General features: G+C 46.1%; 20 protein-coding genes across 25 annotated transcripts in view; 8 read left to right on the top strand and 12 right to left on the bottom strand.

Annotated features, from left to right (window-relative positions):
* The first annotated feature begins 9,546 nt into the window (after positions 1-9,546).
* On the top strand, positions 9,547-13,132 carry LOC128726944 (isocitrate dehydrogenase [NADP] cytoplasmic). Of its 2 annotated transcripts, none has more exons than XM_053820794.1 (2): positions 9,547-9,666; positions 11,736-13,132. In XM_053820794.1, the coding sequence occupies exon 2, from the start codon at positions 11,744-11,746 to the stop codon at positions 12,983-12,985; it is 1,242 nt and encodes a 413-aa protein (XP_053676769.1). In that variant the 5' UTR covers positions 9,547-9,666; positions 11,736-11,743; the 3' UTR covers positions 12,986-13,132. The 2 variants fall into 2 exon arrangements, with proteins under 2 accessions (XP_053676769.1, XP_053676768.1); XM_053820793.1 differs by lacking the exon at positions 9,547-9,666 and adding an exon at positions 10,275-10,407.
* Positions 13,133-14,003: 871 nt separating this feature from the next.
* Positions 14,004-16,295, top strand: LOC128724846 (uncharacterized). The gene has a single exon (XM_053818568.1). It carries the CDS (start codon positions 14,004-14,006, stop codon positions 16,293-16,295), a length of 2,292 nt encoding a protein of 763 aa, XP_053674543.1.
* A 127-nt stretch (positions 16,296-16,422) lies between these two features.
* On the bottom strand, positions 16,423-17,845 carry LOC128725901 (snurportin-1). Its single transcript, XM_053819675.1, has one exon. It carries the CDS (start codon positions 17,843-17,845, stop codon positions 16,715-16,717), a length of 1,131 nt encoding a protein of 376 aa, XP_053675650.1. The 3' UTR covers positions 16,423-16,714.
* A 787-nt stretch (positions 17,846-18,632) lies between these two features.
* On the top strand, positions 18,633-20,275 carry LOC128725508 (uncharacterized). Its single transcript, XM_053819260.1, has 2 exons — positions 18,633-18,863; positions 18,935-20,275. The coding sequence occupies exons 1-2, from the start codon at positions 18,633-18,635 to the stop codon at positions 20,099-20,101; spliced, it is 1,398 nt and encodes a 465-aa protein (XP_053675235.1). The 3' UTR covers positions 20,102-20,275.
* A 1,721-nt stretch (positions 20,276-21,996) lies between these two features.
* On the bottom strand, positions 21,997-24,004 carry LOC128724847 (transcription factor SPT20 homolog). The gene is made up of 2 exons (XM_053818569.1): positions 24,001-24,004; positions 21,997-23,480 (listed from the first exon to the last, which is right to left on the bottom strand). Exons 1-2 carry the CDS (start codon positions 24,002-24,004, stop codon positions 21,997-21,999), a joined length of 1,488 nt encoding a protein of 495 aa, XP_053674544.1.
* A 1,121-nt stretch (positions 24,005-25,125) lies between these two features.
* Positions 25,126-26,492, bottom strand: LOC128723678 (uncharacterized). Of its 2 annotated transcripts, none has more exons than XM_053817441.1 (3): positions 26,182-26,492; positions 25,919-26,095; positions 25,126-25,815 (listed from the first exon to the last, which is right to left on the bottom strand). In XM_053817441.1, the coding sequence occupies exons 1-3, from the start codon at positions 26,261-26,263 to the stop codon at positions 25,277-25,279; spliced, it is 798 nt and encodes a 265-aa protein (XP_053673416.1). In that variant the 5' UTR covers positions 26,264-26,492; the 3' UTR covers positions 25,126-25,276. The 2 variants fall into 2 exon arrangements, with proteins under 2 accessions (XP_053673416.1, XP_053673415.1); XM_053817440.1 differs by having other exon boundaries at positions 25,126-25,833.
* A 3,202-nt stretch (positions 26,493-29,694) lies between these two features.
* On the bottom strand, positions 29,695-32,405 carry LOC128726005 (uncharacterized). Its single transcript, XM_053819783.1, has 4 exons — positions 32,248-32,405; positions 30,753-30,915; positions 29,982-30,174; positions 29,695-29,903 (listed from the first exon to the last, which is right to left on the bottom strand). Exons 1-4 carry the CDS (start codon positions 32,318-32,320, stop codon positions 29,760-29,762), a joined length of 573 nt encoding a protein of 190 aa, XP_053675758.1. The 5' UTR covers positions 32,321-32,405; the 3' UTR covers positions 29,695-29,759.
* Positions 32,406-33,663: 1,258 nt separating this feature from the next.
* LOC128726075 (uncharacterized) lies at positions 33,664-34,717 on the bottom strand. 3 transcript variants are annotated; one of them, XM_053819862.1, is made up of 3 exons: positions 34,368-34,717; positions 34,090-34,259; positions 33,664-34,009 (listed from the first exon to the last, which is right to left on the bottom strand). In XM_053819862.1, exons 1-2 carry the CDS (start codon positions 34,595-34,597, stop codon positions 34,103-34,105), a joined length of 387 nt encoding a protein of 128 aa, XP_053675837.1. In that variant the 5' UTR covers positions 34,598-34,717; the 3' UTR covers positions 33,664-34,009; positions 34,090-34,102. The 3 variants fall into 3 exon arrangements, with proteins under 3 accessions (XP_053675837.1, XP_053675835.1, XP_053675836.1); XM_053819860.1 differs by having other exon boundaries at positions 33,664-34,014; XM_053819861.1 differs by having other exon boundaries at positions 33,664-34,038.
* A 632-nt stretch (positions 34,718-35,349) lies between these two features.
* LOC128726077 (uncharacterized PE-PGRS family protein PE_PGRS54) lies at positions 35,350-36,756 on the bottom strand. The gene is made up of 4 exons (XM_053819863.1): positions 36,572-36,756; positions 36,176-36,232; positions 35,938-35,997; positions 35,350-35,858 (listed from the first exon to the last, which is right to left on the bottom strand). The coding sequence occupies exons 1-4, from the start codon at positions 36,754-36,756 to the stop codon at positions 35,528-35,530; spliced, it is 633 nt and encodes a 210-aa protein (XP_053675838.1). The 3' UTR covers positions 35,350-35,527.
* Positions 36,757-40,193: 3,437 nt separating this feature from the next.
* Positions 40,194-43,200, bottom strand: LOC128727199 (ADP-ribosylation factor GTPase-activating protein 2). Its single transcript, XM_053821079.1, has 7 exons — positions 43,077-43,200; positions 42,775-42,966; positions 42,546-42,677; positions 41,985-42,155; positions 41,013-41,781; positions 40,586-40,879; positions 40,194-40,508 (listed from the first exon to the last, which is right to left on the bottom strand). The coding sequence occupies exons 1-7, from the start codon at positions 43,152-43,154 to the stop codon at positions 40,357-40,359; spliced, it is 1,788 nt and encodes a 595-aa protein (XP_053677054.1). The 5' UTR covers positions 43,155-43,200; the 3' UTR covers positions 40,194-40,356.
* A 1,270-nt stretch (positions 43,201-44,470) lies between these two features.
* Positions 44,471-47,181, top strand: LOC128727198 (nucleobindin-2). Its single transcript, XM_053821078.1, has 4 exons — positions 44,471-44,637; positions 44,707-44,811; positions 44,887-45,771; positions 45,847-47,181. Exons 1-4 carry the CDS (start codon positions 44,494-44,496, stop codon positions 46,543-46,545), a joined length of 1,833 nt encoding a protein of 610 aa, XP_053677053.1. The 5' UTR covers positions 44,471-44,493; the 3' UTR covers positions 46,546-47,181.
* Positions 47,182-47,339: 158 nt separating this feature from the next.
* On the bottom strand, positions 47,340-58,728 carry LOC128723140 (uncharacterized). Its single transcript, XM_053816851.1, has 8 exons — positions 58,682-58,728; positions 56,830-57,026; positions 54,858-54,983; positions 54,383-54,501; positions 51,440-54,295; positions 50,420-50,665; positions 49,666-49,806; positions 47,340-48,981 (listed from the first exon to the last, which is right to left on the bottom strand). Exons 1-8 carry the CDS (start codon positions 58,726-58,728, stop codon positions 48,607-48,609), a joined length of 4,107 nt encoding a protein of 1,368 aa, XP_053672826.1. The 3' UTR covers positions 47,340-48,606.
* An 8,117-nt stretch (positions 58,729-66,845) lies between these two features.
* Positions 66,846-67,821, top strand: LOC128724848 (CDAN1-interacting nuclease 1). The gene is made up of 2 exons (XM_053818570.1): positions 66,846-67,057; positions 67,128-67,821. Exons 1-2 carry the CDS (start codon positions 66,846-66,848, stop codon positions 67,819-67,821), a joined length of 906 nt encoding a protein of 301 aa, XP_053674545.1.
* A 37-nt stretch (positions 67,822-67,858) lies between these two features.
* LOC128726209 (mediator of RNA polymerase II transcription subunit 20) lies at positions 67,859-68,518 on the bottom strand. Its single transcript, XM_053820003.1, has one exon. The coding sequence runs from the start codon at positions 68,516-68,518 to the stop codon at positions 67,859-67,861; it is 660 nt and encodes a 219-aa protein (XP_053675978.1).
* Positions 68,519-68,904: 386 nt separating this feature from the next.
* LOC128725453 (zinc finger protein 706-like) lies at positions 68,905-69,607 on the top strand. Of its 2 annotated transcripts, none has more exons than XM_053819196.1 (2): positions 68,905-68,981; positions 69,065-69,607. In XM_053819196.1, exon 2 carries the CDS (start codon positions 69,082-69,084, stop codon positions 69,313-69,315), a length of 234 nt encoding a protein of 77 aa, XP_053675171.1. In that variant the 5' UTR covers positions 68,905-68,981; positions 69,065-69,081; the 3' UTR covers positions 69,316-69,607. The 2 variants fall into 2 exon arrangements, with proteins under 2 accessions (XP_053675171.1, XP_053675172.1); XM_053819197.1 differs by having other exon boundaries at positions 68,924-68,981; positions 69,077-69,607.
* Positions 69,608-69,712: 105 nt separating this feature from the next.
* Positions 69,713-70,635, bottom strand: LOC128723399 (zinc finger protein 706-like). Its single transcript, XM_053817134.1, has 2 exons — positions 70,523-70,635; positions 69,713-70,292 (listed from the first exon to the last, which is right to left on the bottom strand). Exon 2 carries the CDS (start codon positions 70,288-70,290, stop codon positions 70,057-70,059), a length of 234 nt encoding a protein of 77 aa, XP_053673109.1. The 5' UTR covers positions 70,291-70,292; positions 70,523-70,635; the 3' UTR covers positions 69,713-70,056.
* Positions 70,636-71,616: 981 nt separating this feature from the next.
* Positions 71,617-75,736, bottom strand: LOC128726510 (uncharacterized). The gene is made up of 6 exons (XM_053820325.1): positions 75,224-75,736; positions 73,894-74,203; positions 73,638-73,765; positions 73,318-73,374; positions 73,109-73,215; positions 71,617-73,036 (listed from the first exon to the last, which is right to left on the bottom strand). Exons 1-6 carry the CDS (start codon positions 75,734-75,736, stop codon positions 71,617-71,619), a joined length of 2,535 nt encoding a protein of 844 aa, XP_053676300.1.
* Positions 75,737-101,712: 25,976 nt separating this feature from the next.
* LOC128724849 (E3 ubiquitin-protein ligase MARCHF3-like) lies at positions 101,713-102,795 on the top strand. Its single transcript, XM_053818571.1, has 6 exons — positions 101,713-101,885; positions 102,014-102,148; positions 102,220-102,283; positions 102,370-102,519; positions 102,603-102,664; positions 102,726-102,795. The coding sequence occupies exons 1-6, from the start codon at positions 101,713-101,715 to the stop codon at positions 102,793-102,795; spliced, it is 654 nt and encodes a 217-aa protein (XP_053674546.1).
* Positions 102,796-106,130: 3,335 nt separating this feature from the next.
* LOC128722949 (facilitated trehalose transporter Tret1-like) lies at positions 106,131-109,391 on the top strand. Its single transcript, XM_053816643.1, has 2 exons — positions 106,131-106,214; positions 107,930-109,391. Exons 1-2 carry the CDS (start codon positions 106,131-106,133, stop codon positions 109,331-109,333), a joined length of 1,488 nt encoding a protein of 495 aa, XP_053672618.1. The 3' UTR covers positions 109,334-109,391.
* Positions 109,392-117,409: 8,018 nt separating this feature from the next.
* The window catches only part of LOC128724850 (gamma-aminobutyric acid receptor subunit alpha-4), an 83,731-nt gene continuing 63,684 nt past the window's right edge, over positions 117,410-137,456 (bottom strand). Inside the window, exons 12-16 of the mRNA XM_053818572.1 lie at positions 132,974-133,188; positions 126,911-126,961; positions 123,475-123,831; positions 117,737-117,847; positions 117,410-117,556 (exon numbers count right to left, since the gene is read on the bottom strand). Coding sequence (XP_053674547.1) covers positions 117,410-117,556; positions 117,737-117,847; positions 123,475-123,831; positions 126,911-126,961; positions 132,974-133,188 — 881 coding nt within the window. The remainder of the gene's footprint in view (positions 117,557-117,736; positions 117,848-123,474; positions 123,832-126,910; positions 126,962-132,973; positions 133,189-137,456) is intronic.

Genomic DNA, 137,456 nt, shown 5'->3' on the forward strand with positions numbered 1-137,456 from the left:
CGACACAATCTTTATTGTTTCGTGTAATGATATGCAGGCTTACACCATTCCGTTTCTATTCGATCCGTTCGAGGAGGAAGCACTTCGGAGCGAGAAGAAGCTTTTTTTTTTAATTTTCCTCTTCGCTTGACCCGTACTATTTTCTCTCCCATCGGAAGCACGGCAACCTGTTCGAGCGGGAACCCGCTGCGATCGTGCCATATTGGCGCACGATTTGAATGCAAATTTCGTCCACTCTTGCGGTCGCGTGGTTTGGTCAAGTCGGTGGGCAATATTTTACGGCTCCATTCTCGCCGGTCATCGATATCTAAACAAACGTGTGTTTTTTGTTTGTTTTTTCTGCCACGATTTTTTGGTTAAAGCCCTGCCTGCGTGAAAGCGTGAGTACAGAGAAAGTGGGAATATTTCCCATAAATTAGTGCATCGAAAATGTTTTCAAATCCCACAAATCCACACGGCACGGTGGGTAGTAAAAATGCCCAACAAAACATCCGAGAAATGCAGCGATTTTGGCTCGCCTGGCACCCCGGGAGCCTTGGATAATCGAAGCGGAGAAGAAAAATCCACACCACCGATCGGACGGTCGATTCGGTTTCCGGAAATAAATCAAATCACAGCCCAATCATGCGCTCCCTATCGGTGTGTGCCGATCGTTAAGGAACGGGGCCAGACCCGCGCCCGAATCGGCCACCTGAGCCCGCGATGGTGAACTAAACATATTAATTTTAATACGGCGCTGGTGCGATCGGGCACTGGCGCAAAGAGTTGGAGGAAAAAAATCGAGGCGCTCTTATTATTACGCACGCTTTCGCCACCGACTAGCGGTCCGATTATCCGATCCGGGTGCGATTATCATAAACCAGCACGCTGGCCAGGAAATATATATGCCCAAATACAAGCCCACGGTGAAGTGTTTGGTGCGATACGACGCGCCTCTGCCGCTCGTGTTCTGTTTTATATTTGTGAATTATCTGCTTTTGTTCCCCTCTCGTGAGCCAATTTTTTTTGTTCATTCATTAATTCTTCCATCACACCATTCTGTCCCGACTGAAGGGGGCGGAAAAACGCACCCGGTGGGTCGACCCAGTTTGATAAAGCGAAGAAAAGAAGCTACCGAGTGATATTTGTGAGCGTTTGAACTTTACGGCTGTAACGGACGCCATTCCGCGCGAACAAGCGTTTATTTTTCGTTCCCACTTTGCGCAATTTTGGCCCTTTCCCGCCCGGCCAGGTTTTGCGCAAACCGAACGTATTCGGTTGCGTCCCGGAATGGTTAAATACATAAACCTAAAAACCGATTCTGCCCCATGGTTGCTCGGTGCGTTCCTGCAGCAGAGGCGGATCGCTGACGCAATCGAATGCCTAAAATATGCACAATTCTTCTCTCGCCTCGGCACTTACGGTAAATCTCGACTGCTCATGCATAGATAAACGGCATCGGGGTGGCATTGTGGCATGGAGTTTGCTTTTTGCCCCAGAAAAATTATTTCGCACTGTCTCGGTTGGCAGCTGGAAGGCTTACCGGCCATCAGACGTTTGTTTCAGGAGCAATAAACTCACCAGGGGTTCGTCGCTTATCCGTTTGTCGTTGAAGTCTCCCATACAAAATATCGACCGATCACGCTAAAAACCGCAGCCACTTCAACTAGCGCATGAATAATGCTTCTTTGAATGTGATTTTAAATTGAAACACCCCGCTACAGCCCCCCGAGAACGAGAGAAAGAGTGATTGAACGAGATTGAATTCGATTAGAAAAAAATAACATAAAATTTCATCGACTCAACAATACAATAGCCCACCAGGTCTTCAACGAGTGGTGCACATACACGCGTACACACACACACACACGCTGGCGTTTCGAGCAAGCACCTTAAGCGAGGGATCTTGATCTACGGATGCCCACCTTGAATTGTTCCATCGTTCGCTTCGTTTTTCTCCTGTTGCGGGCCAAATTCCGCACCCAAACCGCGAGCTGCACCAGCCCGGCACCATTCCCAGTTAGCAGCGTTGCAATAATTGACCCATCCTCCCCAATTCCACCCCTTTCGAGGAGGTGTACTTGGGGTACATTATAAGGTTGTAGCCTTTTTCTTTTGCTCCTCCTCTCACTCTCTCTCTCGCTTACTCCCACGTACAAGTTTTGATTTTCCACCCCCAGTGCCTAGTTTCGATTCCTTTTTCGTACGGTGAATCGTTCCTCTCCCGGGAGCGGGGCATCCGCATCCGATGTTCTCCTCCTTCAGGGTTGGCGGCATCCGGTCGGGCTACCGGTGTGGCACGCCAGCCCCATACGCCATTACTTTCGTCCTCGCGAACACATCTCGAGCAACGTGGCCGAACACTGGAATCTATTACTGGCGATCGTCCATAAATCTCGCCCAAACGCGCGCGCGCGCACCCGAGCAGCTCCAATGCCGCCGGAGGGGTCAAATAAAAGCGCGAATAGTGGTGGGGCTGTTGTTGTTGTTTTTCCTTCCATTTCCTTAGACCCACCGACATCCGTGGGGCATTGGTTCACCGCTGCAGACGGGCAACCCATCCTCGCGCGGTTTGATTGCCATTTGTTTTGTCTGGTTGGTGAGGGTCGGTGATTTTCTCCCTGGCTTATAGCGCTTGCTTATCGATTTCGTCGCGTCCCTTTGGATTCGGCATTCCCGCGGGAGTACCAGGAAAAGGGAGCGTCACGTCAGCCAAACAATGCCGCGCATCGTTATCGTTCGTCGGTGACCGTCGAATCGAACGAAGATCGCGGAAAATACGCGAAACAATAGCGACAGATAGCGACAGACGGCGAGATAAATAATGCGCTTTATGGTGCGGTAAACTCGCGTTCCGCCTTATTATCATTCGCGCGCCCGTTGATGTGCGCCTCTTTTATCTTCATTAATCTAAATAGTGCCCCGCGTGCGATATGGTTCGTTCGTGGTCGCGATCGTGCTTTAAACATCGCGCTGGCGCGTGCCAGGAAGATATTGTAATTAAAAGCTCGCTTGCATTTTCCGGACCACGGCACCGTAAGCGTGTCGCGCGAAAAACACTCCGCTGATGGGTAAGCTGTGGTAGAAAATTAACCAGCGACGTGACGTTACCGAAAGCACGCCTGACACCGATCTGCGCCGTGTTTGAATGAGCATCTTTTTAACACCACGCGGAGGCTGAGATAATCTTTACAGGCGCGGCCGGACGTACGGTCTCGTGTGGTCGTAACTCCTCGTTAAACTCCCACACCAGCCAAGGCAAGAAACGGCGCTGACCCAAAGACGAGTGCAGCTCGAGCACTTTTCCCCCAAAACCATCAGCCTTTTTGTGTCGCCGAAGCGTCCCGTTGCTTTTACGGCAATGGCGATCCCGAGTTCGGTGTTTCCGGTTTCTTCTCTGGCGGGCACTTTTTCACGAGAACGGCCAAAAACCAAACACCAAACGCCGAGAAGCAACACAATAGGACCAAAAAAAACGACCTGCCCTCCTGAATAATGCTCACCGCTGGCACACTTCCACAATCCGCATTATGATTCGCACATTTATTTTATTCTGTTCATTTTTTTGGTGAGTATTTTTGTTTTTCCTTCTTCATCTCGCCAAGAGCTCGAGAGACGAGTGATTATTTTCGTTTCGCTTGCCAAGAAAAGTGCGTACCCATTTTTTGGTTTTTGTTGGCGAGTTTTACGAACCGGCGACACAGTAACGGCATGGAAAAGGAAAACTTAACTTACCACCAGAGCTGTGAGCGTGAGCGTGAGCGTTCGCTTCATGTTTGCAGCTTGGAATCCAACGATGTCCTTAAAATGCGCTGTGGAAGAGCGCCTGATTCTCGGGGATTGATCCGAGGTCTTCTAGTGCGCCTGATGCACTTTCAATAAATAAACTCACTTACTGCACTCGTAAACCGCTTCACCACGTGCTATCGTTTCTGTTATCGAGTGTGATAAAATAGTCAAAAAAAAACGCATGTCAGAAAACCTCATTCGAAGTGCACCGACAAACTGCTCGTTATTTTTCCCCTCCCCTAACATTTTCCTCGCAAAAGGCTTGAAAGAAAAAAAAAAAGACGCAAAGACGCAAAGATCGTTTCGGCCCACAGAAGCCAGGGATACCGTTGCTGCCGCTGCCGGGACTGGGCTGGGAACTGCCCCGTGATTGATGAGTTATTAATTTAGATTTCGCGCCAAACCAAAATCATTCCCGATCGCGGTACCGCCCGCGTCATAAACCGCCAGGGCTCGGCAGGCCGCTGATCTAGATTTTTATGTAATTTTGCGCCCGCTTTTCCAGCCCGATCCCCTGCTAGTGGGGTGGCTGCAAACCGACCACCGACGCGAGGAGCCATCGATTCGTCGATGCGAAGGTCTCGCTCTGCGGGTATCAACGGTTATGAGGATAACGGAAAGATAAACCGATAGGTTGCGAGTGGGAGGCGAAGAGCAAAAATTTTCCACTGCAAACAACAACAATAAGAGAGAAAAAAATCACACACAAAAAAAGCTCCAAACCTCTGGGGATTGGATAAATCGGCACAAAACGGGAAAAACGGCTTGCAACCGGCGTGTTCGTTCGGTTGGGCTAATCGCAGTGGAATAAATCTTCTCCAGGGCGCCCTAGACAGCCGCAAGACAAACAAACAGTCCCCGTCGTTGCATCGTTCGTTGGGTCCCACGTTTTTCTGCTGTTCTTTTTTCGTGGCCGGAAGGAAGTGAGCTAGTTCACGTAAATGTGCTAAGATCTCGACCGTACACACGCACGCACGCACGCACGCACGCAAGCACACAAAATCACACGCGAGCGAGTTCGGTAGGAAAATTCGTTGACTTGCGACCCGATTCGCCACTCACTCGTTGGGTTGGAAAATCTTTACACAGAACGCCACCAGAAGAGGGCCCACTGCGGCCACGAGGTACGCGTGCCGTTGCGCCGCCGAGCAGGTTCCGGAGGGAAATCTCGCACGTTCGACTCTACGCCGCGGTTGCCAGAGCTGAACTGAACGGACCGATTTCGGTGTATGAACTCTTTTTACTTCGCTCGGTGTGGCGCGCCGTGGCCGTGGCTAACCGTGCCGGGAACTCCGGGCGGGAACACGGTTGCGCGTACGCACACTGGCTCGCGAGCGCGTTCGCGTATGGGCACGCGATGGAGTTGGGAAAATTGTGCCTGCGGTTGGTTCGATGCGCGGGTTTACTTGCACCACGAAGTAACGTTTTTGAAGATAATGTAAATTAATTACGTGTAATGCAACAAGTGAACGAGCAAAACCAGCCATTTTGATTTTTAACTAAATTATGTACATTATTTGTACTATGAAAGGAATATGCTACCAACTGTTTAACAATAATAGATCATAGATAATAGATTTCAATTTAATATCATTTCAGAATTTCTTTTTATTTTTTACAATCTAATGAAATAAATTATTTTATTTTATAACAAACAAAGCTTTAAAACTACATGAAAATACTTGTAGAAATAAAATATAAACATAATCGTTCTGTATTTAATGTAGTATAATTGTAAAAATAAAGTTATTAAAGTAAGAACATAATCTATAAAATAAATCAAGAAAGAAAGAAAAATTATGATAAAATAAAAAGAAAAGCCAATAAACGCTGAACAAAATAAGTGTTAAACAGAAACATCCCTCAACACGGTAACACAAATGCAAAGTCGGAAATAATGAAAAGAGAAGATGCATCATCGCACCGTCACCGTTTGTGCAGTTAGCAGATACCCGGCAGTGTCATGCGCTCCAGTGGCTATCCCTTGCTCGGGTTGGAACACCACCATACAAAACAAGGCCGTTCATACGTCGGTAATGCAGGAAGAGATTGTGGAGAATGGGCTGCCGAGAGACGACGATCGACAGCACTGAAGAGAGCTTTCGTGAGCTTTCTTCACCACACGAACCACACGCCCGTGTGAGCGTTGAAAGCTGAAGCTGGAAAACCGCTGGAAGGGAAAAACGGAACCGGGAAACACGAAGAGAGCGCAAAGAAGCGACGGACACCGCAGCAAGGAAGGAAACCCAGAATGTGGGTGATGGAAGCAACGCGAGAAAAAGGGCACCAACGATGGTGGGAAGATCGAACGGAGATCGAGAGAAGCGCGAATGAAAATAACACCACGCAACCGAAGATGAGCTGGACGAACAAAATGCGCGAACGGAAAGCAGCTAACGAGCGGCCGGAAAAATGCCCGATCGACTGCGTGTGCATCTGGAACGGAGGAGAACCGCACCGGTTGATGGAAACCCACTCGCGGAAAGTAATTCTCATCGAATTCACGGCGCTGCAGCTCGACGGGTTTTTGGGATGCAGGAATCGAAAGTGAACCACGGACGGCAGGGCCAAGTGAGCGTGGAAAAGGGCGCAAAACGTAGCAGCAAGGGAAACGCGATTTAATCGAGGTCTGGAGAAGCCAACACATTAATAACAGACAGCAGCACGTTCGCGTTGGAAAGGAAAATTAACACTAGCGCCATTAAGAACCCATCCGTGCGGTTGCGCTTTCCGTTCGGGAGCTTTTTCACTTCTCCAGGCGCTGGTCACTGGTGGGACCGATCGACGGATAGATCACGCGATCTTTTACAAGCTGCGCCCGTAAAGATCGCTGTCCCAGATTAGCTTTCGCCTGCTCCCAAAGGAACCGATCGTGCGGCATTCTGGGTTGCGCGATCACGATTAGATGAGTGTGTCGCTTTTCGTGGCCATTTTCTAGCGCTTTCCGTCAACCCACACCAATCGGCATGGCACTTATCAGCAATCGCTGCTGTTTGTCTGGATGTTTTTCCATGCCCATTGTGCGATTCGGTGGAATTCTTTGAGTGGAATGATGATGATTTGCATGATCGCAGATGGTGGCAGGTACCTTCGGCACATAAGCCGAACCCGACGATCCTGCCAGCTCCAGAGGCCAGTGACACACATGCTTGTTCCATTTATTTCCATTTGTCTTTTTTATCCCCTTAAATACTTTACGACACGCGAGCACGAAACTCGACCGCTGCTGGGGCGTGTGAAAAAAAAAGGTCGTAACCGCGCAGGAAGCAACCGTAACTGAGCGTACGGAATCCAGCGGACGAGTAAGGTGTGAATATTCATTGTAATTTAAAGCCATCTTAATGCAGGCTTGCACGTTCGAGTGCGTTCATAAAATATATATTGCTACCGCGGTTTTGTGTCTCTTCGCGCGTTCAAATTTGTCCCCCCAGCTTTAATGGGACGCTTGCAGTGAAAACGTGCTGCACTAGCAGTCATATTTAAGGCAAGAAAAGTCAACCAATCCAAACCGGATTTAAAATAGAACATGCGCGCGAAAGTAAACACCGTTCCGTTAGCGCTCATCGGTGGAAAGTGTCTTTCACTTTTCCTCCGCCCGAATGCGATGGGGCGCGGGGTGGGATTAGAAAAATGTGTGTGTATGTGGCAGAACCGGAAATGGTCGGCACGATGCACCCTCATGCCATCCATTGCCATTGATGCAGCGCGCGTGCAATTGCACACCGAACGGTTACGGCCTGGGCACGATCTAGCGCAACAGGACGACCGGCTGACCGTAATCGATCGGATCCTTCCAGCAGATATTTACCACCGGTTGGTCACAATTGATGGCAGTTAACCGGCTCGATCGCTAAGTGAATCACGCCGGTGAGGTGGGAATCCGGAACGAGTGCCAGTTAAAACGGGTTCCGATCTTCCTCTCAACGGACGGCACGAGAGCGATTCGGTTTTATTTCCCACTTTTTTGTACCCCCATTGACGTGGAGCGAGGCGACAATATGCGACTGTGGAAAGAAATGCCGCGCCTGGGATGCGTACACGCAACCGCATACTAAAGCTTCCATGCGTGCGAGCGTGCGTACCTGCGCGCGTACGTGACAACATTAACTGGGAAAAAGAAGCACAACCCATCGGAATGAGTTTACGAGCCCTTGCTGGTGAGCCCTTGAATGAGTTCACCAGACTTTGGTGGAGCTTCTCAGAAGAATGCGCATGCCAGAGGGCTTCGGGAAACCAATTCCCAGATGTTCTGCGTAGCTGTCGAAGCGCACCGCATCCGTTCATTGCACGTGGTGTCAGCGCATGACGACACTAAACATTCGACACGGCATGAACCCTAGTTTAAAGCCCCTTTTTTGTGGTTCGCCCCAGGGGCTTGTTTCTAATGCGAACGAACATAATGACCTTCAATGCTTGGTGTTAGCTTTTTGCAGCGCTTCCTTTAATGCGGTTGTAGCGATGGGGAACAAAAAAGGGAAAAAAAACATGCACATGTTGTAGCGCGCAACTGCAAGCAATTTTCCTCGTGGGCACTGATTTGTGTCTCTAACTTTCGCGTTACTCATATCCGTTAAACCGTTCAATGTCCCCCGGGCGGCGTAGACGTACATAAATCGAGACCGGGGCTATCTGCTCGGTGCGTTTGCAACCAACAAGCATGCATGCATTGCTTTGTGTGTTGCATAATGATGGACGGTATGATAATGAGTGAAGTCCAATGAAAAAAGAGCACTTAATCCGACGGGTTCGATCGTGTGCCTTCTGAGGTGGCGTGTTTTTTTTTTTGCGCGTCCATGTTGCTTGCATCGGTAAACCAGACGTGCACTCATGTACGGAATATCAAATGCACTTCATTTCCGCTGAAAATGCATCGATCCCGAGTCGATTCGATTGGACGCGTGTTTTATTTTATTTTTACTATCTGCGAAGAATGTTGCCACCGTCGCCTGGCGTGTAATGTGGTCAATCTACATTCGTACCATCGCTGAGGTCTCCGACCTTGGCCATGAATAGTGCATGGTGCAAGTAGTGTGATTCATGTCCGTTAATGCATTGGCTGCACTATCGCTGTTTTTTGGGTGACAGTTGCACATGTTTTGCTGGTTTTTCCTACCAGGCCTGATTAAACTTACAGAACGGAGGTTTAACAAGGTACAACACAAACCATTGACCACAGAAATTTTAAAATAGTAGTATACGAATTTAAAATATTCTCAGATTTGAATTTGTTGATCGAAACTGTCATTTAGATGAGCTAACCTTGAGTGATCAGAGGTAGTTTGAATCAGCTGGTTTGCCTTTAATTTTTTTTTTAATTTAGTAATATTTGTAATGAAACATCCAGTTGAAGTTCCAGAATATTCTGCATTTAAAACGAGATAGAAAATTAGCTAAATAATCTACTTCCAGTAGAGATTCCTTGAAATATATTATTAAATGTCAAACTCATGGCATAGCACGCTGTAAGGTACCTATAAACGGCAGCATATTTTCTTTGCTAAAGCAGAGAACTAAACAAAATATTATAACATGATTAATGTAGGTTTATAAACATATCGATTCGTCGATAAAATGAAAAAAATCAGAATTTCTACGAAGAAAAGTTTAGAAAACATTTGTAAACTTATTATGCTACTTTTTCTTGCTTGAAATATTGCGATTTCCATTACTGTCGTGTATTGACTGCTTTGACATAAAAAAAAGTATTTGTTTTTCGAACCGGGGTATTCGTGTGCCTTTTTCACTCAGTAGAAAGCCGGCATTTTTACTAAGCAGTTCAGCGTTTTATAAGTGAATTTCTCCTCCATTTTCTTCGTGTGATTTAATCAGTATATTGCGGTGCATTTTCCTCCAAACGACTGTTTGGATTATCTCAGAAAGTAATCAATTTAGGACAAGGTAAGTGTGCCAACATTTTTCTGTTATCTGCTATTTGCTTGCGTTGTGAAAAATGTGTATCATGGTGACGATTGTTAAATCCTCAGGGAGTATTCAACATAAATCTAGCCTTTAATATACTGTCGCATTACATAATAGCGAGAGGCTCGATATTATTATTGGATATTGAACTTCAATATGAACAGGTTCTTAAAGAAAGTAAATAGAATTACATTAATTTAGTCATAGAATTAGAGGTGACTCAGACGAATACACGATACAATGTATTCCATTGTTGGCTCGTTATTGACGAAACCGGCAACCTTCACAGAACTGCCCTTGCCTAACAAAACATCTACTGTAAATGCATTCTGGGTATATAAATAAATCTTGTAATGTAAAAGTAAACGATAACATAACACTCTAAAATTGCCTACCTTTAGGCGCTCCACCCCACATTGGCTATGCTGCCGTCACGGTTCTCTCCCGCTGTGGCTTCCATGTCATTAACCCATGCCCCCCCCCCCCCCCTCCTTCTCATTTCCCGTACTACACTCGGTATGTAATTCCGCGCCTCGTCAATGTAGTCAGCCTACTCGGCCACATCGGGTTTCATTCTTCGTTCGGTTCCGGTCAGTAGCGGTCACGCGGATCTCTCGGTGGCGTTTGTTCGTTTCGCTTGATCGTGAATTTACATACCACCCTTCCCACCTGCTTGAGAAGGTTCTCCCAGTTAGTCCGCTAGCAAAAGCATAAATTAGGGTAAGTGGCCATGCAGTGAAACGGGACGGGTTCGAACGGTGTTCGAATTTTTCTCCCCAGTGACGTGTCAAAGTCCATGATCATCCACACTTCGGTGCATATTCGTTTCAAATAGCGTTCCTTTTGGAAGCTACCATCGCATTCTACGATCCGGTTTAAGTTTCCATGGCAACTTGCACGGCTTCGGTAGATGGGACGAAGCGCAAGGGCAGTCAAAATGATTACTCAAACCCTCTCAAGGGGTTCGCTCGAGGGGTGTGTACTGAGTCCGTCGAAAACGGCGAGATAATCGACCGTCCGAGTAGGATCGGCCAAACTGGTTTGCTTGCCCTCCTCATCGTACACCTGCCTGTGTGTGCCCCATCCTTCCGTGTTCGTGATTACGTGGTCTGACGTAGCCAGCCTCTAGTCTGGACTGGAGTGGAACCGCCGCTCGATCCTCTATCGTCAATCGTCTCAAGCTTACGAATCTGGCGAATTCATGGTGATTTTTCTACTCACGTACTTTTTGATGAATGATATTGGATTTTTTTATGTACCTTTGACCCTCAAAAATCGCGATGATGGCGACGTTTTTTTTTTGGCAAGTACTACGTGCGTGTTATCACCAAACTAGAACCGCCGTAACCGCGAAAAATCAAGCTCCATGGAGACATCTGGCATATTTCTGGCTCTTATCAGCCACCGTGGTCATCGAGACAACCGAAGCGCGATAAACCGGAGAATAAGGCAACGATTTTAGCCTTTGACAACAGCACAAAACACTCCAATCGGTGCTAGTTAGCAGAGTGCTTCTTTTTTTCCCTTGTGGGCAAATGCTTTCAACAGTGCGCAATGCATTCCATGTCTAGCATTGGCTCCATGTAGTACGATCTGGCTAATGAGAAGCATGCGTTTTAACGTGCTAACACATCAACGTCATCGCCTTCGGATTTTAAACCCGCGGTCGGTCTGAGGGGCATTGAAATGGGCTTAGGACAATGATTATCAATTCTACGTGGCCTTCAGTGCCGGTGGAGTGAAGGCTCTTACCTTGGCCATGGAAATAGAAACCAGTAAACAAATACTCGTGCATCGGCAAAAAAGGCGCTTACGATCGCTTGTGGAATATTTACGCATTACTCTACCACGCAATGATCGTGAGCGGTAAAAAATGAAGTGAGCTTTTTTAGCTTTTGCTGTTGAATTTTGATTATTTTATTTGTACATTTTTTTCGCTTTGAATGCTCTAAACTAGTTGCTTATGCCGTAATCGACTGCGTGGAAAGTTTGAAGAGGTTGGAATCCATGACATAACGACAAACTTTCGCTTTCTCTTCCGGTTACAGCGAACAATATGGCAGCCAAAATCAAAGCCGGCCCAGTGGTGGACGTTCTCGGAGATGAAATGACGCGCATCATCTGGGACTCGATCAAGGATAAGCTGATCCTGCCGTTCCTGGACATCGAGCTGCACACGTACGATCTTGGTATCGAGCACCGCGATGCCACCAACGACCAGGTGACGGTGGATTGCGCCGAAGCGATCAAGCGCTACAACGTGGGCATCAAGTGTGCCACCATCACGCCCGACGAGGCACGCGTGGAGGAGTTCAAGCTGAAGCAAATGTGGCGTTCACCGAACGGCACGATCCGTAACATCCTCGGTGGAACCGTGTTCCGAGAGGCGATCATTTGCAGCAATGTCCCGCGGCTGGTCCCTGGCTGGGAGAAGCCCATCATCATCGGACGTCACGCGCACGGTGATCAGTACAAGGCGACGGACTTTATCGTGCCGGTACCGGGCAAGCTTGAGATGAAGTTTACGCCCGCTGATGGCAGTGCACCACAGACGTACGTCGTGAACGAGTACAAGAGCCCAGGTGTGGCGATGGGCATGTACAATTTGGACGATTCTATCCGCGACTTTGCCCACTCATCGTTCAAGGTGGCTCTGGACCGGAAGTTCCCACTCTACCTCAGCACCAAGAACACGATCCTGAAGAAGTACGACGGTCGGTTCAAGGATCTGTTCCAGGAGATCTACGAGAAGGACTACAAGAAGCAGTTTGATGCCCTCGGCATCTGGTATGAGCATCGGCTCATCGATGATATGGTTGCCTACTGTATGAAGGCCGAGGGTGGCTTTGTGTGGGCCTGCAAGAACTACGACGGTGATGTCCAATCAGATACGGTGGCACAGGGTTTCGGATCTCTCGGTCTCATGACGTCGGTGCTAGTGTGTCCCGATGGACGCACGGTTGAATCCGAAGCTGCCCACGGTACCGTCACGCGGCACTACCGACAGCATCAGCAGGGCAAGGAAACCTCTACCAACCCGATCGCTTCGATCTTCGCCTGGACACGTGGTCTGTTGCACCGCGCCAAGCTGGACGATAACGCGGAGCTGAAGCGATTCGCCGAGACGCTCGAGAAGGTGTGCATCGACACGATTGAGTCGGGATTCATGACCAAAGATTTGGCCATCTGCGTCAAGGGCATGGCCAACGTGAAGCGCACAGACTACATGGAAACGTTCGAGTTCATGAACAAGCTGGGTGAAAATCTGCAGGTCGCCCTCACTCAGAGCCGTCTGTAAGGAAAGGGGTGTTGCAATATGGTTCGGCAGTTGCCACCCACGGGTGCATTTACGCTTTGCAACGTTTTCGGTGCATTCATTCATCCCGTCGATTAATTAATTTCGTATTCGCGTATAAGCAATGGAGAGGTCATTTTTGTTGGTGAAGTATCAAAAATAAACCAGTTTTTGGGCATTTGTAACAAATATACGTGCAATATGTTGCTGTTTTGCATTCACATATCCGAACATGCAGTATTCTTCTTTAATGTTTTTGGCAATGAATCATCTACCATATAATTAAGGCATAAATAAGCAAAGCTATTATTTTAAAATGCTTGTTTGAAACTAACATAATTTTAAATTTACATTATTTCATATTTTAAAATAATTTAACGACGGCAATAATAGATGAAACGACCGTCGAGTTTTGAAGGGAATTCATCGTGCAGGCTGACGTTTGTCAAAAAGATGTCAACGTGGGCGAGTGCGTGTGTAAGTTCGCAATTGTTTTGAATGGTACAATGCTGTATTGTTCATATAGCTGCTGTGTTGAAATTTGTTATTCTCACAGTGTAAAGTATACGTAAACTATTTTAGTTTTTGTTATTTTACAATGGCATTACGCGTTTAACTGTATATCCTTGAAAACCACGTGTTACTATACCATAAAAGTGTTACACAAAGTACGCCTTTGAACAACATCAAGAAGGCAGGAGTCGCGAAACACAAGTGACGAAATATCTCTTTTACCTATAAACAAATCACAACGCACTTCATGTGGAAACTCAAACGTGACAAAGTTCCCATTGCCCACATTGGTATACAATTGTTCTAAGTGTCACATCATAGAGAAATTTGAATTTCTTCCTGGAATAGTGTGTGATCGAATCAACCAATACCAGGTACATCCACATGATTTAATGATGGCAAAGGGACGCGGGGGTAAGCCATCGGAACATGAATGCCCTTGTGGAAAACGGGTAAAGCTAATGCTTAATTTCTCGCGTTTTGTATTCATCTGCTTTCAGCCAAACAGATGGCAGATCAGCAACCAAGCACCTCCCAGCAGCAACAGGGCGTAGTAAAGCAAGAAAATCGGAACAGTCGTAAGCGTCGTTTATCGATGAATCGAAAAAAGGGCAACAAGAAAGGTGCACGAAGTCAGGATGAGGCTGCGGAGGTGCCTAGTCCATTGCTGCATCCTGTTTTCCACAATTTAAGTTCGTGCGCGGTGGGCGAAGAGATGGCTACACTCATTCGAACCTTGCAACCAACGAACCACGACGTAAATCGGGCTCTCAATATGGTAAAGGACGATCTGCGGCGTGTGCTTGTATACCCGCAAAACCAGGCAACGATCTACGAGTTTGGTTCGATCAAATCGGGCTTGCTGCTGAAAGACAGCGATCTGGACTTCTATATTCATTATGCGCGCGAGAAAAACGAACGCGACGAGCAGATCAAGCTCATTCACATCACCTGCAGCCGCATGGAAAAGGACTTCAGTTTTACCAAAATGACGAAGATACTGGGCGCCAAAGTACCGCTGCTACGGGCGATACACGTGCCAACGAATCTGCAGTGTGACATTAACTTCAGCAACGCCCGCGGGTGCTACAACAGTAAGTTTATCAACGCGGTCATAAAGTTTGACGAGCGCATCCACCACCTGACGCTGATTGTGAAGTTCTGGGCACAGTGCGCATTTATCCTGACGCCCCACAAGCAGTTGAACTCCTACTGCCTGACCATGATGGTGATATTTTACCTGCAAACGCGCAAGCTGCCCGTAATTCCGTCGGTGGAGGACATGCAGCAGGGTATCCAGCGCATAAACTACGGACCGTGGAACCTAGGCTATCCGGTGGAGATTAAGTACAAAACGTGGAATGTGAATTCGGTCCGGGAGTTGCTGGTGGGCTTTTTCAGGTACTACTCCGAGTTTGACTTTGCAAAGAATCTCATCTCGCCCTTCGTTGGACGGCTCTGCTCGCTCGAGGAACTTGAGAAGAAGACGATCCGCGAGCTTGCGCCCTACTACCGGGCAGTGGAACGTGAGGGCTATCCCGAGTTCAACGGAGGACCGCACATATCGATACAAGATCCGTTCGAGCTAAATCTGAACATTGGCAAGGTACTGCGCATGAACATGCTGCTGCAGCAGATGAAATTAAGCCTGAAGCATGCGTATGACCTGTGCCTGCGGTTTCAGGGGAAGGAGTTCTCTAAACTGCTCATTGCGCTTTTCACCGACGTGGAACGGTGTGCTAAGAAGCCGAATAACCCCCCTCAACCGGTGCCGTCCACTTCGACCGCCAAACCGAACAACACCGTTGTAAACGGGACCGCTGAACAGCCGAGCACTTCCAGCACAACAAACCTCGCGCCCGGTGGTAGCACCAAGCCTGCTGCTACCGCAGCGGCCAACCCACAAAAGAACGGCATTCGGGTGATGTGCTGTTTGCCGCCAATCGAAAACGAACTGTACCTGGTAAAGCAGATACTGCAGATGCGAAACGCAGAGTCTAAATCGATTATCACAGACGAACGCGTGCGTCAGCTGTGGGGCAAGTGCATGATGGATTTCATCGTGGACATCTTGCGTAAGCTTTTCATGGTTAAGGTGGAACCCATCGAAACCCCGCACGATGTCGGCGTTAAAAACGAACCCAACGGCACTTTGGACGAAGCAGAACCAAAACCCAACGATCATGAGGCACCCCCCAGCACAGTTCGCACGTTTCAGCTTACATGCGAGCGTCAGGTATTTATCTCCCGCAAACGTATCAATATTTCCAACGAGGAGGATCTGAAGCGGGAGATCGAAATCTCCCAGAATCGTTGGGAGAAGAACCACACGTTGCAGTTCACGACGCGCATGGAACTGGTCGAGGAAAACAACGCGATTGAGTTACGGTTGCCGAGTGACCAGCCGAAAAATGGACTGTTTCGGTTGTTCATTGACACGTGCTTTCTCGTGCACATTCGCAAGTGTCTGCGAGGCTACTTTATGGTGATGCTGAGCAAGACAAGCGAAAAAACGCGTCAAATAAAAATCGACGAGGCATCGGTTTCCAGTGGAAGAAGTAGCAGTGACCTCGGGCAGCCGCAGAAGAAACCGAACCAAAGCGGCACACCGGTGCCAGCGGAAGAAAAGGATGCCTCTGTGGAAGCCGACGTGAAACAGGACGATCAGCTAAGTCAAGCTGCAAGCAATGGAACGGGTCCATCCGAATCCACCGAAGCGGGAGACGGTGCAACACGTCAGGGTAACATACCAGTGGGTAGTACTGAAACGGGTCCGGCAATAGAGCACAACAAAAGCTAATACTTAAACTAACGAACCCTCCGCTTTGGATGACTTTTTCCTTCCAACATCGAGTGTATGCTGCGGTTCCATGGGTGCATGTTGTTTGCTATAAAGAATTTATTGAAAAAACTTCTTTACTGTCCTACATTTTTAACGGGTTTGTTTTCAGCACCAGTAGCATTCACTGGCAAAAAGGACAGATTATACTCATCGCAACTAGAGTAGCCGGGATTGTGTTCATGTGACGTGTGCTTCGAATTATGAGTAAAATATGCAGCTAGAATTATGATTTAAATATTTTAGTTTTATAAATAAGTTTTGTCAATTTTAAATGCAAAGCTACGTTTTACAATGTACAGCGAACAAACAAACAGAAATGTATAATAATAAACGACATGGATTGAATTTACATGGTGTTGTTTTGGCATGGTCGTCGTTCATTCGCATTTTTCCATTTCAAGTTCTCGCATGGCGTCTTCCGCGCTCGGCTGCAGATCCTCATCATCCGAATCCAGTGGCGCTGCCTCCATGGCTTCCCACAGGGAATCGTCCGGTTGACTATCCAGAGACTCGTTCGTTGTTTCCATCCGTTGCGTTCCGGTTTTATTACGACGATTCCGTTTGCGAAACTCCAGCTGGCGATCAAACTCTTTGATGTACTCTGCGTAGTTTCCAGTGTAGGTCGCTGGTTTTTTCGAGAGATACCGTTCATTGACCAACCCCGGGGGGAGCTTTATTACGTCGTTCAGCATAAACGGGAACAGCCAAACCACTAGCGGAGTCTGCCCGTACACGTAGAAAGACTCTTTGTGATAGAACAGGTATCCATCAAGCCGCGGTGTGTCGTTGGTGAAGGCCGGATAGCTCTCCCAGCAGCTGTGCATAGATTCCGGGTTACCCAAATCGAACGACGGCAACATGCTCAATCGAAAACTCTTCGTACTATTCGCGTTTTTAGCATTGAATTGTTCCCCTAGCTTGTCTTCGTGAAACTTTGATTCAATCCACGCGAACCGGAACTGACATTCACAGTTGACTAGGTCAATCTGTCCAAGCGCTAGAGCGTCAAGGATATAAAACGTACGATCGTTGGAAAGGATGCTGTCGAGCACGATCGCTTTTGCACGCAAATTGAGCTTTGTTCGTACGGAAACTATCGAACGCCCTCGTTTGTTAAATGCCACGGCCATGCGTTTGCGGAAAACCAACAAGCAACGCTGTCCAACGGGGCATGGTCGCACGAGCCAGTTCTCTAAATCGGACGGTCGTTCATGCATCCATTCCGACAGCTGCACCTTGTTGGCAAACAGCTTCGAAGTAAAGGCTCTGAACCGTTTCTTAGTACGCTGTTCGTAACGATTCTGCTGGTATTCCATTGATTCATCGTGCAGGTCTGATTCAATTTCGTCCAAAAGTCCCAGTCGTGCTGCATCGACTTCCAGCTCGCGGGATGCTTTTTGCTTCTCCAGCAAACGCTGTCGTCGCTCCTCTTGTAGCACCGAGTCCGTTCGCCCATGGTTTTTGTATTGGTCAATAAATCTTGAAGTGGGTTCCTCGTTGTCCGACATTGAAAAATTTGATCTATCTCGAGACGAATCAAGAACAGTATTTCCTCTATTGTTCAGCAACTACTAAACAACTGAAACATGTTCAAAAATTAATTGTTTACTTTGGTGGAATGTTGTTAAACAGATTCTTCCATTGAGTCGACAATGTTAAAGCCTCACCTCCAATGAGTCGTGAGCCGGTTGAATTTCACAACTCTATCGTTCGTTTAGATTCGTATTCATTATTTCTCTTGCACATCAAACATTAAAAAAACATTTGAATTCAATCTCTGTTCAAAATTCCACACCGTAACCTGTTAACCACAACAAACCCTTCGATACAAATCTAACGTTACTGTCAAACTGCTTCTATGATTTGCGCTCACAACATACGTTCTCCAGCGATGTTTTGCGATGTTGTTGTAGCATACATTATGTTGTAATATCGCTAAATCGACATAGTATCCGTTCCGCTACGGTTTTCTGAGGAATTTTCCCTATGACGTCACATCAACATGCGCACTATGGGATTCACAATGTGCGAAAAGAGTAATGCTTCGACAGAAAAGCATGTTTTATGTTAAAAGGGATTCTGCGCCCTTTGTATGTTGTTGTTCTTTCTGTTGCGTAGATTTAGGCGTATAGCTAGACGCAGTGTAGTTTTCTACCCCAAGTTAGGTTATTGTTTTCCAACCAGCACCATATCCGTATTCTCCTAGCCATCACAACGTTTTGCACGTTTATGTTGCGTTTCACCCAGCACATCTTCCACTAGGGTGTACAGTTCCTGCACAAAAAGTATTCCATCATGGTAATACAGCGCGTTTGGCGTAGCACGGCTGCTTCTTCGATTAATACAACGCCACCCACCGCGACAGTAGCTTCCTCCGTGGCCTCCACCTCGGGGTCATCTGCGGTGGCTGCAGTTGCAACAAGTGCCTCTGAACCGCAGCCAACCAGCAGCAGCACGGCATTAAATGCGTCCGAACCAGAACCAAGCAGTGCATCACAACTAATGGTGACTACGGGAACGAGACAAGTAGAACGATATAGAAACAAATGCAACCTACAAAAAACAGCATGTGACTCAACGGTTATGCTCAATTTCAGAAGCTGAAAAATGCACTCTCCGGCGAGGCTACTCTAGAGGCACTGAAGCAACGGTACGGCACGGGACGCTCGTTCGTCAGCCAAACGGCCAATGATGCGGCCATTAAATCGCTGGAACTCCTACGCGCCAACATTCAGTGCTATTTCGATAAAGAGGTCGACGTGATCGTGAAAAAGTTCCACCAGACTTACTTCGTGCCGGCAATTAGAAACATCAAGGAAAACCTGGGCGAGGGAGCCATCTCCGAAGAGGCGCTAAAGAGCGTGTTTTGTTCCTTACTAGAAAACACCAAGGCGCAGTACGGCAGTCAGCTTTCCTCGCCAGCAGGCAATTCGCTCTCACGTGCCAACACGCCCGGAATGGAGCTCAGCGATTCTGACTCCAGCACGGACAATGCACCAGCCACCGGTGCAGCGACAAGTCTGCTGCATCAAGCACTGAAGCGCAAGCTTCCGGAACCGAATCAGCCGGATCTGTTCAAACGGCAGTACTTTCTGCACGGTCCTATCTACCCCCACGTCCAGTATCAATCACTGCAGCCCACCCAAGCGAGTAGTTCGGTGAGTGCCGTGGGAAATGCGGCCTTTTCCGCTACCACGTCCCGTCCTTCGTCCTTAGCCATCCCGACCACGGTCATCACTCCCGAGAGCCTGTTCATTCTCGACTTCAAAGCGGCCCGAGCGCTAGGCGTTGCTGATTTTCGCGATCGGTTGGCTAACAAGCATCCTGAGGTGCTACGCTACTGTCCCGACAACCAGGACCGTGAGTGGCTGCTGCAGCAAAAGCAGGTGACGCCGCTCAACAAAACTGGCCGCTTCTTCTTGCTGGCGCTGGACGACGTGAAAAAGCTCATCGAACGGAATGCTTTTGAGCACGCTCCTGCCGCAGGACGATCGGGAGAACTGCACGGCTTCAAGGTGACGGAGATCATCTACGCCAAGATACAGAAGCTGCTGAAGGAGCTGACCGATCGGCAGCGAGTATCCGATGGTTTCGAATCACCCAAGGTACCGGCCGCCCAAAGCAGACCACGATTTTCCTCGCTCAGTTCCTCGCACGCCACGCTGACTGCGTTGCTTTCGACGCCACACTCGCAGCCCACCGACTCCGGAAGCAGCTCGCAGACAACGGTCAGCATGGAGGGTGCCGATGCGAAGCGTAGCTAAGCTTCCGACTCAGTTCCTGTGTGCATATCATGGCGGATGGCGGAGATAGCCGCCACGGAATGTATTGTATAGGTATAACCGCCACGTGGCTGGTAGGTTTCTTCGTGGTTACCGCATCGGACTGTGTACGCTTTTGGTGTATTTTGGTGAATTTTTCAAGAAATAAATAGACAAGAAACTGGTATCAGTTGCATTTTTCCCATCTGGCGATATATCTGTATATTAGTTTCCACGGAAAATGGCGTCAATTTTCAGTTTTATTGGCGGACGATATTACTTTTGAAATACCTAAAAAACAATCTTTTCTCGTTAACCTACTAGAAGTCCCAGTGCGCTCGATGTTAATCCGCCAAGCCCGAAAGCATTGCTGATAAGATCTGTAACGTGAATAACGTTGACTCATGAAATTAATTTGAGCACGTAGTATCACGATGATGATACTTACTCGTAAAGGAACTCGATGATTGCATAGGAGATGTTCTCTGTGGCTGATACGCTCCATAATAACTGTACTGCGGATACTGAGTCTGCAGTCTCGCTGGTTGCTGATATTGCACGTACGATTGCACCGGAACTGGGGGCTGACTTGGGGTCGTTTGTTGCTGGTACTGAGCCACTGCCTGCTGATACTGCGCCAGGTTATACTCGTAGTTTCTCAGGTCCTGTAGATATTGTGCCATTTGTTGCTGGTATGAAGGTTGGGTCTGATAAGCAGGATATGTTGGTGCTTGGTATTGTGGCTGCACTTGTGCCACTGGGATATTTGCACTCGATTGCATGCTACTGCCTACGGATGTTAGTGTTTTTATTTCCGCTGTGTACGAGCGTCTATATTGGCTAGGAATCACGTACCGTAGTTTGGATTGATTTCTACATTTCCCACTCGACCGCTGAATCTTTCTTCCACTGTTATTTGGACGTTGTTCGGCTGACGATTGCCTGCTGGAATAGCAATAAGGAAACGATATATTCCAGATATTTCTTGTAACTTTTGCTGATGCACTATTAAAGCACCTGTTTGCTGTGCTGCGCATTTGCTTCCACCGAACAGCACAGAAATCCACGTGAGCACGATCGCTGCGTCCAACTCTTTCATCACACCAACTAGAACTGTTTAGATAAGACGTTCTTCTAGCAAGGAACGGCTAACCGTTTGACTCGCAAGCTTCACAGTTACCAACACGATGGACATCTTCACCAAACGCCGCCACTGGTTGAAGCGTTTTATTCAAATGGTTCGCGAATAAACCAGTTTACGATACGAGTCTCTTCGGGTCTATACCCAATAGTGGTTACTAATGTGGCTATTTTAAACTGGTAAGAGTTTTGGTTTTGAGAGTGTTTTTTTCCATATTTATAATCCATTTTTTATTTTGTCGAATTAGCATGCTATTAGCATTTTCCGGAAGATATTTACATTGCAAATCTGGCCAGTTTGATTCAACCATCGACCTTCTCTTTACTGTTAACTTGTTTCATATTTCTGCCGTAAATCCATACTCTCTTTGAAGCTAGGCTTCATTTCGTTCAGAGAAGCGAATGAATCGAACTACTAAAAACATCATTTATGAGTTTTTTTTTATTTTTCTACTGGGGTTCACTAGTCAAATACTTGTGGGTGGTCTAATAAAACAAACAATCTAACCCTAACCAAAGTTACAACAAATAACAACAACATTTACTAACTCACAAACAAAGCTCCTACTAATGATTATGCCATACCGTTTATCATTTGAAGGCATGTAACTTTTTCAAACAAATAAAATAAATAGAACTTGTAAGCAAACAAACAACAGACAACATATTCGTACTACAAATTCTTATAACATATTTTAGAGCTATTTGTTTCTACTGCTTTTGCCTATTTTGACTTTAGGCTTTCGAAAGTTTTTTTTTTAAAAGCCAAATCCTTGCTGGTTGGACAAATGATTTCCAAAAAGTTGCTGCTGTTGCGGATTCCCCAAAGCATACTGTTGTTGCAAAAGCTGGCTCATCAACTGTTGCTGCTGGGCTAGTTCATTGCGCAACCGTTGCTGATCAACTTGAAGGGTTTCAATAGTACGGTGCAGTGTTTGTTGCTCTCTGAACAGCTGCTGTTGTGCCGATTGGTATGCCTGCTGCTTGGGTAGCTTTCTTCCGACCGGTTGGGGTTTGAATGGTTGCTTTCGCAGCACCTGCTGTTGTGCCGGTGGTGCTGCAAACTCTTGCAACGGTGCACGAAACGGAGCTTGTTTCATTTGCTGGTCTATAAAGGCTTGTTCTTGAACCTGGAGGCCGGAGAATGCTTGTTGCTGCTGAATTGGCTGAACAGCAAACTGCTGCTGTTGGACGAGCTGATTATGAAACGTTTGCGGTGCAGTTACCGAATCACCAAATGTTTCACGAACTCGATTGCCGCCTCGCTGCGGTCGAACAGGACGAATTTCAAAGGATTGTCGTTTCGCTTGTTTCTTTCCCAGCTGTTGCTGACTTAACTGCTGATTACGTAATGCCCCTCGCGGAACTTGCTGAACTCCCACCTGTCGCTGTTGCTGCTGCTGCTGCTGCTGCTGAGGTATATTGTTCCTAAACTGTTGCTGTTGGGCTTGTTGATTTCTCACCAGCAGTTGTTGAGCTTCTTGGTTTCCAAATGCTTGTTGCTGAACCGGTTGCCTGCTCAGCCTTTGCTGATCAATTATTATGTCCACGAAGCCTTGCTGTCCAACTTGCTGAAGTTGTTGTTGGCTTGTAAATGGTTGTTGCTGCTGTGGCTGCTGGGCAATTTGATTATTCACTTGTTGCTGCTGACTTAGCTCGTTCCTCAGCCGTTGCTTTTCGGCTTGTAAAAGATTTAAATTCCGCTGCAGAGTCTGTTGCTCTAGCAAAAGCTGCAACTGAGCTATTTCATTTTTCAGTATTTCCTGATCGGCCTGGGGACCTCTGAATCGTTGCTGCTGACCAGGTGGAACGCCCAACGGCCTTTGCTGGGGCACTGGAGCTTTGAATGCTCCCGTTTGCGGGTTTGGTACGTTTCTAGGTAACTGAGCGGGTTTATTCTTTAGTGGGGGAGCTCGTTGGATTCCAGCTCTCAGCAACGAAGCTTGCTGCTCCGGCAACGGAGGCGTCTGTCGGATCCGGAGCCTTTGCGGACCAGGTTGCCGTCTCCTGTATTGCTGTTGTTGCGCTTGGCGCTTTCGATAGAGCTGCTCCTGAACCTGACGGTTAAGCAGTAGCTGCTGCTCCACTATAGCATCTTCGAACACATCCGGATCCACAAGCTGGCGCCTTATTCCCTGTTGCGATGCTGCACTTGCACCATAATGCACCTGCCGCGGTTGCCAAGGAGACGCTTCACTCGGCTGGTCAGCTCGCAGTGGTGAAAAGCTTTTCCGTTGAATTCCTTGCACACGAGGTGTTTGACGCAAGTTTGTCGTTACATCCGGAGTACTTTCTCTTCGAGCGGCGATTGGGGATGATTTCGCGTTTAGAATACCATTCGTTCCACGAGAATCTGCAGATATAAAATGTGTTTGAAAGTCGTTTTTGGACTTTTTCACTAGATATCCTTTACCGTAGTTTGAAGTGCTTTCCACTTTCCCTACACGTCCGTGTGCTTTCACTCGAGCATCGAGTTTGGGCGAAGGTAGCTCTTGAATAGCTTCTAAAGATAAAAATTTCAATTAATCCTTGGAAAACGAAATTGAGCTGGGTATTGCGTATTGCAAAATTGTCAAACTTTATTCACCTCCTTGCTGTGGCTCACAGTTACTGCCGGTGAGTAACAGGTTGATCACGAGCAAAAGCCCAAAAATCACGTTTAATTTGCTCATGACACAAATCGTACAGCCAGCACGCACGATCTCCGGTAGACCGTCCTATACTAAACTCCAAAAACGCATCGCAGGATCTCGAGAGCCTACCCATGGCCTCACAGCATAGATTTCACTATCAATCGACGGTACCGTTGCGTATCGGCTCAAATATCTGGAACTAAACCGGTTCATCCGTAACAAACGCGTCTCCAGATCTATGTGAGTGGGTCCAAAATTTTCGGAACATATGATTTTTGCGGTTTCGCACAGGCAGATGAGACCTTAATTTTAGCAAATCGGTCTGCGCGTTTTCGCCGAATGACCGTTCTGATTTACATATCTTTCATCGTTTCGTGTCCGTGGCAGGTTTCACTTTGCATATGATTAAATTTTCAAATAAATACAGTTTGTGAAAAGTGAAACTTATCGATATGGTATTAAAAATGTTTCTGATATTTATTAAACATCCTAAAATTTTCTCTTAAAATTTTAACTTATGAAGCTATTAAGTTTATTACGGAGGTTTGTTTGATTTATTTTTTTAATTTAACTTTACGTAACATTGTAAGAAAGCAAATTGTATTACACTGATAATTGGTTGAAAATAACAGATTAGTAAAACATAAAAGATGATAAAGCTTTAAAAAATAAAATTAATTTGTCATAGTTCGACTGCGCACCAGGCCTAAAAACACCTGACCTGACAGCTGAAAAATCCTAGGAATCCTGAATCAGTTTTTGCAAACAAACCGGTTTTAATGAAATTGTAAATTAATATTCCGGAAAAAGTTTGTTCCGGAATAGTAATCATGGATCAAGCTGTTAACGTTCCGTGAAATTCGTCAGAAGAAATGGAAAGGATAAATATGTATTTTCAGTATGCGATCATGCTACTTATATAACTTCGATACAAACTCAAAAAACACAGAAAATGTATTTTTAGGCATTTTAGCAATGATGGCAATCATGTAACGACGCATTTCAACGAATCAAAATGTTAGCTAAACATGGTTTATTTATTTATGGTTTGTTGAAAGTATTTTAATCAAAGATTTCATGATTTCAAACGATAAACGACACCATATGACATTTTGCATCTTTTGCATCTAACATTATAAAATGGAAAATGTTGGAGCAGGAAAAATGTTTTAGCCAAATTTGCATGGTAGAAAAATGGTAGCAGGATAAATTAGCCCTTTGTCTAGCATATACGAATAAAGGAATGAATTTCGATAGATAAAGCAATGATATTTATTGAGCCAACCGTACGATCGCGTTCGTTTTCCCGCTGGACGAACGGCAGGTGGAAACATCTAGGAATAAATTAAACCAACACACACACACAATCGCTGTATGCCCGTTTCACGTGGCCAGATGTGTTGCCCTAGTACTTCGTCCGCAATTTCGCAGGCCGATTATTGCGCAACTGTTGCTGCTGATGCAGGGCAACGGCTCGCCGACGTTCTTCCGGAACCGAAGCCGGGCTGCCATAAGCCGTGGCATGGCTAGTAGCCGATCCACCCTTTCCGGTGCTGTAACTGTTGGCAATCGCAATGGCGCCTCCGTTGGTACTTCCAAATGTGACCGGAAACATTGGTCCTCCTGCGGGACGACTGGCGCCTCCACGGCGCGTTCCAAAGCTCACTTCATCCGCTTCATCCTGTTCGTCCTCGGGCGAGTCCAACTGAACGGTAACCTTCTTCTTACGCTTGTCCGAAACGGCAGGAACTGCTGGTGCCGGCAAGGCGTCCTCCAGCGGAACTTCGTCCTCAATCGGAAAGTCTAGCTCACTGCCAGCGCTCGATTCCGGTTCCAAAAATCCAGCACCATCGTCACTCTCCGGGATCTCGTTCTCCGGTACGGCTGAGGCTGGGTATGCATCAGCGAAGGACTGCACCGAGGGGAATCCGGAAGTGGTGGGATCTGCGGGTCGGCAGTCAGCTGTTAAAGGCAAGCACGACACAATAGTCGAACATCCGGCATCCAGCATTGCTGGATCAATCGCATGATCAATTGCTTTGCTTACCCTTGAAGATGCCAGTGCCGATGTTGTCACCAGCAGCGAATGCGGCCACACCACTCGTAGCCGATCGGCGGAAACTACGCAGCCGCTGGTTCTGGTACATGGCGTTCCGGTACATGGCGTTACGCTGCATCTGAGGGAAGGCCATCATGGGAAACGCGTTGCGGTAGTACACGAACGCTGGAGAAGGTTGAAACATTGAGGAAGAGAAATTGCGATTGAATTTCACGGTTGGCTAGAGCTGACGAAATCACGGGCAAACACACCATTCTGCGGATACGGGAACGGATAGGCCACACTGAGTGCAACGCCGCACAAAAGGACGAAAATAACGATCGGTTTAGACATTGCGCCTAAATGTTTGCACTACGCTTTACACGTTACTCGCGCTCGCCGATTGAGCTTCACTTTCAAAATTCTTCACCCTACAGCCTTTTAACACTGCACAAACTTCTGGTGGTCGTGGCCAGACGCACCACGTGGATTGGATGTTCGTTCGTTACGGTCGGGTTGTTGGGCAACAGCTTCGCAGGTGTGGCACTGGCTGGAAATGCAAGGGTAGATCTCGTAACCACCAAACTGATCTCCCACAACCGACTGACTGATAACCATCACTCCTGGGCTCAACGTCTTTTATACCTGGTCGATCCGAGCTGGCCGTAAGTTCTTGGTGTACGGACGCTCCCTCGTTGGTATTCAACCCATGGGTAAGATATTATTGCCTTGCATGGCCCCTAGCCGGCGTCTTCTCGCACTCCCGGTGTGCGCCAGCGAACGGCCAACGCTTCTTCATTTCGTATGTGCGGCTATTGATTTTATTAGATTTTAGAATAAATTTAAACCGAAGCTTCCAAAGTTGCTGCAATGTGAGCAATGGTAGTAATAATACTATAAGGAAGGGTGAGCTGTGTAGGGGGCAAATATCGCAATACAATACTTAATGCAGATGATCGTAAGAGTTTCATCAATGTTGCAGAACTCTTTGGCCAGAGAAAAGAGGAACAGAACTAAAGAAGAACGACGATGAACAAGCTAAACCGCTATCGATTGCTCCACGCAAGCCACATTGCAGACGTTTGATCGCGAGTTCCACTCCAAGCAACCTACGTAACCTGGATCGCCTGGATTCATTGTGCATTGCAGTCTCGTCGGCCGGCAATATCGATATTATGAAGATATTTCGACGAATTTCATCGATCCAGACATCGGCCTGCAAATTGGACAACCAAAATGGATGTCAATCATTTCGTGACATCTGTCGCTCGGCCATCTGTCCCGGTGACCAGGATCCCGGTTCTACCAGGCCAAGCACGATTGTTCGCTGCCAACCTATCGAAGCTCTGCCGACACGAGCGATCGAACAGATCGATTCCGGATGCACATTCCGCTATCGATCGGTGGGGTATTGTATGATAATTTTGGCAAAACTGCTACCGAGGCCTAGTGGCGGCCTGCGAGACCGGATCGAAAGGCCAGCAACATCACGTGCGCTGGTCGAGAGCGCAAGAGCTGTCACCGTTTGACTTAATTGCTCCATTGAAATAAGATTCATGAAGTGATGGCTATAAAACATAAATAAAAAGCGTAAATTATTTCCCTTTTAAGTTCCTGAGCTTACGCACGTACGCAGAAGCTCAAGTCGTGGAAGCTAGCCTCACAGCTGGCGCTCTGCAAGAAATGGCAGTACTGGATTTGTGAGGAGCTTACATTCCCATAAGGGTGTTCCATTCGCTGGATACTGGTTAGTCTTGATGGTTGGATCGTAAAACATTTATTACAATTTATGCGATTTTATTGCATTTCGCAGTCAGCCGCACCGAGGATTCTTGCCATGGGATTGCAGAGGAACTGCAAATGCGATCAAACGCTGCCGCGCGGTTACCGAAGGTGTAGAATACAGAACAGGCGTGGTGACATAAAAATCATACCATCCGGTCACATGCTCATCTCTGTGTTTGGGCCGAAAGTTGGCAAAAACGATCAATTACGATGGAAATGGCATGGTAGAGAGGTCTGTCTAAGTCCTGGGAAAAAGTGCACAGCTTGGGTCATAAATTTGTAACTTTATTTGGCGGTTCTTTGTATGCCAACCACGGATACGGAACGTGCTGCTTGAGATGATATACAGTTAGAAGAACGGAAATGAATGGTAGATGATCTTCTAGATAATATTAGCATTATTATTTTATGTTTTATAGGCATCATAAAAACTGGCGTTCATTCAAACAGAAATCATAGGTTCAATGAACTGATTAAAGAAATGTAGATGAAAAACAATCCAAAAAACCATTATGAAATAAATGCATGTAAAACAAAAAAAAACATAAATTAACATAAAAGAAAAAAAACCAAGAAAACTCTAACTAGAATAATCATATGAAGATATAATTCTTTCATTCGATTTTTTATTGTCTGTTACTATTGAATAATAATTGAATCGTTTGTAAATTTAAAAGCAATTCAACACAAACCTGAGCTCCAATAAAAAGACAAGCAAATCACATTTGTGTTATTCTTCCAAAACGTCGATCTGGAACGTGTGAACAAGTTTAAATTCGTCACCTGGAGCCGTTCCACTGTGTCACCAGTTGGTCGCTGGCCAAAGTTGGTGGTCAATTGATATGGATCGGAGCAACCGATCGCAACCTACCCAGTTGTGGGCTAAGCACGTCATCATTGACATGATTTTTGAACTAGTTAAATTTTTCAGCCGGTTTATAATACATCCATCGTCGCTTCCCAGGGAGGAAAGGAGTCCGAAAGAGCAAAAAGCAACGAGCCGCTCGATACACTTGCTCACGGATGTCATGTTTAAGATCGACAGACTCCAGAATAACAAAGAGGAACAATAAAATATTCACCGTCTTGCGATGGCGCGGCCTGCTAGATGTACGGCGTGTAATTTCCATCCGGGAGCCGGCATCATCCTGCATATATCAATACGCTGACACCGCACACCCCCGGCGGAGCGTGGGCAATAAAAATGACCCGCTGATTGATGAAATGCCTGCGAATAAATTATGTTGAACGCGCCCGGCAGGTATCCTGACAAAACCCCACCCCGATCGAGCGATGGCTACTCGATGAATCATTGACCAATGAATCACAAAAGGGAGGCCTTGCTTTGACGCGAGTCCCTGCTGGCGGGCCCTACGACACTGGCAGAACCGTCTGGAAAGTACGTAAAATTCTCAATGATTCGCACCCGAGGCTACACCCCGGAACGGGACACGCGGAGGCGTTCGATTATGCAAATCCAAACTATCCCGCCAGCTGGTCCCGAACGTCAATCGGTACCGAGGTCCCGCGTAAGTCCGGCTCGTGCGACGGTTGTGGAATAACAAATCGGTGCGTACCATCAAACACATATTATGCCACGCCGAGGAGCAGGAAGGACGAGCGAGACTGAGCGGAGAGATCATGTTCTTGGTTGCGAAACCGACTACGAATATTGTGTGGCTTGTGTTGGTTTAAATGGCGCCTCAGGAGGTCTCAATCGACAAAAAAGGCTGCATCGTAATGTTAGGTTTACCCCAAAAAAAAAGGTTTTTAAATAGGCCACCAAAGCCAGGTCCGGGCCACAGACATCAATTAAGATTCATTTCGTTCTCTTTATCGTCGTCTTTACTCTCCCGGGCCAGAAGCTAACATACGATGTAAAATTGTAGATAATGTCGTAACTTTGGCTATAACTAACTAGTGGATTATAAAAGTATTACTCTTTAACATAATTCAAATCAGATTTATTTTCGATCAGGCTACTATTTCCTGTTCCCTGACTCATCTCAAAAAGCCATCCATTGTCCGCTCGATCCCACAGCGACTTGTTGCTAGACTGGAGGTTTTACTTTTTCGAAAAACTGATGGAGCTGCCCTGCGATACGCTTGGCTGTCCGTTGGCCACCGAGAATCCACCGCTATACGAGAGGTTCACATCCTTGTTGCCAGGAAGCTTGTAGCTCTGGCTACCGGATTGTCCAGCGGAACCCTGGAATAGAGAAGCACAACCACATGATTAAATCCAATTCGAGGGCACATCAAGCAAGTGTTTGCTGCTTAATCTTACCGAGAATCCGCCTGGACCAGCAGAGAAGCCCTGCGAGGCTGAGTTGGCAGCAGAAGCTCCGAAACCACCGGCCGGACCTTGATTGTAGAACGACTGAGCACCAGCGTTAGCGGCACTTGCGCCGAATCCGTTCGGTCCGTAGTACTGTCCAAAGGCGTTGGCGTTAGCATTGGAACTAGACGCACCGAATCCGCTGTGGAAGAGAGAAAAACAGATATACAAAACGAACAAACGAGCAAGAGGTGTTTTAAACGCGCGGTAAGTAAGCCCCACACTAGTTCGATCGACGTCGATCATTAATCTGGATGTGTATCCTTCAACGGAGACGTTAAATGTCTCCTCGAAGCTCATCGTACGTGGGTCGAATTTAAGACTCGCTCGACCAAGCAGAATGTAGACGAATAATAGGACTGCAAATTCTAGACGCTTTTACTGGCGTTTTACTTCACGTCGTTACGCTGAGTAAATCCTGCGCATGTTTGAATCTTGCACACGATCGATCGACTAAAATCAGGGTGTGATAAGCGCCATCTACATTGTCGTACAAGACCGTGTAAAAGGCCACCGCTTCACAGCTTCGCAACTTCTGCGCAGCAATGCAGTGCACCGCCGCATCTAAACGATCGTTAAGATGTGCTACGACACCCGAATGCCGAATGTTGCGGGTGCGATCGCGACCAAGCGGACTCAAGGTCAAATCGAAAAAGGCCGCACGAAAGATGGGAGAAAAGAAGAAGCACCGAAAGCGCCGAAACAACCCCAAGAACTTACCCAAACTGGCGCTTTTGGCGCACGAGCACCGCGTTCGGTGGCACCAACAGATCTAGCACGCTGCGCACGTTGCGTCGTACCGCCGGATTCGCCTTTCGCACATGCAGGGACGACTCCACCAGGACCTCGTAACCGTTTCCGGCTCGATCACGCACGGACGCATCTGAAACGGAGCCACAAATAGTATATCAATCATCTACTGGATGCTGTTTGCTTAGTTTACATTTGCGGGTACGACAGCAAGGACACGGTCGACATTTAAAATTCGATCAAGCAACCATCGCCCAGCTGTGTGAAGGAATATGGCAATATTTGTGACGATCTTTTGTCTATAAACAATATATCATCATATCGACGTTCTTCTCTGGGATCTTGATAGGATCTTAACTCTCCTTTAATGAATAAGATTCTGTTTAATTAATGGCCGTCGTTTAACCATTATTTTTTCCATTTTTAGTAAACATCAACGCCACATTTAAACATCTCAAAACACGACAGCTCGATGGTAACGATTTTTTGTGGCTAATTTACATACAAGGCACGACTTGGCCAACCACTTCCATATTGCGCACGAGAATAAAACATATTTACCCTCGTAAACATGCGATCAATTATGCGCTGATTGCGTTTTTTTTTCTCTCTCGTACTCAAACAAATAAAAACCAGTTCCAAACCAGCCATGTCTGCCAGAATCCCTCCGGAGGCGGATGTCGCAGATCCGCAGATCGACGCGGTAGCGAAGGATAAGACGATGCTATCGATTTGTGAATCGGGTAGATTCATTTTCGCCAACCGGCTGAACCAGTCTTTCCGGTTTTTGGGGCTCCATCCGACTCAAGGTGTCCAAAAATTATAAGCCCCTCTCCCGTTCCTTCTCCTTGGCCGAAGAAAAGGTCATAGCTTACGGATTGACCTTAGACGTTTGGTGCGAGGTTTCATTTAAACGAATAATAAACGAAGGCCTTCTCGTAAGGCTATGGTGCAAACAACAAAACGATGTTTAAATCTACATACAAGGCAAGACAAGAGGATTAAAAAATATTCTAGTCTGTACGAGCTAAGGAACCAAAGGAATCGTGCTGTAAACTGAAACATAATGCCTAAAATTCATATAGTTACTTCAAAGGAATATATATATGATTTACATTTTTCAATACAATACATTGCAATATTTAGGCACTTGGTGCAGTATTTTATACATCTATTGAAAGAAATACATTAGCATCACTCTATGACAATATTTCTAAAGGCGAGATCTTGTCCTTTCAATCTCCATTACGATGTTTTGGTTCCTTACTGAATTATTCAACACTTCCTCAACACATAAGCCATTTTTTTGACACCTATTCTTATTTTAAACGACAAACCTCTGTCTGATCAGGCGCACAGATTAAAGGTCTTTTTGCCTGGCCCATGGGGTCACACCCTTGTCGAATCGCACAGTGACGAGTTTATCAAGCTCCACCATCAAAATGCCTTCCAACGAACGACTTACCACGACCATCGTGCTCCGCGAGGACGCCAAGCACCAGCGCCGAAAGAACGATCACTGCGACGAATCTGTTCATTCTCACTAACCAAGGAAAAACCTTCGACTCGATCTCAACACGGCTGCGTGGAACTTCTCGGGGCGGGAAGTGAAATCACAGAAAACACTACCGGTCACTAGCGAGGCTCGCAGCGCTCTGATATGCTCGAGACTTCACCGGTGATCTCCTAGGCCCCCGGTCAGACGATCGTCTCAAGATGATGCTGTACGTCCTCGCCTTCGTCGAATCTCGTTTCTCAGTAGCCGATCGGACGTCCACTTTTGTTTGTTTGTTTTGCGCTTTATCGCTGGGTGGGGATCGACTGATAGTGTACTGGAGCCGGCGTCTTGCAGCCGATCGCTGGGGAGTCCGGATTTCCCTTCCTACTCGCACAAACCAGATGTCAGCGGCCGAGCCGAGACATATTGACGGATAATCCCCGGTCCGTACTGCTGGCTAACGGACCGACTGGCTACATTCTTTGGCTCGTGGGGGGATCATGTCCACTATCGCATTGTACTGCCTAAGCCATTTATCGTGCATGTTGGTTTATGTCCCAACCCACCCGGCCATCGACGAAACGGGCGTGTATGATAATCGCAAAAAATCGATGACCTGCCAGACGATGGAGACGCGGGTCCAATTCTCAACGACACGTACCAGCATGAGCGGAAACCGGTCAGTGGTCCACACGAACGATCACTCTGGTTGCTCGCCCGATTCGAGTAGTTTAGCGACCCCGTTTCGAGCAGTTTGCATGCGCCCCAACGAATGGAGTTGGACGAAAATAACAACACAAAAATGTAACGCACTAAACAAAGGTCGTTCGAGCTGGGGGAAAACCCCAACCAATACCAATACACAGCGAACATCGCCGTGAGATCGCGGGAATGCACTGCACGCGATCGAAAACTGGTTTCCGTTGCGTACGGTACGTTAATTTGGCCCGCACGTAAAAGCACGCTGTTGGTTGATGGACAAAGTAGACTGCCAGAATGCGGCTTTTGCCCCCCTGAGAGGTCCTCAACGACGACTTATTTTGGTACATTTTATCCCAGCAGTACACCTAATGAGGGGTTTCTCCGTTGGCTTCCCGAGTGATCAGATTATAAGTATTCCTGCAGGGTAAAATGGATCCCAATCCTCTCGATTTGCATAATTTTGTGCTTGATTTTACGAGGACCAACGATTGGCTCGTTAAACCTGTTTTCCCTGGAATGGAAGCAATTGAGGAGCGCAAAAAAGTTGAGCTTTGTGACCATTAAAAACGGAGAGAAAGTCAAATCAATTACACAAACGAAACGCAACGTAACGCAAATATTTCATTTCAATCAACATTATATCGATTAAATCACGTTTTGATGAATGACCAAACATGATTTATTGTCTTTTTCCCATTAATAGCGAGGGCAAACAGTGAACCATAAATTAAACTAAGCTAGCCTGTGCGTTTGGAAAGGAATACAAAGCATTGGTTTAATGGATCATTGAATGTTAGGTGGACACGTTTTAATTTATTCCACCAGCTGCGCCAAGAGCTGGATTATAGAGCATTATGAATTTACATATTAACATTCACACACTTCACTGCGGCATGACATGAAAGAAGGCGAAACTGATCCACTACGAGGCGATGTTGCGGCTCGAAGCCCTATTGAAGGATGCCGATGCCACACATCCTGGGAACTAAATTTCCATCCTAATTCCGCCATTATCCACCACGACAAACTAATCTGCGAATGAAAGGTATTGGAGAGCTGATCGGAATTATTGATTATTGCGCGGTTGTGAAGAAAAGTCTCGCTCACGTTCGGACAGTTCTCACTGCTTTCCGTGGTCCAGTTTGGCCGCGTTGTCCCGCTTCCAGTTCGGTACGACCTTTACGTGGTGTTTGCCCAAATGCGGCTGGCCTTTCCCATGGTCCTTTGGGGATTCCAGCCTGTTAACGTGCGACGTACCGTGAGTTACGTGATCGTGGCTGTCGGATCACCGAAATAAAAGGAACCCAAAACAAGGAGAAAGGATTTACACTCCAAAAAAGACGGCTATTGCGCAACGGTGATATGGCGTTCGTGACGCAACTGACCGTATTTCACGTTTCACGATCTGTTGGTGCTTCTGCCGCGACGCAGCAGAAGGTTTCCGTACGTTGAGTGAAGTTTCCACGATCACTTCCTCGTGTACGCTGGCACCGTCCGCGAGCGTAGGGTATTCCTGTCGCGGGTCCTGCTCGGCTGGTAGCGAAAGGACACAACCCAGGAGTAGCACTAAACCAGCAACCACCAGCAGCCATCCGGAGCTACTTGAACGTTTCATTTTGCGAATCTTTCGGCCACTTGAGAACTAACGTCACGCAGCACTAATTACCGATTGCCAACTGAGGCTGTGGAAAATGGTACGCTGCTAGACGCGTGCAATGCATACAAACGAGCAACACTTCCCTAAGTCACCCTCAGCTTATCTCGGGGTGGTGGGATTGCGATTGACTATTAGGTCGCTGGTGGGAGAATGAATCCTACTCGCGGTTGTGGCACAAACACAACCCCTCCGACTTGGCCGAAGTACGCCAGTTTGGGCCAGCACCGTGGGAGAAAGCTTGCAGTGGGGTTACACTTCAGACTTCGTTAGATGCAGCACAAACACAACGGAAGCAGCTGATTTGCGAATGCATCTGTACAGATGATCGTTACGGAGCACACTCTACACTAATTCGCAACCCAACGTGGCCCTTTATGGAGGTAGAGGAGTTCTGTGACGAAAGCAGCCAGAGCACATTAAAGAAGACTGATTATTCATGGATCAGCTTCGACCCTGTAGCAAGGGCTTTTTCAGAGATTCGTGTGTAAGATTACCAGGAAGGTTAAAACAGTCACTATAGAATTTTGAAAGCTTAATTCCTTGCTAGCTAAATTCTAAATAGATGAAGACAAATATGAAGTTGGATTTCTTTTTCTCACTATTTGCTCCATATTGTAGAAGACGGAGTTAAAAATGAGACGAAATAACAATCGACACGAAAAGGCTAACGCGATAAGACGGTTGAATTTTTTTTATTATTTACAACAAACGCACATACTGAGTAGAACGATTTGATGGATGTGTTGATAATCAACGAGGATCGCCTTGAAGCTTGTTGTAAACACGATGGAAGCACAGCGTGTAGCAGCAGACAGTTTAATAAATAGCTTAGAGGAACAAAGACCTCCGTCGAACGAACATTCCGTAGTGGAAACACCAGACGGAGTTTTAGCTCTCCGAAATACTAAACCCGTTCGAGGCTGACGGTTGCCCGTTGGCGAGTGAAAACCCGTTCGAGTAGGAAAGGGAAATCTTTTTGCGACCGGGCAAGTTGTACGACTGGCTGCCGGAAAACCCGGCCGATCCGCTCAACCCACCGGGACCGGCACTAAACCCCTGACTGGCCGCGTTTGATGCAGATGCACCGAACGACCCCAATGGGCCGTCACTCTGGAAGGATTGAGCTTGAGCGTTGGCTGCTGAACCACCGAATCCGCCAGCACCAAACTGCTGGTTGAAGGCATTAGCATTGGCGTTCGAACCGGAAAAGCCGTACCCGCTGTGAAAAGGAAAAGTCACAACATAAAACCGGGTCAACAATGTCGTACGATCATTGCTTTTGGGAAGGCATTACTCACCCGATGTTTTGACTCAAGGCGTTCGATGCAGCATTAGCCCCCGAAAACCCTCCAAATCCTCTGAAATGGATAATGAAATCTAGAACCGGTCAAAGGGCACGCTAAAATGGTTTACCTACCCTAGCTCTTGACCAGCGGCATTTGCACTGGCACCGGCAGCGGATCCTCCAGCACCACTATAACAGACGTCAGAATGTTTAGTAAGAATCTAATCGATTCGCCATCCTTTTTAGCTTACTTGAAATCTTGTGAGGCGGCGTTTGCATTAGCACTAGCCGCAGATCCTCCAAAACCACTGAAGAAGGAACAGTGAAAATTATTAGAACAGGTCACAATACACTTGAGTTAAAGCACTTACCCTAAATGTGATCCTAAGGGAGATTGAAAACCAGGAGACTGTCCGAAGTTACTGCAAAATCAATTGTAGTACATGGTTAATCAGAAATCTTTTTTAGTAGCTCCTTCATTAACTATTGAATTCACTTTTTTGATTACAAATACACACCTGAATCCAAAGGGGGAGCTGCCATGTAGAATGATTCAGTCGATGATACGTGAAAATAAGAACAAAACAGTAAACTAAAGTTAGTATCATTTGCTGAGTCAGCGACTATGAATCACACAGCTCTTTAACTTCATCATCCACCCCCATTCGAACCCGTACCCGAGAACCTGCAAAAGCTGCCGCTTGCTTCGCACGGCCACCTCGGACCCAGGATGTAGAAGCTGATCCTTGTTGATCTTCACAACACCGGTGATCACGATGCCGGCGAAGAACGACGCCGCCAGCAGGAAGTAGGTCGTGCAAAGCGTCCGCATCTTGGCGTGTGAGAACTAAAACTGCTACTTCCTCCTTGGAACGCATCGATTTGTGCACCGCTTTGGAATAGCAAATTCCGGTTTACCCACAAAAAGGGTATTTCCCGGGCGTAGGGTCAATTGGCAGATTCTGCTGAGACAATTTCCCCCCCACAGTTAAACAAACAAATCGAGCATTCAACGAATGTGCCACGTGTTCAATCGGAATCGTTCGCGCGAAACTGGATTACTTGCCGAGCCAAAACAAAGCCAACGTTTGTTTGTTGCACGATAAATGCAACTCGATTTATAATGAATCTAGCGTGCTCGTGCAGATCACGCTATCGCTCTATAGATGGCAATTGAAGCAGAAATCGGTGCACGTGTAGGTAAAAATGCAGGAAGCATCTTCACATTGCCCAGAAGGTCCCGAAGCTGAGGTCTCGGTCAACGATAAAATCGTGCAAAATTGAAACGCGGAGAATGATAGCAAAATAGAAATAAAACGAATCGTCATTCAACCGGTTCGGATATCACGAATTAATGCGCTAATTCGAGCGATCGTGGCCGCTCGTCACCACTTATCGGATCCTGTTTTCGTCGGCGTAGTTCACGCGTTAAAGGCAGCATTCTTGTTCAATGACCCGTTGTTTTGATTCTGTGTTATCTAGCTCGGCCCAATCGAGACGCAAAACGTTTAAATGCACATGAATGATCACTATTACGTTGAGCCCTCAAATTCCTCAAAGTACAGCTCGTTTACTTACTACTGGCGCCGATAACGTTGCAGTCTGTCCAGGAGCGGCCCGCTTTGTGGAAGGATCAAGGGTCTAATATCAGCCAACACGGTGCCGATGAGCAGGAAACTCCACAGAACACCTATTGTTGACATCCTTCGGCCACATGCACGCTCCATGCTGAACCGAGTGCTAAAATACGACTAACCGTTCCGGAAAGGCGATCGGTCGCAGCAGATATATCTGCGCACCTGCTTACGGCGTCCGGAATTCGCCAAACCCGCCAAACGACTTCTAATGGGCTGATATTATTCTTATTGATCTGTCACCTAGCGGAAGGCGATCTTCCGAGCGCAACGGGGTAACGATCCACCCGAAAAAGGAGCTCCTTGAAACCATTATACGCTACCGGCGGCCATGACGAAGCACACGTAGAAAACATATTATGGATGACCTCCGGATCAAAGCTGGTTCCGTCCACGTTTGATTGCTGCATTGAACGTTTCGTATTTCACTGCACTTCATTATTTCATTGTATTTTCTGGGCGCAAATGATTTATTACATCAATCGCCTTGATTTATTTCACTCTCCAAGTAGGCTTTGCTTTACTTCAACAAAGGGATCGAATTCATTCTTCCTTAGTCGTCTGACTCTTCTCATTTCTTGTAACGTGGTTTCAAAAAAGGAACGAATTGTTCCCAACTGTGGACACCTGTCGTTGGCTTTAGCTTTGGAAAATCAAACGCGAATAAATAAATAATGGAGCCTCCTACTATTGGAATTTGTATCAATTTCACAGGAAGGCTACATTTACTAGTAGTATATAGTAGTATATAATGGCCGATCGGCTTATCAGTGCGGTAAGAGATAACTAGCTGATCGGTCATACGTGGGCGTGGGAGACCTAGCTTGATTCCAAAACGAGAAGAAATGTGGTGCTTTCTCTCGTTCTGAGCGAACGACGTGATTGGCCTAATCTACCATCACCGCACTATGGTACAGCACGTGTCAAATGGGCACCGTTTTTGTTCATCGCTTGAATTTCACTTAATTTCGTAGAAAAAGGATACTCATTGCTATGTGGAACATTGGTTAATGCTAATCAAGTTTATTGCAAATAATTTATTTCTTTGTTTTGTGTTAATAATAGTCTTTAAATAATATAAACCAGATTAAAATCTGCCACTTTGCGCACATGGAAATCTCATAGTGCACTCAGAACAACAAGCGATCGTGGGTAAAAGAGATAGGATGCGGATAATCACGTGCCGGATCAGGCGGCGATATGGATTGATAACGCTAGAGGGAGACAACAGTAGTTTGGCAAATGCGTAGAGGCGAGAAGAAACTACTGCCGATGTACCAGGCTGGTAGCAACCTCCTCGATGCATGTTCTCCTGTTATTATCATCGGCATTTGGAAAGCAAAACTCGACGTCGAAAATCTCGCCTTTTGGAAGAATTTCGCCGCGAGCATTCTGGATCTGGTGGAAAATTTGGTTTCGTGCTATGCGAGTGAAATGAATCGGCGGGATGGAGTCGAGGGATACAGTTTGAAGGGTTTTTGGGAGATTTTATGTTCTGGGCAATTTTTCCTCCGATTCTTTTGGGTCGTTGCAGAAAATAGCATCTCAAAGGGAGCTTTTAAGGGGGACTGGAAACTACGTCATCCTTTATATCAAGTAACCAAAGGTTTTTTGCCCAATTGCTCTCATATAGGGATTCATTTGAATTATACAGTGAACATTTTCGGATAGGGATTGTATGGGAGCCACCCTTCGGGGGGTGATAAAAAAAACCATAAAAGTTATATGCACATTATAGAGGCTTTATTGGTTTCAACATTTGACTGTGTCTTTTCCGTCGTCTTACATTCGCTACGTTTACTGCAATGTTTGCTGTTCTATTTATATATATACCGGATCCGTCGTTCGAAGCTAAATTTTACAAATGTACAAACAACGTTAACGCTTCCTGCATCGGTCTGCAGCCGTACTTTCGATGATGGCCTTTTTCTACGAAGACTCTCGGTTCGAATGGGCGCCTTTTACAAATCGCGAACTAAGAAATGGATCACAATAATAGTGCCCTACCTACATGCTTCCTGCATCAACTTTTCGAGAAACGAGTGAATTACCATGAAGGTGTGGATGGTGTTTTTTTGTGTTTCCTGCGTGCAGATGCAGTCTACGGAGAACTATCTCAAAGGTAGCCATCGAATGGCAATGGAAAAGAAGCAACGAAGTATATCTCGCCCTCATCACTCCGAGATTAAAGCGATATAGGTTTTTTTTTCTCTAAATTGTGACTTTTTATCTGAACGACACTCGCTTTGAAGTCAACCTTTTTCTAGTTGCAGCTAATTATTGTTTCGTTATCGCCTATTTGCGATGAATGATTGCGCATTTTCTATAAGGCGCTCTTGTGGGATAGGTGTCGGAACGATGCAACCGCCCGTTTCGTGCATTTGGAGTACGAGAAAGAGAGTGAACGGGATTTCGAAGTACAAAAAGTGTGTTCTCTTGGGTGAAAAGTGTGCTCCTATGGGGGTAGGATTCATTGCATTTCGTTTTTGAAACGACCTTTCAAACCGACAACGGAAGATAACAGATTTCAAATGCCTAGCTAACTGTAGCCTATGTCCTCTTGGACCTGTTTTCGTAAATGGCGATGGAATCTAAAACAGTACAGAGTGTGTGTGTGTGTATTTCAATACGTGATACAAAATAATACATATTAAGCTAAACATAATCTTAACAACCGAAAAGCACTTCTTACTTCCACTTTATCACTTAAATAAACAAAACCGGTTCTGGTCCTGGAGTTAGCCCTTTAAAAAAGTGTTGATTGTGATCCGTGCATGGTCCATGGACGATCCGGCGCTCTAGTAGCCGTATTTATCCTGGATGGAGTTCATGACATCGTTAGCCAGCGTGCTCAACCGTCCGGCCACTTTAGTAACGCCCTGTCGCACGCTTTCCTTCATGTCATCCAAATCCGGACCATTGTACTGCAATGCCGGTCCACGAGAGCCACCTATGAGACGACAAGAACAAGAACAGAAAGAAGGTAATGATTTCCGATCGCTAGTTTAACTGTAAGCGGTGCCTTACCGGATCTATTACCTCCCGGTCCCATCGATGAGCCGTGGCCGAAATAATCGGCGGAAGAGATGCTTGTAGAGCCTTGGAATTTTGAAAGATTCGCCGACCGGTCGTACGCGGACTGTTCGTCACCGAAAAACTGATCCGACGAGATGCCCTTAGCAGAACCGAATTTTTTCTGAGCCACATCGCTCACGTCGGCGGAGTGCTGCTGTTGGTTGCTGCCGGTTCGTCGGTTACTACTACTGTTGCCGCTGCTGTTGCTGCTGCTTCCACCTCCTCCCCGGGTGTACGTTGGTTGATCTACAAATACAAAATATATATCATGCATCAAACTTTATTTCACTGGAAGCTAGCAGGGCTTTACATCGACTGATTTTAATATAACACCAGTTTCAGTGTTGAATTTCAACGTCTCTCTCTCTCCATTACTTACCACTAATACTGGAGGATCCTCCTTTTAAGCTGCCTCCCGCAGGGGAAAACATCGATTTGACCGCGGGACGTTTGCTGTCGATCGGCTCGAGCGTGTCGAAGCCCATCTGTGTCGCTTCGCTCAGATCTGCTCCCTTGCCGCTGCCGGAAAACCCGTAGATTATGGAATAATCATCGAAAAAATCGTTCCCACCGTTGCCGCTGCCTCCTCCGCCTCCACCACCACCTCCATTTCCACCGCCACTGGACGAATCATCACGATCGCGATCGTACGACTTCGATACCGGTGCACCGTTACGCGTGGTTTCCTCCTGCGTGAGCGTCTTCATGTCGGTAAGAGCCGAATGTGAGACACCAGCCGCTCGCCCAAATCCCATTCCGAGTCGTTCCATCTGCTTCGCCTTGTTTGGATCGGTGGCTTTCAACTTTTCCTCTTCCTTGTGCTGCTTGATGGACAGGTCCTGGTAGGCGAGTCGGACACTCGCCAACGTTTCAGCCTTTTCCTCCTCGCTGACCAGTTTTTCCGGTGCGGCTGCCAGCTTCAACTTATCTGCCATGTTAGCGCGCTCTTCAATTTCGGCAAAGTTGGTCTTCACACGGGTAGCACCAAGACCGCCCTTTTTCGCACCGAGACCACTCTTTTTCGGTTGAATCTTCCGCACGCCAATTGTGGACTTCAGTGGCTCGATCGGCACCTCCGACATGAGGAAATCTACCTTGGGTCCGGCAGATGGGTCCACCGTCGCACTCAAGGAAGCCAGTTTAGGAATCTGCAACGGAAAGACGAAAAGAAGCAACCAGTGTTGTTACTACCATTGCGTTTCGGGATCGCATCCGTCTCCGAACAAACACAAACCACTCAAACACACAGCAACTTAAGGAAAGGCAAACGGAATACGATAACGCTACCTGTCTAGCTGCTGCTGGGCGTCGCGGATGGTTTGGGTTAGTGTACCTCGAATGTTTTACTTACGCTTTCCAGCTCCGGGACGGGCTTCGACTGGCTGGTGGGGTTGTTATTTCGCTCATCTTTAACCCCTGGCGCCACGGCAGTGTCACCGTCGAAGCTTTCGCAATCTGCGAAAAAGTCTACCTCCTTCTTCTCGCTGGCAGTGCTGATGTCGTGTACATTGTCAATGTGCAGCTGTTGTGTCGCATAACCGATGCGTGAGAAAGCGAGAACGGAAAGGCCGAATTTAGGAACGAAATCGTGATCGTGATTCAAAACAAAAAATCAAAGTGTAACAGACAAACTGATCAATGTATGCCTGCTGTCATCTATTCCGCTATTCTAATTCGAATCGAACGATTTGTATCGAGCATGACTTTGAGGTAGGGGTTTTGATTGTAAATTCCGAAATACCGGAATTTTACAAGTTGCGTACAATTTCATTTTTAATTCTATTCTTAAACCAAAGAACATGCTCAAAGGTATAAGAGACACACGACAGACGTAAAAAATGTTTAACTTATTTATATATTATGCAAAAGAAAAAGCACACTGCCTGCTGCAGCACTCGTTGCCCATACTTACCGTGGTTCCGTACAGTTGCAACGACTGTTGGGCTTTGTTTAACAGCTTATCCTTGTACAATTGGGCAGCACGTGAGTTATACTTTTGTTGCGCGTCGGTGGTATTGCAATTATGCTGTCGAAAGAATTGTGACTGCAAGGAAAGAGAACAACACCGACGTCAGGATAATGCATAGTAATTTAATTATCACCAGTACAAGGGCGCTTTTGGACGTCCTTTGGAGACATACCGCATTCGCGTTACCGCCAACTTGCATCTGACGGATCTGGAGCCACGTCCAGTTCGTGTCCAGGTTGGTAGACCGTACGAAGGTCAGATGAACGCCCAGATTCCGATGCACCGCCGAGCAATCGATGCAGATGAACACGCCGTACGTTACCGAGGACCAGGTGGGATTTTTTGCGCCACAATCAAAACAACTCTATGAAAAACGTTCAAGATAAGTATGAGCATGCCCTGCTGGAACCCATCCGACCACGTCATGTAAGTGCAGGGTGACAGTAAGCCACTATGCCTACAACTCCGCCTTACCTTGTTGGTGGCCTGTGATCGTAACCGATGAAAGATGGCATCGATATCCTCTTTTGACGGTGAGCCTCCTCCAGCCATTTTCAAAGGGCTTGCTGGTGATTGGTAATTTTTTGAACAAGTAAACCTTTCTTCCACACCCCGTCAAGCACACGTATGCCTTCCCGTGAAAGGAACCAACACACCAGCGATTGTGAAATTTTCGCTCCTGCCTCAGCAAACGCAAGGCTTGGGCGAGCCACAGAACGATACAACACGAAACAGGTCGTAATAAAAGGAATGCACACACTGATCGACAAACAATCAAAGGATTGTTTGATCGAAGGAACTTGGATTAATTTAGACGATCGTTTAGAAAAACACAATCAGCTCGCTGGTAGAATCACACGATTTTTTGTTCAATCGTAAACTTTGACGTGATTGCCTCTGACGTTGCAACGATTTGACATAATCGGGGGTTACCGGTGGAAAAGCTATAACAATGTTGTCGAGATCGATTGCAATATAGCTGCAAAGCCTCTATTCCACGAATGCTGGTACAATAATATTTTGTGTTATTCAAACTGTATGATCAAAACTGTAAGATAACTAATGCTTCTGGAAACGGCTGGTGGATTGTTTTGTATCGACGTTTTAATACGAAAATGGTTATTGTAGGATATTCATTTCGTATAGAAATCGACAATCTTCAATCTCAGGATTCAAAATTCCACATTTTGTATGAACTTATGGTTATATACAATTACTTGTAATGTAATTACTTACCGATGTAAATGCGTTGCTAGTAAATGCACCGATGAAATTGTGATTGACGATTCAACTGACATATGTGACGTTTGCTTTGAATTACGTGTGTGTGTTCGCGCCCATATGTTTGGTTTTTATTCCGAACAGACGTGGACGGAACACGATTCTTGTTAAGTGCTGTAATTTGTAAAAAAAATGTACAAACATTGTACTCATTCATTAAAAGTTGCGTACGAAACTAAATAGGAAAGTACCAGATATGTGAATGGTGTTAGTACCACGTGTCACTCGATCCTAGAAGACATATTGGGGCTGGAAGAAGATACGTGTCCGTTGGTTTCCGTGTGGTACGTGTATAAATAATGTAGTATTTAAAACTTATTTCGTCATTTTACTACCATATGTTGAACAGTTAAACGGTGGAGATTAATTCAATTCCAAATCAATCGCATCGTTTGTTTTTAGTAGTCGATTCCCCGTCAGTTTATTCTATACCTTTCACTAGTGTCCTTGGCGCTTTTTTTCTGTTAGGTTGTTTCTAGTAATGTTTGTATTGTGTACGGTATTTAGAATAAGCTTATCTTATCATACTGTTGCATTTGCTTGCTGTTATTGATTTCAGTATCAGTCCAATTACTATTTGATTTGTGTCAAGTGCGACAAGTCTCTCAGAATGCATCGAAAACGTAGCATAGTGTTGGTGCTTTTCATTGCCGGATGTTTTTCCACGGTACTGAGCCTTCCGGTGGTGACTCAAAAACCTAAAGCACCGGAAAAAGAAGAAAAGCACGAAGATAGCAATGTGGAACGAATGGAGGTGAGTTTGAAAACATCCTAAATATCTGACCGCAGGTTCCAATGGTTACCTTGATGTATTCTATTGTAGAACATTATTGAGTATAATAAATACCTCCAGGAAGTAGTGAACGTGCTGGAAAGTGATCCAGTATTTGCTGAAAAGCTGCAAAAGGCAGCAGAATCTGACATACGGGTAAGTATTTTTAGCAACCTTAGTAAACATTCAACACTACCCTTGTTGTAATTTGCAAATTCCGTTGTCCATTAGTCCGGCGTGATAGCCCAGGAGCTAGAATATGTCGGCCACCATGTACGGTCACGTCTAGACGAGCTCAAACGGATGGAATTACAGCGACTGAAGGAACTGGCGACGAGGCAATTCGAGTTGACGAACGAAATCGACCGGGATCACATGAAGATCAGCGAGCATCTGGACCATTCTAACCCGCACACGTTCGAGATTGACGATTTGAAGAAGCTGATCTTGAAGACGTCCCAAGATTTGCAGGAGAACGACCGCCGACGGCGAGAAGAATTCAAGCAGTACGAGTTGCAGAAGGAGTTTGAGAAGCAGGAAAAACTGCGCACTCTCGACGAAGAGCACCGGAAGGAGTACGAGGAGGATCTGAAGAAGCAACAGGTAAAACACGACAACCATGACAAGATCCACCACCCGGGCAACAAGGCGCAGCTGGAGGAAGTATGGGAAAAACAAGACCACATGGACGGACAGGACTTCAACCCAAAGACGTTTTTCATGCTGCACGATCTGGACGGGAACAATATGTGGGATGAGAACGAGGTAAAGATGCTGTTCATCAACGAGCTTAACAAAATGTATCAAGCCGGTGCGCCCGAGGACGACATGAAAGAACGAGCGGAGGAGATGGAACGTATGCGGGAGCATGTGTTTAAAGAGACCGATACGAACAAGGATGGTCTGATCAGCTTCGAGGAGTTTATCGAGCAAACGAAGCGGGACGAATTCCAGAAGGATCCCGAGTGGGACACGGTCGACCATGAGCAACAGTTTACGCACGAAGAGTACCTGGAGTTTGAGCGACGTCGTCAGGAGGAAATTCAGCGTTTGGTTGCGGAAGGCAAACTACCGCCCCATCCCAACATGCCCCAGGGTTATCATCCTGGTCCGAATGTACGTATACAAGGGGCTTCGGTTGTTGAGTCATTTCGTTGAAAGGAAATAATGTTCATCAAAATTACCTTGCAGGGCCAATACCAAGTTCATCCGAATGCCATTCCCCAGCAGCAGGTTCCTCATTATCAACAGCAACAGCAGTATCACCAGCAGCAAGAACAACAGCAGTATCACCAACAGCAACAACAGCAGCACTATCCGCAACAGCAACATCAGCAAGGGCCACCTCCACCGCAAGGATACAACAACCACGGTCAAGCGATAAATGTACATCCGAATCAGATATACGATAACGTGCAGCCGCATCAGATTCATCCGAATCCTACTTACTCCGGTCAGCAATCGACGGTGTACACGGGTCAACAACAATCTCCTCCGCAGTATCAGGCACAACCTTCTCCCGCTCAGCAGCCACAGCAACATCAGCAGCCACAGCAACATCAGCAACCACAGCAACATCAGCAGCCACAGCAACATCAGCAAGGAGCGCAGCAACAATATAATTCGAATCAAATTCCGCAAAACCAACCAAATCCTCAGTACCAGCAACAACAACATCCTAACAATATTCCCGTACAGACAAACCAGCAATCTCCTCCCGCTTCCCAGCAACAGCAGCCAGCTCAGACTAATTCGCAACCATTGCAACAGCAGCAGCAAGCTCCTGGAAACGTTGCCGCTCCACCACAACATCAGCAACAGCAACATCAGCCATCTCCACCTGCTGCAGCTGCACCTGCACAACCTTCCGTGGTGCAGGTGAAACACTAGAAGTAGAGGAAAACATCAAGCCAAACAGAAATTAACATAAAGGAAAACATAAACTCTTTCAAATACTAACGCATATATATATACGCCAACAATGAAAATTCCATTTTTTAACAGTTTGAAGCTGTCACACGTTTTGTGCAGCAAAACAGATACATGTAGATAGGATAGGAGATTAGCTAGGACGGTAATTCGTGGCAAGCATGGGCAGAGCCATCCCAAATCCACATTTTACCGTGAAGGGTGGTCAGAGCGGTTGCAGCTCGTTTCCACTGAAAATATATCAGCCTAGAACCGAAATTAACTTGAATAATACATTGTGATGCAATTATTGTAGTATAGTGAAACCTGTAACTTTAAATGTTCTTTTTTATTCCTTTCTTTTTCATTTCCACTGAACTAATGTAACGAGTAACATGGGGTGTTTCAGTAGGGATTTCCTAGCTTTTAAAAATTCGGAGTCTCTTGCCAAATCCAATTAAATGTCCTAAGCGAGCAATGTTTCGCGCGCTAAGGTTTCCTATACTTTCTTCAGCGACGAGACCCAATTGTTCATGAACGATAACATTTTGTCTTACTCAACTTTACACATTGGAAATGCTTAATGGAACACCCTACACATTGTCAATAAAGTTGTATTGTTTGGGTAACAGTATTCAGATTAATGAGCTGTAAATGAATTTATATATCACAGTATTGCTATTGCAAAATTAAAAAAATTTAAGATTGATCGTTGATTAGTGATATTATCCTTGTCAGTGAAGGAAAAGAATCAATGCTCCACACGCAAATGAGTATACATTGTACCGCGTAGGTTTTGTTTTAATGTATAAATATGTGTATATACTTCGATTTTACATAGATGGGGAAAGAAAAGGAGCTAACAAAGTTTACATTTCCGGCATAGAAACACAACAGTTCCTTCCCAGTCTCAATTCCCGTCTTTCGTTCGTTTTCGATTGCTTCCAGTCACAACGGTTATTACGGCCTTTTGCTTGCGGTTTCGCTTATTTGCCTAAACGCTATTCCTCTAAACTATCGCGTTTGTTACGATCAGTAGTCTTTTTTCATGTGTTTCATTCGCATCGGTCGCATTGCGAAGCGTCCCTTCTCTGGAGAGCAGTACGTTTTTTTTCCTTAAACTTTATTTGTCTTCCTTTGAACGGTCACGTGGTTCCAGCTGGGATAACATTGTAACGTTCCCACTGGCCTTTAGGCTTAGCGGGATAGAAAAGGGGCGTTTTGCCACTAGTTTAACGGAGCCTTTGATTGCATACGCGCTGTGCTAGGATAGGCTCATTTCTACCTATGCGCCCCTCCCGATTACACTATGGGACAATGAACAACAACACATGTATGCTTTTGCTACTGATAGGATGTGTTAGTTTGATAGCTACACACTTGCAGAGCATCTCAGGAATCACCTACGATCAAGGATCTAGTGTCTCGGTCCGTTTGTAATCGCACCATACACAGTTTCAGCGACATTGTGGCGTTTGAAGGAAAGGAAAACACACATATTGTTATCAAGGATACGAGCCGAACGTGCGAAGTCTCATAGTTTTGCAATATTTGAACAAACCAGTGGAGTTAACCATAATAAAAGGATGCCACGTATACCAGACAGTCACGTTAGCTAACAGTTTAAATGAATTCGCCAACCCGTACTGGCTCGGCTGAAAGCTCTAAGAAAGGCAAAAAACCTACTTCATCTCTCCTGACAGCAAATGGCTTTAATAGACTCCTGATAAGTTTCTCTGGCCTGCGCTAGCTCTACTATCACCGCACTGGCCGGATGTGTTACCATTTAAAAAGAAAGAATACTTAAAAAAGCTCATCGGTTGTATCTATTTTTTTACAGATTATCGGAAGGACCACTCGGTAATAGAGGATAAAATACGCAGAATGGGGAATACTTTAATTATTGACCACATCGTGCTACAGGTGCGACGGAGAGGACGAAGCCGGGTATCGGGTCCGAGGTTCGTTTTGTTAATCGCCCGCCCGACCCAAGGATTTCTATGGCCTCTTCGGAGGACGACTGGCACGGGGTGGACGCGATATCTATCGGCGGATGTAGCTTGTAGGACGCGGTAGACCGCTACGTACGGTTGGTGGCCGAAGAGCGGACGGTGGCCTCAATCCGGAAGGTTTCACGCCAGCAGTCGCCACTGGTTGCTTCAGACTTCCGCCTTCGGTTGTCCTGGATGCTGGCTCGGCAGCTCTGCTCATCAGAGGTCCAGTCTGCATCCCTGCACCGGTGCCATTGAGTTTCGTTAGCAAACCATTACTCACGCCAGCACTAGTGCCGCTAACGTCCTCGATACTATTGGTTCGGGTGCCGCTCGTGAACGGTTGCGGTTGTACAGTGTTTGCTATGCTTTGACTATCTACACGATACAGGCTGCCCCTGGAGCTAGCCGATGAGGATGATAGACTCTACACGTGGGCCGGATAGGATCACGCCACACAAAACACGCAAGCACACGCACACGGCAAACAAACACATCGATGGGTCGATTCGAGACGGATCGTGGAACACGATCGGTGAACGTTGATAAAACAAAACGGAAGGGATACAAACATAAAAGATGGAAAAAGGGAAGAAAAAACAACACGAGATGAATACTAAAATTCAAAAACACACGATTCAAACACATATTATACTACACAAAAACATGTTCATCTAAAAACAGAGCGTGGCTTTTTCAAACTTTAATATCGAGAAGCATTCTGTAGGTATAACTTACTGGCATTAGGTCGGTAGATTATCAGTATTAAATAAATATAATCAATCAAATTATTATTCATTGGCAACGCGTAATTTATGGTTATTAGGATATCGAAATGGATCTCATAAACTACAACCCTTAATGATAAGGGAAAATCGTCCAATGATAAGGGAGTATTAGTATAGTTATTGTGAGAAATTCAACGTCTAAACTATGATAACCATTGCTAATATATGATTTTTGAAATATCCAACAGCTACTGATTATTTTGAATTAATCCTGCAGGATCTAGTCTTTCGGTTCACTCACAACGTGCATTACACGATACACAATGAAGGTGTGGGTGTATCTAGTGACCATTAGAACCAGGTGTTCGCATCGTACTACTTACATTGATAGACTCGTTGTCCGAGTCCGGATGTTTACGGTGCGTGTTGTAGCTGAAGTATCCGGATGAGGGGCGGACCAGACCGAGCTTGGATGTTTTCGCTAGTCCGCTGGCCGCTCGCATTTGTACTCCGGCGCCAGAGAGCTATAAACGGGGCAGATGAAAAAGAGGAAACAACAGCGTTACAACTTTGGACTACTGGAGAGTGAAAGAGAAATGTCCTTAAATTGTTTTTTTCTATCGCAGCAGTGCTTCTGGTAGTTTTCGTCTCCTATGCTACGAAAGAATCGAAAGTCCTGGTGTTTCACCGGATCGAAAGGTAGGGGAAAAAGCAAATATCCTACTTAACCCCATTGGATGGATTCTGCGAGAGAATCCGCGTATAGCAAACGCAAAGGATCAGCGAATGGGTGACAGAAAATTTTGAGGGCACATTAGAAACAATTTTAGGGCAATTTTTAAAGGTATCATATTTACACCATAACCAGACCAAGCACCATCGAAAATGAGGAAAAATTTGGACAGGACGAGCTATAGTACAGCAAATGTCCTTGGACACATCTCCTGCGAAACGCTTTTCTAAACAATACAGACCCGTCACGAAGCGTAAAGATTTATATATCAAGCCAACTTAAGCGGTAATCTCCACAACCGAGTTATGCATCTTAATCTAACAACCTAGCCAAACTGGGAAAGCATTAACGAAAAGCAAATAGGAAAGAAAGTACACATATTTTAAATACAAACAAACACGTACAGTGATAGTAGCATTCAGAGCGGATTTGTTAGCCATTGCAGCAGCGGAGGAGCTGTTGTTTAGGCTGGTTCGTGCTGCAATTGGCTGAGCAGCAGTAGCTGCCGGCCGCACCAGGGGCAAGCTGGCACGACCCACAATCCCTGCTCCAGCTGCACCGGCACCCTGCTGGTATCCCAACGCTGCCCGTAAGTTGGAAGACGTCTGCTGCGGCTGCAGCGTTGATCGCTTCGAGGTGTTACTTTTCAGCTACAAAACAGTGACGAGCGGGTCATTAGCGTTAGTGCACACGGAAGAAAAATACACACACAAACACACATTCTGGCATTCCTAGATCAAGCTCACAAACGCGCGCACGGTTTTCGTGTACTTCCACCCGCTTGCGCTGCCGGAGGACACTTTTTAAAGCATGTGAGTACATCGGATGTCGCACAATCGGATTAACCGTAAACCGTTTCTCACCACACCGATAGTGCGATTGGTGCGATATGAACAATGGTGATGAATGTGTGCTCAAAGGGGCATGAAAGGGGGGAGCATGAGAAAGAATTTGGAATGATTTTCCCTGAAACGGACCCGGAGCTGGTGAAGGATGAGCCTATTTGCGCATGATACAACTAAATTTCATGTGTTTGATGTAAAATCATGTCACTGAAACGTTCAAGTAGTAGGAACTCTAGCTTTCAAAACGATTATTGGACGAAACTATTACTGAGCTTTGAAAAAAAAAACACCTAGACAGCACAATGTAACCCATTGGTGATAATTGATAGTACTTCTGGTATCGTACCCACCACTGTCACAAAAACAAAAAAAAGGTTAATAAAACGCTTAAACACATCTAAAAAACGAATTCAAGACGCAACAAAACATACTATAAAACAAAACAAATTAACAAATGCATTAAAAGTTTGATAGTAACCGAGCATAACAACGAAATGAAACAGGAACAGGACGATGGGACAGATGATGGAAATGATAATTGATGAAAAAGGTGACAATATAAGCATGCAGCATGCATACCTCAGTGTTGCTGGAATTGTGCTTTAGTTTGAGCTGCAGCGCGGACGTGCCGTGCAGTTTCGAGAGGTTGCTGCTGGATCCACCATAACCGGTACCGTTGTTGGCTTGAGCAAACGTGAGACTGTGATAGGATTTCGATTTCGTGCCCATGGGAGACTTCAACGTGGGCGCCCCCACGGATTGCTGCTGCTGCTGCTGCTGGAGGGCGTTCGATTGGTGCTGCTGCTGTTGCCTGTTTTGTAGCCCAAACTGTGAATATCTGCCAGTGCCAATTAGACCTCCACTACCACCGCCGAGCTTGGACATTGTGGCGAGTCTTGATGCGGGTTGCTGAGGCTTTCCTAGCTGCTGAAGCTGCTGCTGCTCTAGGCAATCGGTCGAGCTTGACTTATTGCCTAGTGGGAGTGTCAGATCCTTCCGCTGGATGCCGATGCCCTGCAAAGGTGCAGCCCCGTAGAAGCGCGGTTTCGAGATCGTACTGCGCAACCGGCTTTCACCAGGACGCGCCAGCCCGGACAGTTGCTGTGGTTTCTTAAACACCGCATCGTCTTCCTCGCCGGCGACTTCAGTCTTCATCGATGGCAGGTTACTCGGTACCGTAGGTCTCTGTGCATTGTGATCCATCCTGCTGAAGGCACTATTGCTACCACTACTACTATTCAAACTGTCCTCCTCCAACCCGTTCACGAGATGCTGCTGCGATAGCTCCTGGTCCACGTCGGGCAGGGCAGCACCCAGCGAATCGTCCCGCTTTCTACCCAGTCGTATCGTTTTGAAACGGTCCCTGTTTTTGCGATCGTACGTTTCTACCTCATTTGCGGTAGGAACGGGATCATTCGAATCACCACCACATCCTTCCCCGCTGTCGCCATTCGGCATGGTGACGGTCGAGTTCATTTGTTGCTGCTGCTGCGGTGACATGGGCAGCTGAACGTCTTCGTTATATCTACTTCTACGGTTTAACAGTCTTTCGCTTCCGCTCGACGAGGACATGCTCTTCATCGAAATCATCGAATCGGCCAGTTTATTGTCAGAAGGCGTCTCCAATACCGCTGCTGGTTGCTGATGCAGCTTCCGCTTTAGCTCGTCCTGATGTTGCTTCTCGAGGTTGATACGGGAATGGCGCTTTTTGATGTTGTCCAGCGACTGGCGCAGTTTGTCACCTGCCTCGTCGGATCGCCGCACATCCGCTGTTAGCGAGTTGAGCATCTCATCGAAATCGATCCCGCTGAGTTCACTCTCCAGTATCGATTTCTCAAACTCCTCGAAATGTTGCAGTGAGATACGTTTCTCGGCGTCGAGGAAATTCGATATGTCCGAGGGTGCTGCCGCTGGAAGTCGTCGAATCTGCACATCGAAATCGTCCGTCTCCAGATCGAGCAGCGGGTCTGCGAGACCATCGCTGCCACCGGTTCCTGTCACCGTGTCCGAGAGCTCAATGCGTCCCTCATATGTCGCATTGCGTATATCCTGCTCGAGGTTGCGACTGCGACGGACAATATTACGCCCCATACTGGAAGTGGATGTACGCTTGGGATTTTCCGGGCCGATTGGTGAGATGCCAGGTATATCTGGACCAGGCTTACCCCGTGTAAACGACCCATGGAATGGGGTGGATTGCACCAAGCTGGAGTTGTTGCCATTCTGTTGCTCGCTAAACGTTCCATTAGGTGTGTGGTGTTCTCGTTCGACTTCTTCGTCGTCCAAATCCATGTCATTAGTGAGTCGTAACGGACTGATCTCCAGCGGCATATGCAGTTCATCCTCCTTCCCACCTGTGAACGTTCCATTTCGCGGGCGACGTTTGAAAGTGCGATCGAACGGAACGTCGACAACCGGTGGTGGTTGCATTACGGCACCGGCTTGATCCTCCCGGTCGTGTGTCAGATTCAGCAACCGCACATCATCGTTTTTGATCGTACGATTTCTAACAAACGTACCGTGTCCGTTTGCAATTCCGCCGACCTGTTCGTCACTCACGATGCCAAAGGTACTGTTCATAACTGTGTGCTTGTTACTCGGAGCCACCGTCGGCACCTGACCGTCGAACGTCTGCTCGTTAATCGAAGTCTTATCAACATCGGCATCGTTCATATCGACTTGGGGCAACCCTTCGAACGTTTGGTTCATCGAAGATCGAGGCTTTCTGTAGGTGTTGAAATTACGCGGCCGTCGCATATCGTACGTACCGCTACCATTCGCCAACATTCTGCCGGGGATGGTAGTCTTGCTGACCAAGTCCGCTTCCGCAAACTCCGCCGGAAGATGGAACGTCTCGTCCTGGGCATTCACAACAGTGACCGTCGTGTTTTGGGATCCATTTCCTACTACCTCAACGGCGGAGCCCTCTGCAGTCTCGACAATGGTTGGTGAACCATCCTCCTCGAAGGAAGATTTGGTTGAAACGGTTACATTAACCGCACGACCTCCGCTCTCGTAGGAATTTTGCATCGTGCTAACACCCGAGACGCTTTCAATAGCGTTCAGATCGGTCCGAGAGATGTTGCAATCCTTCGTCAAGGTGCTCTCGTCATCCATGCACAGGTTTTCCAGTCGACGCGTGTCCTCCATCACGCTGTACAGGTTGTAACCATTGTAACTTGCATTACCGACATCGCTCGTGTTCAACAGACAACCAACGCTGCTGAAATCACCGCTCGTGATCAGACTGCTGGTGATCTTTTCGTTCGCTGAATACTCCATCGAGTTCATGATCGAGCAGGGCGGCGAAACATCGTTGAGCCAACTACGCTGCATCAGCAGTCGGTTGCCGGTGGCTGAGGAAGCCAGTGCGGACGGTGTCACTGGACCACCGATCTGCAGATTAACCACTGGTAATCCACCTTCGCTTGTGAGCTGGAAGGAAAAAAAGCGCCGAGACATGAACATTAATTCACAAACCTCTTACTGTACTACAAGGGAGCATCGCTCCGTTAGACTTACTTCATGTTGCGACGAAACTGAGGGGCTACTTTCAACCGAAAACGTACTAGAGTTTAGCAGGCTTGGTTCTATCCTCTTCTTAGGCCTGGTAAACGTTCCCGTATCGACGAATTTGGAACCTACAACGGGAAGATAATAGACAAAAATGTAACGACCTAGCGGCAAGCGATGATGCCAAGTGACAACGTAAATGAAGGTGAATGAAGGAAAGGAATCCACATTTCAAACGGTCTGCTAGCAACGTGCGTTTTGGGAAATGAATGATTATGGTCATGTTTGAAAAATGTGCGTCACAGATTACTACACGGGTACGACGAAGTTCTCTCTCTCCAATTCCGCCCAATTTGCGCCAAGTGAGTTAGACCAGCCAATTAGGTGTCGAATAACGGGGTTACGTTTTTATTTTGCCAACCAATTTTTGCCCAAAACAGGAGAACTAGTCGAGTGTTCCAGGAGGCTCGCGATGAATACTTACTGACACTGTTTTGATTCAACAGTCGCTTCTCGTACGATTTGCTGCTATCGATATCGTCAAGCAACTGCTGCTTCTTGTTGCAGTCTGTAAATGATTCGGACAGCTGCTGTTCGGTTGACAGTGCATCTAAATCACGACAAAAACATCGTCACCAGTTAATCGATATTACGAATCGTTCAATGAAGTTCATTCCAAAGTTTTTCTGTCAATTATTTCTATGTATTAAACCCTTTCCGAGCGCGGTCGCTTGCTTCTTTTTTCTATTTTATGCTATAGATAGAACACAACCAGTGTATGAAAATTCCTTCTCTGCAAAGGAAATCGCCATGGTTCCGCTACATTCCATAATCTGTTAGAACCAATTCCGGTGTAGCGTTCTCGTCTAGGAAGTTTACCATATATCTCGATTGACAGCATCAACATTCCATCGCCAAGTGGCCCAAAAGGCCAGCTGGAAACGGAAACACTGTCACATATGTCCTCATCGGGTGCAGGACAACTAGCCCCAAACGGTACACCTAGCATGGCCGCTCTTTCCCTCTATATCATGATGGTAATTGTTGCTACAAAAAGCTCGCCAGTTAGGAATTGGCAATAAAGGCGATGAATTAATTGCACGGTCGCGTACCAAGCTAACCTAAACCGCGGGAGATACTTACACCGTGGCGTACGTAGCGTGGGGGTTTGCAGTTTCCATTTGCTACCCCTCCTAAACTCAGGGACAAAGAATCAACCCCCTGCCGTAGGGGCGCGCGTTGTGAACTTATGGGGCAGTAAAGGAAGAAAAAAAACCACACGATTGACACTGTGTGTAAAAGTGTGGAGGTAGCGGCCTTTCCAAATATGGAATGCCGTCTTTTTTAACAGCGTCGCCTGGTTGGGATATGCAGCAGTGGTATTTTTTTTATCTCTACCAACCTACGCCACTACCCTTAGATACGCGTTCAAAACCTTTCTTTAGTCTGACTGATGAAATTATTAATTTATTTTCTCTATTTGACACCTATCCATGGGTCAGTGCGGGGGATTGCCAATTGGAGATATATATTGTTGATCCTTTTTCGTGTTAGAAATGGAATTTAATGTAAGAAGAAAAAACAACCTCCTTGCATGCAGTGGGTTGAGAACAAGTGGTTGTCCTTCTGTTTGGATGGTGGGCAACGTGGGTTGGCATCGCAAAACACCACACTCTACAGCGAAAGCACGACGGGAGACTGTTTTAGTCGCTTTTAGGTAATGGTTGAAGAAAATTGGTAACACAATCAATTGTCGTCTTGGCTACATTAACACAGAAATGGAGTATATTTTGCATATTATCTTACAGTAGAGTAAACCATCTCGTTTACCCTGAAAGAAAACGGTAGTACACCATTGATTGCCATTGATTGATTAAGAAACTAAGGATTAAGAAAATATTCAAACAACGCTATTTATTTTTAGAACAGAATAATCGATGTTCGTGACTCTTTAACCTTGCAAAATTGTAGCAAATTCATGTTATGACATGCAGATATTAAATACGAATTAACCTTCTGCAGCGTAATAGCCTTCACTACCGTACCTGTCCGTGATGAAAATGAAGCTTTGCATAATTCGAAGCATTTGTGGAAGCTCAGCTCAAAGGATCATTAGACATTTGAAAAAGCCCATCGATGGCAGGACCTTTTTTAGGTGAAATGATTCACGCAATCCAAGGATTAATTATTCATTAATCAGAATGTGACATCGATAAACATTTCACATTCATGATTTTAAAAGGGCGAAAATTTGTATACAAACAACACATAGAGTTGCTTTTAAAGGTGTTTGAATCCCAATAGTTCCTTTCCATAGCCATATAGGTAGAAACCCACAATTGATGGCGACGATCATCCCAAAAATGCCTTAATTTAGGTATGCATCCACAGAAAAACAAGCAACCTTCTTCTCCCCATCGGTGGCCCCATTTGATACATCCCGCTGGTAAACTCACCTAGCTTCTGGTTGCTGATGCCGATGCTGGCGCCATTACCCAAGCTCTGGTTGAGGAGGATGTGACCGCTGTTGTTGCTCCCACCGAAGGCTGCCTCCCTGTGCTTCGTCGTAGTGTTGCTGCGGTCTCCCCGCGCTTCCCATTGCTTCAGGATGGCGAACACCTCGGCTTCATCGATCCACTCCGACTCGAGGCAGCTACGTAGTTGGTTTGGTTGGTAATTGAATAGCAGCAGAAGGAGTGTGCACAAGAAACGAGATGGATTAGTCTGAGCCGTGGGCACCACAAATAAAGTATGTTGCGAAAAGCATGCCAAGCCAAGCGGCCGGCCAAATCAAACGAGGTGTGAAGCTTTCCGGTGTCGGTGGCGAGTGGGGGTGGCCGATGTTATGTTGCAAACCCCACGGGAGGACGCTTTAACCCCAATTCATAACAATGAAGCCGCGTGGTACGGTGGCGGTCCGTCTACCGTTGCAAGCGGAAAAACACGAAAAAGTGTGTGCATCTCGTCGAGCTACGTCTCCGGATGAATGCACGGCGGGAAAATAATGGAGCTGTGTTGCTTCAGCTCGTGAAGCTCCAAAAGACAGAGAGAGGGAGGCAGCATTGAAAAGCATTTCCATCGAACGAACTATGCACGAGATGGACTGGGTGTGTGAGATGGAAAGCAACCAGGCAGGCATTCCAACCAAAAAAGCTACAATCAGAGCTCGCTACAACACACACACACACACAAACGATAGCGTAATTAGATCAAAGAAATAAATATTATGATTCGAAACAAGGAATCGTTTAACCGCGGCTGCAAAGCGTTCCACACGCGCACCGATCAGAAAACATAGAAAACATGATAACAAACGCTGGAGGAGCAAAACATAATTGAAAATGATAATTTTCCATTTCCTCGAAAACCGAACGCAAAAGTGGAGAAATGCAACGGGCAATTAAGAGCAGCAGCCGATCAATCGAGAAGTGTAAGATTGTACACAATTGAGTGCATGTTTGTTATTATTTAGATAAAGCACAATAAAAAACAGCGTCATCAAAATACGGTTGATGAACAAAAAAATCATTGGATTATTGTTCTGCTAATCGGTATTTAAATGAAAATCCGCCACGACAATCTTGATAGCATAAAGCGTCGCCTATCATGCGCTGTGAAACAAATTTCGGTTCGTAATTGACTATCGATTTAGTTTGTCGCATCGTAATGAAGATCTTATTAGGCAAAATTACGCATTGTTACACCGAGGTTGATGGTATAGCTTCATCTTGGGAAGAGATTGCCAACCTATTGGCACGTATTTTGTCCGCAAAGTAGATGATTGCATCGATTGTTGCCGCGTCAAGCTTCATTGCCAGATGCACTCAAAAGCCCTTACCAGTACACCTCCACTATCGAAAACAATGTCGATGAGGAATGTTTTCAATGACACACCCCGGAACGAGAAACACGTCTATGGTGCTTTTTTTTTCTCAAATGAACGATCTCGCGAAGATGATCACTATTAGGGACGATCGGAAGTATTGGGAGAGGTGAAAGAGAGGCTCTTTTAATAAGATTTCGTTCCAAGTGAGCGCTTTCGATATATGCCAAAGGAATTGTACTGTTTGTTTTTTATGTTGATAATCTTTGCGATTGAATTTATGGAACAATTTAGAACATAAAACCTTAAAAGTCGTGGCCTAAAAATCACTCAGACTTTTGCAAATAGCGGACATATTATAGGCCACTTAAAATGCTGCGATTTTAAACCTATCAAGACATTCTGGCCGATTGAACATGCCGGGATTTTCCCCTTAGCCGTACATTCTAATGGAACCAATTATTTCGTTTACTCCCAAAACTTACCTGTCTGGTATGAGCTCATCTCCGCTGAAGCTTCCGGACAAATCCATGTTTTCCGATTCGTACTAACACGACGGAGAACGGGATGGATTTGATTGCACCGCTTGTAATATGAATCACCCTGAACTTCCGCCGGTTTTGCTTCCGGTAGTACGGGGTGGTTTCACTTTTACTCCTCGAGGCATACAGCACCGTCGTCTGGGGCAGAAAACAGGCGCCACACCGTACTTCTTCTCACATGAACGAAAACTTAATCTTCAGCTACTCCACACGTACGCAAACACACACACACACACATTCACTAGTGAGTTTTCTTCGTGCACAAACTATTGCACCGATATTGCATTTAGCCGTTGCACGAACGTTTTATCCATTTGTTCAGCTACGCACACGCAATGATCGCGACCCCACTGAGGGGCCTTTGATTTAGTTTATCAACCGTTCTCAACTTCACTTCAGATCTGGGCTACAAATGAGATTAGAGATTTGTTGAAGTTACATTCGATAGATCGAATAAAAAAACAAGCTATTGGAATTGAAAAAAAAATCGATTTTCACACTGGTTAGAGTAAGTTTTTGGGTACGTTTTTTTTAATTCTCCTCATGATTGGTTTCTCCATTCATTTCCCGTTACGCACTTCCGGATCTGAGCTGCGAGGAAGTGAAAAGTAAAAGCTTTACACCCGATCGAGCTTGAATGAGCATAAACGTTCGACGGCAGCATTAAGCGGACCCATATGGAAATGGGTGGTAGAGGAAAGTGGCAAATCAAAGCCTAACCCAGCGCATAAAAGGACGGTGGAGTGAATCATAATGCAAGGCACGTGTCGTGTCGCTAAAATCCAACCAATCAGCCTTGAGGGCGCCTTGTGACGCGGTACGAGACCGCAACAAAATACAAGCTAGAATAGTCGAGGGGTTGAAAAAGAGACAGATGCAAATTTACATTTTCACTTCCCAACGGCTGTCCGGTCGGAAATTTCGCAACCATACATCGCTAGCTGGCCATTGTATAACTTTTTAAAATGATTTTAATTGCTCAAATTTTTATGCGAACCGATCCATTAACACTCCTTACAACATTACTCAATAATCGCGGTACATTTTCCTTGTTCCATACGGTGAGCATGATTGGGCGGGCTAGCGGGTCCATTTCGGGTGTTTTACTACCGTAAAACCAGTGTAAAACCTCCCTTACATGTCTCCCCGCACACTCAACGCATTGCTGGTGCATGTTGTGTGGAATGTGGACTCTGTACGGTAAATAATTACAACCAACAAACGACGGGAAGTGAAAAAGTCTCCTCCATAGATCGTGGAAAGTAATAGCCCTGTTTGCTCTGCTTTTTTTTTCAATTCAATCCAGTGCAACTCTGTTGCCGAGAAATTCTTCAAATTTTTCACCATCGAAACGAGAAAAAACATAGGAAGATAGCGAACAAGATAGAAAGCAGTGGACAGGACCGTTTGATTTCTGCCGTGGCGTAAACCGACGGTACTCTGGTTCCATACAGGCTGGAACCTACGGGCTATTACGAGTGATGACTTACTTCGGCTTGAGGTTTTGTTTTTTATTTTCTGAATCATCAACACGTTATCGATCGACGCAATAGAAACAGGCATTGTTTGCATTGTTGAATTTGTGTTGGAATGCTTCAATGCGAAGCATATGAGTTTAAATTACACATTTTATAGAAACATTCAGACTTTAGACAAAAAAAAACAATCGTATTGTTACGTTTCAAAATGCTATGCTCTTTCGAGTCAAGCTCGAGGTTAATCTATTTAATCATATAAAGTATACCAGCACAATTTTAGGCGATAAAAAATCCCTAATTGAAAATGACGCTGCAAGACCAAATGGGGCAGCACACGACGGCTCATAATAGTGATAACCCAGCTCGTCTGCTAACGAGACACACAGCAGCAAGGCAACCCACATCTACAGAAGCAGTTGGAGGAGGGAAATTCATGGTCGTGTTTTAGACACTGGCTCTAATTAACTTTCCCACATTCGAGTGTGTGCGTGTTTATGATGTTAGGATATAGGCGATGAAATGGATCACGGTTGCGATAAATTCTCTCGAATTTGTGTTGAAACCCTGTGAACGAAAAAATGAAAAACCCTACCATAGAAAAAGCATGTTGGTTGTGATCAGAACAAAAAACACAAAAAAAAATTAAAACATGTTATCTTTGCTGTCACCCGAAAGCGATAAAACAAGTTCCGTTCGATATTTTTCAAGGGCCACGGTGCCATTTGCTCCAAAAAAAAGGCAATTTTGCACGTTTCTTATCAGACCTTCAGAAGAATTTGGCGAAAATGTACTGCCTCATAACAGTACATCGTTGCCGCAGGTTGTCAGCGTTCGTCTAAAGCAACAGTCTGCGGAAACTTGACGAGAGCAACAACACACAACACTAGCGCAAAAGAAACAAAATTCCCACCCATTTCAACAGTGGCTTCGTCATTCGATTTTAGTACATTTTGCGCTGAGTTGCCGTTTGTCGGCATCCTTCAGAAAACGAGCCAGAAAGCGCACAGCCACATCCCCACGGAAAAAGCTTAGGAAAAGCGCACGTCGTAACTTAATACCACCAAGACAGCACACCCCGTTAGGTTATTTCGTACGTCTTCCATCTCCACGGAAACGCCTCCACTTGCTCTCTGCGGAAGTCCGGTCGAGGTCTCTGGCGCGCAGTATTTCCGACCGCACAGCGCAAACCCGGACGTTGCTGACCGCGGAATTCAATCGAGCGACGACAGGCGCTACCAACTACCCACCTGGGTGGCTCATTTTCCCTTCTCATTTTCCAAAACCTCCCCCCGTACGAGCATTGCTCGTTGTGGTCCGATGCGTGTACGGGTGTGATCCTGAGTTCCCGCGGAATGTGTGTGCCCGCCCAATTTGTTTCGGCAATCCGCAAAACGGGTCATCTGGTGGTCGTGAAAGGAATAGGTTGTGGTGGTTGGGGAGAATGCCGAAAGTCACCACCACCCGGTGCGTTGCGCAATGGCAACGAAGCGGTTAAAAGCCTTGGCCACGCGGGAAGATGTCACTTGGTCATGGGAAACGGACGGCTCATCGGATTCACACACCGTTGTGGTGCGGTGCGATTTTGAGACGAAACGACGAACAAACGCTGGCCACAAAAAATGGGAAAATAAACACAAACTCCGAGGTCCGAGGTTAGCGTGTCGGCGACACCTTTGTGTCCTGGGAAAACCAAGTCACCGTGGTCCAGCTTTAGCGAGGGAAAACGTTCGCTTCGCTTGTGCTCTACGATGGGAAAACATAAATTGAATAAATAGACAAAAAATTCAACTCAAAATGAAAACGACGCTGGCGCTTCTGCTGCAATTAAATGTCACCCAAGGGGTCACAATTTGGCAATTTGTTTCGTCGCCATTTTGGGTGGGTTCTCGCGCCGTAATCGATACACGAAAACACCAACCATTGGGGTTGGGTGGCGACTATGGGTCAAACGAAGCAACACGACGAGCCATTCGCGACCATATTTGCACACCTGGAATATGAAAAAAGCCCACACCGAATGTTGGGGTCATTCCGCTCGATGGGAGTTGTGGAACAAAATGTTGTGGTGCGTGGTGCTTTTAGTCTTTTTGTTTCGAGGTGGAAGTGGTGCTCTATCGAACCATACACCCCATAGACCATAAACAATGTCTGAGCTCGACGACGATGATCGAAACCACGGTGTTTAGGGCACTCAACCGAGAATGGCCTACCGTTCGGGAATGTGAAAATCTTACTCTTTTTTTTTGCTACGGAGTCGCAAGACCGGCACCGGAGTTTTCCCAGCACCTCTCTATTTTTAGTCCCTCGGAGTACCCTCGGGTGTTACGAGTCATTTTTGTTTTCTTGTGTCCATAGGCCTACCCGTACCATACGATTGTGTTAGAACGTTTCGGCCTCATCATCGTTCTGGTGGAATATATTTATGAACTTATTCGTTCGTTCTCGTTCGATCGATAAACCGATCGTAGATGCTTTTTTAACGCAGTCATGAAAACCAAAGCCCGTGTAAATAAACAACAGCAGCAGTCGCAGGTGTAAAGCACGCGGTTGGGATTTGAAGTCAATTTCTTTACCTAACACGGTAATGGTAATTATGCTGCATTTGTAATGGGATAAACATAAGTAAGTACTGTACTGTGTTTATTGTACCTGATATGCTATGAGCCGTCGCACGGGCACAGAAATACAATCTAAACAAGTGCACCTATGTATTTAGCCCACATTTAAAATGCCATATATTGGAGGCAAAAACGTCCAAGGTTTTTTCGACGAGTCCTGCCGCACAGGGCGTATTATTTCTATCGCATCTGTTACAATTTGGACGATGGCCAGCACGAACCTAGTCGTTAGGAAACTTCTGCCAAACCACGTATTGAGCCCCGAATGGAAAAACGTACAGAAATAAGACGCATTTAAATCGAGCTTCTACAGCCAAGCACGATTCCGGTACGCGCCGGTTCCGGTCCATTGGAAAGCAGGCGAATGCGTACGCAAAAGTGCATTGTCCCACTTGGACGGATGCCACATTTGCTTAGATAACGATGGAATGAAACCGTGTAATGCCGTGAATAAGCACACGAAAGCAAACGACCGCGGAGGAGCTTGACTTATGACTCAAGCAGTTCCGTTCATGAACTTGTTTCAACGAGGAGAAACGAAGAAAAAGTATCAACATGTATTTTTTCAAAATTTATCCCTTATAAGAATAGATAATAAAACGTGCTTTCTCCACAAAATAAGACTCCTACTTGTAAGTGGAATAAAAATTAAATTACTTAACGGGAATTTAAAATTTTTAGTCGATTGTGCACATTCATGAACAGTAATTTGAGTATTTTACTAGTAATTTTGGATAGCTTTCCTTCGCAGTATGAAAGATAATCCTATTCGCTATCTTTCTCGATAAGTAATTGTCAGGTGCTTGAAACTGGATCATTTTTCTACGAACCACCTTCACTTCATTGATAAAGCAAAGCAATCAATCCAAGCAAAGCCAAAATGGGCTAATGACTACGGCCTGAGGCAATGCCTTAGAATGACGTGTGCATGAGCGGATTTATTGGAGCATCGCGAACTGGGCGACTATTTTCGACTGATGACATTATATCCCTATACTTCCCCAACGGCTGCAAGCCGCGCAACGGCATTATCTATTTCTATCCATTAGCCGGCAAAACCCACCAACTGCCGTTGACGTAGACCCACCAAAAAGCACCTAAGAAGAGTTGAAGAAAAGCGATCAATTTAGTACCGGCACTAGGGAAGAAGACGCGGTACGTTATTCCGATAGGTCACCTGTTTTCTTGTTATTTGCGCACAGACGGGGGGTTTGTCGGTTTCGCAATCAAGTGCTAAATGTGACATCAAACAAACTGCCTCAATTATACGAACTTCAGCACGTATTATCGGCGTGCGTCGACGACTAGTATAGGTTTTAACGTTGTACCAAAACTAAAAGTAATCGTCACCGTAAACCTCCCCCTCCACCCCCCGTCGGGTTACATCGCACACGGAAACGTTATCGATTTTCAGCAATCAACATTGCGGCATTTTCTTCGCCTATTTCGTGGTGCAAGAAATCCGACAATCCCTGAACTTGCGGCCCAGCCACCCAGAGAGAGAGAGAGAGAGAGAGAGAGAGAGAGAGACGGGTTAGTGCAACATCCGCGCACACCACCGTCATCGTTCGCGTGCTGCGTTTTAATGGTGCCGCTTGCGAGGTTGGGTCTGTTCGGGGCTAGTACAGCGCTCGAATGCACGGGGTGACCTCATCATCATCACCATCACCATGATGATGATTGGGGAAGAGGAGCTCGTCGGTTGTCCAATGGATGGCGCGCAGCATAGACAACCGAGCACCACCACACGGTGTTGGCTTTCTCTTCGTTGACGCCAATGGCGAACGTCAGACGGGGACCGTGGTACCGGATGCAATCCCCGGTAGGTGCGCCGGGAGCACTGCCGGGGAAAACTGTCTTCGAGCCATTTGTCTTTTCCCGTCCGCGTGTTAGGCTGTGGAAAAGAAAATACCTATCTATCCTTCTTCGCGCCTTGTCCGACATCGTCCAAGGTAGACGATTGGCAAGGCGAGATTAGAAGTGGAGAAAACTCTAAGCCCCCCCAAAAAACAGGAGGTGAAGTGTGCTGACATTTTCCATTTTCACTTCCCGTTCAAGAGGCTTGCTTTTAGAGGGGTATGCTGCCATTTGTTGGCCTTCTTCTGTGGCGTTCTGGGAAGAAGGTTGAAAATAGAACCATCCCGTTTCCCAACGTAGGAAATCGAGCCAAATAAAATGATGGCTCCTTCAAATATCGCACAGACGATCTAGCAAGTTGTGAGCGATCGTTTGCTCGCGAACACCAAGCCAGAAAGACACAACCATTTTCACCTTGAGGCTTACCGCTGAGTCAGGGCGTTGAAAAAATGAAAGGAGAACGGTGGCTCGGCAGCTGGCCAAATAATACACAACAATGACTCAACGCGTGGTCTGGACACACGCAAATTTTCTCATTTTGCAGGCTTTTTGTGGAAAAACCCACGAATTGGGCTCGGCGCTGGGAAAGAGGCCGCCAGATACGCACCGAATCCAATGGCGACGAACGGAAATAGCCACCGAAATGTGCAGCGATTAGCTAGAAATTAGAAAATGGTGGAAATGGGAAAACAGGCGTGTATGGAACGGGTGTGCCCAGCTGGTGGAGGCTGTCATTGAACCGCGTCTGCATTGTATCTTTCTTCCTCGCCACATACGGACACACACATACACATACACTAACGCGCACAGGGGGATGCTCTACGCGACCACGGGCGCATACCAAAACACAGTCGCAAACTTCGAGAGCCCGTCGATGGCCTTGTGCTTGGAAAGGAATCTTCTAGGGTGCGGTTTGCTGGGCCACAAACCGCTGAAGAAGTTGCTCATTTAATTTCTCCTTGAGAATTTTATCACTGCACTGTGCTAGCACACGAAACTGGATATATGCCGTCGAAGGAACGCGCGTCACGTAGCAAGGGGCGGATACATGGATATATGGTTGATACCACAGACGGAATTTGCTCCCCCTGCTGTCTCGCCCCTGCTACTGACCAAGCCCTGGAAGATGGTGGCTCACACAGACCGAACTTTTCACGTGTACACCAAAACGATCAATACGAGCACCCCACACGACTAGACACCATGCGACGAACAATCTGACGCAAACGGGCTATTTTCAGGAGGATATGCGCTTCCGCAATCCTCTGCACGCGACTGGTGATTGGGCCAGCAGACCAAGATGTCGACGCATCTTTGTGGTCTCCTTTTTGAAAGAACGGTTCACGACGAGAGCATGCACTAGTGCCTTGAGGCTTGATCAAAATTCACTTGATACGCACCAGAATCACCACGGCGGAACGCTGCACTTTACGAGAGAACCGATAAAAAACAATGGAAACTTTTCACACTAAAAATAACTAACCAAGCACGACCGTACGGCTACGCCGTTCTTAGTTCAATAAAAAAAGTAGACCATCGTGTCAATTGCGGGGAGTAGGCATAGCCAAGCAGGTTGGACTAGGGAGCTGTTTTTGACAGAGCTGATTGAACAAAGAAATGGAAGAGGACATCTAATTTTGTGAAAATTTAAAATCAAATACATAATTGCATGATCGCAATAATTAGCATTGAATGAAATATCTTATTAAAGGAAATTATAGAAAGAAGTTATTATTTTAACATGCCAAGGACAAATCTTCTTGCACAAACTCTGGGGTCAAAAGTTAGCTAATAGTTTCAGGCATCAAACGGCTGTCGTGGTAGAAATTGTAGTTTAGGTGGTATTTTTTCAGGTGCCTAAAAGAAAAAGCTAACGTTAGTCAAATGATTTTGGCGATTTTTTAGCCTACAGAAGGGGTATAGTAAACGACTTCCAATAGCGAAAATGTCCTACCTGTATATTTAGCACAAACTAATAACTGTCAATATCGATACCCGTACTTTGTTTACATTGCACAAGCGTTATTTGGTGGGTAAACGATACATTTCTGGAACCTAGTACCTTGTAAAGCTATAATAGATAGATTTCGAAATATAAAGCCTCTTCTCGCTCCAATGTTACGTCTGTATGTTTTTACGGTGTTATGATTCAAGATGGTTGTTATAAGTTCCGAGCGGTTCAGTGAAATTCAAAACTTTATTCGTGACTATAACGGTCTATGGATTAACTGCACCTTTGAATTAGAGAACAAGTTCCCCGAGTACTCGGCGGATACTCTCGGGAGCATTATCGCGAAAGAGGTGGTGCAAAAAGTCAAATCAAACCATAGTAAATTAAGCGCAAATGCCGAATCGTTAGTGAAAGAGTAAGTAAATATTTTGCTTTGTATAACGGTGTGTGGTAGAAGATTAAATTGAATAATTTTTGCTTCATAGGTATCAAACCATCGCCAAAGAGACGAGGGCCCACGATGTGATACAAAAAATGGCCGTAAAGCTGACCATTCCCTCCATGGTATTGTGTCGCATAATTTTGGGGCATATTTATCAAACTGCGCCTCGAGGTGAGGTGGCAGAGATGCTGCGTATGCCGGACCTCATAAGTGATTCATTGCTCGCGGTTAACGTCGGTTATTGTTTGTACAGCGAAAATATGGACGGACCCGTGACCGACATCGTACGAAGGTGCATCGGCGAGGAGTACGAAATAAGGCTTAAGAAACTAGCCCGTGATGCGGGTATGTTCTTCTACGACGAAGGAGACCTTCGCAGGACGGGGTATGATAAAACGCCGGATTTGAAGATGGCAGTGCCATTCATATTCCGCGGGAAGGTGGTAAATTGGATCGAAAGCAAGGCATCGTTCGGCGATATGGACTCTCATAAACGATATATTAAGGATCAACTAGCAAGTTATGGTAATCGGTTCGGGCCTGGTATAGTTATATACTGGTTCGGATATTTGGAGAGTATCGCAGATTGTCCTGAAAACGGCAGCTCTGTGATAGTAACGGACGGTTTTCCCAAGATGGATGAAATGGAATTCCTCACGTTCACCTTACCAGAATCGTTAGCAATAGATGCATCAAAAGATGCAAACGATAAGGCAATTACTGTTAATAAGCAATAAAACCAATCGTTAGCAATAAAATGGGTTTATTATTATTTTAAGGACGAACACCAACGGGTGCCATGGTTTGTTTCCGATAATTTGTAAAATGCTCCAAGTATTGATTAATCGTATCGATCGGCTGATATATCTCGTTTGCTTTGGAATGGTTGGGATTGATGCTTGAACGTTGCGTAAAGTAAGCCGGCATCGAGTTGGAAACGTTGGAGCCCAAGAATCCTTGCAAAAATTCTCTCATGAGCTCCCAGCAGCTGCCTGGAACCAGACACGGTCGGTATTCCACTTCTACTAGCACTCCTTTGAAGTTTTGACTCATAGTCACGCTGCCTAACTTGATGAGAAAGTCACCAAACTCGAACCGTTGGCCCTTGGATTCAATCTTTGTCTGCTTCTTTGAGGTATAAGCCGGAGTAATCCGTGTCATTAGCAGATCAAACAGCCCATCCGTCACAAGAGGTATCTGCTTCGAGCCGGTATCGAGAATGGAAAACACCGATGCAGGTTGTTCTGAATTATGCAAAATGTGAACGGTTTTCGGAGGTCCGAGCTGGGGGTTTGAGCTGTAGGTTTCACAGTCCACGAGAAATTGCCCTGCGGGGATCGCACCCAGGGCAACCACTCGTTTCAACAAAAAATCTATCGTTTGTGCACCGGACTTGTTTTCGACGGGATACGGCTGCAACACGGTTACACCCATTTTAAAGATCCGAAAATAGCGTCCAACCGGCTTTACTGAATTGTTGAAATGATACTGTTTACTATTTACCAACGCTAACGCAGGAAATGTCAAGGTGGTCAAGGTACATAGTGTGCACGACACCCTGATGAAAACCAAGCATAATAAAGAAAATGCATTCATCACAAATGCATCTATTTTTTGGTTTTCTTGATGTACAACTATGCATAAAGTAACCGAAATACTGCAGAAGTTTTGTGGCTCACTATTCTTAGCGTAATTAGTCTTATATTCTATTCAAAATCACAGAAACATGATAATGATCAATAATGGATTTGAGAAATCAACCCATCCTTATGAAGCAATCGCATTCAGAAGGACTTGACATTATTTACCAATTCATACACTGAGCATCTCTGAAGCTATTCGTGCTGCATTTTGCTTTTTAATCGAATTTTAGTGCAAATTTAGTATTTAGTTGAAGGTACGCGTAATTCTGGGAATGAGATACTAGTTTATCCATCATGGCAATGGTGTGTGATACTACAATCTGATACCATCCTATAGTTCTGCTTTTAGCATTCATGGCGCGTGGTCACCAAAAGATTCAGTCCCAACAGAAAGCGCAGGAAAAGGCGGCCAAGCTAAAGAAGCAGCAGGGGCATGGTTTGAGCGATCAGATGAAGGCGGCCCAGAAGGCGCTCGTGTTTTCGTGTGCCGTCTGTAAATCCCAGATGCCCGATCCTAAAACGTACAAGCAGCATTTCGAAAACAAGCACCCGAAGTCGGAACTTCCCGCCGATTTGGTGAATGTTTAACAGGACGAGATGCAACGATGCCCGTACGAAGCCCTACTTCCGTATGGAGATTATCAGAGAGGTTCGATTCCGTGAATTGCTTCGACGATGGCTCTTCTGCTACTTCCGTGGCCTAACCGCAATAATACCGTATTTTCAATTGAGATTTTACCCTGCACGGAACATCACTAATCAATCACGCGTGTTGAAGACAAAAGCTAGAATAATTCCTATGTGTTCAATGTAAATAGTTCCATGCTACGGATGTGGCCTCTCGATCGCATTGTACGCGTTTCCCTGGACCTGACCAACATGAGTATTAAATGAAGATAAATTATGTACTTTACGTATGCTACTATCTGTTAATATCCGAACTTTTTCCTAGGGCTCACATGGTTTGGGAAACAAGGGGTTTATTGAAAAAATGTCAACGGCTTTATTAGTTTACGTTATCGTTAGAATTACAAAGAGTTGCTGCTCAGAATAATAAAGAATGGTAGCCTGTTTGTATCCTAGGAACCGAACATAAGCTTGCCATGGCCTAACAGCGGTTCGCGCCTTGCGTGCAGGAAATTCGCTCTACCCAATTTCACGATCGAAAACAAATCGATAGAAGACGACAAACAATGCCTATGTGCGGTCGATTAGAACTGGAGGGAAAGTTCGCATAAACAAAGAATGCATCGCCTTCTTCCGGCACTCTTTGGATAGTACTGGTGCGCGACGGAATCTATCCGACGTGCGGTTGGCGGCGTACGTGCTCTAGACATCTTTCAGTTCCGCAGGCATCTCGTTTTTGGGATGCTTGTTTTCGAAATGCTGTTTGTACGTTTTAGGATCGGGCATCTGGGATTTACAGACGGCACACGAAAACACGAGCGCCTTCTGGGCCGCCTTCATCTGATCGCTCAAACCATGCCCCTGCTGCTTCTTTAGCTTGGCCGCCTTTTCCTGCGCTTTCTGTTGGGACTGAATCTTTTGGTGACCTCGCGCCATCGCTGCAATGAAAGGAACCAGTCACACTCACTATCCAATCAGCTATCGCGCCTTGCCCATCGAAAAACAATGGTGGGAGACGCAACTTCGAGAACAGCAACGATGCACGGGGAAATTGTGTGTCATGTTGCTTTTCCCATACAGCCGATTTCGTGTCGATGTTTTCTTACACGTACGGCGCATTGTAGCTGGTTTTCCACTGATAACATACTTATTATTGGCGGATACTTACTGCTTGATCGGAGGAAGTACTTTCTAACAACTAATTTTAGGGAAACAAATGGAATATGTACAAAATCGTGTGCTTGGCATGCAAAATTTTCTTTTCAGCTCTCTTCTTCGTCGTTTTACGAGTTAAGTTTCATATGGTGCAAAGTTCATAATACAAAAGGTAGGCTCTGCTGCATCTTTGTGACAGTTGCATGCAAGAAAATGTGCCTTTGACAATACCTTACTGCTAGTGTTGGATAAAAGCAAAACACTATTTTGTTCAAATATGTAATATATGTATATAAAAATGTAACATACAAACCTACTAATTCTAAAATGTAGTTCATATTAACATAAAAAACATTAAGAATCTCAAAGTCATGAAGAACTTACAGATATAATGCAAGATTGAGGGCACATCCATGTGTTACATCCTGGATTTTCTTTATTAGGCAGCGACCGTACAACCGATACATCAGAGCACCAACCACTAATTGCTTTCTTCGTTGAATATTTTTCGTTGATGTTATGCATTATATGATTGTTATATTCCACAATATGTTTGGAAAATTCATTCACTCAACACCGCACAACACGCAACTCGATAAACGCGCGGACTCGCATGAGTCGCTTGACTGACAGTTCAAATTATATACTCCTAACAAGATTTATACACATTTAGTAGTTCAACCAAGGTTCAAATACATAATAGTTTTATGTAGTTAATTTGATCCACTTCTCCCCAAACCCAAATTTCTTATAGTACTCACCATTCCGTCTCGTTTCGCCATGTCGCAAAGATTTCAAAATATTTCTCATTAAATTCCAAATATATCAATACACGTAGCATATGGTTGGATGACCCAGCACCTAGCTCTGGTTTTTGGGAGTAAATATTTATTCAATATAGTGCGTTCTGTCTGACGCGCGGTATAACAGATAAAAAATACGTAACTTTCGATGTTTAAATAAGGTCTCGTGTTTTAAGCGTTCGTTTAGTTTAGTATAATTCCCCGCCGTGCTCCAGCATGGGAAACGATTCCGGCCTAGACCCCGTTCTATACTCTAGAATAATCTTAACAACTTATCAACCAAGTTGGCGCACTGGCGTTTGGCTCAAACGACAAAACTTTGATTATTATCACAAAACTCGTAAATGTTGTCCACGAACTCGACCGACTCGTTTACCGGTGGCGTCGACTTGCGCTTAGAGGACGGTCGCGCAAGGCTGCTGCGCGAGGATCCTTTCACCTGCGTGAAGCTCGTGTCTGCGCTTAATCCTGCTCCGTCAACCGACCCGGTCCGGAAGTGTGTCGTCATGCCGTAGCGTTGTTCCGGCGGGTGTCGATCCTTCGGCTGATGTTTAACCGGGTGCCGGTAGCACAGGCCCGCTTCCTGCGCCTCTAGCAGCGATCGCAAGTTGTCGATCAACGGCGACTTCTCCTCGATCTCCATCTTCGTTTCGAGCAGCTGCTGCTCGATGTCAATGATTTCCTTCGCGCACCGATCGATCGACTGCTGCAGCCGCTCGACGTGGAAGTCCAGCCCAATGTGCGAACGGTAGATCTGGTTCTCGGCGTGGAATTTGGCACTCTTCAGCTTCAACCGTCGCAGCAGCTCTTCCTCCTGCTCGAGCAGATGCTGCATTTCGCCCATCTTGGTTGCGATCTCCTGCCGGATCAGATCGAACCGGAACGAGGTCCGATTGAAGGTGCCCCGGCGCAGGTCGGTTTGCTCCTCCGACTCGAAGTCATCAACCGGTGGTGTGAAGTCCTCATCCTGCCCGGTGCCACGCTCCACATCGTCAATTTCTTCATCATCTTCGTCGTCGTTTACTAGCTCCACCAGCTCCTGATCGCGGTCGGCCGATGTCCTACCACCGCTAGACGACGCGACACCATCGTCCTCTGAGAGGGCATACTCCAGCTCGCGCCTTCTGCTCTGGTGGTGACATCGCAGCGAATCATACCGGCGCTTGGACCGGTGGTACTTCTGCTGACGTTTCGCCGCATCCGCTACTGACCCATCGCCATCCAGCTCTAGATCGGTGTCCTTCGTGTACCGATCGATCTCCACCATCGAACCAAAGTTAGGTCTCTTCGGTAGCGTATCTCGTCGGCAGAGGGCGTGATTATTCGTGAATATTCCACTGTCACTATCGGACGTGTGGTCGATCACGAGCAGCAGTTCGTCCTCGTTCGCCCGAGCACCATCAGCCAGCTGGTCCGAAGACTCAAACAGGACGTTCTTCAGCACCCGCCCGGCTGGTGGCTTCTCAACACCGGCCCCAGCCGAGGATGAAGCCTTGCGCGCGGAAAACAGCAACTTTCCTGGGAACGTACTGCGCCGGACTTTGGCGTCTTTCGGGTCACGTGCGCACGTCACCGTTACCAGTGGCTCACCGTCCACCGACAGATCCGACAGGTTGCTAGTGGCCGCGTCGTGAAGAAAGTTCTCCATGATCAGGTGTTTGCCGCAGTTTTTGCGCACGTACTTCCGGAACTTTTCCTGCTGGCGCTTTTCCGTCGACTTTTGGCTGACCGGAGAGAGAAAGAGATACCGATGGTTAGGCACTCTGCAGTCTGACCTCCGGAAGCTCCCCACTTACCTGATCTGCGAGAGATGGTTCTGGATGGCCTCGCCCTGTTTGAGCACCTTGCGCATCATGCGGTTGATGAGGCCGATTTTTTCCTTCTGCTTCTTGGACTTGCTCTCCTGTGGGGTGAAAAAATGGGCAGGGCAAAGAAAAAAAAACAGTGCTTAATGATGGCTTCGAGGGGTTGGGATACTTTTTTGCAGGCCACACGACTGCTTTACCTTTCCGGCAGGACCCTTCTCCTGGTTTGTTTTATTGATTTTCAAGCGGAACTGCACCTGTCGGCGTGGCAAGATGGCAGCGCAGAGGCGAAGAGAAAAGCAAACACAAAAATAAAAAGAATATATCGTTAGCTCACAGGCAAGCGCGGGCTGATGTCGAGCGATTAGCGCCAAACACGTGGTGTGTCCTCGCTCGGTCTTTGGGCAGGTGCCGCAGCAAGCACAGCCGTGTAGCCGTTCGTTTGTGTGGCGTAGAAAAACAACGCAAGAAAAGAAGAAAAAAAAAAGGAAAGCATCCTAAAACAAAGAGGGCGACTTACCTCGTTTTTCGCGTCACCCCACGCGTTCCAAATGGACAGGATCCGTGTGTCGCCAGCGAGGACCTGCTCGACCTCACGCCACCGCTCTATTATCACGTAATCGCTCACGTCACGCGACACTACGACATCTGCGCAGAACCCGATCCGGTGCGCACAGGACCAACAGGACCAAGGATGGAGCAGGATGGAGAAATGAGGTAATTAAAATTCTAATGAATCATGTTTGCGTTAGCCGCGGTTGGCCCGTACGCCCTACCTTCCGGTCCGTAGCTTCCGTTCTGGATTTCGTCGTCGATCAGCGCCCGGATAATGTTGCTGCACGTGGTCGTGGCGTTGATGCCGGACACGAAGCGTGCCTCGCCCCGGATCCAGATTGGAATTTCGATGTCGGTGACACCGGCACCGGGAGGGTCCTCACCGGTCATGGGTGGGTTTGCTGGGTCGGCCAGGTCGGGTGACTCCTCGTACGCGTCGTCCGTATCGTCCGTGCCGTTGCTGTCCGATTCGAGGCTCTCGGTGTACGGTTTTGCGCCGTGCGTGTGACTGTGACAAGGGATGGAGTTCAGCTGGAACGGAGCCATGAACGACGGTTGAAGGACGGTAAATATTTCAATTTCCAAGAATAAGCTACATACTACGTCAAGGACACAGTGGAACAAGCAAACCATATGGGTACTAGCAAAGGACGAACCAAGTGTCTAGGCAAACACATTCTCCAAAAAAAGAAAAGGAAAATACTACTGCTCGGTGAGAGGGTAACGTTGCAAATGATAAGTGAACGTCAATAGCCCAAAGTTAACGTTACCAAAGTGCCAATTACATACGAAAGGTAGCTGCATATCAGATTTTTTTTAATCGATTGGAATTGCATAACCAAGCGACTGACAGCTGACAAGCTGACGAATAGCTTTCATGCACGCTTCCACGGTTTCTGGGAAGTGACCGGTGGAATTGAGTAGCGAATCGTAAATAATCCTCCGATGGCACCGCCACCGAAGATAAAACAAAACGAAAAAGGCCTTTAGTTTTGCCTCCCTCCCTTCCCATGCATCCTTCATGCACATGTACAACAACGTTCCCAAAATGGCGTCGAGCGGTGGAAAGCTCCCTTGAATTAACAAAAACTAAAATAAAAAGGTCAGAGATAGCGCACGCTGCGGCAAGTGTCGGAGCGAGTGAAGCGTAAGGCTACCCGAAGTTCCTTGAGCGGTAGCGCCGCTGCAGAAGGTGCCGCATTCTGCTTTTTGTTTGTCAATACCATCGCCAATGGATACCACCAACCGGAAGCGTGGTCCTGGTCGGGTGGGTCGCCCCCTGAGGCGAGTTTGCTTTTTATTGGATTGTATCGATCAAACAGGACGATGCTTACCGAGAACGGGCTATAACCCAGCCCGGGATTGCCACATCGGGTCTCTAACTTTCACTAAATGCCAACCCGCCTGCGCAGGTCTCGTGCAATTGCATGGGGGCCGCCCTTCCGGTGCATGTGCATCCTGGCATTTTCGTGTAACATTTTCGGAGAAAGGCGCAGAATAAATGATGGACTCGTGGAGGACACGCAATCCCACCACGGGTTCTACACTCACCAGTTCACGCTTGACGGTGCCACGTCCGGTGCCGCAGGTCCTGCGGGTTGGTTCCGGCGCTGTATCACATGTCGTTGGCCAGCTTGTCGGAAGAGACTGCAGGTCTGAACCTGCCTCGGACATGACCTCACGGAAGCTTCCACCTCGAGACGTAGATGCCGAACCGTTGGGACCTGGTTGTCCTTTCGCCATGGTCGCCATTGCCGTCGATTTGCTCGTGGTGGTGTTAGTTGTGGGTTTGGCCGATGCTACATCGGTGCTGGAACTTCCGGTGTTCGCCGCTAGGGTCGTTTGACCTCCAGCAAGTCCATCATCGAGAGTGCTCGTAGCTTGGGTGGGTTGGCTTTGGCGCTGGTGTGATCGGTGGTGATGATGATGATGGTGGTGGTGGTGATGATGATGATTCCGCGGCGGCAGGATGGGACTGAAGTTACTCAGTTCCTCCGCCGAAGTGGCCACCGGTGCCGACTCGGTGGAATCGTTGTGAATCAGAGTCGAGTTTTGGGGCGCCATATTCGATCCTCGTTACAATCAATCCTACTTCTACGTGTGGCGGGAAAAGAGAGAAAAAACGAAAGAAAAAGATCGAGAATGAAGGTGAATAGCTGGTCGACACGGCTACACTTTGAATTCTACTCCCATGTCACTTTGAGCATGCAAAACGAACGGGTTCTAGCATTTGGAGAAATAAATTACTTTATCTGACCATATAAGCGCCACTCGAAAGAAGCTTCCAAAATGAACTGCTAATACCGATCACACACCGATCAAGCACACGATTAAAGAATGTGTATTTAAAACAAACACGATTCGCTCACTCCCTTTCACATCGAATGCAAATGAGCAATGCTTTCATTATGTGCGTTTTTACGCCGGTAAAAGGTACCGAATCGCGATCTTTTTCCCCCCCCCCCCCAGCACCCTGCTTGTCAATCAGACCCTTAGAAAGATCACCTTCTTTCCCTTACGCTGGGCAGCTTAATGCAATCAGCGAATCATTTTGCGTGCGGCTCAATTCACGCTTCACTTTATCGTCCCAAAAAGCGAGAGACGCCCAGATTGCTGGCCACGATACCCGACACCGACGCCGAGCAGATGATCGTCTTGTGATCGCGATGAGGCGCCACAGCGTCTGATTTGCATCGTGCCCGTGGCGTGAAAAGAAAGATTGACCAACAACAAAAAAATCTCACACCGCCCCAACCGGACCCTTGATTGGCCAGCGAAAGTTGCACACAATTTTCCCGATTTCCCATTCGATTACCTTGTTGTTAGTTCTCTCTCGCTCTCTCTCTCTCTCTCTCTCGATCTCTCTCTCTTTTTTCGATGCTTCGTTCCAGTGCCTTTTGTGCCGTTTCGGGGGCGATTAGCGGGAAATGTGTTCGAACCTTCGTGCGGTTATTTGGGGGGAAGGTTGAGCTCCGAGGGCACTTTGTTTAACAAATCTTGCTTGATTAATGGACGCCGTGGCACACATGTGTCGGCACCATCGACCACATTTCACCCCGGTGCGAAAGTTGTCCGTCGGACCTTTTTAACTCATCTTCTAAAACGCGCACGGATGGGGCTATTTTCTTGTTTTCTCATTTGTTTCGTGAGCAGCGAGAGTTTCATCTCCGGTCCGGAAGTGCGCCAATGACAGTGCGCGGTGGATTGGTTTCGCACGCAGCCACTGGGCCACGCATTTCCCCATAAGCCCATATGTGGTGGCAATTTTTATCACGACCGGAAAATGGAACAATCCAATCAGTTGGCGGCCCTTTTGGGGGGACGGAGACCTCTCGCGGAATCGCGTTTTAACGCTTGGTGGCGATTGGCACGGACACGATTTGCATAAATCTTCGACCCGTGACGGTTAGCCGATGCGTTTTCACCTTCCCGTGCACCATCTGTGACCGGGACCGAGTTTCGAGGCTCGTTTTGTGTGGATGAGTTTTCATATTTGTTTTCATGTTTTTTTTTGTCTGTCATCTCCCATGGCGATTGTACCACGAGGCGTCCAACATGGCGACCGAGAATGCAGAATGGTGGCAGAAAAAAACCCGACCAATTCTAACAATTTATGTGCGCAGCCACTGTAGCATAGTGCCGCCCGACCAGAAGCTTTGGTCAGGTGGACCGCTAGGGGCCGGTTTTTTTTGCTGTAGCGATGCGTTACCGCTCACTTTGTGTTAAGGAATGCTAATGTGGCACGTTAAAAATGAGCTTTTGTTCCTCCATGCATAGCTTTATTGCCCTGTGGCCATTTGGTGGTGGTCCGGTCGAGTACGTGCTGCTGACGAGGCGCAAGTGCTTAAAATTCCGCCAACAGGATTAATTGCTCTACTGTTTCTGATTTTTGTTTTTCTCTGCGATGTCGAACGATGCGATGGAAGTAAATAATTTATCAAAGGATAAACCCACCATCGGGGATCACTTTGTAAATAAAGAGTTTTCCGGCAAACAACATATTTTGTGGAGAAAAACATCATCGATCTTTTAGTGTTACTCAATAAAATTCGATGGATATAAATAATAAAAATTATGGCAATTTTTATAAATGCACAAGCTGCAAAAGCTGCATCATTCCAATCGCTTCTCTTGATTGTGAAGACACCACACCTTTACAGTTGTGAGGTGAGGATTGTAATTACAATCGATGTTACAAAACAGGCACTACAGAAAAGCGACTGCTTTTTTGTTACATTTCCTCAACAAATCAGCATTGTGTAACTCTGTGTTTGTTTTGTTATACAAAAAACTAGTTCGGAGCTCCATTTAACCACACGGTGTGCTATTAGTCGCATTACTGCAAATCATCGAAATAAACACTGACCCGCGGAGGTTTGTTTTCGAACAGATTTTAATTTACGAGCTCGAAAAATTATATGCACCGATGAGCTAGATTGGGGCCTCACTCGGAAGGAAAGTGGTCCGCTAACTAGCGGTTGGGAAAAGGCCCGAAAAGTACGGCCAAAAATAGCACATCTTAAACACAAGAAACATACCCTTTCTTTCTCACACATACACACACACGCCCATAATTTCGCTTCCAACCCAGATCGAAAGCTTCCCACATCGAAGCTCCATTTAGGCCGATTAATCGCCGGCGAATCCCGCCGACTTCCGCTGACACAGAAACCCATTAGTCAAACAGTTGCGGTGCAAACATCGAAGCCGTACGGAGTGCGCTTTTCCGGTGCGCACTTCCGGAGCCGGCGTGCGTTAGTTGATTGCTTACCAAGGTGGGGCACCCGGTGCAACCGAAACGGAAAGCAAACCAGCGCCGCTGGTAATAAAACCGATAAGTACACCAAGAAGCTAAACGCGGAAGGACTCCATCTTGCGAATTCTTATCGCACTCGAGCCGATAATGAAGGGCTTGTGGTGCAAAATCGGAAAGCGGTTCGTTTTACACGGCCAGTGGTTGTGGCCAACGTGAGCAAAAATCAAAACAAAAACACCATCCACTTGCCGACGGTCGGTTTTTCGCATGCCTCCGAGGTCCGGCAAGCAATCGAACATATGTTCCGCTCTGGTTGACCAGCGAATCATTTGGTTTTGTACGCGATTGGCCGCACGGACACGAGTGTGGTACACATTGTACTCGCACAATCCGCACGAGGTGATAGTTGTGCGCTTCCTTTACGCACGAAACGATCAGTAGCGGCGTGATCGCGGTAACGCGATCTTCAGTGGGCCAACGCCGATGTGGCGCCCATTAATCAAGCTAATAAAAGGAAAACTTAAACCACCTTAAATCGACCGCTGCTGCTGCTTCTCGTCAACCTCTGGCGCTGAGTGGGACTTGATCTCGTACACGCTCGTAAATCGTGTGTGTGCCGCGTGGATTCGTTGCGGATACGTGAAAAAAAGTGGCAAGATTGAGGCACCGCCGGAGTTCGGAGGCTGATGATGCACACGTTTCGATTCACATAAATCACCGTTTCGGGGGAGTGGAAAATGGAAACAACAAATTACCGGCTGGACGATGGCGGACGCGTGGAAAAGGATGTTCAGCGCTCGTCTAACCGAATTGATGCGTTTTTTGGTGGGAGACACACCGAGGCAGGTGTTAACTCATATACACATCAAACCCTTGCCGGGCGGACCGATGGAAAAACGCATCTAAATCCATCCCCAGCAGCGATCGGTGCCACTCGGCGCTGTGACGAATTCAATTTCATTCACGTGATCGTAGCTGGACCGCGAGCCATCACAATTGGAAGGGACCGTTTCTCATGCCGGACCTCGGGATGTTGTGTAAGTGTGTGCGGTTTCGGAGGCGTAAGGAAATCAATTCGTCACCCCGTCGCCGGCCCCTGGTAAGGCGAGAGAGCCGAGTTGATGAGCTGGGTCGAGCTGGGACCGCCACTGATGAGCTATTTTGTAGATTTGATGGAATTATTTGGAAGCCATTTAGCCAGCGTCTGGCAACAATGTGGTGGCGGATGAGAGAGAGAGAGAGTGAGTGAAAAAAATCTCCCCCCCGAAGCCAATTAAGCTAAATAGAGTGCAATTTAAGACAGTGGAAGACGCTTACATGACGGCCCGCAGAAGGGCGGAGGTTATTTGAATGTGGGCCACAATGTTGCGCCGCGTTGCGCGAGTGTTTGAGCGGAAAAACGAAATCTTTCCCAATCGTTGCGATTGCATGAATTGGCGCCCTTTTTTTTCTCCCTGTACTTTGCAGTGTTTATAGTGAGGGTTTTTTCCCCACTCGTTCGCTTTCCTTTGCACAATTTGATCCACTTTTCGCCGTATTGACATTCGACTTTGGTTATTCAAAGCGAACGGCAAAATGACGCTCGATTCCGCTTCGATCGCTCATCGCGAGCGAAAGACTTGGTGCGTCACGCGGTAGAAAAGCGACGAACCCGTTTTTTTCTCTACGCTGGCGTGAACTCTCAACCTCACACGGTTGGTTCCATATCGTTATCACAGCCGCACACAGGTGTCGAAATAGAAAAGAAGGGGGAAATTTCTCCCAATTACCCCCGACACGCTGGTCGGGCTTACGCAATTAGCACGGCGGCGTGCGGAAGGTGATAAAAATTTATAGAAATAAAAGCACCATTAATCTGCCCGGGCGCGTCCGTCGGTCATGGCGGGGATGTAACCGCGTATCGCGCCACCACAAAAGGACCGCCCGCTTATATTAGATGCCCGAGGAAAGGTGCCCCAGGGGGTGGCCGTTTCGCAACTATTGGCGCACTGTTTGAAGGATTGGAGGAGGAGGTTTTGTTTTGTAAGCGGCTCGCTTATCATTCACGACCCACTGCTCGGGCGGAGGTGTTCCGGTGCAGGGTTGGTGGACTCGGAAAACGCTCCTGAAGCCCGTTGTGCGATCGTAAGACACGCGAGCTGGCTAATGCTGTCCGAAAATTATTGCACCAAGCCACGGGTAGTGGGTATTATTTGATTACCTTGGGCTCGGCGCTGTTCTTGCCGTTGTAAATCACGTCAATTAGGGCTTCGTGAGTCCGCGCGCCAGGTGGAACAATGTACGGGTGCTTCCAAATTACCGAAGGGTTGAATGGACAGTTTTTAAATAGCCATTACGGGGCGAAGATCACCCAGAGTAGCGTAGCCAGATCCATTGCGCTCGAGTTGGCCGCCCTTCAGGTGGCTAGCGAAGGGAAATAATTCATAATTTCGGCCACCGTTGAACAGCCGTTGCGTGGCACCCGTTGGTTTTTGCGTAAACGCGGCCACTTTCATCTTCCTCCCCTTTAATTAGACCTGCGTGTCATCCCCCGGGCCCGGTGAATGGGAGGAATTTGAAGCCCTTTTTCGTAGCCAGTGCCCTAATTCGTGTGGCATCGTGCTGCCGCCCGAAAAAAAAACAACAATTGTAAGTGGTGCGCAAGTGACGGGCTCACAAATCGGTTACATCGGGTTGATGAAATGAACGAAAAACCTCGCGCATCTCGCACGTTTGCCGATCAATACGAGAAGGGCCAGCAGCAGCAGCAGCAGCAGCAGCAGCGATTATATCACGCCGGTGGGCCCGAAACGAAAGGAAAACGGCCCAAACCGACGGGGTGGGTAATTGTTTCACGCTGCGGCCTCGGTAGTCAAACAAAACAAAACCCCGGCCCGCGAGCGTCTTGTGATAATCGACCTCTTCGCGAGGGTAGGCGTGTTTTGGTACGATCGCGAAAAACCAAAACCCTCGCTGGCGCACTTTGCGTGGGGCGATGCAGTTTTCCAAACGAAACCCACAAAAAAAAAAGCACACTACACATTTGTTGCACTTTACACCTCTCTCGAATGCACCTGGCGACCTGGCTCGAGAAAATTCACCAACCCTCTGACGCATGGGCTTTTATTTTCCTTCCCTGAGTGCGATATTAATGCAGCCAGTGAAATTATGCCGATCGTCCGTGGCCAGTTTCACCATCGCGATCGCACCCCACCCACGATGGGAGGGTGACTTTTCTCCACCCTTCGCCGGGGATGGGCTGCGCGGACGTAATCAGGGCAGGGCCATTGTTTCGACGGTGCAAGGGAACGGTTTGCCGCACATTGCTCACCGTAATCAGATCACAAATTAGTTTGATCTGCTCGGTGCGTCTTGGCCGGGTGCGGGTGGCGCTTATCGGGGTGTTTCTATTTCTTGCCGTCACATTACAGCTGCTCCGGCGAGCTGTTTGCGCATTAGTCCATTGTTTTCCACGTCGCTCCAACCGGACAGCAGCACCCGAAGCCACCCGGTGGGAGAGAGCGCACGATCGGGAGATGAAACCCCCATGGCGTGTAGGCGCACGCCGGGAATTTGTATTGTTTTGTCACCTGCCCCGTGGACAGGGTTCGGTGTCTTCGGAATTTGTTTCAGCTTCCAGCCTCCATGTCGTGTCATCGTGTCGCATTTTTCCTTCTTCTTCTTCTTCTTCTTCGTTTTCCACGCAACCTACATTTGTTTTCCCGCTTTTTCCCACACGCGGCCACGTGCGGTTGTGGTGCTTTTTCGCGCGTCCATTTCTTCTCTCGCATTTGATACGCACATTTTGCAACCGCAGTTAATTCAACGTCAGCGTGGGTATCATCGTTAGTCCTGGCGTGGGTGTGTGAGAGCTGGAAAAACTCTCCCCACGCCGCCAATCGCTGGATCTGCAATTTCACTGCCAACTGGGCACGAGCCCGTTCGTTCGTCCATTTGTTTTCTGTTGCTGTTTTGCCCCTTTTTTTTGCCTCTTTTTCTTCGAATCGCAGCTTTCCCAGCGTGCGTGAAACAATCCGGCGGTAATTATGGGTGATATCGAAACGAATGTAGCCACCCCCACCCGCTTTGCCAGTGGCAGTTGGCCCTCGGGCCCACGGGCGCGTAAAACCGATAATCGAGCGACGAGCGTGGATATATGGGGCAAATTGTTTAATGAACATTAGCATTAGCCGCACGGTAGGGTTGAGCGGGCCGGGAAATTGTTTTGCTGTAATTGAGTGCTCGCATTGTGGGTGGGAGGGAGAGAGAGAGAGAGAGAGAGAGAGAGAGAGAGCACAAACACGAACGTCACCGGTGACACCGTTATTGGTGCGTAGTTCATTAAAAAATATTAGGGGAAAAAAATCGAGCTCCTCATCAAATATGATTCACAGTTTAAGTATCTCATTTAATTTATACATTCATCATGCCGCCGTAATACTGCAGTAAATCGTATGGTTCTAGATGATGATAGCAAAAATGGAGCCCTTTCCATCCCCCTAAAAACGATTCCGACTGACCGACCGACCGACCGTTCCGTTCCGGATTGTTGAGCGGCGACCCTTTCGCCCTGCTGCGAGATCTAAACGGGACGTAGAATGAGAGGTTGACGCAGGCGATGGGCGACCGACCGACGGGGCACCAAATCTGAACGATGGCACGAAAAGATCCACAGAACGATATGGTACGATCACTGTGAATTCTCCCAGTGCCAAGGCCCATAATTGGTCACGGTAGTTTTCACATATTCGCCTTCCAGCGTCGTCCTCGTGTGGGGGAGGTGCGCTATTTTATTTATTGCCGCTATTTGACTATTTTCCGTAGAACACACACATACACAAACGCACACGCACAGAGAGACGACAGCGCACACGGGGGACAGGGAAAAAGCGCGTAGTAGAACAATGTTTTTGATACCTCGAAAAAGTGGGTGAGAATCGGGCCGAATCGTGAATGAAAACCGGCCTGGACGGTCCATTAGCGGAAAAGCGATCGTCACGCGGGGACGGCGAAGGTTTACAATTTTGCGTATAAAACTCACACACGGCCACCTTCACCGCTTGACCGGGCGTTTTGGGCGTTTCAGTTTTCCCACCAATAAACCATCGCACCTTCACGACCTTCAATCTCCTCATTATGGCGTGTTTTGGGGGTGTTCGTTTCGCACCCTCTCTCTGACGATGGGACGGGACACAGAGGTTTTTCAGGTCCTGTTCCCGAGTCCTTAGCTTCCTTAGCGTTTCGGCTAGCGTGCAGAGCGTGGTTGTTGCTCTAATGCATGTGGCCTCGGTGTTATAAAAACATCCCCACGCACAAGACGCGTGGTGTCTCATGCGGAAAACCATCCCCGTGTTATTATCATGAGCACCGTCACAAACAAGGGGGTGCAAGAATGAACACGAGCAAAACAAAAAACGCTCCCCGAGTGCAGGACAGCAAACCTGATGGTAAGGTTGATTTAGAAAATGACGAGCCGCGAAAGGTGAAATGTGTCATAAAAATAAATGAAGGCCTCCGGTTCCCGCCCTATCGTGACTGGGCGAGAGGAGACGAGAAACAAAAAAAACAGAGAGAAAGAGAGAGAGAGAGAAAAGAAACAGAAACTAGGGCGCGGTTCCAGGACCTTCCACGCGCCACGTGATGAAGGGTGGGAGAGAAAGTGACTTTTCATGCAGCAAAAGGTGGGTGAATGGCCGCCGGGAATATTGATTGCGTTAATGGTGGTACCGGGAAGGACTCTCGAAGGGTAGTGCACCCTTTCGTTTCGATCCACTACCCCCGGCCGGGACGACATTCAAATGTCATGAATGAAGTGATCGGGAAGCACTAGGGAAGCGGCCTAAGGACACGATGAGCTGTTTCGCAGGACGAACCGCGGCTAGGAGTGGAACGAATCCCTAGGCCCTCGGTAGACCGACACAACCTCGCACCTGTCTATCGATTAAGGAAGCGGGTTTGGGTCGCACTAGCCTTGAAATGTCCTCCCTTCTCGGGGAATTGTGGACGGGCCTTCGTTGCGTTTTGTGCATCACGAAGTGTGGAATCGCGCCGTAAGGATATCGATTTGGGTTCGGCCTGGGCCTGGGCTCACGATGGCGCGTCATCGCCACCAAACCGGGGCGTCGTGTTCCGTGCGGGTTGGCAGCTGATTGATGATTTGATGAGGTGAAATTGGTTGAAATCATGAGAAATTGCGTAACCCTCCCCGGAATAGGTACGTGAACGTTTGCCGGCAGCCGTTGGAGCTAGACGCGTGAAAGGGTGTTCTAAATTTGTTTCACTTTACGGTGTGTATTTGGTGGTAGAAATGTGATGGAAATTGTAAGGGAAATAGTCAAATCAAGTCCAAATATCAAACGTATGACTGTTGAAAACAGCGAGACGTATACAAAAAAAGCTCATGCAAACATTACGTCAGTTGACATGCAATAGGACTCGTTCTCCCATTTGTATGCTATCGAAAGTACGTCAAATAAATTAATTGATATGAGATAAAGCTGTCCAAAGCGCCATTTGAAATGCGGTACAAAGTATCCACTCATCCAGCCATACAATCCAGCTACTGTGAGGCATTTCTCGCAAATCACGCCATCCATTATCACGAAAGATTGCAACTCCGACTTCACCCGCAACGCAGAGTTGTGCCGTAAACCTGTGCCTTTCTTTCAGCACCATTAGCGGCATCCCACACGCTGGCCAGCTCCAGCTCCAGCTCGGTCAATCCGCTTCCGCTTTTCGACTTCCGATCAACCGATAAGCGTGGACAAAAGTGACCAGCTCGTGAAGTGCACCTCAACCGTGCGTGATTGATCAAGCGTTTGTCTGCCAATTACGCCACCTCCGTGCTCGTTGGGGGTGTGTGCCGCAATCACGTGGAGGCGCGCGCGTAAATGAAGCAATAAGAAATTATTTGCATCTTCACGCGTACACTCGTTCGTCGAGACGTTCTCTCCGGTCGGGGACGTGTGATTGCGTTTGCGCCACAGCGAAGAGGTGTAAAGCAACCCAAACTACCCATCGATCGGTCGATCGATCGTTCGATCGTTTGGAAATCGCCGTGCGAAGAAAAGCGAGAGTGTGCGGCGAAAGCGGTAGCGTGAGGGAGGAAAAATCACCACCAAACCTGCCCAAAATGGAGAAGTGAAACAAAAAGCCACACAAAAACCGAAAAGTCGCACGCGCGAGCGAGCTAATGAAGCATCCGCGAAGAACCACGCGCCTGCGAGATGAGCGTCAAAACACGCGTCAAGCGAACGCGTTGCGCGTTTGGGGCAATTTGCGCGATGAGGCTTTCGCACGTGTGCGGCTATTGAGCAATTGAGCGGTACCAAAAATGGGCTGCAATGAAGAAGAAGCAATCTCGCACCAGGCATTACGCTCCACGAGGGCGGTGTAACAGCGCGAGGCCGTTGGCAGCATTTGTGCTGGTTGACGACAATTCCGACCGAAGGTGACGATGGGCTTTGTTTTCCTTCCGGTGGCTGTTTAAACGAAAAAATGGCGCCTTCCGAGCGGATGATCAAGTTCACGGTGGTGCATAAGCGATAAGCGCGAAGGCGGTAGTGTTCGAAAGCACGTTGAGAAGGTTATACCTCTTTCGAGCTCATCTGACGTGAGGATCGCTCGCTTGACAGCACCTGTCAGTTCGACGAAGAATCGATGAACGTTGGCGCAGTGGTTTTAATTTTTAAATATCAATTCAACCCGTCCTGATGCGTCATGCGATGACGACGACGACGACGACGTCCGGTAAAAAGGGCACGTACTCACACGGTCGGACTTTTAAATTGACTTGTTAGATTAATGGGCTGAATCGACGGACGGGTCGGATCGTCAGCGGTATAGCGCGTGAATCACGGAAACCCCGGAAAAGCGCCGTGGAGGTGGAAATCTGGACCGGATAGGGGTTTATGTTGGTCGTGTTGTTTGGGGCGCGAAACCCAAGCGCTCTGAACCGTGTCCGACCGGCAAACGCGTGCGTGGTTGGGCTTTCCAAATTTTGGCTCAAAGCGGCCAAAGCGGGCCATAAAAAAGACGATAGCTGCGGGCTCTGACAGCGCTGCGAGTTTGCCATGGCTGGAGGTCGAGGTTTTTCGAAGGAAGCCACCGCTGGAGATCGTCGGTGGTGGTCAACGAATTGTGACCGGTAGCCCAGATCGGTGGAGTAATCGGTCCAGTGGCTTTCATCGGCTCCTTGAACCTGGCCTCCTCAACCGTGGACTTGCGCTCCCGCCAAGGTTCGGCCAGCAGGAACCGACCGGTGTGATCAAGGGGATGAGTCCAATAAAGAATACTTGACTCGAAACGCGAGCGTTTCTTTGTTGCTCAGCAATGGGAGCCCCTTCACTTTGGTGAGATCGCATTCTTGGTTAGTAAAAGTAAGAACCGTCCTTCCCCCCAACTGTGACAGGATCGCCATAAAAAAGCCACGGCAAGTTCTAGAGAATTCTGAGATACTTACCAGTAATCACATCACCGTGACTTTGGAGTACCTTCAGAGCACCTTGCGGAACCTGCGCGGGTTGGTTCGCTCCGGTTCCGGATTGCTGGATCTTTGACGCACAACTGTTACGCGAACTTCACCTCTACCGAACGGGTTCAACTTCCGTTAATTCGACACAAACACCTCTGCGGTGTGTTGGCAGGTGTACCCGACCGGTACTGCTAAGTAGAGTTTGCCGTTTCGTTCTTCTTTCCTGTCTATCACACAGCCTAATGGTTTGTTTCAAATGTCTTTTAGTTTGGGCAATCTTGGCTGGGTTGTTCGGCACAAAGCAACAACGGCCCGTGGCCGATTTTGGGAATGTCCTGACAGTCACCTAATACAAGGGTGACCCTGCCGATATTGAACTGCACACGCACTGGCCCGTGTAGGCTCTGGTAGACCTTCGGTCACCGACTGATTGCTTGACTGCGGGCTAGACCCGTCGCAGGGTCCTGCGAGTCCTGCGAGTCCCCCCGGCACAGTACAGCTCAGCCTTACCCCCTCCGCGCAGTGGTCACTTTTCGGACAAAACCTGTATGGGAGGCGAGACACCCCTATCGGAAATCCACGGTCTACTAAATCCCAACACTTCGCCGCACCGAATGATCCGCTCGGCTCGCTTGCTACCCAGTTTAAACACCCAACGTGAGCTCAGGATTTGGAAGGTCCTTTCGAGGAACTGAAACGCAACACTAGGGGCACGGTATTCCACGAAACAGGGACAACACTAGCGCCTATGACTTGTGACGCACACACCACCCTAAGTCAAACACACGTACGTCTCGAAGGATCTCGTGCTGGATTGTTCGACGCGCCCATGCACACACTAACGTGCGAATGGCTTAGCCGTGTATGAGTGTTTGTATGTGTGCACTTACACCTTCCCACGGAATGTTACGAGGAGCGAGGATATTCCGATTCCCGTGAAAAACCAACTCGGCGAACAGCGCGTGTGTTTGCAGTTTTCCGTTGCTGAGGCAACCGTCCGCAACAGCGCCCGGTTGGTTGATTCGTGCTCGTAGCAAACGACGACCGGTATCCTTGACAACAGGCGAACAACTAAACATTAGGGCCGCCGCGGCCATTGCGAGCCGCCCCAGGCTGCGACCACCGGCGGCTGATGTCTTCGCGGTGTTCCTCGCGTTTTCCCACCGGTGTGTTTGCCTCTCGCTCGCTCGCACTCACCCTACTCATGCCGTCGCGTTTACACGCGCACGCAAGGAAGCGAGAGTGAGAGAAGCATTCAAAAAAAAATAGCCTAACCCCCCGGTACCACAGTCTGCACAGGTGACTTTAATTCGTTCGCTCTCGCTCGCTCGTTCGGTTTGTCTCTCGCGCCGGTTTTCCCTCCCATCGGTGAGGGGGTTGGTGTGTTTTTTTTTTATTAAGCGCGCCTTCCCCCTTCAAACGATGACGTAGGCGAGAAGCGGGAAAGCTGGCCACAAAATCTCACTCCAGCCACGAGCAGAACGTGGCTGAACCGATGGATGCGCGTGAGAGAAAACGATCGCTTCGCGAGCGGAAAATGATCATCTGCGGGAAATGATCGCTTGTGAGAAAGATGCGCCCCATGCGCAACGACGAGAGAGAGAGAGGCGAATGGAAAAGAGAGACTCACCAGATTGAAACGAAAACCGTTTAATCCGCCAACGTTTCGGTGGGTTTAGGCAGCGGCTATGATGGAGAAGAAAAAAAATCTACATCGATCCCAATTCGCTACGGCAGCCCCCAAAAACCCGTAACCTACGATCGAAGGCATCGTTTGAGCTCGAAGTATTGAATTTAAATTAAAAAAATATCTACACCATACTGCGATTAACCGACTAGCCCTTAAACGAGCGTGCACTTTGATTATTAGGTAAATCTCGATTAGTTGATCGAGGGATTATGCAATTACAAAATAAAAAATCCAATCGTGGGAACTGCGCTGCGGTAATAATTGCAAATATTTGAACCATGGGTGCATGAAGCTTGAGAATTATAAACATCTCTTAAAAAGACATGCCTCATAAAAGTATTAAGAAGTGGATATTATATTGATAAAAATGGTCATTAAGTATTCTTTGCGTGCAATCCTAATACGTTATTGTACCAAAATGAAGAACCAAAATGAAAGAAAGGCTTAAGTTTTGCAACGAGTACACTTTCCCTTCTCGCTTTCCGTTTCGCTTGGGATACAGACAATGAATGGAAAAAAGGACGAACCCTATCCGAGTGAGTCAAATGCACCTGTTTGGCAGAAGAAACGGCCCCGTAGCGAATGCACCCCCGAAGACGAGCGACATTTGACCATGCTTCATGTCTGCATGAGGTTCAGGCTGTGTACTCTTTTTCTCCAATTTTCCTCGATCGATTCCTCATCGTCTACAAGTTCGTGGGGCCCGTGCACAGTGACTCACTCCTTTCGCGTGCTGAGCTAAAATTCTATGCTCGAAGCAAGATGGACGGGCAAAAAAAAGGCTCCACCGAATCAAATCGACCACTAGCAAGCGTATGTGTGTGTGTTTTTTGTTGTGTGTAACCCTCCTTCCGAAGAAAGCAAAAACGTAGGTTTTATTAGAAGGATTGGAGGCTTGCGGGGAGAATTCGGTTGCGATACTGCGGACGAATTACCACCGACAGAATGCGCCATTCGCTGGACCCAAGGGGCAAACGAAGGGGTTAGGGGTGGCCGATTAAACGTCGAACGATGGCGCAGGATATTGGCATGGGTGTGTGTGCTCTCGCGTATCCCATCACGGGGCGGGCGTGACGCCTTGTTGTGGCTCCAAGTTTGCGCCCTGCTGCTAGCCTGTAATTTAATGACATTTTGCGTGCCTGTGTGCGCGACAAACACACGCACCTACACGCGGTCAGGTTCTGGTGCCGACAGGACATCCAAAGGACGACGCGAGTTATAATTACTCAGCAGATTGCGGTGGAATATTACACTTTTGAGGAGCGTAAAAACCAACCGAACAATTTATGGCTGACCTGCGTGGTTCATCGAGCCTTGGACAAGGACTCGCTGCGGTCCAAGATCCTTGGCCGGTAACGACGCCACGGGGAGTGATTGACGCTAATTTTCTTCAAGCGTTATGACGAATTTTTGAACGGTAACGTGGACTTCCTGTCAAGCCAGTTCGTTCGAAATTGGCAGCTCGCAGGTTTTCTGCATCAATTTATCCGCACACACACTTTTGCGCACCCGCGGACTTTGCCTCATCACGGTCGCTAGTTACAACGGCGGGGACTTTTCTGTTTGGTTTCGCCAACGTAACACTTCCGCGTGATCGGCGCCCCCGTCGTCGGTAGGTGACGTGGCAGGACGAAGGCAGAGTCCGCCTTGGGGTTCAGTTTGTTAAATCGAAACTGCTCGAGCTCGCGCGAGGCCAGGGACGCGAAATTGTCGTGCGGTGGAACTACCTTTACGACCCTACGGCCGCCATGCTGGCACCGGGCGAGGGTGCCGTGTATTATTTTCTTTTCAGCTCGCTTCGTTTTTTTCTTCCTGCTTCTCTGATCTAGCCAAACGATAAGACACAAACCGTCGGCTACCAGCGAGCAGGGGATCGCGTTTTAGTTGTTCCTCGTTCGGAAATCGCGTTCTGGACGTTTTCCCTTTTGGGTTCCTTTCGGTTTGCCACGTTACCTTCCATCTTTCGCTATTTTGTTGTGATAATCAACACGTCACACGGCTTCACGTGGAGCTTTAATTTAAATTCGCATGAAATCCTCACCCATTGGATTACGTTTCGTATGATTAATGCGTTCTTCGGAGGAAATTTATTCACTTTCTCTCGCGTTACGACTCACCTATCCGTTCTTTGTCTGCATATCACAATACACTGGACGCACGTGATGACTTTATCTTGTTTATTAAATGTTTATTCATGGTAGTTAATTGCTCTGCCGATGCTCTACTTCGGCTAATTTCACTCGTCGCACACTCGGATTGATGATTTATTACATCAATGTTTTGTTCGGAATGTAATGCGTGTGAAAATGGTGGGTATATTTTTGTAATGCAAATGTGCATTTGTCAGCAAACGTCAGTAAAAATTAGTGGCAGAATTGAGCAAAGAGTTAAGCGCGATATACCATGTTTGAATGTATTCCTTCAGTTGCGATTGAAAAAGGAAAAAAGTCGTGCCCACGCTATGGATCACGCCAAAAATAACATTCCCACACGTTACTGCACCACCAGAATTTGTTTTATAAAACGTGACGCCTGACTACAATCTCCGAAGAAGGTAGCTCATTTTTCGCTCCGAAATTTGCATTGACTTCGAAAAAAGAAGGCGTTTCGTCGTAGCAATCCTTTATTACACCTCCGCAACACTCCGGCCACGGACAGCGTGGTGTATGTTTATCGTGGGGAAATAATTTCTCCCACTCCGTTCGGCAGCCTAGCGTTTCTGAAGCATAAATTACGACTTTTTCTCCCTTCAGCTTCGCAGCAAAAGAAAAACCAGCCCTATTTTATTGGCCCTTTCCCGCCCACCGGGTGACCACGTGGCGTGTCGTGCGAACGTGCGATTCGGTGGTCCGCAGGGTCGACGATCGCGTTGGGTCCAATTTTTCCTTTGGTCGATTTTCCACGCGCACCTCGTAACGCTATCGCAACGGTGGGCCTTCTATTTGGCCATTAAAAAGTATGTTTTCTTTAATCGTTCGCCGGACCCGGTGCGGTTGAAGTTTACTCGTATCGGGGAGTGATTTGCATAACTCCAGGCGCAATCCTGTGACCGGTGCTACTGGTTGGGGTTTGGGTGGGGGGATGGCGCAATGGGAAAACCTGCCGCAAGGAAGCAATACATCTTGCGCGCATCGTTATCGCTAGCCTGCGCGAAGTGTTGTTGAGGGGGATTTTTCCACTTTTCTTGCTTTTCTCGCCCGATTTCGATCGTAATCTTTGATAGAACTGCGGTGGTGTCAGAGACCCGACCGACCCCAGTTGGTGCCTGTTTCGATCTGAAGACTGAAAACCTCTACGAGGTTCGTGAAAAATGAAACTCCAACGGCTCCATTTTCAGAGCCGTCGGCTAGGGAGGCCGTTCCGAGATCCTGATAAAAAATATTCTTCGTTTCCATGCCTCGTGGACTTTATTGTAAGGGTTGTATGCAAAGTTACAGCAGTTTTCCAACACTTGAACTGTATTATTGTTTGAAATTAATACCAATATTAGTACGATCATTCGTGTGTTGACAATGAGCATGGCTAAGCTTTGCAATTTTGACTATTTTTGCATTTTAAATTATGATTGAAGGACGAAAAACTACCAAACGTTCATTGTATGACCAGTACATTCTGGCAAAGGAGTAAAATGTACCCAATTTTCATTAATAACACTATTCATTCTATATTTATTGCAAGTAATTTTCTCATCAACCTTCTTGCTAGACCTGGTACGTTCAAAGTTCTAGCAGCCCAGGAGCAACTTTTCATTAGACGAAACTATTTGCGTGCATATTTAGGAAACTCCTTGGACCCCTCGGTCACGTTACCCAGGTTCGTATTCAGCCCACTCCTTCCGTGGTCGTGGAAATCATTTTTCAGTTCCGTTACACCCTCGTCGTTTACACTGCACGTGCGAGGTCCCTGACGTCGAGGAAACGGTTCCTCGGAAAGGAAAAGCAAGGAAAATACACACGAAAACCCCGTTCGCAAAGACGGGGTGGCACTTTGATTGTTCTGCCAGATTAGAGCCCACTGCGAGCTCGGACCCACGGCGGTGGCCTCGCGGGGTGGCAAATTAGAGTGAAAGCCTCGACCTTTGCGGGTCTCGCTTTTCGTGTGCCGAGAAAAACCTCCCCAGATTGGAGGCGTTTGGGTTTTGCGCGCCGTTGGTTCGATGGAAGAAAGTTCGATCGGCGCAGCTAGGCAGCTGGCGGCGGTGTACGAAAAGGACATCCGGTTTAATGTTGGAACCATGGTTTGGTATGTGCTCCAAGGGCTAGCATTCCTTTTAGCCAGCTACGAGCTGGGTATAGGAGCAGGTTCTTTGACGGCTCGTTCGATGTCGATCGATAAATGTCGGTGTTTTGGACTGCCATGAAACAACGTAGCAGCAAATAAATGTTACATACTTCCATGGTACATGTTTTCGAATGGAGTTGCTTTTACTTGGTTGCTATGCATGTTTGACTAAATTTATGTTATTAATTAACTCCTTAATAGAGAGAAACCGTGAATGAAATACAATAAATTTCTAGCTAAATTCTATGCAATTTTAAATTTTTTGGGTTTTTTTTAAAATAGATGTATACATTGAACGTTGACTCTTTGTTCCCAGTCCACATCATCGCATCAAAACTTAATTAGCTTTTCCGTATAGTATGTTTTTACGGCTTTTTGGCTAGTTTCGGTTGAGTCATGGTTGTATTGCTCCGATTGGGAAGTAATTATACACATTATAAAGCAGCCAAACCATGACGGTTAGCAATCAAACGGTTGATGGAGACAATTTGGCCCCAAGAAGCGAAATCGAGTGTTGTTGCTGTGGCTTGATTTTGAGAAAAGCACGATTATATTTTAAACGATTTTTTAAATTTTCGCTAATCACGTAGCAACATCTTTCAAATATGTATTTCATTCCAAAAAGGTGGCTTTGTGCGTTCATTTGGGGCTCATTATTCAAAAAATCTTACCTCTTAAATTTTTGTATCAAAACATGTTTGAATCTCAAAAGAATACAACATTTTACTATAATGTTAAATATGAATAACAGCAAAAAAAACTCTCAACATATGTCGCTGTGAGAACATAATGAAGTTAAAAGCTAAATTGGTCCCCTAGATATAGATCGCCTGGTTCGTTTTACAATGCGAAGTTCTCGTTTCTTTGACTTCTCCGCATTTTCCCACACCACTCGGTGTCATATGTCGGCAGTAGTCGGTTCCATTCCCACCGGTAGTTGGGATTCCTTTACCCAAACCGACCAGTTCGCCCTAGATGGTTCTCCCCTTTTGGTGACAGACACGGGACTGCGGATGGTTTGAATGAAAATTAAAGGGATCCGATCGAGCCGCCCAGAGGGTGCATAATTCCAGGACACGGGTGCCCATATGACGCAGAGCACTTTTACGTACCTGTAGTGGTAGGACATTTGGAACACGGAACACGACACAAGAAAAGGACGAAATGGGGGAATAAGCAAAACCGGTTACACTAAAAAAAAAGGATAATTAACGGCCAGCTGCCAGCTAGGACAGCGCGTAACAAGTTGTTGTCTCGACAGGGGTGACCTGTCTCGGTGGAGCTGTTAATCCCTCCCGCATACTTCGCTTGCGCAATCGGCTTCGGTGCGCGCGCGTCAACCTGTAGCGGCGTAGCGGTGCTGTCACGCGGAACGACCATGTGGCGGCATTTGACCGACCCCGACCGTTGGTTCAGCCGTTGACCGTTGATCTTGCGGTTGGCAGGTTGGCTGTTTGCGATAGGGAACTGTTTCAAAGGTCGCCCAGGATCGCGGTTATTCAGGTGTGCACCTGTTGGTTAAAGAACAACGTAAGTGGGGAGAAAATGCAGGAAACTAGAACTAAGAAACGGCCGTCCATCGCCCGTTTAAAGAGCCCGTTTTGTGCGTGAATGCAAACCGTTTTGAACTTTAAAAATGTTGTTTTTATAATTTTGGTAAGAATAAAATAACACAGCTTTGATAATTTGGTCCTTAATTTGAGTAAGCTTAGCTTTTAGGGCATGCCATTTACTGTGTAAAACATTCAGTAGTAATGTTTGGATAGATTTTCATGCTAGTTATGCTGAGTTTATCATTAAAAGAAACAAATTTAAGCAAAACTGTCTTCAAGTTCATTGTAAATCAATCAGCTGCGGAAAAAAAAAACAAAAATAAGAAACGACTTAGCCGCATCACCAATCAATGGAAACAAAAAAAAATAACATCCACTCATCAGCTGCCATCAATGGCTCGACAACAGATGATGAACACCCGATAGCCGATGAAAAACCAACGATCATCCACTGCCACGAAACCAAGCGAACAACGCATGATCAGCTGTTGCCGGTGCAGGCACGTGCTCCTGCCTGAAGCCGGACCAGCGCTCCGTCTTGGATATCCTTCCAGCTGGGCTACGGTTTAAAGCGCATTTACCATTCCTTTATGGTCTTGGCTTCGTGGGCGAGATAACCTGTTCCTTTCGCTTCCTTATTTTTGCGTTCGTTCTTGCGTTCGTCTTCCTTTCCGGCTCAATGCGCAACGAATGCGATCCCTCGCGCGAAATGCGCCACAAAGTACCTCGTGCGCGCTAACTCAACGTCCAATGGGTCTTTCGACGACGGGACCGACAGTGCAATGTCAGGTGCATCGAAGCCACCGTTGATGACCGTCGCAAGGTGCAACCTGGGAGGTGTTTTCAAGCTTTTTTGTTGCCTCTTGGAAAGGTGGATTAAAAGCGATAAAGAAACGAATGGACTCAACGGGAGATGGTAAGCGAGCGATATGCAATAAATGCAGTGTCATTGAAGCAGCTCCATTTGTGCTACAACTTTTGCACTGCATGATACATCCAATTTCAAAAAGTAGAACATTTTCTCTTAGCATAAAAAAGCTTTTCCTTCCAATGTATACCCTTTTGTGGTCTGTTCTGAGCTCTTGATGTCGGATAACGTATTTCAAAGTAAATATTATTTATGATAGTTCAAATTCCACGCCATTTCTCACACACCTGAATGGAGTGAATTTAACGGAAAAAATCATGCTTTGTGGCCGACACACCGGGCTGAAGGTCTGACGAAGAAACAGGAACAGAAAAAGTACACAGTTTTCTTCGCGCTCCGCTGATTCTGCTGCGTTTCCGTTCTTTGATGGCTTAAGAACTTTTAAAAATTTTAACCGTTGGCACGCTACGATTCGGACGTGCTTCTTTCTCTTACCTTCGTGTTTGTGCTGCTTCTGTGCAGTAATTTCCGTTTGAGTGGGTTTCCGTTTTCAATTTAACGCTAGAAAGGCCACTAATAAATTCCACCACTCGTATGATTTCGTGACAATTTCGTGACCATTCTCGCGCACCCAGCACTTGAAGTGATTGTTTGAGAGGCTTTCTTTTCCTGTCCCGTGAGTCACAGACCCTTTCCGACGTTATCTGCGTGACTGTCCCTTGCGGTCAGTTCGAAATAATTGCTACGGGTAACTATGGTCGACCTTGTTGTTATTTTTTTCTGTCCATACTCTCGCTTTTCGGTGTTCAACAACTCGGGCAACAATGGGCCGTTTTGAAGAGTTTTGTTTTGGTCGTTGGGTGGAAGAACTTCACTACAACTTTCATTGCGCTATGTGTTATATTTTATTCGCGTCAACAGAATTAACATAAATTAAACCCTACCCAAGCTGAGCTCGTTGTGGATGTGGGAGAAAAGTAAAAGTGAAATCGTGACCGTTTTCTCCGGGATTTCAAAGTCAACCATCTAAACGAGCCCATCGGCGTTTTCATTGAGGAAGTGTTTTTTTTTACCTGGTTCATGTCTCGTGATAAGCACCGGAACACCTAGACACCAGAAGCACTGGCAGCCGGTTGTGCAATGGTAGGAAACGATCGTCTGGGACGGGCGAGCATTAAAGGTCAATTTTTAACCATGCCAAAGCTCGTTGAGTATGAGAAAATTGTGCGAACATTATGAACGGTGCAGCGATTAGATGAGGTAAAGTTATTCTAAATTTGTGCAAATGAAACTAGCTTTGCTCTCCGGTGATGTCACAACGTGATTTCGGTTAGATGTAACGCATATAATTTGGGTAGAAGATTAGTTTGAGCTTTTTTTTGTACACGTTTTTTCCCGGAATGATGTAAGATTCATCATAAATGCATATTCATCCAGATTGTAAGGTTATGTTGTTAGATGTACTAATTTTGTGACGTTTTGTACTGGTCAGATTTTACAGCTAGTATCCGCTGTCAGATCCTTCTACCTACCAGCAAGGATTGCCATGTATAAATGACACGAGCTATTCTCATTACGCGCCACATTACATCGCACTGCCATTTATGCTGCCATCCAAACACTCGGTAGGGTCGATTTCCGATTTGTTCCTCTGTGCGCGCCCCTAAAAAACCCCCCAACATGGCGCAGAACGTGAAGGTAGTAGTCACTGCGTTGGAGCATTGCTTTTCCTATCCTTTCTCCATGGCGGTGGCGTCAGAAGTCACCGGGTGGTTCTAATAATAATTTCATGATACTGCCGGCTTTGAAAGGTTGATTGCGGCCCTTTTCCGTTATGTAAATTCGGAATTAATGAAGCCATTCGTTCGTGTTCGGTTTAATGTTTGTTTTATTACCGGTCAACTAACGGAATCGATCCAGCTGTCCGCCATCCGGGATGGAAGGATGAAAAAACGAATCTAGTCTTTGAAAAAAAAATGGAAAAGACATCACGAGTACAGGCGAAAGAAAGCAATGGAACCGTTCATAATGTTTATAATGGCCTATAAGGGAGTGTACACCTTTTCCCCGTTTCTCTCTCCATCGTGTTCTTTCGCTTTCCGGCACAGTCCTAGCGGCGAGAATCCTTTAGAAGCACGGCTTTAGCGGGAGATGGGCCCGCACCACTGTGACATGACGTGACTGCTAGAGAACAAATTAATCAAAACGATGACGGACCAAGGCGTTGCTGTTTCACGTTTGCTGCTGTTGGTAACGCTCGCTGATGTCCTGCTAGAAATAATATGCTGGCCGTACAAGTCCACCCGACGATGAATAATGGGTCCACGCGTTGCCAAGCCCGCTCTATCAAAGCTCTATTCGTTAATTCGTTGACACCAAACGGTGAGAGCTCGTGTCATGTGGCATGAATGTGTTACATTTTTTGGGTACTATTTAAATGCACCATATTTTTTTTTTGCTTGAATATGGTTAAATCCAATGTCCGTTAGTTTATGGATTCGGCTAGAATTGCATTTTAAAACAGACCTCTCGGAGCTGTAATGCTAACGCCATTTGGATCTGCCGATGGAGCTTACAGGCCTGAGTAAAAACACATCGGCCTGGTGTGATTTATTTGCGGGCATAAATATGGCGAATTTATGTCGAAGGCGCTCCAGTCCGGGGCTCCGCACGTTTGGGGGCTATATTTTCGAACCTTCCGGAAAAGGCTGGAGCCCAGCCCGGTCATTGGTTGACCAAAAATTTTATGAATCCTAATCACGCCATGTACACGTTGGGGGCATTCCTTTTTTGCTCTCTTCGTTCCCACAAACATGAAACTATGGATTAGCATAGAAAATAACCCCCCGAAAAGCATTCTTTGAGGCCGGGCAGTTCAACTTCCTGCCGGGGAGGAAAAGGCGTACTGCTCCTTAAGAACTTTCCGCCGAGTCTGCTGGTAACGGGAGGATAATCGCAGGGTCGCACCCATCGAGAGGGGTTGGAAAGCTTCTTAATACATAAGCTTCGCAGCGGAGTGGCCCGAGAAAAGTGAACGAACTCCTGGCGGTGGCGGAGCTCGAAGAGGCGAAATCAAAAATATAAAGCAAATGAAGTGTTTTAAGATCGCGGCTGGCGCTAAGGCGCTCGTTATCGTTTATCGACCTGCGGTGGGTTGCTGAGTAGAAACATTACGCCCTATGTACCCGCTAGAGTCCTGATATTTTAATGACTATTTACGAGTGTATTCATGGCGCTTACGTGACCGGTGCCAGAGGTGTATGATACGTATAATTTTGTTTTATTATGAAGCACCATTAAAAGAAGCGGTGATAAGATGTCGTTGATGAATATGTTATTGTTCTTGAGCATTTGCTTCTTGTTTGAATAGAAATTTTGGGCAAGTATGTATAACATAAGAAAGGACGTATTGAAAGATTGTTTTTAATAATACGAAAGTATAATTTTTTCGTCAAAGTATTTAAGCTTTCTTTTTCCGATAAAATGGTTTATTTATATTCCGTTTAAAAATAAATGTTTTATTAAAATAAATAAGAAACGTTTGAAGTTAAATATTCAATTTGATATTACATAAACCTATTCAATGTTGAATAATCTGTAGAAATAAAAATACCTCATAATGTATCAACAGTCTAAGCTAAACCAATTAGTAATTCTTCATATTTTACCCTCCTACGAAGGTGCCAGAGTACATAGAACTTAAGGAAAAGACCGATAAGATACATTGCTTGACATTTGGGCGAACTGTTTTCACCACTACTTCTTTTCGCTTCCTCCCTGTGGCGTTATTTGTGACCCTCTACACGATCGCAGGATCATAAAGGCTGTGGAACTCGGCAACATGCGATCCGTCGATTTCTTTCTGCGTCGATGCGTGCTTGTGCGAACGCGTTCGTACTCGTGGGTCGGTGTGAGCTAATTGTCGTTCAGGGGGCGTTGAAAAAGGAAAAACTAGTTCACAGCCTAAGATGAGCGGCTGTGTCGCGAGGGTCGGTGGAAAATTTTACATAACGCTTTGCCTGCAAGCACGCACACCAGCGTAAACACGAGCAAAATGGTGATTGGCTAGCCGTGCGGTTGGCGCCGTGCAGGAAAACTCTAATCGGCTCCGGCAACGGGTGGAGTGTATCCTGTTTGTTTCCCGAATCACGGGTTGGTGGCGCGTGAGTCGTGTAATTTTCCTCGGAACACTTGCCTACGGCCCGAGCCTACGCCTGCAATGTAATTTAACTACCGTACACGCTCGATCACGGTCGCGAGACTATCAGCAGAGCGCCTCGCTAAAACAGCGCCGTTCTATGTGATTTACTAGCATGTACGTTGTTCTAGAGAACTAAAGCAACAAATACAAAACTCACACAAACTATCGATCACCGAACGAAGGCTTGCGTGGAATGGACGCCTGGTTCTGTTCAGCACCCGTGAGTGCACGAGAAATAACGATTCAAAGTTCATTAGCCATTTTATATGCAGGAGCGCGGTTGGTTACCTTATCGAAGTCCTTGCTGGTGGCTAGAGTTGTAATGAGGTACGGTCTGTTTCTCCCGCTAAATCCATGTACTGTTGCAGCGCAGTCTGAGCTATGGGAAATTTACAAAACTCCTAGACTACAGCAGCGGTTGCTTATTATACTTTCAGGCACACGTCAAAAACACATATACTTTTTTTCAAAATGATGTACTTCTCTAGATTATCACAACTCCCGTAGAGCTACGCTTGTAATCACGTAGATAATTTTTGTTCCAAAATGAATGCTTATTGAAGAATGCCTATGATAGCGTCATAGACTCATAGAAAGTCAGTGCCTAAGTCATAAAAATCCTGTTTCATATAAACTTTATAGTTTCATATTAAGTTCTTTGGAAGACAAGAGTCACAGGGTGTCTAGCAGAAATAATCAGTATTAGTAGCCAACCTCGATGCAAAAGGTCGATAAGATTTTTGTGCTTCTTTTCGATGAATATGGCAAAAGTTACGTAAAATTTTGTTGAAAAAATTTCTATGGTCGAAAATACGCTTTTTTCGAGCGCAACAATTCAATAGTGGTTATTATGAGGGTTTTGATTTATGGCTTGTACGATGCGTAAATAACCATAACAATATGCTTCATCGTCGTTTTAGACACTAACTCCACAATTGTAGCTCACGAAGTATACACAGGTAAAGTGTCTGTGAAATAGTGCAAGTACAATTCGTTTTTAACACGTCATAGATACCCAATTTACTGCAATTTAGAGGTCTTTCTAAAGAATGTACGACGCACGCCTCTCCCTCTGATTGATCAAGCCTCAAAATACGTTTACTCAGTTAGTTTTTTGTAGCCTTTTGCTGAAGCACATCATTAGGGAGCATTACTGGCAATTAGAAGGCACCACGTGGTTGAATAAAAGCTTACTGGGTGTAGGAATGGTTCTGCAGTGGCGAGTAACAGGATCCAATGGCATTCTGTTCGGTAGGGTAATGCCGTCCAGCCCGTCCAGGCGGCCAAATCATGCCGAGTTACCTCCCCATAACCGCATAATGGTATTGATTTAATAAAATAATCATACTTTTACTGCACGGCACTGCTCTGACTGGTTCTTTCCTCAGTTGCCCTGCGCTCGCTGTTGGACGTGAGCATTTTATCGACTGGTGAAGCAGGTTGGCGATATGTTAGCTGTTGGTGGTTCGTTTTGATGTTACAACGACAGAACGATGACGAACGAGACGTTCGACTGGGAGCGGTTTATGCACTAATGCCATTCGTAGCACGACACCGATTAGCTACTCAATTGCAGCTGACGATCAGAACGCGCATGAAAACGTTGGGTGCGTTGATTCTTCACCAGCCAATCAGGTGACGGTAACAGGTACGTTCTTGTGGCCGAGTGCAAAAAGAGATAAATTTTTAAATGAACTCTTTAATGGGCGAATGCTGGCACTAGTAATCCATTCCACGAGTTTCGGGAATACAAGGATACGTGAATTCTACTTCAATTTTGCTTGATGTCCTTCATACAGCAACATTTCAAAACAGACAAAGAAATATTTCATGACCAACAAGCTTTTCATATGAAATGTTTCATGAAAGCTCACTGACACATTTCACATAGTTTGACGAACATCTAATGTTTCACTCGCATTATGCTCGTTGTTTGCTGGCCTCGTATCACTATGTTCCAAATAACTGACGAAAGAACATTGAAAACAATAGAAACGATATTCAATATGCGTTTTAAAACTGTTGTTTTGTTTAAACTGACACTTTGATGATGGCATTTATCATGATAACAACATCCAAGCACCCTTAATTGTTTAATGTTTTAATGAATCTGTCAAAGTTGTTAGCTTCTTTGTTCGGTAGTAGAAGCTACTTTTACGGTTAATGGCAAATGATTTTTGCGAAAAATTTGAAATCATAGTTGAACAATTCTATTTGGTTCACGAAATTAAACATCAACATGGCATCCAAAAATGATCAGACACCGTCCGAGGAGAACGTAGGGAAATCGTCATATTCGAACGATAACGAATGGAATCGTTCGGTCTCAGACATAAACATCAGCCATATGCGCAGCAGCAGCATAGACTCGGTGGTGTGCCGGATATGCCAGAGCTCGAGCGACGAGGTGAGGTGAGCTAAGATATCCACTATTTCATTTGAGATCGTTTTGGTGCCAATGCCAGGTAGTAAAGCATATCGTGCGCGTTGTAATGAGATTGAGTTAACAATGCATATCGTTGTGGGTTGTTTCATTGAAGCATGATATCGCCTTGCTTGTGCAAGGGATCGATGAAGTATGTACACCTGGAATGCTTGGAACTATGGTTGAATCAATCTGGGCTTACGCGCTGTGAGCTGTGTTTGCATACTTTTCAAACGCACGAAACTTTAAGGTAAGGGGGCGAGTTTTTATGTTATTTTTGTTGATTTTCTTACATTATATTTCCGTTGGTATCATCCACAGATATGGATGTTGTGAATCTCTTTGTGTGTGGTACCGAAATCCAGACAATCGTAATCTGTTGATGGTATTACTGGTGATACTAGAGTCGCTTTTGATCTGAGACTAAAGAGCCCATTTAGAATTGTTTGTTATTTTTTTTACCATCCACAGTCCGATCTGTTTATATATTCGGTTCTGTCGTTTGTGTGTTTTATGCTCACTCTCGTTTGCCTGTTGGTGTTGCGTTTTCAAACTTCCGAATACGATCCGTTTGGAGAAGAGCTGGCTAAGGTGGCCGTTATCTGTTTCCTAGGTCTAGTTGTTCGTATTATCCTTAAGAAAACCTCTATGTCCGTTGAAAGGTTTAGTAACTGGTGTTAATTTTTGTTATGCATGTTTTCCAGATGATTGCATACTCGGTAAATGCTATCCTAATTGCCCGAGATCATCTGATGCCGTGGTATCGGTGAGTAATAGGAGAAGGTTTCTTATTTTGTTTAATAAATAATTTCACTTACGTTTCGCAGTTGGTGGAGGTCTGCTAGAAACGTGCGATTGTCTCAAATTGAAATCATTTACCCGGTGGAAACGGTTTGACGCCTTTTAGAATGTGTTTGCAAATGTTTGACTACATTGAAATGGTTTGTTTTTACATTGTTTATTTATAAAAAAAAGTTGGAATAATTTCACTTATTTAATGAAAGCTCGAAAAAAAGAAAATATATCCTTATATGAGGCTTTCCAAAAAAACATTAATATCTGTACAGCTTTCTTTATTACAGGTAAGTTGTTATCATGTACCGGCGGGACTCAAGAAATATGAGTGAATTCAAACTTAGACCACCACAGTACGAATTCCAGCACCCAGAAGGCGACAAAAAATTCCCATTCGATAGCACTTGCTAATTCGTAACGCAAGCAATATCTCGCGGTAATGCTGATTATTATTGCGCTGGCGTAAAATCGATTAGCAATAAATCGTTTGAATCGGCGTCGTGGCAGAGGAAAGAAGTAGAAGAATAAATAAGCAGATTTGCGTAAGGTGGTTCCAGCGTTCCAGACTGGCGCTACCGATGGGATCGTGAGGTCAAAACCTGGAACGAGTAGAAACTAGGATCAGTATTTTTTTACCGTTTTGCTGCTATCTCGTCCAACACCGTTGGGTTATGTGGGCGATCGTGTTTGCTCGTCGAATTATTTATGTTTTCCCGGCATTAGCGCCAGTTTTTTTTCGCATTCGTTACTATTGGCCGATTACGATGGGTGAACGTGTGGCCTTAACGAGATTTCACAATGTCGTTTCTGATGTTAATAAATAACAAAAATGTTTGCCATTTCTTTTAACATAAATTGGCGTTTTGAGGACGTGAAACCGGTAATCCCCAGCACGTGAGCGGAAAAGGAGTAGCACATGCATGTAGTAGAAAATGCCTCATATGTAGCTTTTCGTATGGAAATTGGTAACTAGCAAATCTAGAAGATGAAAAAGGTACTTTCCTTTTTTGCAATAAATGGTTAAACAATTATAATTGTTTTTATATGTTTTTCTATTTTAGCTTAGCGGTGTTAAGCAGCGATGAAGAACATACCAAAAGAATAATCAGAGAATTAAATTTCCTTCCCACCCTCGGTGGAGAAATGATTTCACGTTCTTCGCTTGTCGTCGCATTGAAGTCTTTCAAAGCATGGTGCTCTAAGCATGCAAAACGTGCACTTTCATGCGATCGGGAGTGGAAAATCTCAACCCCCTGGAAACGGAGTTGGGAAGAAAGCAACCCTAGTAAGGGTGAGCTAGAGAGAAAAGTCACTGCATTGAGAGAACAAACGCTCTCTCGAGAGAGAGTCGCCATGCGGGAGAGCGTGTGGTAGTGATAACACATCGCACGCCGTTTCGCGTATATGATGGAGCTGACCACCGGCTTCGGGGTTTAGTTTTGCGCGAAACGAACGCCAGAAACGGTGCCAGACGTTAACTACGTGCCACGGATCCCCTCGACAAGAGAGTGAGTGATCGCTGGTGCACGCTGGACGATGGTTAAATGGTGCTATTGCGGCTGCTTCCGTGTTTGTTGAAGAAGCGTTTCTGATCGTGTTTGAACATTCGAAAAGGTGCGGTAGGGTGGACCCAGTCGGTTGCGTATGCAAGGTTGGCTGGTGCGTCGCGGCACGTTACTTAACACACATCCGCCATTGTTGGTGAAACAAACCCCGAAAGTGGAAACAAAAGCGCGCGCAGCCTGCAACACGCCTGCGCTGCATTTTACCGCGAGATTGCGGAATGTAAAGGTGGCCTTTGGAGTACGCCGTGATTTTGACGCGTGAGACACCCTCAGAGGCGTCCGTGTGTGGCGAATGATGATGCGTGGTGGCTTAAGAAACCCCAAAAAGGGCTTGCACTGTTAATGAACCGTGCACGCCAGTGAGAGTGCTTCTTGCCAGTGCGCGAGTGAATAGTGATCGCTCGGATTTCAGCTGTAACCTTCAAAATAAGAAAAAAAACGAGGGCTTGGCCCCATCGGTGATACGAATCCGCGCTTCTCTTGCGCGCGATTGCACGAGATACACAGCTGATCTAGTGAGAATTGATTAAGAGAAAGAGCGAGAGTGAGTGAGTGAGAAAAAAGTCATAAGGAGGAAGCCTTAAAGCATACCGGTAAGCAAACAATCAACCGGCACAACGACGGCGACGGTGCAGCAGAAAAGCGAAAGACCGTCGAGACGTTTGAGCATGCTTTTATTTTCGTTCGTTTCTTTCAAATCTTTCTCCAATGACCTCATTTTGGTTTGGGGTGTCTTTTTTTTTCGTTGCTGCTGTTTCGGCGTTACGTTACGGTCCCCTCGAACCGGACGTGTTATGTCGACGAAAGGTGTTGGGTGCCTACGTGCTGTGGCCGGCGAGTTTGTTGTTGTTTTCGATGTGAAAGTTCAATGCTCACAGCTGAGTTTATGCTCGATGGTTTTATTTGCGTAAAATGGCGTCGATGTTAATGCAGTTCGCTGGCAGAGCTACAGCTTTGTGCTCTGTTCATGATTGTGGTTAATGTTTGTTCACCTTATCTGTTTGCATTCGGTTAATTGCACTCACGGTATCGTTTATATCTACCTCTATGTATCTTAACAAATTGATATCGCATCTTGTGAAATTTTTGATTGTTATTTACACCACGTGTGTTCAAATTTTAACTGCATGCATGTGTTATGGCTTATAGTATGTAGTAAAATTGTACTTCATACTTCATAGCCGTGGGAGCTAATTTCCCTAAGCGACCAGCTATAATTGCGCCAGTAACTCAAAACCTTGTGTGATGAATATTCTGCAAAGGTACGCGTAGTTTGGAAGCTCGTCTAATTTAGCTATGCTCGTTATTCTGTTCGGTTCGTTCTGGAGCTGCATTTTGCATACAAACAAGCACCAATTATTTAGACAGTCCCGCACGAGACAAACGAGTCGTTTAGGCAAACGCTGATGAGCTCAGAATTTCTTAGCCTGCCACTATTGGCAAATCACTGCACAACTCGCTGGGTGACGTGACTAAATTCGAATTCCATCTGACTCTAAGATGATGCATTAACTAATTACAATATCCTAAATATAATGATACAAGTATGTTAAATGTTCATCGTGTAAATCCGGTGACACATCGGTTTAGTGGAAACCATCCTCACAAAAAGTCATTGACCGCGTGCGAATATGGCGAATATAGCTGCTTATCAAATGTGGGTCAACGAGACACGCGAACGCACGCCTAATCCCTCAGTGACGCGTTATCGCTTGAGGCTTCTCTCGTTGTTTGTTGATCTCGCTCCTTCCTGCGTTGTGTCTGTCCATTACCATCACAAACTCTCAATCTGTCCTACCAAATAGGCCGACCGTCTCTTGAGGAAGCTATTGGTCAAACGCAGCCCTTATCACTCGACTCGAGCATCACACAATGGTTATCAAAACGCCACCAGCCACGGATGACGCCTTCATCGAGAGCAATGTGGCGAAACGCTTTTCTCCGCTGGCGCGACAGGTGAGTTAGTGGGATTACGTTATTTATGGGTGGATTTCACGATATTTACATTAGCGTCTAAATGTGCTGATGAAGAAAAACTGCTGATAAGGCTAGTTTAGTGACAAGTAAAAGCAAATTTAAACGCCCAGTGGGAAAATAATAGCTGATCTCTTTTTATGTACCTTACCGTAAAATGGTGGAGTGTTTGCATCGCAATGTACGATCATTCTAAGACATTCTGCGCGCTAATTTTACTGCGTAAAAGGTCTCACATTCGCTAACAACATACGGACAGGTTAACGCCGGCTTTACTCCTGCCATTAGCCATGTTTTTTTCGCACAATATCAGTTAACAATATACACTCATGGAGGAGAAGTACACCATGGCCGATCGGCGGCATAACATTCGGCGGTGATGCATTTGATTGGATATTAGATTGGGCTTAAAAATGGTCATTTTGAGTATGGCGACGGTCGCGAAGGCGTGGGAGACCTCATGCGGCAATAAGCCTAGCCCCCAAAACGATAAGGAAGGTGTGCATTCTTTTGTTGTGACCGAGCGACGTGATTGGAGCAATCGATCAACGCTGCACTATAGCGTCACGCGCGTCAAATAAACATCGCTTTTATTCATCGCTTTAGTTTCACTTGTTTTCGTACAAAACGGATACAAAATGCGTCGGAAAATATCAATTATGCGTTGAATGTTTATTATGCATAGTTTTCGATTTGATTTGTGCCAAAAATGAAGCTTTTTTATGCAACTAAATAAAATAATCCCGATAAAAAACTCGTATTTTATGCCCACTGAGATCCCATAGTGCACCAAGAACAACGTGCGATCGTGGGTGAAAGAGATAGGGCACAGATGATGGCGCGCCAGAAAGAGCGGCGATATGGACTGATAACATTAGAGGGAGTCAGCTATAGTTTGGCCAATGCGTGGAAGCGTGACAAACATAGCCGTCGGAGTACCAGGCTGGTAGCAACCTCCTCGACGCATGTTCTCTTAGTATTAAAAGCCAGTTTTTGATAGCAAAACTTGCCTCGAAATCGACCCCAAAAATGACGTATGACGAGCTCGTTCATTTTTTCTTTCGTGGATCTGGATCTCGATGCCGTTGGTCGTGATTTTCGGGATTTTGAGTGTTATTGTGCGGGTTTTCGCAGTTTTTTGTGGTTTAATAATAAGAAAGCATTGTAAATTTAATTTTTATATAAGAAATTCATGTTTATTTCATATTTAATTCCATTTTTTACACACAAAACAGTGGTTAAATCGTATTGGCCCATGATATTTTTCGGGATTTTGAGTGTTACTGTGCTGGTTTTCTCAGTTTTTTGTGGTTTAATAATAAGAAAGCATTGTAAATTTTATTTTTATACAAGAAATTCATGTTTATTTCATATTTAATTCCATTTTTTACACATAAATACAGTGGTTAAATCGTATTGGCCGATGATATTTTTCATTATTTTCTCGCGACATTGGAACGGAATTGTGACACGCAGTACACGAATAAGTACTATAAAACCTTTTTATTTAGCAAGATAAACGTTACAAGGACGCATTACACAGATTTATTCTCTCCATTTCGATGGGACGCATAAATTGTGGCATTTTATTTCGCTCTATCTCCCGCATTTTCTGTATCAAATCACTAGACGCTCGCTTTTTCGCACGTTTTTTTTTTCTCTCTCGCTATTTTACTATTTCATCCCTCTGCTCCCAGGTGTTGGCTGCATCAGGACCGATCGTGAGCAGTGCAGCCGCCGGCATGACGAACGGCTTCTCGGCGATCTTGCTTCCTCAACTCCAGCAACCGGACAGCAAGCACACCATCACCGAAGACCAAGCGTCCTGGATCGCGTCAATGGCTCCACTTCCGATGGCACTCGGCTGCATCCTTGGCGGGCTGCTGATGGAACGTTGCGGTCGCAAACCGGCTCATCTGCTGCTGAACGTGTGCTTCGCCGTCGGTTGGTGCGTGCTATCGACCGCCAGTGGATACCCGCAGATCCTGATCGGACGTTTCATCACGGGGCTGAGTTGTGGCCTCGTTGGACCACCAGCTTCGGTTTACATCGCTGAAACGAGTGATCCACGCTATCGGGGTATCCTGTTGGCCGGCGTCACGTTCGCCGTCTCGGGTGGTATCCTGCTCGTGCATCTGTTCGGGACGTTCTTCCGGTGGCAGACGGCCGCCCTGCTCTGTTCGATGTTCATGATCGTCGCCTATCTGCTGATGCTGGCTTCCCCCGAAAGTCCTGCGTGGCTTCTGGCTCGCGGTGCCCGCGGTGAAGCTGAATCTTCCTTCCGGTGGCTGCGTGGTTTCGATCCTGCCAGTCGACGCGAGTTTGACGCCATGGTTGCACGCAGCGAGGGCAAAAATGGTGGAGACGCCAACACCGAGGCTGACACTTCGGTGTACCGGAGACGCGAGTTTCTGATGCCACTTGCCACGTTGCTCGTTTTCTTCGCCACAATGCAGTTCTCGGGCGTGAATATCGTGGCGTTCTACTCGATCGCGCTCATGCGCACCACGATCGGGAGTGATGGGTTGAACGAGTACCTTGCGATGTTGATCGTGGATCTGGTACGGGTCGTAACGTCATTGGTTGCCTGTGTCCTGCTGCGATCGGTTGGACGACGTCCACTCGCTATGGCCAGCGGAGTGGGCACGACCGTGTCGTTGATTGGGCTCGCGATTTTCCTCTACTTCCAAACGAGCATCCCGCTGTACCGGAACTACTCGTGGTTGGCGCTCGTGTTCCTCATCGGGTACGTGGTGTTCGTTGGGATTGGACTTTTCCCGCTGCCCTGGTGTATGGCCGGGGAGGTTTTCCCAGTGGCAACGCGTGGACTTGGGTCAGGCCTAACGGCGGGGTTTAATTTCGTGTGCTTTTTCGCCGTCATCAAAACCGGCCCAACGTTGTTCGCGACCGTCGGCATCAATGGGACGTTCCTGGTGTACGGTGTGATCGCGTTGCTTGGCACGCTCCTGCTGTATGTGATCCTGCCGGAGACGCGAAACCGCACGCTGCAAGAGATCGAGGAACAGTTTCGAAGGGCGGGTCGATCGAAAGTGAAGGAGCCACCGCCGAGCGAGAGTGGTCCCATTTCGACGATCGCTTAAAGGACACACGAACACATACTCTCTTTGGACGGACGGGATGTGTTATTGTACATGCATAAGAAGCTACATTGATATAAAATACATTAATATAAACATTAATAAATATCAAACAACATTGAAATACTTTACCAGCGCGGCGAGGGCTGCCTTGAAATTAGTGACATTAGACGATGTTACTGATAGAGGTTATTTGTTGTGAGTTACACGAAAGAAGGATACCCTTGATAGTGAAAATAAGGCTTTGCTTCTAATCTACTCCCTCCGAAAATGTGTTAATGATGTTGTTGTTAATGACGGTGATGTTAGTCGCGTGGTGTTATTATTTCAATCAAAAAATCGTTTATTTAGGATCATAAAATTAAAAACATAACGTGACGTACAACATTTTTGGGTTTTTTGGTTTTGTCCTCAAATTTGTTCTTTTGTTTTTTTCTCTCTCTCTCTCGCTTTCTCTTTCTCTCTTTCTCTCTTCATTCATTCATTCATTCATATATATACGTTTATGTATATGTATATTTGTGGTTTTTTTGTATATATATAGTTTTCGTTTTCATTCTTGGTTTGCTCGCTTTTGTTCATACTTTCCGCACTTGCTTCCCGCTTCGCATACGAACGCCCCCATCAACATTACATGTTCCCGTCGCGTCATTCTAGATTTGTTTCGCGATTCCTGCTTCCATCCGCGTTCACCCGTTTTGTGTTCTCGGATTTTTCGCTCCCCTTCGTGAAACGCCGACGATTTTCCTAGCGGATCATTCCTTCTTCGTTCTGGTACGTCGCCACCCATTTACATGATGTCGCTTGTATCTGTGTATGGCTGTGAGTGAGTGTGTGTGTGGTTTTGACTGCTTTGCAATTGCTAACGCATCGTCGTGCTAAAAAAGGATGCTTGCTTTTCAATCCCCAATTTACACCACTGCCGCCATTTTTTATTGCGAAATTTTACCCACGCTCTATCGTTTCTTTTTCCTTCTCGTTTATCTCTTCTTCTCGTCCGCTTGTTGAACAGTAAATTTAGTAAAACTGTAATGTATGTGTGAGTAATGTATGTGTCCTAAGAAACGTGACTAAAACTTACTGAATAATTAACAGTTTGCTGCGGACGATTGGAAAATGATTGCGCGCGTTAGTGGTCGGTCGGTTTCGGTTTACTTAACTGTTTGTGTCGTTTTTTGCCTGTTTTACTTTCACGATTGCTTCTTTCTGTTGTTTGGGTTATTTTTCTCTCTGCCACCTACTATATTCTTTTCTCAGGTAGCGGTGCCCAACGAGGTCTCGAGGGAATGAACTCGTGTAGCAAAGATGGACGATAAAAAACGCGTTACAAGCGGACAAAAGGAGAAAAGCTACCAGAAAAGCTTCACTGGTTGGATTTCGATAGTAAAAAGGCCGTAAGGAAAAAATCTTCAAATTAAATCATCCGAAATCGTCATGTAATTGTGTGTTGTGTGTGTGTGTGTATCGGTAAGTAACTACTTAGAACAACGCGTGTTTGTGTGTCTGTAAATGTTCTTCATCGTGCTTTCCTGTTCCTGCTTTCCTGGCTACGCTTCGTGCCTGCTCTTTGGGTTTTTTTGCATACTCTTGCTGCAGAACAGTTTCGTTACACTATGATATAAGTATGCATTTGTATATGTATATATATATAGTTATTGTATAAAAAAAATCATAGCACGATAGCGCGGCGCCTAGTGTCTATATGTTCTGGCGACTCGTTTGCATCCTTCCTCTCTAATCTGCTCTAACGTGTAAGTGTGTGTGTTTTTTTGCATTACTCTCATGCTCTTTTTTTCTCGTGCTTTGTGGTAATTGTATCCTTTAGCTGCGATATCGCATCGTTCTCCTTTATTTTCCTTTGGCGGATTTTTTTGCGGATGCGAATTTTGCAGCTCCTACTGCAAGGACCTACAGCCATCGTCTAAGCTTAGCTCAGCTCAGCTGCCCCTAAGGTTGGATGCATGGAATATATTCATACGCGCGCGTGTTTGTGTGTCTGTTAAGGATATTTCGGCTCTGTGATACGTAGATCCCGTGTGATTTTGTGATTTTTTCTTTTCCTATTTCTTTTTCCCACACGCTTGCCCTAATAATTCCTCAAGCGTTTATTTGTTTTGTTTTACTTAAAGATGCGCGCCTGCATGCGGGTGTCAGGCCCTGGTCCAGGCCTGGTCGCGCACCTGCGCCCGCACTTACTTATTACCCATATTGTTCGAACGTTATTAGTAGTTAGTACATTTTCATTTTATCTGTTTTCTTGTTTTTTTTTTGCATGTTTCGTGTGATTTTGTTGTAGTGGCGATTTTTGCTTAAATTATTTATTAACGATTTCATCTCCCTAACGCCTATTCACTGCTTTTTCTAGCCCACGCTTCTTCACCCGACCGGAAGTCGCAGAAAAGGCAGGAAAAATTAGCCAACGCAACGATTCGCACCAAACCGGCGTGTTTTGGCGCGATATGAGTGTCGTGGATGAGTGGAACCGTGTTTCTGGTTTTGTGCGAATCCTTACGAGCAAAATCCATGTACAGGAAGTGGTCCCCGCTCCACGTAGGAGCAGGGGATGATGGGTGATGTGGTCGATTTTTGGAGGGCAACATTCGGTTCACACCGCCGTTTGCCTCCGCGTACTCTATTTTTCATCATTTTTGCATTGCTTGAGCGTCGCCTACGAGGTATCAATATACATCTATGCTTAATAATGTGTGTAACGTGCTTGGTTTTGCTCCATTTTTGCTAGCTATTTGATTTATATGTTACTTTCCCTCCTTGCGAAATGTATCTCGTTTCCGGGGGATGGATGTGAATTTGACGTTGTGTATGTGTGTATTTTACTTTTACTTCGGTATAAAAAACTCTTATTTTTTGCACTGAGACTTTGCCCCTATTTTTTGCCTATCTCTTCTTCCGCTACGTCATAATGCATCTATTCTTGTTCGTAACATTACGGTTGCCTTGTGTGATGTGGTTCGCTTTGCACAAAAAGTATATCGGTAACGTAGCAACAGCCAGAGCGCAACGGTTGCTTAGCTAGATGCGTTCCTTTTTGCATTGACATTGGCGGATGAGCTGTTCCTAGTTTATATCCTTCCTCTTGACGGCTGCAACATGGAACGAAAACAGGCGTCTCGCTGTTCCAAGTTGTTTAAGCTTTTGTACGGGTTTTTTTTCATAATTTTCCCTTGCATTCATCCAGTCACTGCTCCTCCTTCTTGTGTTTCGCAATTATTACTACAATTACATACTTTGACTCGTAACACACTGCGGTAGGAAAATGTGCATCGACTTCGGCGTAGCGTTTCTTTTCCGCCACCGAATGTACCGTTCGTGTGTTTCATTGTGAATTGATGTGCTTTTACTTTACCCTTTTTAAGCTAATCGATTCGTTTACTTCCTTTTTATTTAATTTATCTATTTCATTTGCTTCCCACGAGGATGCTGCGCGGCCCCGAAAATTGCTTCTTGTTTGAAAGCGCTTCCGTTTTGTGTACATGTGTGTTTGTGTGTATGTATGCTTGGGAGCCATTGTGGGAGTTTCCACCCCCACAACGCCACCCACTGGTGTGGATCACGCACCGATGGAGCCAATCGAGCAGACACCATCTGCTTCGTGCGGTTTGTCATTTATGTTGACTAATTTGTGTGCACGAGGGTGTGTGGGAGTGTGTCTTTTTCTACTCCTTCGGTTTCGTTCTGTTTGTTTTGCGTGTTTACTTCCGCTACTTCCCCCGCGTAATCGTCTTTGGTAAATCACAATCTTAGCTGAGCTGTTTGTTGTTTTTTTTTTGTTTTATCATTATTATATTCATTTATGAAACGCCGTGTGCTTGTACAGATGTTGTTTCGTTCATGGTTTCAGTTTCGGTTGCTTGTTGTGTTTAGTGTGCACGGTCAGTAGAGGGGAAGGAAAAGGGCGCATCAAAGGGGCAAGGGTCCAAAGCAAGCCAAAAAAAAAAACCAAACTGGTATATTGAGGAAAGTCACTCGTTCTGCGCAGAATGAGGCAAAAACTGGAACCGTTGTAGTGTTGAAAGAAAACAACGAAGAGAAAATGGCGTTGTGTCTCAAAGAACTGGCGCGTGGGTTAAGATTAGCTACTAGTTCCCGTGGATGTGTGCATTATGTGCAAGTGTCTGTGTGTAGATGTGAGGGTAACGTGAGCTTAGGTAGATTTTTCTTACTTATAATTAACTTTACAAAACTTTTCCCTCCTGCAACGCCGGGAACACCGATAAAGGGTCCCCCTTTTACGGGTTAGCTTCGTATTTAAATACTTTTTACATACGTACATTGCAGTAGCTTTTCAAACCGTTTCGTATTTGCTTATCTGTTTTTTTACGTCTGTTTTTCTTCGCTTACTTTTTCTCTTACACAAGCGTTCCTATCCTTTAATGTCTTTTCTGTTTAGTTTTCTGGTTTCTTCTTCGTGTGCCGTAGCTCGCTGAACAAACCGTTCAAAACAGCTTAAGTGCAGCTGGCGTAGGCGGCGCGACGAGTAGTAGAAATTGTAGTAGTGATAATAGTAGCAATAGTAGTAGTAAATGAGGTTACCACAGCGTCTAACACTCTTGCAAACGGTCGTAAACTGTCGTGTTGCGTTAAGAATACGTTTAGAATAGTTACGTTCACTAGCACGTTTACAGTGGACTGGTGAGAATAATAATAAAAAAAAACTTAAAATCCTAGCGTTCCTTCCTGCTCAAATAATAGTTTTTGGATGTCATTTTTCGTATCTTTCTTGCTTTAAGAAAGAAAACTTCAATAAAAACTACGCTCCCCTATAGGCCACAATCAAATCGAACCCGTTGTCGCACATCTTGCGCATTGATCGCGCCAAGGATATCGCACCCCGAAAAATAGTTTACTGATCAGTATTCAAGGCATCCAAGCGATAGATTGTATTCGAGTGGCATTTCAGTTGCAGTTACTAATGTGGTATTTTACTGCTAGGTACTCAACTCACCCTCCCTCCATCTCCTTCTTGCCCCGTCTTTCCTGTCTTCCTCGTTTCCCTCAAAACCCACGGGTCCCGATGGTCTATATCACTGTTCGCAAAACCGTTCGCTTGTTCCCCTTCACCCGCTCTACCATCGATAACCATTCATCACTTATCGTTGCTAGCATACATGCGGCGTTTTCACTACGTTTTGATATGTCAAATGATGCAAAATAAGCACTTGGTTTCAGCGTGTTTAGTTAGAGTTGTGGTACTATATGAATTTCTTCTTCTTTTCCCATCGTCTTGCTTTTCTTCTCCATCGCCTGCTTTTTTTTCCCTTGCAGTCCCTTCTCAGCGTGCGGATTTTATGTCGCTCTGGGTTTGTTCTCAAAAAGGTTGCTAATTTGTTGCATCGTTTGCCGGATGCTACTATACAAAGGATGCCTATGCTGGTGGTAAGCAGCAGGTTGCGGATAAGAAGCGTTCCTGTTTTCCCTTCGATCCCGTTTTTTTGACGAGCTCACCGTTACGATTGTGTATCTCTTTTCACGATTGCACCTTATTCCTTTCTCTGTACGGTTCTACATACCAATGAATGCCTTCGAATCGAATGGATTCAGCAAGCTTTCAAAAGAAAACATAAACCAACGAAATATGCCAATAAGCATTCATTGCTTGGCCTGTCTGCTTTGCCCCAAAAGCGAATCACCGTGGAAACTGGAAAGTATGATCCTTTTCTTCGTTCTAAAATGTGTCCTGCTGCAAATTATGTGTGATGGATTGTGTCCCTTTATCGCTTCTACACCTTCCTATGGCTAGCTAAGTAACACCAAAAAAACTACTCCTGCTATAAACCGAAAAGCTAAAACCGAATGCACGAATTTATCTAAAATTTTTCGAATATCAAAAATACGGTCTTACAAAAAAACATTCATCGCGTTTGTCTCGCGTGCAACTCAACTCGTGGCAAGCGAATAAACGCACGCTTCGAGCGTATTTGGGTTGCGTTGCTTTGCTTTTGCTTGTAATGGTTTGTTAAGGCCAAGGTGATCGATTTACTATGCGTGCCCGATACAAGGACGAAACGATACGATGGGCAACTGCCCTCCGTCGCAGGAGCGGGCCTAAATTATATTGGTCCGAACGAGAAAAACGTCGTCAAAGGCAAATTGCAGCTACGAAAGCACCTAGCGTCTACAGCGTGCGGATGTGATCTAAAGCGTTCGATCTAAAGTGATCGGTTTTTATTGTTTTAAAAGGACTAGAAAAGTAGCTCGCTAAGGTTTTGCATTATTTTAAACCGAGCAAACGTGAGACAGAAAAAGTTGAAAAATAGCGATCCATTTCTGTTCTTTTTTTGATAGTATAACGATGCAATAGAGCATAAGGCTCTGAAGAAAAAGTGCGTACAAAATTACTTCATTTTAGCGTAGGAAAAAACCGAATGAAAATACGTCAGAAAAGATCACCACTTTCGAAATGATTCATTTCCTCCTGCCCAGTGCCCGTAGTGGCGAGGGACTGCTTCGTTCTTTTACTGATTGACGAGATCACAGAATTGCCGTCAAGCGGTTAGCGTTAGTTTTTAAAGGCTTTGTTTCGACGTATTCCGTACGTAGCAAATCGGTCTGTTTTCCTTTACGTGGCTTTCAGTGCTACAGCGATACAGGTTCTTTCGTTAAAGGATAAACGCTTCGTATCTTTAACGAATAGAAAAAAAAGTTCCCGAGATTAATGCACCGCACTAGGGTGATTTAGTGTGTGTTTGTGTGTGAGAGAGTATGGTCTGCGGTTTGCGGTTAGAAAGCTTTTAGCAAGGAACTTTGGTACATATAACTCCTCCACGTCCCCCGCGAATGGTTTGGTTTTGTTTGCTACGAATTGCTCCGGTAGTAAAATATGGTTAGTTAGCGATTACACCCCCAAGCACTCTCACCGGTGTAGCAACTTCTCTTATCTCCTTTCAAGCCGCGGGCTGGCGTACTACCGTTTTTTGGACGCATTTCGGTTCAACCGGTTTAAGAAATCGCTTATGGGATCATCAAGATTCCCTTATTGCATCCCCTATTATTTAGTTTTTGCTTCTGAGTGATAGTGTAAGTCCAGTGTGGTTCTATTAGCCGTTATTGCTATAGGTATTCGTCATTAGTTTTCTGCTAAATTCAACCTGGCCGATAACTCTTGCGGATCAAACGATTCCCGCTGCTTTAGAACTAACTGCTGTTCTTTTTTACAAGAATAATGTATTAAATTGTAAGCTATTTGTTTCTCCTCTGCCAAATCTGGGGCGCCATTCACCTATTCTACAGCCACGCGCCACAGCCAGTGCAGTGTATCTGGGTGCCTTGTGCGTATTTTTGATCTGCTTATTGATCCACCCCAATCTGCCACCTCATTGTCGTTATGGTTACAAAATGAAACGAAGAAACCTCTACTAAAGGATAAAACAAACTTATCTCGACTGTACTAATTTTACTTCCCTCACCGCGTGTCGTTGGATTCCGATTTGTAATCGTTTCATTGCACTACTAGCTACTAGTTCGACTGCTCGGGAATCAATCACGTTGTGGCTCGCTTGAAGCTTACTCTAGGGTTTTTTTGGTTGGGCTTTGAAGGTAATGTATTTGCGGCGGCTCCGGCGGTAACTACCAGCGACTAGTGCTACACTGCGGCTAGCCACACCGAGCGCGAATGTGATCTGCCATTTTGTTTTACGTATCACAAATCAAATCGGATCGTAGCGAGTCGCGGCCCTACCTCCAGCTCTCGGTCCGGTGCATATCGCTATGACGAAAAAAGGCAGTATCTGTTGATTTGATTTAGCCGTCGTTTGATTAATGCCGTGGTAGTTTTTCTCTATATCTCCCTCTTTCTCTCTCTCTCTCTCTAGCAGCATGTGGGATAGAGCGGTATGGTGTCGGCGTGGTTGCGATCGCGAGAGCTATGCATTTATGTGTTTCGCTCCCGTGCCCTAGGAACATGGGATGATTTTCGATTCGTGGCTGGCTGAGAGCTGGGTGAGGTTCGCAGGCACCGCGGAGTCGCGTCGCCATCCCGGTTGCTCCGTCCCAACAACGTGCCCTCCGTTACAGCAGGTTGTTGGTGTAGATCTTGTGGATGAGCGACTTCTGGATCGTATTCTAGGAGAAGCCCTTGTAGTGGATGAAGAAGAATATCAAGAAGACCGCGTACGCCGACGGGAAGGTGATGCGCGCGATCACGTCGATCGTTTTCGCCACGCGGATCGGGTGTGGCGGTTCCTTTTTGCGCACTTGCACGAAGCACGTCTGGCAACGAGAGAACGAAGAAAAGGAAGCAAATACACGGGTGAGAATAATGTTAGGGAACACAGCAGGTTAACAATTAGGCTGCTATTTTACCGTACGTTACACAAACGAATAGCTTATGCTTAGATATCCAGATTAGGACCAAGGATCTGGCATATGTTTTACATTCAATTAACTCACCTCTGTTGCACAGCCATTGTTCGCCGAGTGTGTGCAGGGGCTGGTGCCGCCCGCGCAACTGGTACACGCGACGATCTCGTTCGGTCCGCTGGATTCCCGCTTCTTCACACCCTGTCAAAGGGAGCATCGTTAGTGGTGTTGCTACCGTTTTGTCGTCGCCGCGACGCGTTCAGTTCGTCCGGGTTGCGGGGAGGATTTTGTTTGTTTGTTTGGTTTTTTTAGTAATCGTATTAGTTTTCTAAAAGTATCGAACGCAACTCGGTGGGTAACTCAGACGGGGTTAGGAAAGAAACACAAAAACAAAACGACAAAACCGAACAGGGTTAAGATCCACGGGTTACGATCACATCAAACGATCGCAGGGATCGTGAACAGGAGGTACGCGGAAGCTCGCCCCCAAACATACAAAACACGCAATAAAAGTGAGAGATAATCAAATGTTGTAGGACAGGACAAGACAAACTACGGCTTATGTTTGGCACTGTTTAGGTTCAAATGTTCAAATGTCGTTACAGTTTCTCGAAAAAAAAAACGGACACTCGTGCCGTACGCGATCAAAATCAAATCAAGCACAATGCATCATTGCATTTGCGAAACAATGCCCCACGAAAACAGAAACAGGAACCGTACGTACGAGACTATCCTCGGTAAAGCTGAACGCAAGCTTGGTAATTAGATTTTATGGTGACGCTAGCGATTGGATACCGTTTCGTCTGAGCTTCCGGCCATCCTGGGCAATCCAGGAGCTTGTTGAATCTGGAACGCAACTCAACGCTCGAATCCTTAAGCCCCTCGCTCAGGAGGTGACACACACACACACACACACACTCTCTACAAATCACACGCATACAGATACGCTAGGCATGCATCGATGCTAGTCATCTTCTACCGAGGAATGCACGTGTGTGTATGTGTGAGTGTTTGTGTGCCGGACCGGGTCTTTGGCGTACCGGAAGCACTCTATGATAATGCAAGGCATAAATCCCGGCTAAGGCCGGGGAGCGAGGAGGAAAAATAGTTGCTGTGGGACTCGCTTGTGTACAACTGATGGGAACTAGCTCCCCAGGCGACAGGCACACGGTCTCTCGGGTTCCTACAGGGCTAAATAAACGGTGGTACAGAGGCAGAAAGGAACAGTGACGTGCTCTGGGGGGGTACATTCCTAGGGGGATTGTCGTGCGGTCAAGGGTAACGGGCTATCTGCTGCTGGTAGGGTTCTATTTTTCGTGAACGAACAACATAAACAAAAACATAAGTTCCAATAGCACACAGTCGCGTTGTACGGCCAGGAAACGTCTAAGGTGAGCGCCACGTTTTGGTGAGTAAATAAACATAGATTATTTGCAGTCCTTCCTCGAACGTATATGTACAGCCTGGCATTAGTAGTCGTTTGTGGGATTTATGAACAAGATTGGGTGAAGGCATGGGGCAGGTGGGTCACACAAAAAAAACTGCAAGGGAATTTTAATCGAAATTCTCCTGAAACACAACGAAAGTGGTATATGGACGACAGAGGCTTTAAGCCACGTGGATTTAATTCGGAGACATCCTTGAATTTAACAAGATCCTTGAGAGCCACTGTAGTAGGTTTACTGTATCTGGCAAAATCTACATTTACGAAAAACGGGTGCTTTCCGATGAGTTATTATGTTGAGCAAAACACTAAATTTTATCTCGGATGGTTCAAAGAATACGCAGAATAATTAGGTGTACCATTTAATATCAAAGTTCTCTGTCAAAATCCCTACGAAAATGCATTTCTTTGCTCCATTTGCTGGGTGATTAAAATTATATGAAATGTTTAATGACACTACTCTGACGATTTATCACGATCAATCCGTCGTGTGGTCTTCGAACCACTCGGCTCATAGAGCGGCGAGATTTCAGTAAAAAAAAGTATGATTTATGAATTGAACTCAAGTGGCCGGCTAGGTTCTCGGAAGAGGCTCCGATTGTTGAAAAAAAAAAATCGATTCTCATCTGGTCATGGAAGTTGGGTGCCATTTTTCATACCCCGCCTGTTTCTCACCATCAGCAACGTGCTTCCAAAATGAATTACATATTCCTGGCACTTGCTAGAAAATTGTCACTCTTTCGCTTGCAGCCCCAACCCAGCATCGTGAGGTGTGACCACACAGAAAGATAGATAGGAAAGGATCGGGAAAGCGATAATAGCGTACCAAAGAGCCAACGAAATGGCCCTCCAACGACCGGGCACAGGTAATCATTCATTCGCCAGGACGGTATTTCAATTATGCGACCAACATACTTCCCGGCCCCATCCCGATGGGGTTGTTCAGGGAAGCAAGAGTAAAACCGACCTCTGGTCCGGGTGGAGGTCTCTCCATGAAAAAGGTCACCGTGGGCAGGTGTGTCAGTAGGTGGTGTGCTATCTTAATGTTCGTTCTCGCCTCGTTTCGGCTATCGGTCGGTTTGTTTCCCCCGGATTTTGATCACCACGGTCGAGGGGTTCTGAGTCCGTCGTGTGGTCATGATCCTGCATACAGAGAGCGTACCGTAAGAAGGTTCTTCGTGGGGTCGCGTCGTGGCAGTCGTGTTTCGTGTCGTTCGGGTGGATAACAGGACACACTTACCGGCTACGATAGGCGCAAGGCATTTCCACGAAGCATTAGCAGAGTGTCGGGAGGATGCGATGTTGGATGCGGTATAGGTGTACATATAGGTGTGTGATTGTTTCAGGTTAGTTCCACGAAGGCGCGCACCGTCGAGCAGATTGCATATCAGGGCGTTGCGGTGGGGACAGAGAGACAGAAAAAGAGGCAGGCAGGCCACGCCACAGGGTGTTGGCGTGTACGTTGAAAAGAGTGTGGGAAAGGGAGTAGTTTTTTTTGTCGTTTAGTAAGTTAAACCCGATAAAGCCAGTCAGGTGAGCAGCCACGGGAAGATGCACGCAGACGTCGAGCGAAGGCGGGAGAAGAAAGGGGTTAGCGGGTCAGATCGCAGGGGTGGTAGAAGAGAGAGAATAAAACATGAAACTAATTATTACACACGTTCACCTATACACCTAGGTAGGCAGCGTTCGGGACAAGGGAAGAAAGGGCTTGCAATGGGACGGCTACAACACGGCTGTGAAGAGGGGGCACGGGCGCATGTACAGTGTGGGGCACAGCTTTTGCCGGGCAGACTCGCAAGCTCCCCTTTGAAAGCCGCGACACAATTTAATTAATTCGATCTCCAAAAATGAAAAAGAACGGAGAGTTAATCAACACCGAACAAAACGTCTCCCAGGAGGAGCTTTAATTTTGTGGGTTATGCTTGACAACGGCGTACCTTGTGCCCGGGCACTGCATGCGCCCCTCATTAGACACTTACGGGAAGTTGCGTGAGAAATGTGTTGTTAATCTATTTATATAGCTAGGTTATGAGAGTATGTGCAACATGAATCCGATGCCGACAACGCGGCAAAGATAGGGAGCTGGGAGCAAGGATGAAGGATTGGAGAACATAGAACGAGTACGATAGAATAAAGCATTTTCATTCGTTCGTTCGTTCGGTTTGGGAGCAGAATGGGCTACTCGTTACAGAAACGCAATTAGCTAACTATCCATCAACCACCTGAAGGGTGCGTCGTGATGTTTTTTTTTGGCCCACTCTCACGAGCAGCCAAAAACGCCACAAGCAACAACGAGCGACAGAAAGGATGCGCCCCAGGACGATGATGAACGGGTTTTATCTGGGAGAGCATTATTTGGAGGGAGCAGAAAGACACTACGTAGACCCGCACCAGGAAGCAACGAATGCAACAAGGTTAACAAGCACGCCTATGTATAGAAACTACGAGTGAGGAGATTAATTTTACTTGCAAAAGCATAGCACAGGTGTGCGAGGCGGAACAGTGTGTGTTAACATTGCGTACATTGGCTTTTTGAGCTTTGTTACATAAATTTTCCACACGCTTGTATCTACGTATCGAACCAAAACCCAGCCTCGAGTATTTACGTGAACTTTCCGCGTGGGTGGCTTACCAGCCAGAGGGTTCCACCCTCTAGTTTAGGGGCCGATAAGGGCTCCGAGTGACGATGGATGATCGGCAAAATGTCGTTAGCAAAAGTTACGCCAGACACAAGCGAACAAGCGCACAATAAGGATGATGAACGATTGTTTGCCGTCCACAACTGTCGGAATGTCGTTTGGAACCGTGCCGTATTTTCCCTCGCTGCCTTTTTCTTCTCTGCTCCGTGGCCGGGCCAGCGATAAGGCTCGGTTGGCGTCCCTTTTCATCGAGAACGAGTTATCCCAATCCTCCACGTTTCGAGCAAACAATGGGCTGGATGGTACCGAAATTCCGTAATCAACTCGATTATTACCGGTGGTGCCCACGAGGGAGAAGCAGTGTCGGTAGCAGTGGTGGCTTGGCTTCCTTCCAAGCCGTAAGCCGAGAGCCATAAACACACTCTGGCAAATGGCAAAGGTAAATCAGCGGGCGCGAGGTCGGGTTCGCGAACACCGGAAGACCCGGAAAGCGGTATCGTATCATCGACGACCGTAAAACCACATCGCTGTGTGCTGGATTATGCCGGGTCGGGCTGATTTAAGGTGGGCTGTTGCGTTTGTTTGCTTGCGCCGGGAATCCGACGTTTCTAGGAGTGGCCTAGCCGAGAGACGGCCTGGCGGTGGGGAATCGAAATGCCAGCACATAATTGCAGCGCTGCGCGCTGCAAATTTTCATCTCGTCTCGAGCGGTGCTGTAAGAGCGGAAATCACTCCCCCGGTGCAAAGAACGCGAGCGGTAACTACATCGCCTAGAACAAGGCCAGTTGCAAGCGCAATCGTGCAAGTGGCGGCACAAACGATGGGCTGTTGCTGATTGGAAATTTTATCCCTTTTCATCAGGAATAGGTTAGTTTGTAGTATGTGTTGAAAATTTGCTTCTAGCGAATACTCTTTGGTATGCATGGTTTTCACGGAGCACAATTTCACCACGCACCAGGCGCCTCCATCGTCGAGATGGAGAAACTTGACAAGATTGTTTCGGAAAAAAATATCATAAAATTTCAGTTTCTGTTTTTTGTAACACATTCCACGTTAAAATTTCACAACCATGCAATTATCAACAGCAAATGTTTATATGGTTTGTATTGAGCATAATTTCACCATGCACCAGGCGCCTCCATCGGCAAGATATATGGAGAAACTAAATGAAGTTATACGGTATATGAAATAATTATGATGACATTTCTATTATTGCCTTCAGAAGCACCTCTCAGAGGACAATATTTCTGCCTGAATTTTACACCAGTTATGCGATTTCAGTTTTGCTACCAATAGCTTAAAACATAGTATCAGTGCATGAACAACAAAAACCCTCTCGGGGGAATCGATCGACTGGAGTGAACCAATTTGGAACGGCATCGATCGAACGCAAAACTTAGCGGTGCAACTGGCTGTTTTTGCTGCAAGCGAGCTTCCAGCGTCATTACGGGCGTCGAAAGTAAAAAGTGCCCCAAGCATACCGCATGAATTTTTCATCAGCACCCTACGTAGCACGTGCAGTGCATCCGGCACCACTTTGCCGCAGCGTAAAGGGATTAGTAGGACTTCGAAAAGCGGTAAAACAGACAAACGCAAGCACAAACGGTTAGTCACGCAGCACACGGCCCCACACGCACGCACATACAGATCCCTACACGCTCACACATGCCTCCGGGCCCGATTTCGGTGGCTTCCGGTTGGCGCTGGCGATGCGTCCAGAGAAGTTAGGAAGCGTTTCCACTTACAAAGCTCGTCTCCATAAGCCCGGCCTCGTTAAGCCGTGTCTCGACCGTTGGTCGGCGGCGCGTCAGACCGGGCCCTTGTGGCGCTCCGGACACCCCGGAGAGTCCTTCCTCGCACAGCAGCACATTGGCCGGGCCCGAAGCTGCTGCGGTTGCGGTGGCGCTGGTGGCAAAAGGTGCGGCCGCACTTCCCACCGTAGCTGCTTGCGCTGGGCCTGCCTGCGGCAAATGGCGATGCGGTTGAGCTTGAGCGACGCGGCCGGCGGCGGGACCTGCGACAGCGGAGGCGGATGCGACCGTGGCAGCCGGAGTGGTCTTCTCCGCGGCAATGGCGGTGTGAAACTCGCGGTCAATCGTTTCCTGCTCGGTTTAGACAATGTTTCGACTTGTGTTAAATTTGCAGACGACAGTTGGTTATGCTTTCGATTAGTTTGTGCTCTTGTTAGTGGTTTCGCTGAACTCCGCGGTCAAGAATGTGGCATCCGCTGGGATGCAGACCCCGAAATGAATCGATACGCGATCGGACAAATGAACGACAGACAAAGATGATGATCGTTCGGACATTGTACCGTGCAAGGATGTCATCTCTGTGTGCTGTGGGTTGGAGTGAATCGTAAATGCATAGTGCATACATTTTCCCTCTTCCCTCATACACGGCGAGGAAACGATGAAAATGCTGCACGGATAAATGAAACATTGTTCGTATGGAAATGGAAAATGTGTTGCGTCTTACAGTGCACTAACTACACGTTTCGTTGGTTCATCTGGACGAGATCGGATATTTGCAAGAACATTAGCAGCATTGTAATGAAGTTATTTGATAAAAATACAATATGTAGCTGGACGATGTATCAATTTGTGTACAGGAATTCTAAGATTATCAAGTGTTTGGTCTTTTGGGCTAAAAATGTATACGACTGGCTGTACATGCCGGTTTGGAAAAACACGATTTAAAACGGCGTATAACAATTGACAGTACGTTTCAGTAAATGGCTCTTTCAGCTATTGAATATGGTATTACCTATCTGAAAAGTGATTTAAAAAGAACAATGTTCAATGCATTCCTGAAATTCCCTTAATTTACAAACCAAAACAGTACCTAGCGGCAATGATAAAGCAAATATTTATGTAAATATCATATTTTCTACGGTCTACTTCTTAATCTACGACGCCAAATTTATGAGCCATTTCGAGTAGTTTAGTAACAATCCGTTAGGTTCCAGCATCATTGGAGAGTCCAAAACGGTATGTAATGAGTTGAATTGGTTTTGATGATAATTAGAAGGATTATTCATCAATTTCAGTGGTTGAATGAACTAAAGAGAACCGGCATCATCAACTTTCAACCGGGTTTAGAATAGAGTGGTTGAACTAATTCGTGAAAATGGTTTTAATCGCGAATGGATGTCATAGAAATCAAATGGGAATGAAGAATAAATTTCATCTGATTAACGGTTGCATTATAAATTAAAGCTAGAGTTTCACTCTCTAAGAAATCCGTCGAATAGAAACGAAAGCATCAACGAACGTCAATACGCTTCAGTGCTTTTCGAAAATGTAACACACTAGGCGGCTCATTAGAGTTCGGTCAGGCAACTAATTCACTACACAATTAACAAACGAAACACAATCTACTGAAAACAGAGCGAGAGTGGAAAAGTGGTAGAACACAGAACAAACAAGCGTACAAGGCAGCATGATAACACCTACAGTGAAAGCAAGACACTGAATGAAAATCATCAGCGTTGGGTGGAAACGGATAGAAAAGCAGCGAATGGCAACAAGGCGTTAGGAAAGGGCGGCGATTACGAGTAAACTCAACACGACAACAGATTTCGAACGCGCCCTTCTCGGGGGCCATATTTCGTCAGTCGTGCTTTAAACGTAGGAACGCAAGTAACAACTATCGATTCACTACAGAAGCTTTGTTTTTTTTTGAGAAATTACCGAAAAGAGTCTCGATGACTGCCGAGGGGGCATCAAGAGATGGGATTTTGCGGTTTTGTACGTTTGTTTCGTTATTTCCCCGCAGCACGCCGCCATGGTAAAGCGTTTCACATGTCATTTTACGGTTTTGGTAATGAGAGTGGAATGTGGATTTATGTGTTCGTGTGAGTGCGTGTGAGGGGAAGAAATTAAACGAATTCAATTTAAGAAGAAAGTATGTTTGCGAATCAAGTAAAATCATCGAATTGTGTTTAAAATGGTCCATTAGGTGGTCCATTTTGTTTAGGAGAGGTTTTTTTTTAAAAGGGCATCATATTTAGAGCGCATCAACAGCGTGAGCGCAAAAAATTTAGAATCAATTTGCATTTAAAGTGATTTTTTTGAAATTTTGCAAGTATTACATGATTATTTTACACGTGCATTTCGTTAGCACCCGAATCGAGAAGTGAAGTGTGTGTTTTGACAGTAGTGATTTAGCGACAGTTTAGAAAGGGAGAGAGAAAGAGATAAAGAAATAGAAGTAGAACATGAGAGAAGAAAGAGAAGAGAAGAAAGAATGAAGTGAGTAGAAACAGATGCCAAATAATTTCCGAGGAAAGATGAAACAGGTTTCGATCCAATTTGGTGACACAAACCGAAGTTCGTACTGTTTCCTGATCGGTGTTTGTTTTTTGTGGATGAAATGTGTTCAAACGTTTCTAGTAAGCAGGAGGAGAATTCAGGTAAGGATAGTTAGATTTTTTTGGGGCTTAAAAAAGATTCGAAAGAACTATTTAAAAAAAAATATGAAAGATGTCAAAACTCAGACCATTTGAGAGTAGATAATGTCTAACTTTTGCTCCCTTTCGCGTTCGTTTCAAGTCAACGAAAATGGAAACATAGCAACACGACGCGCGTGAAAAAACCAAGGTCAATGAATACACCTATGGAGGATCGCTTGGGGAGGTAGTTCAAATCCTGCAGGTTCTCCTTGTGGATCACCTGTCACGAAATCCCCGCCTAAAAAAGGAAGGAAAAGCGGACAAAAGGGCAATTCAGCGTCCATGAATCGGTTGCTCTATTAGCAAACAGCCTTCAGCAGTCAGCACGTGGTAGCAAGACAGCGCTCAGCACAACCAACAGCCTGCAGGATGGGATCTGAGGAAGGAGTTGGCACTAAACGTTTGCTCTAAAACAAATTAAGCAGCATTCTGGATGCTTTCGAAGAAGGTTAAAATAGTAAGGAATGGTTTGGAAAGGCGGCATTAATAGTATTAAGGCGATGGAACGAAAAACAAAACGGGAAATTCTGATTCACTAGCATATATCCGCGGATGAGAAGGGTAATGGCAGTGAATGAACCGAAACTAAAATAATCAGTATGAAGGGGGTTGATTTTGAGAGCTTGGTCAGTTTCTTTACTGTAGTAGAAGTAGTAGTGGTGATTTCGGGTTTGGTTATTTTTTGTTGTTGGTTTTTAGTAGATGATTGTTGAATAAATAAGATAGCTTACCAGGGGACTAGCGAGAATTATTCCGATCCTGCTTAGGACAGCTGGAAGACGCTGGAAAATGACATTACACAAATTGGTTGATACTAAAACATACACACATACAAGTACAACATAGCTCGTCGTAGTATTTTGTAAAAGGTTGATTTTTTTTTAATATTAGGGAAGTAAAAGATGGGTGAACAGATCGGAGAGGTGGAGAGAAAAGAATGGCATTAGAACGTAAACGATTTTGCTAGGATTGGCGGAAACTCAAAATGGAAGCGATTCGTTAAATTCTTTGCTTATTTTTGAAGGGTGTACCCAATTCGGCTAGTTCGAATGAAGGTTCTGTGTGTCTTTCTGTTTTTGCAATCTCTCTCTCGATGCACATTTAGAGTTGGAAATGTTTACTGTTTTTGAATGTCCGCAGGAAGCCTATTCATTCAACCAGTTCGATCCGATTGCATTGAGAGATGAAAGCATTGTTATGATAGAAAAGCTAATCTAGATGCGTGTTCTAGTCACTATATCTTATTTAAGAAAATATTCCGCACTGGAACAGAAAATGAATCATCTAGTGGGAAGATATATGTGTTTTCATCAGTTTTTCTTTGAAATATTAATCATCAAACGAAACCATACTAGAGAAAGCATCTATAGCGAACAGGTGAGTGAGCGTATCGGATATGAAAGGTTCACAAGGTAAAAGCGAGCGTTGTTTAGCATGTAGTCTCTTTGATCGCATGTTAAGCACGAAGAAATGAATAAATAAATGTTAGCGAGAGGTAATGGACGGGTTTTGTGAAACAAAATGCACGAACTGAAGCGGAATGGCAACGATTGACGACAAAGCAACAAGAATGAAGAGATTGGAATCTATCAGACAATGGGACGACGCCATACAAAAATCAAATACCTTTTCAGTTCAATAGGGATTTTTAGTTTGATAGTTTAATTTTTTAAAGTTATAAAAATCTACGAAAAATAAAAAAAAAACATCTACTTTACTTATTGTTAAATAAGAAAATTTTGTTCGAAAATATTTTTTTATCACATTTCTTTGCTTTCCAAGGTTAAAAAAGATTCATTTTTAGTATGTTGCTTAGTTTTAAATGAAGCAAAAAATTAAACGGAAATTTCTTTTGATGTTCATAGATCTCCTACGTCTGTATAAAATCAATTCAAATATCACTAGCAAAACACATTCTTTTATTTTTACTGATTCCGTTTGAGTTGATCTAAGTTATTGAACGCCGTTTAAGATCCCTACAGCTGTAGTGTTATTTGCCAAACAACATTCTTTATGAGTCTGGTGGAATCAATTGTTCGGCAGCGATAAACAAATCGATCACCAGTGCCAACATTTGCCAACGTATCCAACTGCCCGTGGCAAACCGTAAACTCGGTACAAATCGGTGTTCTCTGCGACAACCTTCAGTACCTTCAGCTGGAACTGCTCTTGGCACCCAGCCAAACATCCCATTTGCTGGAACAGAGAGTGGCATTCGTGTGAAAGCTCACTCAAGACTAACCCAAAACAACAAAAATCCCCGACACGAAATCCACATCTTCGCCTCGGAAACAATCAAGCGCGCACAAAGGACCAGAATTTCCTCGAGTCCGTGTCCGAGGGGCTTTTCGGCTGGGTACATTAAACGGTTTGTGTCGAAAGCTGTGCTTGAACACTCACCTCTGTGGCAAATCAAGAGCTTCGCGTGTTGAAAGAATGCAACGGCAAAAAGGAGTAAAACCAGTTCCTTCAAAACACCACTTCCTTCGTGGCCACGGTTGTGAGGTTGTGACCTATCTGTTCCACGCGGGAGTCCTTCCAGAAGGTACCATACCGTGTGCTGTGTCATGGCCCCTGAGGGCTGTGCAAGTTCGAAAACCTTGATTACACCTGGCACAAAAGCACCGACCATCGAAGGAAATTGATAAGAGTGACGGTGAACTTTGGCCGGTAAGTTTGGTCAGGGTGTGAGAACGAAGCTCGCCATCCCTGCACTGGCACTCCTTTCTTTGTGCAACAAATCTGCACCCGAGCTTGCGCTACTTCCTCTTCCTACAAGCTAAGCATCCGTTTGGATCCTTCGTTTCGTCCTGCCATCGCTCGCATCGCTCGTCACGGGAAGTTTATTGCCTTCGACGGGCGAAGAATGATGTATAATGGTGGCAAAGGCCAGCGGCAATGTTGATAGCCGTCACGACCCAGCACGTCGGTCGGATCCGACGGCAATGACTTTGCGGGCAGCCTCGGGGCCATGCGAGTTTGACATCAATAAAACATAATAAATATCGATTCCGCACGCCAGGGAATGGTCCGGAGGGCTTAGGACGCTACAGCAAGAACGAATCCGTTCGCTCATCGAAACGGAACAAAGCTGCAGCAAAAGAGGCGCGACCCAACGATGAATGAAGAAGTTACAGTGATGGAGGCGAAAATTTCCGCTGCATTACTTTTCGCAACGGTGAAGCGAAAGAAAGTTACTTTGCGGCCCAGTAGTTCAAACGCAAAAATGAATGCTTTCAACTCGCCTCAATCGGTGCCATCCGGGACGATTCACAATCGCCCTCCAGAACAACCCATTCCGGGTCAGTAAACGTGGACACATGTCCGCAATCTCGAGTCCCTTCGGCAGTACCCAGCGTCGGTGGAGCGTCTTCGATTTCAACGTCACGCCGGCCGCAGCTCGGAAACCGGCCGGAAATGTGGTCAACCATTTGAGATCGGGACGTCACCAATCCGCCATAATGGCTGGTGGGTTTGGGCTGCTGCAGTGGTTCCACCATGACTGCAAGGATATGACCAATGGGTTTGAGAGGACTAAGCCTGTCGTACTGCGGAAATCTCATCACTGCCCTGCCGGCTCCATGGACAGCTGCTGTCGGAAAATGGATGGACTTCCGATTTGCGGTGGCACAGAGAGAGAGAGAGAGAGAGGGCGAATGAGGGAGATACAGAATGGGCTTGTTTTTTTGTTAGGAAAAGCTCGGTGCTGACGTTTCTGAAACTACGCCACGATGCACCGTCATGGCACCGGTCGGGATGGTGAATAAGAAGATGGAGAATATGAAGTTGGGAATGGAAGTATACTGACTGGCTTCTCATATGGATGTCGATGGAAGTTTACTTTCTTTTTCATATTTTTTGCCCATCATTCGCGTTACCGACAGGTGGACGGATAAACGGAAATTCTCAGTGGTCGGTAAAATTTGCCATCCACGTGTTCCGTTTTGGATCGACGGCAGAACTTCAGAGGAGTATTAAGACGAATAGGGGCAAAAAAAAATCCCCGTAATGACTTTTGACGTGCATCATCATCGTCTCGCGTTCGTTTTATTGATTTTGGTAGGAAAATATCGTGCCAAAGCGTATCAAAAGAGGGCAAGTGATTAGCTGTAAAAGGCGGCTCTTGAGGAAACGGACGCTGGCAACGAACTGGGGCATAATTCATGCGTTGGCATGCGAGTCACTCGCACACCAGATATTAGCACGGACTTCACGTACGTGTATGTTTTGTGCGACCTATTTTCACGTGAGCTTTGGTCAGGCGGAACCACCTATAATACGCGCAATGTCGTGCATTACATCGTGGTTGTTATTGCTTTGAAGTTTAATTTGTCGTTCGTGGATCAATTACGGTCGCACGGAGCGATGTACATTCAATAGTTAATGCGCGAGAACTTGATTACTGGCGCTGACCTGCCACACGCGATCGCATTTAATATTCTCCGAGCTGCTTCATTAAGCGAGTAATGGGTGCGGGTTTTGAAGCGAGGTATATCGAAACTTTCCAAAAATTGGTTCTAAATTTCACCAGCATAACCATTACTGCGGCTTGGTGATAAAATTTTGTTATTGTTCTTAGCACGGTTCCACTGAAACAGGGTGGGGATTAGCTAAATATGAGGCCGTGGAAATCATTACCCTTTAAATTGGCCACGTGTGAATAAATGTTGATCGAAAATCAATTAGGAACGGTTTGCCTGGCGGGAGCTCCCCTCGGTCGGTCAAGCGTTGTAATGAAATATGCTTATTCATGTGCGTCAGCTCGCGGTACGGGGTGGATTAATTATTGAAATGGATTTCATTCTCGTAATCATGCGGAAGGGAACCGCTTCCGGAGGTTTGATCCGGCCACGTGGAGTTCAGTGAACCGAGGGCAGGGTGGTTTCACGGATCGATAAAATGTTGCTACTCGGAATACCGGCAGTGCAGAGGTCGGCACTGGAACGCCGATTAGAACGAATCCTATCGAACGTTTTACACATCGGGTTTAGGTTGGGAAAATGATGAAAATTTTGTTTGTTTTTTTTTCTACAGGCTTCAAAACGCAACTACACGGTTTTGCAAACGTTTGCTATTCAGATGGCAATCGGATGGAATGAAGACGTGTTGCAACACATACAAACGGACCGTGAGTGATGAACATGAACGGAAGGAGAAAGAGTGAGAGTAGAATTTAAACAAAAACGTAACAACATCACAGCAAACCCACTCATACATTGAACAAGCAGTACTGAAAAGTGCACGATGGTACATTCGGAAGAAGATTAGAAAAATTGGCAAGCAGAATTTCTGTTGCACGGAAAAGAAGGATAAAAAGAAGTGGCAGAGAATAGAGAAAATAACGCAAATAGCGCTCAAGAGAAAACGAAACTACGATGAAGAGTAAAATACGACTTGCACAACGATTAAAGCGAGTTGAATAGATGGTTAAGAAGTTGTTTGCAACAGTGGTTAACAATTTGTGACGGCATTGTGATGCAGATTAACTCTGGTAACTATTTAAAAAACGTGTGTTCAGGCGATTGATGTAATATTTGATAAGACACAGTGAGGTTTATATCAGTTTATATCACTGCAGAAACGATTGAGAGAGAAAACCGACTTCGTTCAAACCCTTTGGAATGAGAATTTTTGTTATATATTTTCATATGGTCACCAATAAAATCCAGACCCGGCGGCCGGCAAAAAAAACCCCTATGCGAAAAGTTTCGGTTAGCGGTGAAAAAAACGTCAAAACATGAAGGATACCAAAACGATCCTATCTCTCGAAGAAATAATGTTTTGCACGCGAAAGATAAACAACGGCATGAAACATAAACATAACCCCGCCGACACAGTGGCTACGGATCGCAATGGAATAAAATATGAGTAAAGCAAACGATGCGAAACAACACAACAAAATGACGGTACGGAATGGACCGAGAAAAGAAAACACATAAATAGTGGCAAAAGCTTCCTTTTGACACACACACACATACACATACGGTGACTGGCAAACTGAAGGATGTGGATGGGGAACACATACGAATGGGATAAACGGTGCAGTGATCATGTGATAACGAAAATTAAAAAGAGCAGCATAACCGCCGAAAGAGTGGGGTGTGTGTGTTTCGAATATAGCGAAACTTGTCCATTCCCATTGGCGACCGGTAAGAAGGATAGGAAATGAAGAACAAGAAAGATAAATAAAGTGAAAGAGAAAGAGAGAGAGAGAGAGAGGACTGGATGCGAAAGAACTACCAAAGGTTCGGCTGAGTGTGCGGAGAATGGAGCGCAAGAGGGTTAAAATGTGTTTTCGAACCAAAAACGGACCCAGGAAACACGAGGCAAGTCGTTTGAGCCCCGTTACGTTTTAAGCGGTTCTGTTGAATTAATTACTTCTGCTTCGCGGGCGAGGTGCATTTCAGGGTGGGTGGGGGGATGTATTTGTATGTGTGTGTGTGTGTATGAGAGGATGTGCAAATGTTTGCTGTCGCGCTTTTTTCGCTGCCCAGCTTTGCATATATGGCCCTATTAACAGAGGTTTCTGTTGCTTGAGAGGAAAGGCAGGTGCTGTTAGGTAGGGACGTGAGAGAAAGTATCATCTTTTCCGTTCGCCTTTTTATAAAGAGAGATAGATAGAAAAAGAGAAAGAGAGAGAGAGAGAGAGAGCGCGCGAGGTCGATATATATATATATGGGAGAGGATGAGGAACATGTGAACAGGATATTGGGGTTGCAGCTTCCTCACCATATTAATCACAGGAGAAAGGGAAATGTTCGACATTTAATTTGTGCTGCTAGTGGGTACATTACCTGAGTGACTGGATTCTCTCCCGGTCTATATACAACGTTGTGCAACGGTCGCTTCCGGCCGACGTAGTTAACGCAGACAAACTCCAGCAGCGAGGCGTAGATGAAGCACATGCACACGCCGTCCCACACGTTCATCGCCGTCAAATTCGATACGACCGGCAGTGTGCTGCGGAAACCATTTGAGGTTGTGAAAAAATTCAACATGGTCGTTACACCTGCGTGAGCGTGATCCCAAACCGTCCGATGGAGGCGCCCAGTCATTCAGTCCGCGTCGCAGTACGTGGCACGCGACGGGAATGGGGCGCGATAGCAGCGGTGAGAGAAAGAACGTGAAGGCGGCAGAAAAGGAGAGAAAAAGAGAATGCATTAAAAACCGAAACCGGTCATCGCGAGATGCATTTTTAATGAGCACGTCGCATTTTTAATGAATCAAAGTCCGGTCGTCTGTTGTCGCCATGAAGGTGCCGTATGATGAGCGGTTACGAAGGGGGAAAGGGACCTTTCGGAAGCCCGTCCCAAAGTCATCAGTGCGTAGGAACGTGTACGTCCGAGAGTCTGGGTGTGTTTATGCAAGTAATTTGTGCATAGCGCATGAAGCTACCAGGCCGAGAGGTCGGGTTGAGTCGGGCGAGTGGTGTTAGTAGTTACTTATTTTTCTTTCAACTTCTCTTTACATCCACACCAACAATTAAACACACAAGCACACACACACACACACACACACACACACACACACACGCAGATGCAAACACAGAGCCACAATAGATGGTGAAGTTTATGCACGTTTTCTCCTTTCACGGCTCGGCTGGTGCAATGGGTGAAATGAGGGTGAAAACACACAAAATTATGGCACAAACCATTAATGCACCACTGCACAAAACCCCACACGCCATGTGCAGTGGAGCACCGGAGCGAAGTGGGAGAAAAGTGCCGTGAAATGATGCAGTCGATTTAGCACGCCCATATTGCGTGCTGGTGCCGTCATTAATAATCAAACACGACTTGCATTGCTGTTGATGCACGATCTTTTCGCGGTTATGCATATGTGGCCTATCGGCTTACGTAAATAGGGCGTTATTTTTTTTGAATTATTTCATTGTACTTGTTGGCGGTGACTGATTACCGTTTTTCGTTTGCTTTCTATCAGACAGGGAAAATTGTAGAGAATATTTGGATTAAAAAAATTCTTATCACCTACTCTACTTTGCGTTACTTGACGTGATTTAATGCAGCGTTTTGTATGCAAAGATTTATCTTATAAACAATGATGTGTTCCAAAAGAATCTCTCTGGACCAACTATACACGAACGTTTGCTGTGAAAAAACACCATTCATTAGGATGATCGAAATTGATTTGACCACTTAACCGCATCCAATTAAAGCAAACATTGGCACATTTACAACGAACGGTCTACGGTTTGTACCATCATTCGGCTCGTATGTGGTCATCCACTCATAGGATTGACGCACACAAAAACACTTTCAGCCAAGTCGATGATCCTTGACACAGTTCTACGCAGCTAGCGCGGGTACTGAACTTGACGGCCAAAAGCCACTGGTCAGAAACGGCAAGACCGTCTACCACTCCCGCTCAATTACCCTTACCGTTCCTCTGTTAACGGGTGGTGGCGAAAAGCGAACAGGCACAATGTGTAGGGTTTTTGCCAGCAATCAGAAGGACCACCATAATGGGCTTGGCCGTTGGTACGAGGCAGCTACGGTGTTCACTTGGAACTGATCGATGAATGTTTTGGTTACTTCCGTCGCTTCACCTTCCTTAACGGTCACCTACCGTCACCGATCGTCAATCGAATGGCAAATGTTAATGGCCTAGAAACAATTATGTTCCTGCAAGACGGGTATCAGTTATGTACACGCATAAAGAGAGAAAGCGAGCGAGAGAAAGAAGCAGCTGTTATTGAAGGTTAAATGCTACGAGAACCACTGGTAAACACTAGGGACACTTATTATTTACAACACGAAATATGCTTCTATGTAAAAGAGCTAATAAAAAGCTCTGTATGGTGGTACATTTTGGTTCCATGCTCTGGTGGTAATTATATTATAATTATGTTTATGTACTTGTGAAGTACAGATGTTTGTCTTGATTCTGTTTCTTGATGGGGTTTCTTAGTTTATTTGTTTAGCTATTCAAGGATATTTATTTATTACTTAAGCGTTTAAGCTATGATTTGTTTATGTAGTTTTAATAGCGTCAAGAGAAAGCTTTTACGCTAAAAAATATAACATGTGAACTATCATTAATGTCTTTCATCGGCATTACTGCAGGCATAATGTTACCACACCATGAAAAACGTATCGCTTTTGAGCTAAGCTCAAAGTTATTCATTTCAGCTTAAATAGGATATTTTCTATCCCGTTGTGCATCCCAAAAAACTACCGACCGTGAGCGCTGTAAGAGCGAGAGACAAAAGCGAACACATAGGAACAAACGACAGTGAAGCACCACACAAGGACAACACATGAATGTTGGAGATAGGTGAAAGGGTAATACAGACACTTGAAGAACAGTAAAAGGCACGAGAGAAACAAGGAAAGACGGTATACGGAGGTGCGTTTGACACACATAAAAGGCACGTGGAAGTTGGCGATGTTAGTACGCAGCAGATGCTTTTTCACATTTCCTTCTTTGGAGCACAGATCGGTAAAAAGGTGTTGGCAGTGAGTAGAGGGCGTGAATGCAGGAAAAAGTTGTGTGGTTGGATGGTTAGTTTGTTTTTTTTTTGTGTAAACTTGTGGCTGGTGGGTTTTTGTCATCGTTGTGTTCGCTTACCTATCATGACCCGCGCCGGGACCGCATTCCATTCGAGCCAGAACGTGATAAACGATGAGGTCACCAGTATGATGCCCGGTATAAAGACGGTCGTGAAATAGAAGGCTCGATCCCGCGTAAACATAAGATCTACCTTCAGGCAACTGTAATTACCTGTCGTCGTTGGTTGTTTGGGCCGATTGTGTTGGTCGCCGCCGTTGCACCGCACGTTCGAGTGGATAAAGTTTGTGTTATAGTAATGTTTTTGAAGAGAAAACGAATGGCAAGGAGCGTTGTCGAAGAAGTTAGAGGTGACACGCATTTTGGGGAAGCGTGTAAGTGATTGTGTCAGAAGCACGACAGAAGAGAACGAAACGGTCACGATACGCCGTTGTAATGCAAGGGATGTTGGTGTAATTGTTAGTGTGAGAGTAGAAATACGTTCGCGATTTCCGCACCGCAACGTACACAAGGTTCATTGGTACCATATGTGTAACACACAGGACACGAATTATAAAAAAAAGGATTCAATGTCAATAAACGAGATTAAAAAGAAGTTAACGTTGCAGTATGAATACGAGAGAGAGCATTAGAGAAAGAGAAATAGAAAGAGAAAGAGAGAGAGAGAGAAAGAGAAGAGAATGGGGATGAAACGAAAATTTGAAGCATTTCTTTTGATATGATTTTTTCAAATTTAGAATTTAAGATTTCATTTTTGTAGACAGTAAATTTAACGAATCAATTTCAGCTTGTTCCGATCACTTATAATAAACCACATTTACATGAAATGAAAAATCTCAACCAAAATATGGTCTACCAATCAAGAATATGCTCGCATAATTTGTGTTGTATAATTGGTAGTCGAATTCGTCGAATTGAACGCGCGAAACTATGAGCATTTGGATTCGGCATGAAATCAACGAAGATCTTCAGGGGTTTGGAGGATGCACCATTTACAGGACAAACGGAACCAGAAGAATCTTTACGTATAGGTTTAACGGAACAGAATATGTCGAAAAAACACTTCATACACGAGATTGTCTTACCACAGCGGAATATGATTTTATCAAGACCAGAGTGACAATGGAGGCGCCCAGTACTCGGTGGAAATTGAAGCAAATTGCAACGTACCCTCAAGCAGGATCCCTGTTGAAATTATTTCGAGTGATTTCAAATACAAAATGCGAAGCAATAAAAGTACGCATGAACATGTTTTGCTAATTGCTTAATATTTTTTCGCAACAAGAATGGAATCGTGCAAGCAGACTGTTAGCACGAGCAGAATCCGTAAGAGAAATAAAAACGAGAAATTGATGAGAAAGGTAAATTAATCGATTTATTTCTCCCGCCATGCAACTTGCGATCGAGAGATGGGAGGAAAATAAGTTTGCGCAGACAGTTCAGCGTGGAACGGCGAAAGCGAGAAGTAGACGTGAATCAACCTGGAGCTTGGCGAGTTTGTTTGTGCTTGCGCTCCCGGTTCTACACGCCACTCGCCACTCGTATGTGAGCGGAGCAGTTTCGTCCGTTGTTTGCTTGTTAGCGAACTAGTTAGTGTGTTTGTCAGCCTATCGATCCGTCCGGGTCGGTTCGCGTCCCTGTCCGTCGCGTGGTGCCAGTGTTCGTCCTGGCGGCGTCAAGCCGCACATGCGTTTGGTACGCACGCAGCGACGATGAGAATGCGATGCATTTTTTGTATGTTTGTACATT

The sequence above is a fragment of the Anopheles nili genome, chromosome 3, assembly GCF_943737925.1.
Source record: "Anopheles nili chromosome 3, idAnoNiliSN_F5_01, whole genome shotgun sequence".
NCBI lineage: Eukaryota > Metazoa > Arthropoda > Insecta > Diptera > Culicidae > Anopheles > Anopheles nili.

Excerpts from the sequence above, each read along its gene's own strand:
- LOC128726944 (XM_053820794.1), top strand. The coding sequence starts at position 11,744 with ATGGCAGCCAAAATCAAAGCCGGCCCAGTGGTGGACGTTCTCGGAGAT.
- LOC128724846 (XM_053818568.1), top strand. The coding sequence starts at position 14,004 with ATGGCAGATCAGCAACCAAGCACCTCCCAGCAGCAACAGGGCGTAGTA.
- LOC128725901 (XM_053819675.1), bottom strand. The coding sequence starts at position 17,845 with ATGTCGGACAACGAGGAACCCACTTCAAGATTTATTGACCAATACAAA.
- LOC128725508 (XM_053819260.1), top strand. The coding sequence starts at position 18,633 with ATGGTAATACAGCGCGTTTGGCGTAGCACGGCTGCTTCTTCGATTAAT. Across the intron at positions 18,864-18,934 it reads TGACTACGGGAACGAGACAA|AAGCTGAAAAATGCACTCTC; the intron begins GTAGAACGATAT and ends GCTCAATTTCAG.
- LOC128723678 (XM_053817440.1), bottom strand. The coding sequence starts at position 26,263 with ATGTCTAAACCGATCGTTATTTTCGTCCTTTTGTGCGGCGTTGCACTC. Across the intron at positions 26,096-26,181 it reads GTTCCCGTATCCGCAGAATG|CGTTCGTGTACTACCGCAAC; the intron begins GTGTGTTTGCCC and ends AACCTTCTCCAG. Across the intron at positions 25,834-25,918 it reads CGGCACTGGCATCTTCAAGG|CTGACTGCCGACCCGCAGAT; the intron begins GTAAGCAAAGCA and ends TGCCTTTAACAG.
- LOC128726005 (XM_053819783.1), bottom strand. The coding sequence starts at position 32,320 with ATGAACAGATTCGTCGCAGTGATCGTTCTTTCGGCGCTGGTGCTTGGC. Across the intron at positions 30,175-30,752 it reads CGCCAAAAGCGCCAGTTTGG|CGGATTCGGTGCGTCTAGTT; the intron begins GTAAGTTCTTGG and ends TCTCTTCCACAG. Across the intron at positions 29,904-29,981 it reads CTGGTCCAGGCGGATTCTCG|GGTTCCGCTGGACAATCCGG; the intron begins GTAAGATTAAGC and ends TCTCTATTCCAG.
- LOC128726075 (XM_053819862.1), bottom strand. The coding sequence starts at position 34,597 with ATGAAACGTTCAAGTAGCTCCGGATGGCTGCTGGTGGTTGCTGGTTTA. Across the intron at positions 34,260-34,367 it reads ATCGTGAAACGTGAAATACG|CCACGATCACGTAACTCACG; the intron begins GTCAGTTGCGTC and ends GTGATCCGACAG.
- LOC128726077 (XM_053819863.1), bottom strand. The coding sequence starts at position 36,756 with ATGCGGACGCTTTGCACGACCTACTTCCTGCTGGCGGCGTCGTTCTTC. Across the intron at positions 36,233-36,571 it reads GAATGGGGGTGGATGATGAA|TGGTTTTGGAGGATCTGCGG; the intron begins GTTAAAGAGCTG and ends TTCCTTCTTCAG. Across the intron at positions 35,859-35,937 it reads GCCTTGAGTCAAAACATCGG|CGGGTACGGCTTTTCCGGTT; the intron begins GTGAGTAATGCC and ends TCCTTTTCACAG.
- LOC128727199 (XM_053821079.1), bottom strand. The coding sequence starts at position 43,154 with ATGGCTGGAGGAGGCTCACCGTCAAAAGAGGATATCGATGCCATCTTT. Across the intron at positions 40,880-41,012 it reads AGGATCCTCCAGTATTAGTG|ATCAACCAACGTACACCCGG; the intron begins GTAAGTAATGGA and ends TTGTATTTGTAG. Across the intron at positions 40,509-40,585 it reads ACCGGGAGGTAATAGATCCG|GTGGCTCTCGTGGACCGGCA; the intron begins GTAAGGCACCGC and ends GTCGTCTCATAG.
- LOC128727198 (XM_053821078.1), top strand. The coding sequence starts at position 44,494 with ATGCATCGAAAACGTAGCATAGTGTTGGTGCTTTTCATTGCCGGATGT. Across the intron at positions 44,638-44,706 it reads GCAATGTGGAACGAATGGAG|AACATTATTGAGTATAATAA; the intron begins GTGAGTTTGAAA and ends ATTCTATTGTAG. Across the intron at positions 44,812-44,886 it reads CAGCAGAATCTGACATACGG|TCCGGCGTGATAGCCCAGGA; the intron begins GTAAGTATTTTT and ends GTTGTCCATTAG.
- LOC128723140 (XM_053816851.1), bottom strand. The coding sequence starts at position 58,728 with ATGGATTTGTCCGGAAGCTTCAGCGGAGATGAGCTCATACCAGACAG. Across the intron at positions 57,027-58,681 it reads GATGAGCTCATACCAGACAG|CTGCCTCGAGTCGGAGTGGA; the intron begins GTAAGTTTTGGG and ends CCAACTACGTAG. Across the intron at positions 48,982-49,665 it reads CGGACAACGAGTCTATCAAT|AGTCTATCATCCTCATCGGC; the intron begins GTAAGTAGTACG and ends GCCCACGTGTAG.
- LOC128724848 (XM_053818570.1), top strand. The coding sequence starts at position 66,846 with ATGGTTGTTATAAGTTCCGAGCGGTTCAGTGAAATTCAAAACTTTATT. Across the intron at positions 67,058-67,127 it reads GCCGAATCGTTAGTGAAAGA|GTATCAAACCATCGCCAAAG; the intron begins GTAAGTAAATAT and ends TTTGCTTCATAG.
- LOC128726209 (XM_053820003.1), bottom strand. The coding sequence starts at position 68,518 with ATGGGTGTAACCGTGTTGCAGCCGTATCCCGTCGAAAACAAGTCCGGT.
- LOC128725453 (XM_053819196.1), top strand. The coding sequence starts at position 69,082 with ATGGCGCGTGGTCACCAAAAGATTCAGTCCCAACAGAAAGCGCAGGAA.
- LOC128723399 (XM_053817134.1), bottom strand. The coding sequence starts at position 70,290 with ATGGCGCGAGGTCACCAAAAGATTCAGTCCCAACAGAAAGCGCAGGAA.
- LOC128726510 (XM_053820325.1), bottom strand. The coding sequence starts at position 75,736 with ATGGCGCCCCAAAACTCGACTCTGATTCACAACGATTCCACCGAGTCG. Across the intron at positions 73,375-73,637 it reads GGGGTGACGCGAAAAACGAG|GTGCAGTTCCGCTTGAAAAT; the intron begins GTAAGTCGCCCT and ends CCACGCCGACAG. Across the intron at positions 73,216-73,317 it reads AGAAGGGTCCTGCCGGAAAG|GAGAGCAAGTCCAAGAAGCA; the intron begins GTAAAGCAGTCG and ends TTCACCCCACAG.
- LOC128724849 (XM_053818571.1), top strand. The coding sequence starts at position 101,713 with ATGGCATCCAAAAATGATCAGACACCGTCCGAGGAGAACGTAGGGAAA. Across the intron at positions 101,886-102,013 it reads AGCTCGAGCGACGAGGTGAG|CATGATATCGCCTTGCTTGT; the intron begins GTGAGCTAAGAT and ends GTTTCATTGAAG. Across the intron at positions 102,665-102,725 it reads CATCTGATGCCGTGGTATCG|TTGGTGGAGGTCTGCTAGAA; the intron begins GTGAGTAATAGG and ends TACGTTTCGCAG.
- LOC128722949 (XM_053816643.1), top strand. The coding sequence starts at position 106,131 with ATGGTTATCAAAACGCCACCAGCCACGGATGACGCCTTCATCGAGAGC. Across the intron at positions 106,215-107,929 it reads TTTCTCCGCTGGCGCGACAG|GTGTTGGCTGCATCAGGACC; the intron begins GTGAGTTAGTGG and ends CTCTGCTCCCAG.